The 144179-nt window shown below is 38.6% G+C and overlaps 5 protein-coding genes across 9 annotated transcripts in view; 1 reads left to right on the forward strand and 4 right to left on the reverse strand.

The window, feature by feature from the left end:
* Nucleotides 1-247: 247 nt before the first annotated feature.
* Nucleotides 248-16829, reverse strand: ca10b (carbonic anhydrase Xb). Its single transcript, XM_053515112.1, has 9 exons — nucleotides 16616-16829; nucleotides 14630-14704; nucleotides 12209-12348; nucleotides 6469-6654; nucleotides 5721-5816; nucleotides 2482-2554; nucleotides 1221-1375; nucleotides 478-646; nucleotides 248-385 (listed from the first exon to the last, which is right to left on the reverse strand). Exons 1-9 carry the CDS (start codon nucleotides 16671-16673, stop codon nucleotides 363-365), a joined length of 975 nt encoding a protein of 324 aa, XP_053371087.1. The 5' UTR covers nucleotides 16674-16829; the 3' UTR covers nucleotides 248-362.
* Nucleotides 16830-24111: 7282 nt separating this feature from the next.
* itga3a (integrin, alpha 3a) lies at nucleotides 24112-74612 on the reverse strand. The gene is made up of 26 exons (XM_053515179.1): nucleotides 74245-74612; nucleotides 60389-60516; nucleotides 58589-58674; nucleotides 55471-55717; nucleotides 54102-54194; nucleotides 53559-53784; nucleotides 52675-52868; nucleotides 50372-50460; nucleotides 49900-50036; nucleotides 48334-48411; nucleotides 47998-48065; nucleotides 46788-46930; nucleotides 46519-46665; nucleotides 46288-46382; nucleotides 45974-46145; nucleotides 45305-45382; nucleotides 45097-45176; nucleotides 44941-45018; nucleotides 42914-43016; nucleotides 37945-38118; nucleotides 36394-36501; nucleotides 36017-36130; nucleotides 34671-34775; nucleotides 34432-34557; nucleotides 32489-32631; nucleotides 24112-24303 (listed from the first exon to the last, which is right to left on the reverse strand). The coding sequence occupies exons 1-25, from the start codon at nucleotides 74421-74423 to the stop codon at nucleotides 32521-32523; spliced, it is 3159 nt and encodes a 1052-aa protein (XP_053371154.1). The 5' UTR covers nucleotides 74424-74612; the 3' UTR covers nucleotides 24112-24303; nucleotides 32489-32520.
* Nucleotides 74613-94620: 20008 nt separating this feature from the next.
* Nucleotides 94621-111667, reverse strand: cdk5r1a (cyclin-dependent kinase 5, regulatory subunit 1a (p35)). 2 transcript variants are annotated; one of them, XM_053515372.1, is made up of 2 exons: nucleotides 111591-111667; nucleotides 94621-95807 (listed from the first exon to the last, which is right to left on the reverse strand). In XM_053515372.1, exon 2 carries the CDS (start codon nucleotides 95719-95721, stop codon nucleotides 94840-94842), a length of 882 nt encoding a protein of 293 aa, XP_053371347.1. In that variant the 5' UTR covers nucleotides 95722-95807; nucleotides 111591-111667; the 3' UTR covers nucleotides 94621-94839. The 2 variants fall into 2 exon arrangements, with proteins under 2 accessions (XP_053371347.1, XP_053371346.1); XM_053515371.1 differs by lacking the exon at nucleotides 111591-111667 and adding an exon at nucleotides 102467-102538.
* nsfa (N-ethylmaleimide-sensitive factor a) lies at nucleotides 109516-134439 on the forward strand. 2 transcript variants are annotated; one of them, XM_053515370.1, is made up of 21 exons: nucleotides 109516-109600; nucleotides 121433-121518; nucleotides 122386-122485; nucleotides 123377-123416; nucleotides 123517-123683; nucleotides 124417-124524; nucleotides 124694-124769; nucleotides 124871-125026; nucleotides 125141-125340; nucleotides 125905-126070; nucleotides 126231-126305; nucleotides 127343-127530; nucleotides 127919-128014; nucleotides 128128-128284; nucleotides 129766-129899; nucleotides 130200-130266; nucleotides 130359-130438; nucleotides 130533-130667; nucleotides 130906-131019; nucleotides 131163-131218; nucleotides 132931-134439. In XM_053515370.1, the coding sequence occupies exons 1-21, from the start codon at nucleotides 109589-109591 to the stop codon at nucleotides 132944-132946; spliced, it is 2229 nt and encodes a 742-aa protein (XP_053371345.1). In that variant the 5' UTR covers nucleotides 109516-109588; the 3' UTR covers nucleotides 132947-134439. The 2 variants fall into 2 exon arrangements, with proteins under 2 accessions (XP_053371345.1, XP_053371344.1); XM_053515369.1 differs by lacking the exon at nucleotides 132931-134439 and adding an exon at nucleotides 131867-131926.
* A 2463-nt stretch (nucleotides 134440-136902) lies between these two features.
* The window catches only part of stx18 (syntaxin 18), a 12847-nt gene continuing 5570 nt past the window's right edge, over nucleotides 136903-144179 (reverse strand). The window contains exons 3-11 of one of the 3 annotated variants that reach the window (XM_053514081.1): nucleotides 143892-144007; nucleotides 143716-143790; nucleotides 141631-141697; nucleotides 139842-139927; nucleotides 139353-139435; nucleotides 138852-138910; nucleotides 138016-138085; nucleotides 137835-137915; nucleotides 136903-137558 (exon numbers count right to left, since the gene is read on the reverse strand). In XM_053514081.1, coding sequence (XP_053370056.1) covers nucleotides 137463-137558; nucleotides 137835-137915; nucleotides 138016-138085; nucleotides 138852-138910; nucleotides 139353-139435; nucleotides 139842-139927; nucleotides 141631-141697; nucleotides 143716-143790; nucleotides 143892-144007 — 733 coding nt within the window. In that variant the 3' untranslated portion in view covers nucleotides 136903-137462. Of the gene's footprint in view, nucleotides 137559-137834; nucleotides 137916-138015; nucleotides 138086-138851; nucleotides 138911-139352; nucleotides 139436-139841; nucleotides 139928-141630; nucleotides 141698-143715; nucleotides 143794-143891; nucleotides 144008-144179 lie in introns of all 3 variants that reach the window. The other 2 variants (XM_053514082.1, XM_053514080.1) reach the window with 2 other exon arrangements.

Genomic DNA, 144179 nt, shown 5'->3' on the forward strand with positions numbered 1-144179 from the left:
AAGGCTTCTTCAAAGCATTGGGGAGATGTAAATCCGAACATTGTACAGAATACCTTAATGCAGCCAACGGAAGGGTCTAGTCTAGTCTATAACCACATATTCATTTAGTATAATAGGGCATGCTGAACGATGGCCACACGCTACATAATAGCTCACAATAATGGCTGAGTATATCTTTGTGTCCTTTATACTGTATAAAGTGGAGTTTATAGACTGATCCAGAGACACAGATTGTATTCCCTTCCCAAAGTGCCTTTATTTAGTCATAATGCGCAGTAAAATAACTTTATGTGCTTGTCTTCAGTCACCTCCTCAGCCTCTGTCTCTTGGCTGCAGAAGACACACACGGTTTTTCACAGCGGTTACTTCAGCAACCACTCGTTCACTGCAAAAGAAAACACAAGCAATAATAAAAATAACATTTCATGTTGAATTTATTAATATTTCAGTGTGTACCGCAATGTGTGCGTTACATACCCCTGTAGTGTGTCCTGAGTGTATTGGCACACTGGTGTGTGTGCGTGTTGACGTTGATGTTGGTGTGTATGCACCGCTGGTTTAGGTTCTGCTGCGGCCGATAGTTATCACTTAAACTGAGGAAGATCTGAGACACTGCATTTTGACTAAGGAGACGCAGAGACTGCAGCTACACACACACACACACACATACACACACACACACATACACACACACATACATAAGTAAGACACCATGCATAAACAAGTTTAAAGAGCAGCAGCTGAAATATCTTGGCAATACCTCATTATCATATTCAAATAAAGTCTGAAAATGTTAGGTTTTAAAAAATATATTCTATACAAGTACACAAACATGACTGCAAATGCACAAAGTGATGCACAGCTGATCCACAAGGAGGCAGCACAGTGTCTTCTTGTGACATGGCTTTATGTGTTGAAATCAGAATACATTGCAGGAGAAATGCCATGCAAGTGTCTCCACCCTGGACCAGTTCTGTCAAACCATGACAATCTTTCACCAATGGCTTAAAAAAATTTTTTAACTCCTCTATTAATTCATTCTTCACTTTTAATATGCCTGGGGTAATTATTATACCTAGGAATTTTACCGGAAAAAAGCTTTCACCATATTAGATTTTGGATGCATGAAAATTCTAGGCCAGTCGTCCTGGCCAGGGGTGTCTCTGCAATGATTTGTATATAGCAAGTTTCAGCTATTACGTGATCAGTCGTTGGGTTACCTCTATCGGTGAGACGTAGACGGGTTTATTCATCAGGATCCATGTGACCGTTTCGAGACACGGCGGCACCGTCAGCGAGCCTTCGTATGTTATAAAGCGCCACGTCTCAGGATACAAATCCTCCAGATCCAGTCCCGCAAGTTCATATGCATCATCTGCAGGGAGAAACAGTAACTTAGTCTGACTTTAGTCCTTGGTCACATTCCCAGTTATTTTATATCACTTTATTGTAAACTGAACATTGCCAATATACAGTATACTGATCAGCAATAACATTTAACACATTAACACTGTTTATCAATTGTATACCAGTAAACTGGTGACAGGATCATGTGCACCCAGGATCACCCATGTCTGCAGGGACCAAAGTCTGACATCTGGCTAGTCATATCTCAAAGAAAAGGCAATGCAGCACAACTCCATAAAATATAAAGTATTTGCTGCCAACGATAGAAAGGCCAGGGAATCCGGGGCCCAGTGGGAAAATCTGGCCAACCTGGTCAACCTGGCTTCCAAATTCCCCAGATCCCAAACCAATCAAGCACCCATGGGATGTGCTGAATAAACAAGTCTGAGGCCCCACCCCACAACCCACAGTACCAAAAGGATCCCACAGGAACATCCCAGCAAACCCCCAGTGATCTGCTGAAGTCATGCCCCAAGGGGCCAGAGCTGCCCCGGTGGCGCAAGATGAACGTATGTGTGTATTTGTGTGGGATGGCTGTATGTGAAAGCTAAAATATGTAAAAGTCCTTCTCTTCAGTTTCAACAGTGAAACAGAAGGTTACACTACAGTATAACACAAATCTGTGCTAAGTATAAAATATGATGATTACATACAGTGACATCCAAATCACTGTGATTGTTAAACAATGCATAACTATACGCCATTAACCCTGGTGTTACTGCAGTTTTCTTAGCCTTAACATTCTTCAAGAATCCACCAAACACATTTAATTCACTCGTGGGAACATTTGTTTGGCTGAGACTGAAGTTTCGTTTTCTGATCACATGACAGAAAAGGGGCAATACGTTTGGCTTTTCAGGACGCATCATGTTTTGCTACGAAATGCTCCCATTCTGTGTAAATGACAAGACAACATTAGTTGTATACAGTTTTAAGCTTTTTTTAAATAACTAAAAGTTTGGTTATAAACAATTAAAGGGAAATATTTTATCAGAAAGAGTAAAATTAACAAAGGAAAGACAAAAAAAAAAATCATGTTAATGCTGCAGACATTTAAGAAGAAAATATTCTCACTTTTGTACGTTATTCTTGTGATAATTTCTCTGCTCAGCATCCGGAGGAGAAACGGATTAGTGGGCTCTGATACCTGAAAAAAAAAAAAAAATCAAAACACAATCGGAATGCTTTCATGCACAAGGAAGTGTTTGATTTATGTTAAACACACCAATGTCAGAGAATTCGGAGAGCACGGTGAGCATTAGCACAATCAACTCTGTTCAGCACTTAGTACTGTCTGGCGGTAAATAAAACCTGTACCTAGCTATAGTTCATCACTGAATGTCAGAACGTCGCCCTACTGTTGCACATCATTTAATTCAATTCGATGCTATCTCTTTAGTGCTTTTAGCGATAAAAATTGTCACGAAGTAGCTAAATATACACTTTGATAAGAAGGCTAGAGGCAACAACACAAAGAAAAAAAAACACACACTGAGAAAACTCTTACCTGCTAACAGTGTACACATGTTGAATAGTCAAGTCTTACAGCACTTAGTGTGTTGGAATGATGTTCGCTATATGAGTGGAACAGCCTTTACAATTACAACAGCAGTTGTTAAATTATCTCCATCTCATTTGAGATTCATTTGTGTAACCTGCTGTGACTGGTTTGATGACACACGGCGCACAGTAGGCAAGTAAATAAGTCTGGTAAACGGCGACTAAGTAACACACAGCACAACAAAACTGTCTGATTCTCATATTGTTTCTATCATTTTTCTAAGAAGAAAGGAAGCTACTTTACACTATACACAGATACAGCAGCTGGCGCACATTTTTGCATTCTAGTTATTATGTTGGTATGGGATTTGAGATGGTAGACGTTGTTCAAAAACGATGAGTGAATCAAGCCTGGGAGAAACAAGGCATTGATGCAAAGTGACAAAAGAATAAAAAATTCATTTATTCCTTCAGTGCAAATAACACCAGGATAAAGCTTGCATTTGGCTTTTCTCTGCAACGACTCATTTTCATCAGGACAGCATTAAAACACCTCGGTACGACTTTAGCTCTCGGTTTCGTGACTTTGAATAATGAATGTGGACGCTTAGGTTTTGAGGAAGCAACAGATCTCATTTAGAAATCTCATTTCAAAGAAGACGTCTTTTTGGATTGACATGCAGAATTGGTTCTCCCTTTGTTTAGAAGCCTATTAGCAAAGTAATGAACATCAGGGAAAGTTTTGCTTTATGAATATTAATGACTAGGATTAATCCTGGCAGGTCATTCTTGATGTGCCGTCACACTGATCCAGAATGCAGCTGCATGCCTTTTTTTTTTTTTTTTTTTGGGAAAAAAAAAATCTTCCCAAGTTGTCTCTCATCAACACATTCCTGCTGTCTCACCACTGGCTCCCTGTAGCTGCGCAAATCCGATTCACAACACTGGCTGCGAGGAGAAACAAAACAGATCGGCCCGGAGAGACAAGAAGCCTGCAATCAAACGCTGATCCGCACTACATTCTTTTCATGCTGCAAGCCAAGCTTGACCCTTATTATACAAGGAAGACTTGCACCTTGGTGGTATTACTTTCCCTGACTGTTTAAACAGCTGAGTCACCGGCTGGCTTTAAAATAAAGACCTATGCGTTGACTGATTTTTCACAACAGCCAGTATCGTTTAAAATGCACCATATCCCTAAGCAATCTGAACAAACCTGACAGTAGCGGGTTAAATATGGAGAACTGTACCAGTTTTTTATGCCGCGGGAGATTTCTCATCGCTGCTTTTACCCACGCCTGTCACCTTTAATCAGGAGAATATCCTAGACGACAAGACAGCGTTACTTGTATACAGTTTTAACCTTTTTTTCCCCTTAAATAAGTGCTGACTTGAAAATGGAACAGTAAACGAGAAAGCATTAAGCTTGAAATGCATAGTGGAACCGTACTTGCGGCTAACGAGCTGTCACTGAAGACCGATACCCACCCCGCTATTATTAATCAATATGGAGGGCGGACATATACGTTATACAGGGCATTTAATTGGATCTACTTAAGTACAGAATGAGTCATTAAAAATTTTTATCATTCCCCTAGAAGCGAGGAACTGTTCAAATTTAAACGAGAATGTCACCAAAGCAATATGTTTGCCTCAAATGGTATTTACTGACATTAAACCCGAAGGGGCGAGAACACGAGCTGAACTGTTTTTCCCGTGGTTCACTCTCATGGTGTGTGTTTTTTTTTTCTTCCTGTGGCCGGGAAGATAGTTCCGCTTCATCCTTTTATCAACGTTCCAAACCTTGAGATAAAGGGCCATGTGCCTTACACTGGTGGTCAAAAGTATTAGGACAACAAACGATATGTATTATAGTTCTCTCAAAATTGCATAAAACAGATGATGTCACTAATTAGATCAATCTGAAAAGTTATCCTAATTAACTAATAACGGGGGGGAAAATTCGTTTCGAGATTTTCACTTGTCTCGACTCGTCTCGTCCAGAAGTATTCTGCTTCTGGAGCGATGCCTGGGTCATCTCCAGACCTAAATCCAATAGAAAACTGTTGGACAATTGTGACAAATGCAGTAGCAGTCAAGAAACTGTCTTCTGTACTTGTTCATCTTTAGGAAGCAGTCAAGCAGGCATGGATTGAGCAAGTAACACCAGAGTACTGCAGACGTTGTTCTGGATCCAGCGGGTTTGGAAAAATAAAGGACTTTATACTAAAAACTCGCTCACTCATCGTGTATACCGCTTTATCCTGTATTAAGGGTCGCGGGGGACCTGGAGCCTATCCCAGGAGACTTAGGGCATGAGGCAGGGTACACCCTGGACAGGGCATCAATCCATCACAGGGCACACACACATACTCATTCACACACTACGGGCAATTTGGGAACACATACTAAATAGTGAGAGCAAATTCACTGCATAAATATAAAAAATTCTTATTGTTTTGGTTATCATTATTATAAAAAAAAGAGAGAAAGAGAACATAAAATTTCACTTTGGCCACCACCGTTTTATCCTTTGCCCCTGGGCTATTTATACAGGCACATTATGTTTTTGATGAAGACTACACTTTTGGAAGAGTGTACTTAAACGCTGCAAATATAAATGACTAATGAGGAGTGATTGGGGAAAACAAGTCGTGCTTAAAAAAAAGGCAGAAAAGTGCACTAACAATGTGATGGACATGATTTTCACTTAAGCTGGTTTTATGTTTAAGAGACTCTGAAATATTATACTTAACAGAAATATAGGACTGTACATGATTATAGACTAAGTTGTGAAAGTGCTGAACTGTGACCTTCATAAAAAGAGAGATGATGGCGACGCCGTGCGGACTCTTCTCTGCTTCGCTGTAGTTCAAGTATAAATCCTGGTTAAAGTGGATTAATTGCACCTGAGGAAACACACGCAGAACAACTTACACTATATACAGTATGAGTGAAGACAGGACAGCATTCTATGACAGTAATAATTATAGACTTATACCCTAAATAAAATAAAGTTAAGTCATTATAATAAATAAATAAATAAATAATCAATTTCTCTCGATCATATCCTAGCGAGCAGAGTAATTCCTATAGGATATCTGTTATTATTTATACGCAGCATCACATATCGGATTGACGGGCTGATGCGAGTTAAACCTGGGCGTGTTGGCTAATCCTTGCTTTAATTAAAGCTTAAAATATGTAACTGCGTGTGCCGTCTTACTAAACATGCAGTGTTAAGAAGCCGAGCGTGATTGCGTCTGTGTTTGATGGATGGATTGCTCATGTGTGTGTGTGTGACTGCGATGTAATCATTTCATAAACTCAGAACAAATCCTCGTAATCCTGATCTCTGAAGCGCTCCCGTCTCTTCCAGCGTCTTCATGCTCGAGTTGCGTATGCTTGTTTGTGCTGTCGTGCAATAATTGAGTTCTTCCTTTATTTATTTTCGAACATTTCGACACGGTATATTCTCAGCAGCAGATGTACGCTGACAGTGCGTTATGTGATTCTTTGTTTTTGAAGACACACGGCTTATGTGGTAGCTTTCTGTCCCACCTCTCCAGGAAAGGCATTCCCGTTGATCAGGTGCTCCGAGCCGTGAGTGTCATCACTGCCAAAATGCAGTCTGATCTCCTGCAGTGTGTACGTGTAACTCAGGGGACCGCCAGACACGCTCACGCGCTTAGAGCCGTCCACACGCAGGATCACGTGACGCCCTGTATTATACAGCACGCCACTGATCTGGGAAATAGAAAGACAGATAGATACAAGCTGTGGATATTAAAAATTTTTGTGCTGTGAAAACTGCTACATCATGTCAGATATTCTTTCACATTTAATTCAATTTGTCAACCGTTCATTTCATTCGGGTGAAAAAAGAAATAGAAACATTTCAGGAAAGAAAAAAGAAAAATATCATATTCATCTGCCTGCAAAGCCCTTAAACAACACTTTGTTAAAGCATCTTTTGCTTAATACAGCACTTAGTCTTTTTGAGTAAGCACAACTCAACATCTTGATTTGCCAGTTTTATTCCACTCTTCCTCCACAAAAATCATGTCGCACAATGTGGCCTCGTGCCTACGCCTGATCACAGCCATGCTGCAGTGACAGAAAATGCAGTTTTTGCTTTACAACATTTTATTGAGTAACTGATCTCTTAGACAAAATATAGTCGCATGTTTCGTTTTAATTTTATATAGATCTTATGTAGATCCCAAAGAGACTACATCATAAAACGATCAGATCCTCTGTGACGTCACCCATACAGTAGGTTTTCTGAAGAGCTGTTTTGAAGCTCAACTGTCGGAGCTCTCGTCATTGCCATCTTGACAGGTGACAGATACTTTCCACTCTTGAAGAAATATCTGTTGTTTCTGTGGCAGTTACTTAAGGGGTTGCCAGCTTAAAGCCCAATTTTCACACACACACACACACACACACACACACACACACACACACACACACACACCGCAAGCAATTTGGGAACTCCAATTAGCCTTACCTTTCTTTAGGTTGTTGGAGGAAACCAAAGTACCCAGAGGAAACCCACCAAGCCCAGGGAGATGCGGTTTCGACCAATCAAATCGGTGGACTGTTGTATGAACGGATTTCATAGACTTATTCACTGACTATAATATCCAGCCTGGATATTCCCCTTCAAGACTGCCAAAGGACACCCAACCCCAAATTTCTTCTTTTTATTACATTTTTCATTTTCTTTTGATCCGTTATATAAAGCATGTGGACTTTCAGTATTCATGAAACTTCACAGTTTGCACACAAACAGGTAAATTCTCAGCTTTGTATCTCTTGGATAGATCTTTGTATACCACCCTTTTTATTTACCTCTGTGCCTTTTTTGCCTTCTGACGTTCTGCTCTGGTTTGATGCTTTATCTGATCCCTGGTTTTCTTTCAACTCTGCTATGAAATTTTGACTTTTCTTCAAATCTTATGGGTTTTTTTATTTGTCTGTGCTCTGTCTGATTTTGATCACTATTCTGGACTGATATTTATTTTTACTCTGTCTCTTCTTATTAACAATCTTTGCACATGTATCCTTATTCTGTCTCAGGATCATTTATTTATTAAATTATTCTTTTATTTGTTTTACAGAAGGCTTCAATTGACAAAGTAAATCCAGTAAGAATTGACACTAGCTATTGTATCTGAAGGTCATCTGATGGACAACAATCTACCCATAAATGTTATTGCACTTATTTAATAATGAAACAGTCTCCTATACTCATAATTAAAAAAAAATCACCTAACCATCACATTATACCAGGTTAGTCTCCCTGGTTTTCTGTTCCTAACCCTATATGCTCATGGAGACAGAGGTATTTATCACATCACAAGCATCAAAATTACCACCATATCAACCTTGGGACTGTGCAATCGACTTCCTAGCAGGCACAAGTCCCCCCAGACGTCAAAACTATACCTTATACCTACTACAAACCGATGCCATGGAAGAATGCATGTTTGAAGCCATGGCTCTAGGCTAGCTCCATAAATCCACATCTTGTGACACTGAAAATATCTTTTTTTGTGTAAAAAAAAAAAAGGATGGAGTACAGGAACCCTGTACTAATTACCAAGGTCTCAGTGCTCAAATAGTCAAATATCGGAATCTGTTATCACATGTAAATCTTACCTGCTCAATGAAAGATTTGGACCAAACTCGACCTATGGAGTGCCTATAGCCTAATATATAACCCATTATAGCAGGTGATGAGTGCAAGATTTATCACAATTGACTATCTAGTTATGCATTACGGACTTGAGATAGCTCCATCTGTTTTCTGCCTCTTATAAATGATGTCCTCCTGTGAGATCATTTACACTGAAGACACCTTGATCTCAAAGAGAAAACAATTTCAAAGAAGAGCCTGGTATAAGCAATTCAAAAAAGACTGTTCGAAAATAACCTGTAGGTCAATTCACAGAAAGGGTAACTTTACAAACTGTGTGTCATTGTCATCCAAGATGAGAACAGGGTGGAGAGAGGAAACAGCCGGGGTATTATTTAAAGAGATGGTGAAATTGTCTGGTCTCCACAAGGACACTCTTTCTGACAGTTTTTCAAATCAGCTCTTCTGTCTGGCAGGCTTTTTGCAACAGGCTTAGCATAAATGTCGGCCTGTCCTGAGGCTTTCGCCCGCAGTCAAATGGACAAAAAGAGTGCCTCAACCAGGAGACTGGAAGGATACTGCTTTAACAACTATCTGCACTGGAGCACTCAAAGTTTCACATGCGTTCACCAGCTCAACACCTTTCCAATGCATTCTGGGGTTCCAACAACCATTTGTCTTATTTTTTTCTCTGACAGCTGTTTGGTACAATTTCTGTGCATGTCAATTTACAAAAAAAACATTAGAACATCATATGAGCGGCGTTCAAGTCAAGCTGGGAATTTCATGTGTATGATGGCGTAAAACTGATTGACATTTACAGCAGACTTCAAGCAGAGTACAGTGATGAGACATAAAACATTTGAATGGTGCAATTGTTTTAAAGAAGGCCATAAGTCAGTGAATGATGATCCCGGCCGAGGTGACTCTGAGCCTCTTGCAGTCGTTCCTGTGAACATTCAGCAAGTAGAATGCCTGTTCCTTAAAAAAGGATAAATAGCTTGTGGCCAACAAGAGACACATCTCTGTGGGAACTGAATACACAATCGTTCACCAACACCACTTGCTCGACTGGGAGTTAGTGCCACATCCCATATACAGTCCTGACCATGCTAAAAGGCATTTCCATATGTTAGGGCTGGTAAAGGAGTTTGTGGGTAACCAGCATGGCATTTCGGATGGGAAGCATGCAGTTCCACTGAGAAAACTTTCTACCTTGATGGTATCCAAGCCCTGGTAAAACGCTGGGATACGCGCATTAGTGTAGCAGGGCATTATATGGAAAATAAAGGTCGTTTTTACTATCATAACTGTGTTCAGTTATTCTGCACACCCAAAAGTCCAGATCTGACTTGAATGAATATCATCATGCCACAGAGAATATTTTTGTACAGTACAAATCAATTAGTTTAGTAGTTCTGGGTTGGCCATATGAAATGTCACTTGCCACAATTTAAAACCACTCATAAGCTGGCCTATGAAAATGAATTACGTTTAGATTAATATTACGTTTATATTAGATTGAAAAAAGGAATGACGTCCGCAAACAAATCAATTTGTTTCTTTCTTTCTGTTATCATTTCTCCCGAGCCATCAGAAATCTGGCAGGCCCCCAGGCTAAGCCCACACACAAGAGGAAGCAATAAATTCTGTAAATTTACTTTGCATAATATTCTCTCGGTGGTAATCACTGTCACATCAGATGAAATTGAATAAAGCTGCAGAGGCAACAGCACCCACTGCAATGCTGATGTAATGAGTTGTGAGTTAATTCAGCATTGAACTGACAGTGATTGTGATTTCACTTGACAGCACAGTGAAACAACACTGACAGTCATGCTAGGATAAACTACACCAATGCTGATAAAATGATGTCGTAACGTGCCGGCTAAAGATGAATGCGCTCTTTATTTCCTCTAGCACATAACGATCTGTCCGGACACAACTGACTTGCTGACATATTGGTGCTGATATCTGGTGTTGATGATGTACCGTGATATTCAGCACACCCGTTAGCGAGGCTCTTATTGTGTTCCACTGGGCAGGAGGCAGCTCTGACAGACAAAGGAGATACAACCTGTTCTATTTTAAAGGCAGGGCCAGGCTTGGACTGCCAAGTCCCAAACCCCCACCCTTGCTCCTACGCCTCAATTAAATGCAAAATTGTTAAAAGAATTAGATGTTTGTGTATTGTCAGATAGAACAGTGTGCAGACCTCAAATCTACCAAAATCTCTTTAATCCATCATATTCCTTTGAGAGAATTTGAAAGTATTCATCAGCCGACGTTGATAATGCACACACTGACGTTCGCCCCATCACCAGGACAGGGTTTTAAAGGTGTTAGAATCCTAACAATGACACATAAATCTAGGACCTAAGGAAGCAAACTTGGACGTGCTCTCCGGGGGTTAGGAACGCAAACTCTCTCCTGTGTCAATCACAGTGACACTAGCCAATTATGCCAGAGGGCAGATAACAGTTTCCATTTAAGGGTTTTACCTTGCTCTATTCATTTTAAAATTAATTACCTAATGAGAATAATACTATGCATTGACACAAATTGTAAAGCGTAAAGTTAAACTCAAACCAAAGGTTAATAGCTGAAGATGAGGAAGACAAATGTACTAAATAATTAACAACAAACCATGACTAAACAAAGGATTGTTTCACTGAGCGTGTGCTGAGGTATCACAAAAGGTTGTGTGTGTGGCTGGAGGATATTTGTAGGTATGCTGATCTGCCATAGGCTTATGAATATGTATGAACATGTGGGCTATGTGGCTGCCTTTGCCGTGATATAAAATCAGATTTATATGCACCCACGTGACAACGCTCAATCACTGAACAATAGGATAATTAGATTAGCATAACAGACATATTTTCACTTACGTAGGATATTATTAGTTAATGGGCTGCATGTCGGAAAAGACGAGAAGATAATAATCACATACAAGCAAGACTGAAAGATGTAAAAGAAAAGTATGAATTCCTTTATCAGATTAGCTAAGGACCTTGAAGACTGTGTCAGTTTTTAGTCAAGTCAGCTAGACAGACATAACAAATACACTCATCATGGGACATTCCAGAAAAACAAATTTTTATATATAATTTTGGGCCCAACGTGGTTACCACAAAACAATTATATATAAAATGTGCACTTGCTACAGATTTTTATTTCAGTGATGTATGTAAAACATTGATATAATATTGGTGGAGTTTATTTAGAAAGTAAATGGGAACATAAATAAAAAAGAGAGTGATTCCACTTTTTGAATTTTAAATTTTTTCTCCCCACAGGGTAAGATTTTTCAACCTTCAAGCATCACATGTTCAGCATGAACCTGCATGCAGCTTGTTTATAGAGCCTATATTAGCAGTCGGTTTCAATCTGCTGGACAGTACTGCTCCAGGTTTTCAACTCAGGGCTCTGACTCATTCCAACTCACGGCTCAATAGCATTCCAGTTCTATGCTGAAATGTTCAATCTGTAATGATTATGATCGTTTTAACCACTTCTTAATAGCACCCCCTACTGAATAATTGTCAGCTTGTTAAACATGACAAATTGTGAATAACATACCAAGATGCATATTAATTGTTTTTACAATCTTACTTAAAAAATAACAGAATTACACATTTTTCGATAGACGGCCCATACCTTTCGTCCTCCTGTGACGCGTAGAGGGGTAAGGAAGGGGTCGAAAGTCAAACGACGTGTCTCGATATTAACCGGCGACTGTCTTTTCCCAACGGAGCAAAGTTTCCATGCAGAGTTCACCAATCCCCAAAAAGAGGGAACTGTAATACACACACACACAGTCTTTATATGTGGCATGTGTAGCAGATAGCTATTCTGACACACTGTATATTGAGCTTCATTATGTCCAAAGTGGACTGCTGATGATCAAGCATGTGTGATGATTTTTATGCATCCTATGATGTCCTGCCTTGTGTAATTAAATCATTATATCCACCCTCATTTGCATATCCTGTATAAACATGCTATTATAAATGACGGTCATCAAATTAAAAAACACACTGTGCTAAAAGCAAAAATTTTTTTTTTTTTATTAAATACTGCAGTTGGTTCATTTATTATGACGTACTAGTGCAGTGTTTTTTTTTTGCCCAGTTGATTTTCATGATTTCTACATGCTTGCTTCAATTTCCTGTTGCTAATTCTGTGAATATTAATTGATTAATTGATTGAACTTTTGCGGTCTTGCCACAAAGTAAATCATTTTTTCTTGAAAAAAGTAGTTATTTGTCTATTCAAAAGCACTAAAGAAAACTGGATTACCTTGCTGTGAAAACCTGTTATTTATTATTTGGTTCGTCCACCTCCTATGCGTATCGTAAGACCAGTATGTGGTGTGTATGCTGTGCAAAATAACTATTGGGTATTACACATTCTGTGTCTCTAACTGATGCTTAAGCGCATAGATGTGTGTTCATGTTCAGTGACCTAGATAAACTATGGCTTTCCCAGAATAGTGCAGTAATCTCACTTCTGTACATTTCTGTCACACTGATTAACACAGCAAATAACATTACAGAATTGCACGCTTGGGTTGATTTCACATCGAATAATAGTGCTGTGCAAGTCAAAACGGGAATAAATGTCCCCCTTAATCTTTTGGGTAGTAAAATTCTATTTTGTATATTAGCAATTCTCAACTGTTCCGCTTTAGCCCCTCCCCAATCCCTATTCTCAACTGTTCCGCTTTAGCCCCTCCCCAATCCCTATTCTCAACTGTTCCGCTTTAGCCCCTCCCCAATCCCTATTCTCAACTGTTCCGCTTTAGCCCCTCCCCAATCCCTATTCTCAACTGTTCCGCTTTAGCCCCTCCCCAATCCCTATTCTCAACTGTTCCGCTTTAGCCCCTCCCCAATCCCTATTCTCAACTGTTCCGTTTTAGCCCCTCCCCAATCCCTATTCTCAACTGTTCCGCTTTAGCCCCTCCCCAATCCCTATTCTCAACTGTTCCGCTTTAGCCCCTCCCCAATCCCTATTCTCAACTGTTCTGCTTTAATCCCTCCTCCAATCACTATTCTCACCTGTTCTGCTTTAGTCCTTCCCCCAATTATTATTCTTGTCTGTTCTGCTTTAGCCCCTCCCCAACCACTACATTATTCTCAACTGTCCTGCGTTCCCCTGTCAACTGTTCTGATTTAGGCCACCTGTAATCATTATTCTCAAAAGTTCTGCTTTGGCCTCTCATGAATCATTATTTATTACCTTTTTTGCTTTAGCCCAATCATACCTTTTACCATAGTCCTGCCTTGATCTTGTGTATATGTTACTTTTCAAGACCTATTTGGCACATCTTAATAGAAAATATAGATTATGTTAAACAACCAAGTTTTATATATATCTCCTTTCTATATTCTTAAATCTGCAAACACCTAAAAAGACATCCTACACGTTCTTATCACATATACCACCCAATTTCTGAGTCTGGACCCTTTTCACATAATTGACATTATGATAAAATGTTTTGGTGCTTTTTGTGTTGTGTATCTGCACTGTAATTTGTATTTCATATGTTCTTTTGTTTTGGTGTGGATATTTAAGCAGTGCTGGTTTTGTGTGCTTGTACATAGCCTTGATTTAAACAGATGAAACAGATTTCTATGTCAGTGCGACTGACCTGTATAAACACTTTGTAAATAAAATAATCAGGTGTGATTGTTACATATCACTGCATCTGCCATCTGCTCCAGACTGTGCTTTGAATCAGACGCTTTAACAAAAGCATATTTTTTTAAAGTAAAATATGAGGTGTGAAACAGAGAGTAACACATAGATGATAATAACGCAGCTGAACACTGAAGCCGAGTTCTATGACACACACAGATAAAAATTTCTAGATATATTTTTAAAAATCTGCTTCTGAAGGAGAGCATGCAAAATTGCCCTTTTCATCAGGATTCACTAATTCACATCGATTTATATAACTGACGTCAGAGCAAATCCATAGGAGCGCTGACCCAAATAAACACACTCTGTGTGAAAGCTCCTCTTTCTTCCTTTCTTATGAAGAGGAGGAAACATCTGGTATTAGGCTTGTGTTCTTACCTGGAATAAAACTTCCTTCTATGACATCTTTATAAGCCCACCATCCATCATGAGGCATTGAGGACGCAGGCTGTGCTGCAAAAGAAGCAGAAAGAGTGGCACAAATTTTAAACTGTCCAACCTGTGTATTACAGAAACTGCGAGTAACTACACTTTACCATTGATAAAATAGAAGGAAACAGGAGGCAGCGGTCCCAAGTGACCCAAATGAGTTATACAAACAATTGAAACAAACAAGCAGAACAGATGAGCTTGGAGAAAAATCGAATCAGTTACAGGTCACACTTAGTTTTGCATAGCAATTCATGTATCGCCACACTGACTCTAAAATAATTTTTATATTGTTTTTATTTGGATATGTTTGCATTTGTGGTAGTAAAATATTTCTGATCTTCTATATTCCTACATAGAGCGCTCTAAACTATTAACACATTAGCAGGCAGCAGCGCCATGGTGGCTTATAGGTTAACACTGTCGCCTTGCACTTTCAGGGGCTGGGTTCAATTCCCGTGTCGAGTCTGTGTGCATGGAGTTTGCATGTTCTCCCCGTGCTGGGCGAGTTTCCTCACACAGCCCAAAGACATACACAGTAGGCTACTTGGGGCTCCCAAATTGCCGGTAGTGTGTGAATGTTGACTGGAGGTCCTATCACATTTGGAAAATTGGAATAATTCCAATGGTAATCACAGCCCATGGTTGGTCTACAAAGGTTCCTGGATGGATGGATATATTAGCAGGCAGCTCAGTGTCATTTGTGGTCGGCTTGTTTAAAATTGTAAAACTCTTTAATAAAAATTAACATTGAATTGGAATAACTATAGAATGGCAGTACAAATCGAATCGCACCTAGGTATCGTGATAATATTATGCCTGTGTGTAGCACTTTCTGTATAACAATAGCCTGTGACACACATTTGTCTGTAGATGTCTCCTACATATGTTTTTTGCATATGTAGAAATGTGTGTGAATTATTCATTCCTCTTGTTGAAATTCTTTACTGTCGCAAATGAAATCTCTCACACACTATTACACTGTTCCCCTAACACAAAATCTTTTTTGGTGGATGTTGCAGGTTATTTTCTTTGCATTAAGTTTGTGTTCTTTTTTTTGTTGCCATGAACATTTTGCTCAAGCCCTTGCTTATGAGTTAAAAAACTTAGATTAAAACTTCAACAGGACTGTAACACTCCTTCGTGATGCTTGTCTGTAGCGTTCGTCTGTGTCTGCTAGTCAGTTGCGCCTGTCTGGAGCACTGATCTCCAGCACTGGTCTATAATAAAGCCTTTCTCTGTTCAGCTTTTATGATGTTTACTGCAAATTTCATCTATAATGATCACATATCTGGCCTTAACACTTCTGTAATGACTTTAACAACTCTGTAATGATCCGTAATCATGTCCAGTGTGCCGTTCCGTTCTGCCATCATCATTGTGCATCACTGTGCATCAATGTGCACTTAGATGCACAAGTCGTGTAATGTTCGGCGAGGGTCAGCTCTACTTAAAGCACAGGGTTCGAATGAGCAGATGCTGAATAGCAGGCATTATATTAAATGTATTGTCTAGCCAGATGAACACCTTGAACAACAACAAGAACACTAATAATAATAATAATAATAATAATAATAATAATAATAATTGTGTGATAGGAAATAAAAGGACATAAAAAGATTGACATAAAAACAGCATACATATAGTTATAATGATAATCTGATCATTCACCAGTAAAGAGTTAATGGAAGGATTGCATTTATTCATTATTAATTTATTCAACACTTTTACAGCACTCACACCTCACACTGTTCCTGAGCTTCTACATGCTTAAGAGGGGAAAAAACAATATAATTGAATTACTCATGAATATTCATCCATCTTCTACAGAAACACACTGAGTCATCAGAGCATCACGAGCAAAGCATGAAGTGCATGGAAATAAATGCGCAAACTCATTTTTTTTTATTATTCGATCAGATTGAACATTCCTACCTTCAGAAACGATGACATTAACGTGTAAAATAATAATGAATTCCCAAGCGTGCTGCATTCTTGCTTCAGTCCATATTCACACCGCTGCTCGGGTCCGGGGAGGAAGTAGTGTGAAAGGATTTGGCGTGTGTAGTAATGTGGAGGGGGGAAAAGAAACAGCCCGGAGTCGGGAACTCCGGAAGCCTCTTTATGATCAATAAGACGCTGCTGTGGTTTAAAAGCTGCCGCTGAGTAACTGAGACGCTGCAGTGATTGTCGGCGCCAGAGGGCGCAGCTGTGCTGTTACGCGGACTCCACTGCGCATGCGCACTACGCTGCTCGGCTTCTTGGAGTATGGGGGAATGCAGCAGGGTCAGGATGGAGAAAGCCGTGGGCGGGGCTTTTATTGCTTTTTATCAGTCACTTAACTGCTGGCTGCTGTCAGTCACATTTTCCTTTCGGTCTATCACAGCTGTCAATCATTTTCTGTTCCTGTCAAGTTTAGGTAACACTCCAATGCAAATAGAGGATTTATTTTAATGATGTATTTTTTTTAACTAATAATAGCAAATAACTAGTACATAACAGGCCAAGGTAATAGAAATGTTGTCACAATGCGACATATACATTACTAGTCAAAAGTTTAAACACAAGTTTGGATTTATTTTTTCCATTATAGAACAATACTGAAGATTTTAAAACTAAGAAAAAAAAACACATTGGCTGAATGGTGGCTTAGTAGTTAACACTGTTGCCTTGCACCTCTAGGGTCCAGGATCGATTCCCCCTCCCTCGGGTATACGCATGGAGTTTGCATGTTGCATTGGTGGGCGTCCTTCGGGTACTCCGGTTTTCTCCCACAGTCCAAAGACATGTAGATTAAGCTAACCGGCCCTCCAAAATGGCCAAGAGTGTGTGTATGTTTGTGCCCTGCGATGGATTTGCACCCTGTCCAAAGTGTATCCTGCCCCATGATCCTGTATAGTTAATGAGTAAGTGAAATGGCACATACATTAGGTAATTAAGTAACAACAACAATCCATTGTTATTTTAAAACCTTAAGGTCAGCTGTTCTTAAACAGGTCTTGCAACAGTATTTCCAAGTGCATTTGCAAAACCCATCAAGCACCATGATGAAACTGAAGGTGTGTACAAACTTTTGACTGGTAATCTACTTACAAGACTACAATATGGGAAGCCAATCTGATATTTACCTTAAATCAGTATTACTGTGTTTTACTGTGATTATTGGTAATATTTTTCTATTTCCTATTGTTCCCCGAATTGTTCAATAGCCATTTTCTCCTCACCATGCAGCTTTCCTTTATCTGAGACAACACCTGCTTCTTTAAAGACGCATGAAGCCACCATCCATATCAACTGCTTTTTTCCTTTTTCCTGCCATGGTGGTGTAAGGTCAAGCAGACCCTGTGCAGATTTTATTGATTGTGTATCTCACACTGTGCGTAGTAATTCTGCAAAGTCTGAACCTGCAACCCTCTCTGCTTTCACTGTATGGTTAACCACTTTCCTTAAAAATTCCAATTAAGTTCAATTGCAAGCAAGATATCTGAAACCTCTTTGTGGCCAGAAATAAAGGGAAGCAAATCTTCGCATTTGTAACATTGTGTAAAAACAGACAAAGCAAATAAACAAACCAAAAATGAGAATATACTAAAAATGGTTGAAAACACATTTAGTTTGTTTTGCAGCAAGAAATGGAAATATTGAAACAGGAGCAGTATTTAGGTGAGTTGATGCGGAACTGTGGAAAATAAGATCATGAACCCGCTCACACTGCACGGCAGTCGACCAAAATGTCTGACCTGCCAGGAATCCATCTGATCATCCAAGAGCCAGATTGTTGGTTGCTTGGGTGATTAATCAGGCACTGGGACCCTGCTCACACTGCACGTCAAATAACAACAGATCGGGTTGAAATTCATCCAGATTATAAAATTAGTCTGGGCCAACAGATTTGTGGATAAAATTGAATCTGTACAAGTCCCTATCACAGTCAGTGAAAAAAAAAAAAAAAAAAAACACAGTTAGGAGAAAGTGCTATTCATCGTCTTCTGCATACATGAGCTTCCATAAATGCCTAATATAAAAGGCACAAAAATTCACCCTGAATTGGATTCTGGTCTACTGTAGGCCATCAGTCACACATAGTCACATAAACCTGCAGCCTATTTAGAGTAGTAAATAGCCTAAACCCACAAGTACAGGATGAATATACAAATTTCAACTCAGACCCATAAGCTTAGCACAAAACCATGAGTTCTAGAGCTGGAGGTGGCATTGTTACCAGCTGTGTCACCATACAGTACAGCCCATGAGAGTATGCCTTATTTCCATACAGTAGCCTCCTTTTTTGCCCATCTGTTTGCCCATCTGGTGTATGAGGACAACTTTTTACGGGATTTTAGGAGCTTCCCTGGGTGCTCGAACATTTCAATCAAATCTGTTTTTGGGACGTTGGTACCTGGGTCTTTCAATTATTCAGAGACACACTACAGACCAAACAATATGGTCACGTTTATGTTTGTTATACCCTTTATATCTTATTGTTGAAATATTAAACAGACATGCCCCCATTGCCTCAAATAATTACAGTGGAACTGCCAAACGTTACATCAGGGTTATCCCTGCTGGCGATGTTCATTTATTTAATGTTCAGTAGCGTACTGTGTGTGCCTTAAAAAAAGAATTTACTGACTAACCTTTGGTGAACAGATTTAAAAAAAATCCTTATTATAAACAGCATAGTTCTTCAGCATTAGATGATATATGTCTAACAGCCATATATATATATATATACACTGTATAGTGATTAAACTACATAAAACTACTTGCAGTATGTATAGTGCCTAAATGTGAAGACATACTGTATATGGACATCTTATAAGCCCCTTCTTTTTCGTTCTATGGTACTTCATTATCTCTAGATAAACATTCACGACAGTCCATAACATTACAACCAAAGAGATTATTTTTGTTTTACAAACATAAATTGTTTAATCCGGGCCATGTTCCAATATCATTTTTATCATGCCCTTGTCCACCATCTGCTTATTACTCTATTTATGCCACTTAGCAAGCTGGCTACCTAGCATGCTATTCTCTTTACAAACCAGATGCTTAGCATGCCAGACATTCAGCATATCATATTTGTACTGTAGCTTGTTGCCAAATGAGTTAATTAACATAATAACATGTTAGTTTGTCTTTAATGTGTCTTTGATTCTGACATCAAAATGTTTCTCATTGTATTATGATTTTCTTTGTACAATCACTGAGACTCTAAATTCAGTTTAAGTCAGTGAGATTAACATAGAAATTCTTTTAAAATGCAGGTTTTGCCTTGATTTCTGATGTTGCATAGTACTAAAAAAATCAAACCATCTTTGCTAATTTTGCCAGTTTGTATTTATATATATATATATATATATATATATATATATATATATATTCTTATCCATGCAAAAGGAACAAAATGAAGTTTGCTTGGTTATAAATGCAGCTACAGTCAGATTATATATTTAGCTAATTAATTTCCAGTATCTCACTCATTTTTAAGAACCAGTGTTATTCTGGTGGATACTGTATGTAGTTCTGATGATATAAAAATACAAAAAGAATAGAAAAAGAACTCATTCATGTACTGGGTCTTGGTGGGGCCTGGGCCTATCCCATGGACTTAGGGCATGAAATTTAAAAGTAAGCTTTTTTTTTTTCAATAAATTTTAATGTCAAGAATTCACACGAAAAACATGAGAGTAGAAAGATATTCAAAATTAAGGCAATTGTCTTCACTTCACAACGCAATAATGTAAAACAAATGTACATTACCAATGTCATTTACAAAAGATCTTAAATACAAAAATAAAATCATAATATAAAACACTGACTCTTTTTTTCCTACTCAAGTCAAATAGAAAAGTGATTCAGGGATATTTAACAACATCAGTCATAAAGTCCATCTTTACTGAAGAAAAGGTAACAGTTACAATATTATTATTCTGTTTTGGCAGTGAATATGACACAGATAGTGTAAAAATATTGATCTGGTATGTGTAACCCAACATGATGACGCAGCAAGGGTAAAAAACAAAGGGCAAAGATATTTTATACACACTAAATCCTACTACAAGGAAAAAGTGTAAAGTTTTAGAACAATAAACTGCCTCCAATATGGCACATAACAGACTTTTAAAAATTTTACTGCATAAAGTCTTGGCTGTGTTCCAATATTTGCTTTAATTCGCCCTTGGCCACCAGCTAATTAACGCTCTAGCGTTTTAGCAAGCAAGCCACTTAGGAACCTGTCTACCTCACATAATATTCACTTCACACCCCAGCTGTTTAGAATGCCAGACACTCAGCAATCCAGCTACTTTGTGCTCTTCTGGATTGTTAAAATTCAGTTAGAATGATGACATATTTGTTTGCTTGTCTGACACCAGCCCAAGCCCTACATTCATTACACCTTGGATTATTATTTATGGTAATCAAGTAAGGAAATCATGCTAGCAAGCTGACAGGAAGCTAGCAAGCTGATGCTACTGCAGGGATTGTAGAAACTCACTGGAGTGTGTTACTGCTGACCCGCCGTATTGGGATTCATAATAAAAACACCTTCACAACATTACTAACACTGTAAAAATGTGTCTGACAGGTAATTCTCTCTCTCTCAAAAAAAAAAAAAAAAACTGAGGTAAGACAAAACAGAAATAAAACCCTAACATTCAACAAGATGGACGTTACAAATGAGGAATATTTCACAATCAATGATAAGGAGATGGAATTTCTGTTTTTACACACACATTTTGCACACAAAACATGTATAAAATGTGTGTGCCATTTGCCGAGTATTTGTCATATTCAGAGCTGAGTTAAATGTCCACAAGCGGTTTCAAGTTTGCACAAAAATAAGATGTGCCCAAGTCATGCAGAAATCTGAACTTCTGCTTTGATAAGTTTATCGCCACTGACAGTTTGACATTCTCATGTTGCTTTTGATTTTGTGCCTGTTCCCATTTAAAAAATTTTCCCTTAGCCATGTTTACGCCTGCATGTAAATCATTAGGTCTCTAGTCTGTTTTCTGGATAATGCTTTTGAACAATGTTTTTGAGTTCATCTTCCTGTTTAAATAAAGCTACACCTTTAGCTGTCACTGCATCCATCTCTACTCGAAATACCTGACAGAACACTTCACTAACATCATGAGTGCAGCAGGAAAGAAGAGAGGTTCTAAAGCATTTAAATTTGTAAAGCTTTATCAGGATTATTATTATTATTTTTTTTTTTTGGCCCTGGATGTTCCCTTTGAACGGATTCGTTCTTGAAATTGCATGTTTACTTTGAATCCAAAAGCCCATGGAGGAGAACTGGATGGAATTGAAATGAAAATTGGCGGGGATCTGGGTTGCATGGGCCTAGGGAGTTTTGGGAAATTTGGAGTTGGGCAAGAGAAAGCAGTATGCCATATTCCAAAGTTTTTGACTATTGACGATGCTCAGTGCTGTGGCTGGTGAGTCAGCAGAGGCGACAAAGTGCAGTTGTCCTTTGTGAGGAGGGTTGTAAGGTTGGCTTCCACATGCCAATCAAGGGCTGATGACACAGAGCGCAAAAATGTCCAGGGTGAGGAGGCTCATATCGCAATATAAGACTTGCTTTGTCCAGTTACGCATTGTTCATCCCATGTCTTGCTTTGTGACACCTCCTAACTTTAAACATGTTCTGTTCGCACTAGCTAGCATCTTTAAAGATGGTGTGCTACCTCTGGCAGCTGGTTTTAAAAATCTTATGATGGCACCATGATATATGACTTTGAGAACATAAAGATGAAAACACCTCTGGCTGCAAAAACATTATAATAGCACCATCATCTGTCCTTTAAAGAATCATGATGGCACCACCACCTGGCTTCGAGAACATCAATACAGCACCACTGTTTGGCTTTGAAACCCTTAAGATGGCACAACATTGAGAGCATCATGATGGCAACACTGTCCAACTTTGAGAACATTATAATGGCAGCACCGTCTGACTTTTAAGGGGATCATAATGGCACCACCCCCTGGCTTTAAGAACATTATGATGGCACACCACCTGGCTTCTTCAGAACCCCAGGTTTGATGATGTCCCGGGGTTGCTTTCGACTTCTAAAACATAATGCTAGTGTTGCTGACTTCTAAAACATAATGCTAGAGCCACTTCCTGGCTCCAAAGAGGTCACCCTGCCTTCACCTTCCTGCTCTACTGAAATCAGCACTCTGCCCTCCGGCTCAGCAGAGGATGTTGATCACCCTCTCTGTAGTAGGTGCATGGTGCATGTCCCTCCTCCCTGGTGCAGCCTCACTTTTACAGAGACTGATGCCTGTCCAGCTCTACCAGTGAAGGGACTTCAGGAAGAGTGCATTCTGATGGTTTTAACCCTTTACTCAGCGCTGAGCACCGCATGTTGCAAACCTATTACACCTTTTTCCTGCAACTGTATCCTTCTCCACTCTAAACACTTGACAATTATTGGCCAATATTAAATATAATTATGATAAGATGCAATGAATTGTTTAACAGTATCCTGCCTTTAAAATGCATGAAAGCTGTTTTTGAAAGGATTACATCATAATTACTTATTTCTAGGACCACATTTCCATTATGAATGACATAAAATGAGTTCTAAGCCTAATTGCATTGTTTTGCAAATTAATATTTGTAAATTAAAATAATAATTAAAATATAAAATCAAAAGCGTAGTAAAATAGATTATATTAGGCACACACATTATGAATTCATTATCCCAATTAAGTACAGTATATCCTGTTTATCCTGAGTGTTTCTACAGGAAAAAGATGATGACCTTAGAGTCATTATCTGAAGAAGGCCATGAGAAAAACAATTAAGCAGCTCTGTGAAGCAAACTCTGAATATGCATAACTTTCCCCGCTTACACATAGGATGTAACTTAACTTTGGTCTTTGGTCTTCACCTCTGAATAGCGCCCTTTATATGCTTTATATGCTAACGCAGTGCTTGTATTGTCCGTCAAGGACTGCAAGCACGTTATTTATTTTTCACACACCCACACACATACGTCAAGACTCATACAGTAACACAGAATTCACATCATCTGGGGTGTGAATACACAACCTCCTGAGTCACTGCACATTTTTTCATTTGTTAGATGCACTGAAGCTGCAAGGCAAGCTTGCATCGACCGGTTCTAAACTGCGGGTCTAAACGAACGAAATGATTTGGCTTCAAGATAGCCGCCTCTTCTGTTTTATACATAACAGTTGGTCATACCTTTTGAGAAACCAGACTTCTATTGTGTTTGTGATATTAAACCTATCAATAAAAACTGTGGAGTGTGCATCAAGTCACATAGTTTGCAAAGTGTGTGTCAGTGTTGTACAGTACATGGTTGTTGCGTCTTTCGTCGAGCCAAGGAATACTGCATGGACTGTATGAACCGCCCCTCAAACAAAAAAAACGCATTTTTGTGTGTACAGTATGTATGTGTGTGTGTGTGTGTGTGTGTGCATAAGTGTGTGTGAAGTCATTGTTGTGTGTCGGTCCAGTTTGTAATCCAGTGCTTTTTTTTGTTAGCGTCGTCAATGAGGAAGCGCTGCTCCTTACAGGTCTTCACCCCATGGTATTTGGGCATGGTCCGAAAATAAAGCGCTTGCCTGAAGAACCCACACTACACACACACACACACACACACAGACACACACACACAGACAAAGAGAAAGAGTGTTGAGTGCTTTGTCATAAGTGCAGCCTTTTAAAGCTTAATCCCCAACCAGTTCTGCATAATCAAAAGGATGCTACAACATTTAGCCTAATTAGTATTATAATTTTCCAAACTCTTTTTTTTTGTTATGGAGCTGAACAGTGAAAGTTTCTAAAGGTAATGTCATGCATGATGACATTAAAACGTAATTATCAATGATAATGTTTCACACCATGTGTGCTTTGTTGAAGAAAAAAAAGAGGTTGAAAGGGTTCATTTTCATTTCAGTTGGAGATGTGGCCATAGGCAAGGTCAAGTGAGCAGTGCTGAGCAAGGCAATAAAGTAGATTTAAACTTTATGCAAATAACAGAGAAAGAGAAAATGATGTGGCAATGACCAATGTGAGGGAGGAGCAGTATGACTCATTTTTCCCTTTGGTGAGTGAATATGCTGCATAAAATTACAGGCTCATGCATTTTGGGTGATGGTCTACCACCAACCAATGAGTGGATCAACATGATCTATGATCAACTAATCTTTGCATATGCAGTAGACATAAAAAGTCTACATGCCCCCGTTAAAACTGCAGGCTCTATATATGATATAATACAAGGGCTGTACCAAAAGTAACGCAAAAGGTAGCATAACTATTTTATTAACTGACGTACAGTAAGTTGTTCAAATGGCATAGAGTAACTCTTTCTCTATTCAAAGGTACTGCTCAGCATAGTCTCCATCACAAGCGATGCTCTTGCGCCATTGTTAAACCCAACTCTCGAGTACCCTTTAAAAAAAACCTTTGTCGCAGCTGATGGTCTCCCACTGTGCTACAGAAAGTTTACGGAGATGGCACCATTGACAAGTTGGATGAAAAAGTTTAAAGAAAGAAAAACCACACGGTGCGAGACTATCATATGTGACAAAATGGATTTTTAAAGAGGATTTTTGAGTTGGGTTCAACGATGGAGCAAATGCATCGCTTGTGATGAAGACAATGTTGAGTAATACCTTTGTATAATATAGGAAGAGCTACTCTTCTGACGTGTGCAATTTGAACAACGTACATAAGTCACAACAACAAAAAAGTTGCCCACCTTTGCATTACTTTTTGTACATATAGTAGTAATAATAATAATAATAATAATAATAATAATAATATTATAATTATCATTATTATTATACCATTTTAATTGGTAAAAAATTAAATAAACATCAGAATTCCTGAAAAACATAGAAAAAAAGGAAAAAAATAAACTTGTGTTAAACTGTTGTATGGACTGGTCATATCCATCGAATCATTATTAAAATAAGATACTAAATCTTATGGGAAATGCTATTTTTCTGTTTACAAACCAGATCTACCCTGCTTTTTCTCATTCTGCAAAAGACCTCCAGTGCTGTATCAGGTGTCACCTAGGTTCAGAATGTGCTAAATGATTGGCAGTTATCAATATTATAGATAATATCAAATAAAAAGTAAGTGAAAAGGTGTAGTCATAAAAAAATCATAATGATGACCTTTTAGGAACATCTTTATAGCTAACTATAAACTATTCATGCAAAACAATGTTATTCTAGTCATTTCTACTTACCTGCGCTGATACAATAAAACTAGAACTTAAATAAAATATTTAAATAGGGTGGATTTCAGATCCAAATCTGAAATCCACCCTATTAGATGCACTTTATATAATGTAGCTCCATAGAATATCAAATAAATACTGCATGGTGAAACTAAGACTGCAGGGATCCTGAGTAAGTGTGATTATGACATTAACAGCTTTCAGCCTGTTACAGACAAAAAAAAATGTTAGTTTGCACCTCACTGCAAATGCCTGTTTATTATAATTAAAACGTTTCAGTTTTTCCTAATGAATATTCAATGATTTTGACTGCACAAAATTTCAAAACTGGCATTGAGAACTTAACAGCTAATTTGAATTTACTTTTAGCGTTAGTCCTCTTAGGCAAAAAAGTGGTACATTTTGTTGTAATGTAGTCGTCTGTTGTGGCTTGCTCATTCTCCTTAAATGTGTTATGTCTAAACAAAGGTTTTACAATTATATGGTCATTCGTCAGAACTCTTTTTTTTTTTGTCACAGCATCATGCAAAACTGGCTGGACATAATTTAATGAAACCTTGCTAGTCCTTCGGTATTTGCCCGAAGTTAAACGTGTGCCATAAATAAAACCAAAACATTTAGTAGTAGGGATGTTATGAGGGGTTATGTGCCACAGCATCCAGCACTGTTTTAGACAAATATAGTGCTTTTTCCCTCAGGATGGGAGTGGCTATATGCGTCACACAACACAGAGTATGCAGAAGACACCGAAACTACCGTAATGCAACTATAAGGCACCTAAATCCTCGCAAAACACAAACGAACATGCGACAAAAAATGAAACGTACTCTATGAGAACTGAAACTTTTCTTGCGCCAGAAATTAGGTTAGAAGTTTTGTGCCTGATTATGAACTGAAAGTTTTGACAAGGTACTGCACATGCGTCAAACTGTGGGTAAGTCTTAAATCAAACTTTGGACAGAATTTAATGAAACTTTTGCAGTACTGAATGAAGTTTAATCTGCACCTTAAGTGAGATCAAAATGTTGGGTAAAAGCAATATTATGAACAGTTATGCGTTGGATTTAATCTACTTCAAAATAAAATACTAATAATAATATCACTGACTACAGTTAAGCTGATCTGCTTATTTTTAGATGTAACCTTTTAACTATTTCTAAAAACTCTTTAACCATCAATGATGGGTACTAACGCTATTTTTACACAGATGTATTTAATAACGATCTTCTAATCTTGCGCACTTAAATAACTCAACGACTTTGGTGGTATCTGTTATCAGTTATACTAGTTCTATAGGTACTGTTAAATTAACTTCAACCATACAAGGGGGTTTCAAGTCAAACTGGAACTTGTGAATGAAGTCATAAAAAATGATTAATATTTACGAGCACAGTATGGGGGCCACTTATTGTTGCAGAAAGCATTTGAAAAATTGCAAACTTTTTAAAAGAAGTTTCCACGTGCATTCCAGCTCAGAGCCCCCTGTGGCTCGGAGGCCACTGCTGTCGTTTCCGTAAACTTTCAACACCGCTTGCACATTACGGAAACTCAGCTGGGAGCTGTTGTCAAAGTTACTCCAAGCCTTTAAAGGAGTTGCTGCGAAGCCAGCATTTTAGATGTGAAGCAGGCAGTCCAATCATGGCTCTAGTATAATGAGGAATTTTTCTACAGTGATGGTTTTCAAGCACTAGTGAAATCTGGGATAAGTGCATTAGTGTAGCAGAGGATTATATAAAAAAAATAACATAGTCTTTAATCTCATAACTCTATGAGACGAAAGATGTTATTCTATAATCAAAACTCCTGGTTTGACTTGAACACCCCTCGTAGTTATTAACAAAAATATGTTTGTCCCGATTTAAAAAAAAGAACAATATAAAAAGAACAATATATCCTGTCGTCAAAATATTTTTAATGCTACTAAATATTATATATAGTGCAGGAAATAGTATGTGAACCTTTGGGAATTTTGGGGTTCTCTGCATTAATTTGTCATAAAATGTGATCTAATATTCATCTAGGTCAAGAATATCGACAAATATAATGTGCCTAAAGTAATAATAAAGAGAAATCTGATCTTTCATGTCTTTATTGAACACACTCATTTAAAATAGTAGAGGAAAAAGTAAGTGGATCCTTGGAATTAATATCAGGTTGACCCATCTCGGCAGAAATAACCTCAACCAGGCGCATCCTCGCCTATCTGTGGATCAGACCTGCACCTTGTTCAAGAGAAATTTTATGCCATTCATCCCGGCAAAACTGCCTTAGCTCTGTCATATTCTTTGGACGTCTCATGTGTATGACTTTCTTCAAGTCACTCCATAGCCTCTCTATTAGGTTGAGGTCTGGGCTCTGACTTGGCCACCTACTGTAACAAGCAGATTTTGTTTGAGTCATTGTCCTGGTACATCACCCAACTTCTACAGAGTTTCAGCTGACGTACAAACATTCTCACATTATCCAGAATTTTTTTATATGCTTAGAAATTCATCTTTCCCTCTATGACTGCAAGCTGGACAGGCCCTGATGCAGCAAATCAGACACAAATCATGATGTTTCCCCCACCGTACTATATGGTTGGGAGAATGTTTTCGTGATGATATGCAATGCCCTTTTTTACGTTAGAAGAAGTGTTGCGTGTTCTTTCCAAATAGTTCAATCTTAGTTTTACAAAACATTTTGCCAATACCGCCTGGAGTGTCTATGTGCTCGTTTACAAGCTTTAGGCGTACACTGTTCACACTGTTCTTCTTAGTAAGCGGTGGATTCCCTTGTAGTGTCCTGCCATGGACACCCTGCTAGTTTATGTTTTATGCACTGCAGACTCATGATCAGAGATGTTGGCCAGTTACAATGATGCCTTTAAATCTTTGGCTGTCACTCAGTGTTGTTTCTTTACACCACTGATGAGTCTTCGTTGTGCTCTTTGGGTCATTTTGACTGGGCGCCCACTTCTTGGTAGAGTAGCCACAGTCCGGGTTACACTCTGGACAGGGTGCCAATCCATAGCAGGGCACACGCATATCCTCACTCACAATTCGCGATTTGGGAATGGCAATTAGACTATTCTGCAAGTCTTTGGACTGTGGGAGGAAACGAGTATCCGGAGGAAACCCACCAAGCACGGGGAAAACATGCACACAGAGACGGGAATCGAGCCTGGCCCGGAATCGAACCCAGACCCTGGAGGTGCAAGGCAACAGTGCTAAACACTATAACACCGTGTTGCCTTGCCTACCTGTAGACTGGTGAATTTCTAAAGTCTTTGAAATCTCTTTTTAACCCTTTCCCTATATGTAAATCAACAATTGTTTTTATCAGTCAAAGTAGCTCTATTACACACCTCTAAACTCATTTTCTTAACAAGACACCAGGTATACTAATACCTGACTCTAATCAGCGTTTTTGTGGTCATTAACTCAAGGATTTAAATACTTTTTCCACTAGCACTATGAGGTTTTTATGCTGCTCCCAATAAAGACATAAACGGTCAGATTTTTTTTTTTTTTTTTGGTGTTAATACAGTATTTTAGGCACATTAAAATTGTCAATACTGTAATACTATAATAAATGACAATAATTCCATTTCACATACTTTGTAAACCTTTATATAACATTAATTATTAATCTTTTTATCTTACACATTGTATTTATCTTGGTTATCAAAGATTGAAGTCGAATAATATGCCATGCAAGTTGGTTCATCTGCGCACAGCCAGTTGTCTGACAAATTGTCTAATGCATGTCCTATGAAAGGACCCTTGAACAGATTTATGCTTTTTTTATATATTTTAATGCTGAATTTTAATGTTATGTTGTAGGCTTTTTCTGATAAGGTCACAGTGGTAAAGAAGACAAAGTGAATAAATACAAGATTTTTTCAAAATCTCTCAGAAAAAGAAAAAGTGCATTTATTTAGAATAGTCCAGTGATAAGAGAATAAAAAGCTCTTTTACTTACGTTATTCTCAATGCTTGCTTGGGTCGGTAGTTTATTTAAAAAAAGAAGGGTATATTGCTTGCTTGTTCTATGCTGAAAACACTTATAATTATGATTATGATCATGATTTGTCGTTGGATATTCTGGTTCTAGAGAATAGGAGACTGTCTTGGACTGTTCAGCTCCACAACACATTCTAAGCTCATTTGCTTGCTGTACTGTATGTTCATTTCCATATTGATTACTTATTACAGGATGATGCACAACTTACACAGTGAAACCCTGTTAATGCACTGGTTTTTGGTTATAAAAAACAAACATGCACAGAGAGAAAACATAATATGGTAAAACAAAAAAAAGCAAGTGAGTGTCTTGGTGCAGCTTGAAGATAAAAAAGAGTAAAGAGACAGTGTAATAATAGTTAATCATAAAAAAGATACACAGCTGTTAGGACAACATATGTACAGTAAGTAAGGGTGGTAACTAAGGGTAAGTAAGGGTGGTAACTAAATATCCCAACAGTCATGAATGAACTGGTATTCCAATATAAATCCATGACAATTAAGACCTAATGTGACAGAGAAGGATGGATGGCAGCACGGAAAAGGTTTGGAGTTTTAATGGTAACTGACAAATCCTCATTTTGTATTCCGAACTGAGTAGCGAATAGGGCTCTCACTGAAAATGGGCCTCTTGCCATTCATACAGAACGACCGACTAGACGGAGTTTGCCTCTAACACAGGTGTGGTTGTATAGAATCCTGACCCTGAATTATTTTTTTCTCCTACTGCGATATCAGTTAAAGCCAGAAGCACTATTAAGCGTAGTGCAACTATCTCAGCACTCAGTCTTCTTATTCTTCACACCAAGGACATGTTTTCTTTACAGGAAACCACTCTGAATTAACAACAACAAAAAATCGGTGGAATTATTGTTATAATTCAACAACCTATGATAGCAAATCAAAAGCATAACAAAAACGCCTACTCGTGCATGTCTCATGGCCACATTACAGGGATAGTTCGGGTGTTTTCAAGTCTGTCTTAAATGAAAAAAAATGAGGTGGATATAAGTAGCATAGGTCTTGGTTGTTACAAATTTTCCTGCTCTGCAAACCGATCGTGAAGTTTTTCACCAGGAAAAACCAAAGTTCAGCTGATACTCGTATAAAGCCTTAGCAATCCCACTGAGCTAAATAGATATTAGTATAATAGATGAGCTAAACAGATATTAGTATAATATACATATACATATATATCATATATACAGTAAATTTCTATCCATCTATTTAGGAACCTCTGTAGTCCAACTAGGGACTGAAAAGGCCAACATTATCCATCGTATTTATTCCCATTTTTACAACTGTGATAGGCACACTATGAGCAATTTGGAAACGACAATTAGTCCAATTCGCATGTTTTTGGACTGTAGAGGGAAACCAGAGAACCCAGAGGAAACCCACCAAGCACGGGGAGAACATGTGCAAACTCCATGCACACAAACCCAACACGGGAATCAAACCCAAGACTTGGAGGTGCATGGCGACATATACAAATATTTAGCACAAATTTAACTCTTTTCATTCACTTCAACTAGCTGTTTGATTCCCTTTACGGGTGACAAACCTAATGAAAAAATTTATAACAACCAAGACCTATTTTAAGGCGCTTATATGCACCTCAGATCTGAAAAAAAGAGATACTTGGCATACAAAGACATACAAACCAGAACTCTTCCATTAAGTCGTGTGCACAATTGACTGTTAGTGCATCAATAAAAAAAAATAATAATAAATGAACGCACTGGATCAAGTGCTATTTTATAAAATATTGAATAATGACTAATGAAAGGCATATTTTTTAATGAAAGTTTTGAGCATTTGTGATTTGCGCTTATAGGTAGAACTATTAATGCTGCAATATTGTACACTGCTTGCTTTGCTTTCTGACAGTTAAGAAAAAAAAATCACCTTTTTTAATCCATGTTCTCTATTGCTCATTGTTTTCGGGCTTAAAGGTAAGTGCTTGTGTTTAAAGCTGATGCATTCCACACTGTTTAAAAAAAACACCCTCTGGTTAGGAACGATCTTGCAAACACACAGAACTGAACTACACACCGAATGGTTAGTCCAAAAAAAAAAAAAAAAAAGCGCCGCGCAGCCTGAATTTGAATATGGGTAACGCTTCCTAAGTAACATTTAGACCGAGGCATAACAGTTGTGCTGTGCATAAAGGCGGAGTGAGAGCATGTGCAGAATAAATGATGACACTGGGAGTCAATCTGTTCACAGCTGTGGTTGTGTCCAAGGGCTAGTAACTCTTACATTTCATAGTCCAATAAAATTCTTTGACTCACAGCAACAGGCAGTGGTCAGTTGTTATGGTAACAAGTAAGATGTAATACACACTTATCATTTTGCATTTTTTGAAAAGAAAAAAGTACTATTTAGCGACCAAATATTATCGACATTCCAAGTGAAATCCGTTTCGAAACCGGAGACGATCGTCCTATGCTGCTGCACCCAGGATAAGAAAGAGCGTAAGAATTGAAAGGAAGCAGCAGATCAGAGAAGCGTGCTTTATTCTGCAGGAGGAAGTCTTAGTTAGTTTGTTTGTTTGTTTTTACCCAGTAATACAGTAATCTAGTCTGCATGATCATCATTCCTCCTCGGTTAGTTTGTCTTTCTCAGACGGCTGTGTCTTCATCTGAGCCTTCTGTGACTTCGCCTCATAAATCTCTCTAGTGTTCGCTCTCCGGAAAAACCCGCACTGAGGAAAGAAAGGGGTTAAATAAAAAAAGAAAAAAAAATTCAGAAACAGTCAAGTACAGCTCCACACACTCAACATGATCATAAATGGGACAAAGTTAAGGAGGCTGGATTCAGCTTTTATCTGTCATAGTCTGGAAGACTTGCAGAACTCCACAAAATTATCTATCTATCTATCTATCTATCTATCTATCTATCTACAGTATCTATCTACCTATCTATCTATCTATCTATCTATCTACAGTATCTATCTATCTATCTATCTATCTATCCATCTATCTTTTTATCTATTTAAATAGTATCAATTAAATATGTTAGAAATACAAGGGCAAATAAAAATACTAATAAATCAGTGCGCTAGAATAAAAAACAAAAACAAACAAAGAGTTCAGCCAACATCTTATGTTAAGACCAAATATAAACTTGAATGAGGTAGATAAGGTTGATCAACTGTCTCATCATACAGACAGAAATTACATTTCTACCTGCAACCCCTGCCCCAACACACACACACACACACACACACACACACACACACATACACACACACTATTTCCGTTTTCATGGACAGGGACACCCACTTGAGGTTCCAATCCAAATACATACACAGATGCGTTCAAGTCAAACCGGGACTTCCGATTGTGTAGAATAAAAGAAGTTAAATCCCTTTATTTGTCTATATAATCCCCTGCTACACTAATGCACCTACTGTATTCCAGCATTTCACTAGTGCTCGGATATCATAAAGGTATAGAAAGTTTTCTCAGTACGCCAAACCCATGATCAGACCTTATGCTTCATGTCTGTAACACTGGCCTCCCGGGAACTGCCTTAACGGCCCAAACTTGTGTAAACGGTGTTGAAGAAAGTCCAGGACTGAAGAGTAGATGTGGCAATAATCGAATTCATGTGGTGTGTAATTGGTCAATGATGATGTGTACAGTCCTCACAGACAGACGTGTCTCTTCCAAGTTGGCGAAAAATTATGGGTCCATTTTCAAGGATCAGACGTTCCACTCGATAAATCTTCGAGGGAGCGACTGCAATGGGCTCCGAGCCACCTAGGCTGGGATCGTTTTTCACGGATGTATGGCCCTTTTTGAAACATTTGCACCATTCAAATGTTTTACTGCGGTTAGGAGTCTTCTGTAAATGTCCATTCTAAAAGTCCCAGTTTGACTTGAATGGCCCTCATATCTACAGTACCTACTGTAAATATGCTGGAAAACATTGCATACAGATGCAAATAAAAATACAAATGCATGAATGCAATTCGGAAACGCTAATTAGCCTAACCTGCTGCATTTCTTTGGACTGTGGGAGAGTACCCGGAGGAAACCAAGCACAGGGGAAAAATGCAAACTCCACGCACACAGAGACAGAAATCAAGTCTGGCTGGGAGTCGAACCCAGACCCCGGAGGTGCAAGGCGATGGTCCTAACCACTACACCACCGTGTCGCCCAAACAAAAACACATGCATGAATAAAATGCTCCCTTTTATCACTAATGCCAGGCCATCTCTGCTTAGCTAGCTAAACCGACAAACCCATCTGCACTGCAGAAAAAGGGCCTACACTGAAGCAGTAACTCACAGGCCAACGACTAATCCTAAAAACCTCCTGTGGTGAAAATACAAACAAAAACACAGTACAGTAATTGCTGTTTATTAACTCCTAATGAGGTGGGTTCGATTCTGGTGCCTCCAATAAATGTTCAGCATCTCTTCCATAAACAACAACGGCTAATCGAGTGTCCCTAGGAGGATATTTGTTTTTAATATTTTCTGATTAGTGTACATACCTTCCACAGGAGCACGACGATGAGGGCGAGCAGGAGCACTCCGGCTAGAGCCGAGACAATAATGATCCACAGCGGAACTTTATATTCGACCTCATCCTGAATGGCAGGAGTCACCTCCACAGAGAACTGAACGCGTAAAGCGAGGAGGGTTTCAGTTTACATATGTTGCTTTATGTCAAGCGTGTCATGTCGTATTCAGCGATGAAGTAAAAAAAAAAAAAGCAGAGAGAAGGACATACCGTCACGTTACTGGTTTTACTGTCCAGATGGATGGTTGATCTGTTTGTCTGGAGTTTAAGTGTTGCCTCTCCCATAATAATAATCAGTGAAGCTTTGTTGTAATCCTGCAGGCAACACAGATGCATACACGACGCAGCTTAATTAATCATCAGTCAGTGATTAATAGCAGTGTAGATTGCCAATATTTCTATCATGTCCTTTAAATCTTTATAAATAGCATAATACACTGTTGTACAGTATAACAGTAGTAGCATATTATAATAAAGAATTACAGAGAATGGTATATAAATAAATATACGATAGTGTCAGTGTATTATAATTGCACAGCATAATGAAATATTCTGACGCCTTATCCAAAGTAATGTGTTATATATATATATATAGTCATGTATAACAATTCAATGTAAAATACAGTATACTAAAAGTATTGCGTTGTACAATAGCCTTTGAGGAGTATTCTATTGTATTATAGATTGTAGAACCATTGTATTTTTAATACATTCACCGGCCACTTCATTAGGCACGCCTGCTCAACATCTCTCTGAATGCAAATATCGAACTGTCCAATCACTCAATGCAACTCAATGCATTTAAGCATGTAGACATGGTCAAGACAATCTGCTGAGTTTGAAACAGGCATCAGGATGGGGAGGATCGGAGTCATTTAAGTGGGTTTGAGCATAGCATGGTTGTAGGCGTGCTGGTCTGAGTATTTCCGAGACTGTTGATCTACTGGCACTTTCACTCACAAGCCTCTCTAAGGTTTACAGAGGACAGGCGGGAAAAAAAGAAAATACCCAGTGATTGGCAGTTCTCGGGATGAGGTCAGAGTTCAGGGTAGAATGTCCAGACTGGTTTAAGCTGATAGAAAGGCAACAGTAACTTAAATAACATCTCATTACAACTGATGCATGCAACAGAGCATCCTTGAGGGAAAAACCTTAAAGCACTTCAGATGAGCTCACCAAAATTGGACAATGGAAGATTGGGTTGGGAAGATTGAATGGCCTGATGAGTCTCAATTTATGCTGCAACAATGTTCGGAAGGCAAGAGGGGTCTAATGCAGTATTACAGTAGCAAGGTGTACCTAATGAAGTGGCCGGTGAGGGTATTATAGCCCAAAAAGTATTCGAAAATACTAGACGGTGTTATGGTATATGGTACAGTAAAGCATTGTATTAGAGTACAGTAGAGTATTAAAAATAATGTAGACTATAAGATTGAATGTTTAATGTACAACAGAATGTAGTATCTGATACTACAGGTGGTGTTGGTTAAAGTAAAGTTCAGTATGGCAGCATATAACCAAGTGTGTGTGTGTGTGTGCTTGTGAGAGAGAAAGACCTCCAACATGGTGCCGTTCCACAGCCTTGCCCGCACCGTCACCTCCGCTTCTTTCGTCATGTTGCGTAAGAAACAGCTGAAGGTTTTACAGTTTGCGGTGCCTGATGTACAGTTCTGCAGCGAATAACAACAACATCAACACCAGTCTCACGTTATTCACTTACACATTCCCATCACATTTCCATCCCTCTTACACAGCCATGTTGCTCACAACATTACTCTTGTTCTGATTTTTTTTTTTTTTATAGCTGCTGTTACATTAATACAGAAAATGACATAATCCTTCATAACGTTGCCTAGTAACTGCCTAATACAGGTGTTAGCTCTTTCTATGTGTGTGTGTGTGTGAGTGTGTGTGGTTATGTGTGTGTTCTGACCAGATGGTCAGTTTTCCTGCGGCCGCTCTTCAGGTTCAGAGAAGACAAAGCTTCTAAGTGAGCCACAGAAGGTTCCTCTCTCTTTCTCCGACTGTTTCTCCCTGGCACCTAGCAAACAATCACAACCAAGGAAGTGAGATTATGTTTGGGTTCTACGAAAGCAAGGAATAAAAAAAAAAAAGAAAAGATGTAAAGAAAGTATACGATGCAACTATTTGGAGGTTTAATAGCTGTTGACTGATTTCATGAAAATGTATGCAACATACAATACAGTAAAACATGGTAATATTACATATCTGAAACACATATTGGAAAAGTCTACAGCTCCTTGTCTTAGATCAGAGATGAATCCCCTGTCGTAAAACAAGACATTCTAGCACTAAAATTCGATGTCTGCTTAGCAATTCAGAATGTGGCAAATAGGATAAACATGTAATAGTGTTTCGGCACATAAAGTACTGTAAGCACAATTAAAAAGAAAAAGAAAAAAAACTGCGTAGTAATGCAAAAGACAATGCCTGCAGGGCGGAATTAGACCTACGGTCATTAATCATACACACAACAAAAGGCAATCAAATTCTACAAGCACCTACAAATGAGGAATTCGCACAAAGCAAAGACAGCTCCTCGACCAATTCATAAGGGTTGTTAACAAGACAACACTAACCCCAAACAAACACAAGATATAAGAAATAAAAAAAAAAGAGGGAAATGAAACAATAAGCTGCCAGGTGAAATGACTAAAAGTTGACTAATTCCACTGTAACAAGGATGAAGCAGAGGAAAAAAGTATATTTGTCCCGTATTCAAGGGGCGTCCAAGTCAAAAATTTTAATGGTGCACATGGTTTAAAGATGTCCGTACGTCCGTGAACGACGATCACGACCACTTCGAGGTGGCTCAGCGCCCACTACGGTCGTTCCTGTGAATATTCAGCAAGTTGAACACCTGATCCCTGAAACCCACAGATAGCTTGCAGCCAACTTGCAATAGAGACATCTGTCTATGGCAACTACAAACATAATTATTCATGAACACCTGCATTTCTGGAAGGTTAGTGCACGTTGGGAACCGAGAAAGCTCTCTGCCTTCGATCGATACAGCATATTGCAAATCTGCAATGAGTTAAAGGAATGTTTTGACATGAAAAGTCAGAATGTCTGATCATGGCACTGGCGAACTGAGAAAACTTTCTACTTTAATGGTAAAACATTGGGATAAGTGCATTAGTGTAGCCAGGGATTATACAGGGAAATAACGGTTGTTTTTAGACTCATAACTGTGTACTGTTATTCTGCACAAACAAAAGTCCTGGTTTGACTTGAACCCCCCTTTTTTTTCAGCTTGATAGAAATCTGGGTTCAGACACAATAAATGCCTGGATCAAGTAGCACTTTGATCAGTAACCCAGTAACTAAGAGAGTTTAACTCTGAGAATTGAAACATTACTACCCCATAGAGACTTTACATTACGCGCTTTAATCTATGTTGTCATTTAAACAGTGAGGTGTCGGATTCAGTATGAGTCAGACCTTGTAGTCCATGTCTCACCTGGAACTTTTGTGGGTTGACGATGTCTCCTGGGGGATTACACGAAGACTCTGAAGTTCCAGTCATTGTAATTTCCTCCAGATACAGGAGCCACTTTCCATTCGCCACCTCCAACGGCCAATTAAATTCCACATAGAGCACATAGGGACGGCCCTGTGACATTTCTGTAGTCACCTGAACACAAAAGGCAGAGTGAGAGAGACCCTTACAAACCAGGTGACCTCTTCCTATAAATTTTTTTTTTTTTGCATGTTTGTCACATTTAAATGATTGAAATAATAAAATTACACAAAGTTAACCTGAATAAATAAATAAAAAATAGTTTTTAAATGATGATTTCATTTATTAAGGGACACATTTTTTTGATAAGTTTAGCTAAATTTTACTTGCCACACCCAGGCCTGATTACTGCCAGAGCTGTTGAATCAAGAAATCACTTAAATAGAACCTGTCTGACAAAGTGAAACACTCTATCTATTTGACACATATCAGACTGGAAAGGGTTACAAAGCCATTTCTAAGGCTTTGGGACTCCAGTGAACTACACTGAGAGCTATCATCAACATATGAAGATAAATTGAAAACAGTAATGTGGCCGGCCTACCACAATTACTCTAAGTGTACACTGACGACTCATCCAGTGGTTCATAAAAGAATGCAGGACAACATCTAAATAACCTCACTTGCCTCAGTTAAGGTCAGTGTTCATGATTCAACAATAAGAGAGAGAGAGAGAGAGAGAGAGAGAGAGAGAGAATGAGAGAGAGAGAGACTGGGCAACAATAGCATCCATGGACGAGTTCTCAGTTGAAAACCACTTCTGATCAAAAAAGAACAAAAAGTCTCACATTTTCCAAAAAAACATCTTGATTATCAGCAAAACATCCTCTTACATCTACCGTAAAACTAACACCTGTTAAAATAACATCATACCAACAGTCAAACATGGTGGTGGTAGTGTAATAGTCACGGGCGACTTTATAGCTTCAGGACCTGGGATTGGACAGCTTCTTTCCCCATAGCAAACACAGAGCAGAAAGCATTGGTCTGAGTTCTGGGAATGTCCTGGTCTTAATCAATAGGTAAGAATCTGGAATTCTTTCTGCCTGTCTGTCTATCCTGGTGTTCAAGGGACAATGTGTAGAATAAAATGTTAGAGTTTCTTTTGAATGTAAAATAATTTTATGAACCCCACAAACATAATCCATACATAATGGCATTGGGAGGATTGTGCCATTGATCTATTTCCTGTGGAAATACTGTACATTTCCATAAATTGATTCTCCTTGAACAGAGAAAGTGCCACAAGGTTACATACTTCCATGTGCAATCTCCACCAGCACAATTGCTTTTTTCCGTCTTTACAATAATTACAGTAGCCTCAGTCCAGTAACGCTTAAACTATTACTCTTTACCACTTATACCTGGAGTTTTAGAGCATGTATGCACAAAGAAAACATTCTTAATATGTGTAAGTAAATTTGGATGTCAAACAAAGATAAATGGACGACTGCTTATTAGCTACCTCAGGCTACTATGAATATCAGGTGATGCCCTATGGTCTGTTCGACGCCCCCTCTCTCCTCCAAGTGTTCACAAATGAGGTCCTTAGAGAGATGCTTAACCATGGGCCATTGTTTAAATGCAAAATACCTTTGATTTATTCATCCTTCCTAGCAGATTCAGTTTCTGTATGTTTTTGTATGATCGCAAACATTTTTTCTTAATAATAATAATTATTATAAATACACATTACAAATGTTTATTTGGGGAAGATATGTTTTTTAAATCTACTTCCCTTTTATGGATACACGATTATGTCTAAAATTATTATTACAAAATTTTTTAGTGGTATTGAGATCATGATTATTTATTATGATTTTTTTTGTGACAAAAATATTTTTACTGCACTGTCACAGGAACATTACACTGCTTTTACATCCATGTTGTGTTACATTCCAGCTAATGTATATATACACTTACCTAAAGGATACTTATAGGATACTAAGCATACTAATACGGTGTTTGACCCCCTTTTGCCTTCAGTACTGCCTTAATTCTACGTGGCATTGATTCAACAAGGTGCTAAAAGCATCCTTTAGAAATGTTGGCCCACATTGATAGGATAGCATCCTGCAGTTGATGGAGATTTGAGGGATACACATCCAGGGCACGAAGCTTCCGTTCCACCACATCCAAAAGATGCTCTGTTGGGTTGAGATCTGGTGACTGTGGGGGTCAAAATGATGATTCGAGCTTTGTGACATGGTGCATTATCCTGCTGGAAGTAGCTATCAGAGGATGGGTACATGGTGGTCATAAAGGAATGGACATGGTCAGAAACAATGCTCAGGTAGCCCGTGGCAGTTAAACGATGCCCAATTGGCACTAAGAGGCATAAAGTGTGCCAAGAAAACATCCCCCACACCATTACACCAACATTACCAGCCTGCACAGTGGTAACAAGGCATGATGGATCCATGTTTTCATTCTGTTTACGCCAAATTCTGACTCTACCATTTGAATGTCTCAACAGAAATTGAGTCTCATCAGACCAGGCAACATTTTTCCAGTCTTCAACTGTCCAATTTTGGTGAGCTCGTGCAAATTGTAGCCTCTTTTTCCTATTTGTAGTGGAGATGAGTGGTACCCGGTGGGGTCTTCTGCTGTTGTAGCCCATCCGCCTAAAGGTTGTGAGTGTTGTGGCTTTACAAATGCTTTTCTGCATACCTCTGTTGTAACGAGTGGTTATTTCAGTCAAAGTTGCTCTTCTATCAGTTTGAATCAGTCAAAACCAGTTTCACACCATTCTTTGTAAACCCCAGAAATGGTTGTGCATGAAAATCCCAGTAACTGAGCAGATTGTGAAATACTCCAACAACCATGCCACGCTCAAAATTGCTTAAATCACCTTTCTTTCCCATTCTGGCATTCAGTTTGGAGTTCAGGAGATTGCCTTGACCAGGACCACACCCCCAAATGCATTGAAGCAACTGCCACGTGATTGGTTGAATAGATAATTGCATTAATGAGAAATTGAACAGGTGTTCCTAATAATCCTTTAGATGAATGTATCTTTACATGAAAATAATATTATATATGATGGAGGGATTGTGTGTTCCTGGTGTGACTCGGGCAGTTGTTGTGGCCATCCTGTACCTTTCACGCAGGTGTGATATTCGGATGTACCGATCCTGTGCAGGTGTTGTTACACGTAGTCTTCCACTGCGAGGATGATCAGCTGTCCTTCCTGTCTCCCTGTAGCGCTGTCTTAGGCGTCTCATGGCAATTTATTGCCCTAGCCACATCAGCAGTCCTCATGCCTCCCTGCAGCATGCCTAATGCACGTTCACGCAGATGAGCTGGGACCCTGGGCATCTTTTTTTGGGTGTTTTTCACAGTCAGTAGACAAGTCCCTTTGAGTGTCTTGCGTTTTTAGAACTATGACTTTAGATGCCAACTTTCTGTAAGCTGTTAAGGTCTTAATGACCATTCCACAGGTGCATGTAAATTAATTGATTATGGTTAATTGAACATGCATTTTTTTTTGCTGAGTGTATATATATATATATATATATATATATATATATATATATATATATATATAAAATATAATGTGTTGCATTTATGAAATTAAGGAACTGCTACAGAGTAAATTTTATTTTACCTAGGGGCCAATAAGCTCAGTGATGCATATTTTGCGCGACAAAAAGTTAAACAAATTTTATTTTAATGTTACAAGATTACCATAAAGTCCTGTGCAATTTACATAAATGTATATTTCAATATATACATAATTTTTTTCCTGTGCAACTTTCTGTGCAATATATGTAAATTTAAATTACCTGTGCAATATTCGTAAATTTTGGTGCCCTAAAGGTAACTGTTTCTTGCGTAATTCATATTAAGTGTCTAGTCAAAGCATGTAGAGTGTAATTTGTGTATCTTGTGTAATAAGCGTAACGCACTTAATTTTGTTGGACTTCCCACATGTTTTAATGAGAATATTCTATTCTATTCTATTCTATTCTATTCTATAACCTTTAAATTTAGAATTCCATTTAAAAAACCTAAAAAACTAAAATAAAACAAATAAATAAAAAAAACCCTCATTATTTGTTTTCCAAAGCCACAGGGGCCCCGGAGCAGTGGATTGCTGACCCCTATATTAGACATTAGCTACAAACATGCATGCTTTAATCACTTTATTGTTAGGTTTTTTTATACACATGTGCACGTGATGTGATTTACCTGGTTTATCTCACTTGCACTCGTGTATTTTGGCATCGGTCGATCGTGTTTATTTACTTGTGGGAGGCCAGCATCATGATCGAGATTATAATTTGATTCATTGTGCAGCCCTGCTTCCAGAGGCATAAACAAACAGCTAGAGCAAAAAGGGGTTGGTCTTTATCCTTAAACAGTAAGACTACATAAGCTGTAGTTGTTTATTGACTCTTAGTGCTAAATCCTCCTGGCTTTTAATGATAAAATACAGCAACATAAGGCTTACTTTTTTAAACGATGACCAGATTATGTGCTGGTAAAACAGATTATTTTGGACTGTTGTGAAAGTAAGTGTAACAGCACCACCAATGGTCGAGATTGGAACTGATTACTTTGTAGCCACCTAGTTTTATTATAATAACATTATAAATTTGATATTCCTTTTTTAATAAGATGGATTATTTAGTCTCTCCGTGGAATAGAAACCAAAAGCAGAAAAATGTATAAATTGTTCAGTTAAACTGCAAACTACCTAAAGGGCCAGATTTATGCATTTCCATTTGAGCGAAAAACTGTTATAGCTTTTCTTCTGCGCCATGTCAAATAGTTAAAGGAAATACAGCATGAAACCAGGAAACCAGTAGGACAGACTTAAAACACTTTAGATTTGTAATTTAAACCACAAGTACATCTGCTTTTCTATGGATTTATGGATTAGGGGTTAAGGAAGTGTGTAACTCACCTTAAATTTGAACTCCACCGGACTGCCAATTTCGCTGGTGCTCTTTATAGCTGATTCGCCAATAACATTGCCACTGAACTCTGTCTGAACTCGGGAAGGAGTACTGCGCACATACGCACACACACATACACACACAAAGCTATTACTACATAGTCAGTCACTGGACTCAATTTGCAGATTACAGCATTACAGAGCGTTAATTATCTGGTATACTGTGGAACATTAAGTAGTGTCACTGTTAAGTAATGGTAATGCTACACACTGGGTGGAATCATCAAATAACATGTTTGGTTTTATCCCTGGTCTACATAAAAAAATGTTTCAACCTCCATTGTAAGGATCCATCATTCAATTTAAGTTATATGCACATGTACATTTGCCGACCACTTTATTAATATTAAGCTCCGTGTAGCTCCATGCCCTTAATTCTTCATGGCATGGATTTAACAAAGGTGTGGGAAACACTCTATTAATGTTCTGGTCCATGTTGATACATTAGATTTCCCAGTTGCGCAGACCTACTATAATCTCCCACTCTACCACATCCCGAATGTGCTCTAGTGGATTCAGATCTTCACTCATTAGCTGTCCAGTTTTGGTAAGCCTGTGCCCGGGATAGCATCAGATTCAAGTTCTTGGCTGCTACGAGTAGAATGCTGTCTTCGAGCTGTTGTGTATTCCTCTAATAATGGTTGTAAAGAGTAGTTACATTCTTAATCGTCAGGGAGGTTCTGCCTACATAAGCACGGATGTTTTTGCTTTTAATGCCGTTTTGCATAAACCCTAGAAACTGTTGTACATAAAAAAAAAAAATCCCAGCGGATCAGCAGTCAAAGTCCACGAGATCACATTTTCCCTCCCATGCTAATGCGTGATGTAAACATTGACTTAAGCACTTGACTTTTAATGCATTGTGCTGCCTCTGCTGTTGCTACATGATTGGCTAATGGACAACTGCTTGAATTAGCATGTGTACAAGTGATCCTTTTAAAGTGACTTTTGAGTGTACTGCATCATAAATTCCTGTCGTCTATTTCGATGTAACTGATACTAGAAGTCTGTGATAGATTGGCACCCTGTCCAGGATGAACCCTGCCTCGTACCCTAAGTCTCTTAAGATAGACTTCGAGCCCCCCATGGCCCCATACAGGATAAAGTGATATTCTCCAGGCTCCATGTTTTGCCCCTCATTTTCAGTCCAGTCCATGACCTTTTAGAGGAATGTTTTTTTAAAGCCACACAGTGACCAAGAATGAAAATCATCTAATGTAAGGTATGGGCCGGTGAGAAATAGGAGCAAATGATGGATGGATGGATGGATGGATGGATGGATGGATGGATGGATGGATGGATAGATAGATAGATAGATAGATAGATAGATAGATAGATAGATAGATAGATAGATAGATAGATAGATCATTTATTAATTCTCCATTAAAATTCCAGTATACTGGTGATGCTAAAAGCAGTGCTTGAAACAGACAAGAGGGGAAATGAGGTTCCTGCTGAGGCTGTTACATACTGTATACAATTTTATAATTTTTAAATTGTATCTTTAGCTTTACAGCCTGACATAGTAAAACTTTAGTTCCTATTTCTTTAATTTAATCTACATCATTTCATTTATTATGAAGAAATGCAGGGTGATTCAAGACTTTAATACAGTATTGTATAGATAGACAATATTGTATATTTACGTTTATGTACAGTACAGTACACATAGCCATCACACCCATATGTCTTTTAATATCCACCCTCCACCCTCTATAAAATGTGGAAACTTTTCACTTACAGCCACAAGAGCATTATACACTTAACTGTACATTACATTATCTACATTTCAAGGCATAACATATTACAATATCAATTTCAATATCAAACAATATTATCATTTTGGCAAGCCCTTGCTGATCAATTACATTTAGGGTAAAAGGAAGATTGTGAACTTGAGTGTTCATTGCATTAGTGGGAAGTGCTGTTCGATAATGTTAATGTATTGTACTGATAGGAACTGATACGTAACTTACACTAGAAATGAGGTCTTTAATGTATAGTCCACTAGCAGCATTTTGGTCAACGGCATTAGGTCGTCCTGCCTGCTCAGTCTGAACACAAGACGATAAAAAAAGGCATATTAATAGAAAATTAATTAGTTTCTCTCTCTCACACACACACACACTCACGTGGACAGCTGCAGTGTTGAAGTGATCGTGTCTGTGTCGAGAGTGATCGTCGATATCTCGAAGGTGATCACAAAGCTGGTCTGTCAAAGAGACACACGTCATTGCTCAGCACCAAGACAGAGACAGAAGGTATCAAGGGGATTAAAATTAATTACACGAGCTGTTAATTAAAGATAAATATATGTCGGTGTGTGATGTCAGGCTTTACCATCTGATTAGCACCTAACGGATTTCCCAACTCGCACAGGATGGAATTGTTGTAAGGAGTGCAAACAACTAAAGAAAACTGTGAAAAAGACAGAGAGATGTGGTGAGTAAGAGAGACAGACAGGCAAACATAAAAAGTCTAGTACCTCTGGTCTTTGCCATAAATTAATTAGTATTTTAGTCTTCACTAAAGTCCTAGTCCTCAGCTGAGGAAAGGCGGTATAGTATAAAGCTGTCAATACCATGCTTCACCGTGGCTACCGTATTCTTCGTATATATTGTATTCTTACGGTGATATCTCGTTTTTGCCCTATTTTTTTTTTAGAATCGTGCCCAAGGACACCAGAGCATGCCATCACATGCAGGACAGTTACAAGTTTCTGTTACAGTAGCTGACTCATTACTACCTCACTCTAAAAGTGATATAGTCAAGTAACTTTTTATTGTCATTCCAACCATATACAGTTTAGTACGCAGTGAAACAAAACAACGGTCCTCCAGGACCAAGGTCCTACATACATACAACATAATTTACAACACAACTCTACCTAGCTAACTAGGAGACCTAATTAGCTGACTAGCTCAGTTATGACAGATTTACATTTTTTACTTTAATCTTAATCCTAACAACAAATCTCTGGACCATTTCTCGGTTCGCAAACAAGTCTACCTTGTCCTCGGTTCTGACGCCAGAGTAGATCAATGATGAAGAAGTGGAGACATTCAACTCAGTGTTGTGAGCATCTTCAGCTAATCGGCCCGGAGATGGAAAATTTGTGACATTAACAAGAAGATTCAGTCTTATGTTGCCGTAATACTGCAGCACCTGGTGACCATCCTGACTACACACACACACACACACACACACAGTAAAGATTTGGTACATAAAGAAATTCATGAAGTCTAATTTTTTATTATTAATCTTGTTATTGGTGTAGGTATGTGTAGTTATTATTGTTAATTATGTGCGGATGGGGCTGTTACACAGGGAGGACTTGTTGGCTAGTGGCAAATGTGGCAGTCATCTGCAGGTTACTGTCACACTGGTTATCAGATCCGCATGCTTTCTGAAAGTTAATCTGCATTCAGGGGTGGGGATCAGAGAGACAGATGGATAGACAGATACACAGAATAAGAAAGAAATCCCAGAACTTAGGCATAATGAACTATAATGTGTATGAAAGACATGGCTGGAGTGCATGTTAACTGGGTCACCTCCGCTTTCTCGGTGAGTGTTTGCCCCTGACTGAGTACGGGAAACAAGTTCAGGCTCTGTAGCTGCCCCTGAACTCTGTTAATCTGAGGCTCGAAGATCGATGCGTTCAAGGAGAACACTACAGGGGTCACTTTATCACGGACAGACTGTAAACATAGATATGAATTAAATACAATTATTTTGTATCCCTTACATATCCTGTGTGCAGGGATGTGCACGGTGTATTATGATCCAACATGTCATGGTGCGTTGTGTGCTTCGTCCTTACTATCACTTTAAGTGTCTTCGTCTCGCAACGCTGTGATTTAATCGATAGTAGCCCACTGTAGGCATCTTTATCATTGTCAATAAAGCGGACGCGAGTTTGAGACAAGCGGTGCAGCACATCAGCCAGCACTGTGTACTTTATAGCTGTAACACACAAGCACAAGAAATACAGTTCATTAATCTGCCACAGAAGTGCCATTCCTCTGCGTCTTAACCTCATATACAGTATATTGTATACATATACAGTATATCGCTCTACTCTATTACTCCTACAAGTGACATGCTGTTCATTATCTTAATCTAATGCTTTTTCGAAATGCTTTAATCCTGATAGCAAACACTTAACTTTTTGGTAGAGCACATTTTCACTCACTGTACCTTCTTGAACAAAATTATGAACTGAGGTAATATAATTGAGGTTTATTATGATAAAAAAAAATCAATGAGATGTGGTTGTGCGTTTAAACAGCATTTGCTGCATAGCGTACCATAAGAAATAAACTAGCTCTAATGCCCACAAAACATTTGTGACTCAGGTATTAAGTTGCGCTTATGGCAAAATAGAGGGCAATAGGTGAAATGTATAAAATCTTCAATTTCAAGAAAAAAAGCTGATAAAAACATTATTGATCTGATTCTTCAACACAGTTGAGAAAGTTTTAATACTAAAAAAATCATTTTATACTTAAGACTTTAAAATCTTTAATAAACACTATATTTTCGCTATAAATCCGGACTGCTGTGGAAGTTACTGGTTGAGGGTTGAGGTTAAGGGTTCCTGCTTTCTTACTACGTCATGGAATCCTTATTTAAATATTGTAAAAAAAAAAAGGATTTTTTTTTAAACAAACTCTCACTGGCCATATCTCAGTAACTGGATATAGAGATAGATAAAGATAGAGATAAGGATATAGCACTAAACTTGGTCAAAAACCAAATTGGAGCTTACTGAATCAGGAAAGGAATGTGAAAATATGCAAACGCTATACAAATAAAATTTTTACTTAAATTGAGATAAATTGATTAGAATATCTCAAATCACCCAACATGTGACTTAATACCTAGATCTGATGTGACTGGTCACCTTTGTGCAGTTCATTGTCCATATTTAGGTTTATTAGCTACATTTATCATTTTTTGGTAAGAAATTGTACATTCACTGTTACTTTAAATGGGTTTAAAAGAATAGGGTATAAAACAAGTGCACTTACTAACGTCCTCTTGAAAATTTGGCTGTCCTGTACTGATTGCGTAAGAGAAACACACCTCCACCTGAATGCTGCAACACACAAACACACAATCATACACACACATTTATATACATTAAATAACTGCGCAATTAATAATGGGGGTTAATCGGACCGGACAGTAATGCAACAAATAAACGTAGGTAAAGCTCAACAATCCCAACATCAAGGGACACTAATGCAGTAGAATGCAAGACAAATGCACTGTATTTATTGTCAGAAAGTCACCAAATACAGGAATTTCTTATATGTTGATTATATGTGGAAAGCAGCAATGGAGTAAATGTTGTGAATGCATACCAGGAATTGCAGTTAAGTGGGTCAACCAGGGGGGGCGTCACAGATAAAGTTTTTTGCACGTGAATGACAGGACGGGCTCTGTTGAGACAGCATGGACACATACGTAGACAGATAAGAACATATTCGCTAAATTCATACGGAGTGTTTTAATACAGTAAGCACAGTAAGCGTTTTTGGCAGATATGAAATCCGTCCCATATTTTTACCACAAAGTAGCATCTCAACCATTTGAAAAAAAAAAAACTATACCAGGGGCTGTTGAAAAATAAACTTGATTGTTCCTATTGTTGTCCAAAGAGGTGGAAATGAAAAGAAATAAACATTCATTGTCAAAATCATTTTTCTTACTGACGATAAAGCAGAAGCAAAAAATATATAACAATACATAAATAAATAAAAGTGCAAGATACAGGATGGTGCTTGTAGGCAAACAGATTAATTTTGAACCCAAAACATGATTTACTAAAATTAAGGCTTGTTTTGGGAAATGATTCACCTGCAAATTATTATAGCCAATGGGCACGTATCACACGTATTTCAGAAGCTCTGTGTTTCCAGCAGCAGAAAACATAATACAATTTATTTAGATATCATTATAAGGTCTGTCAAAATTACGCCTTGGTGTACCAGATGAATCAAAATGATGTATTCTTACCATGGCAACTGATTTGGATTCATGAAGAACAGCACATAACAGACAGCACATCGGCAATCCTTTACAAAATCAAATCCACCCTCACATGTGCTATCTTTTATTCAGCATTGTGTTTCAAACAGTTTTTGGATGCATCTCATTACATCTTTATTCACTGTTACACTTGACATCCAATTATGCACCCGTGTGGACAGCTTTACTCTTAGACACGTCTCTTTTAAACCTGACGTTTTGAGTGTTTTAAAAAAAAAAAAAAATCACACACTGAAAAACTTCATTTTGATGCTACGTCCCATGTAATATCATCCATGCATTTGAAAGATTTTTTTTTTTCAACATGGTCGGGCACTTCATCATTCATTTTTACATGCTTGGACATTTACTTACATGTTGCAATTCATCCGGCAGACTAACACTATTTTTTTGGGATTACTTTCACTCACTCACTCACTCACTCACTCACTCGGTTGCTCATCGTCTATAGCGCTTAATACTGTATACAGGGCCTTGGGGGGCCTGGAGCCTATCCTAGCTCCAGGGCAATTAGAGCACGAGGTGGGGTACATTCTGGACAGGAAGCCAATCCATTGCGGGACACACTTCAGGTAATCTGGAAACGCCAATTAACCTAATCTGTATGTTTTTGGACTGTGGGAGGAAACCAGAGAACCCAGAGGAAACCCACCAAGAACTGGGAGTACATGCAAACTCCAAGACTCGAACCTGGCAGAGAATCGAACCAAGTTCCTGTGCTCACTAAGCCACCGTGCTGGCCCATATGAAATCGTTAAAACTATTGAAATTTGGAATGTGGAAAAGAATTTCTTATGTGGAATGTGGAAAATAATTTCTGTGTGTAATATGCAATGTTAACTAAAAAGGGAAAATCCAAATGATGTGACGACACTGACCGTAGTAAAGCCACTCGATCGTCCAGAGACCCAACCACAATATCTGGATATTTATTATCATCCACATCCAGACCACCGCTGATGGAGTAACCGAACGTCTTGAAACCACCATTATGCACGTCCTTGCCTTCAATCACCTGAACACACATTTATCAAGCATTTGCACGAACAGATTATAGACACATACATTTAGCTACACTTGTTGGTCACTTTATCAGGTGACTGATGAATACTGACTGTATTTCAGCTGTTGCTACAGTATGGTTGTTAACTATTGGAATACTGTTGGAGTGATATTGTTAACCATGAACATAGGCCAGTAAATCTGCACAGTGCTTAAAAACCTAGCACCACTCCTGTTACACACACACACTAATCAAAAGTCCAGATAAAAGTCTACATAATATATACACATAAGGGATATACACCAACTTTTTATGTCTACCCTAATGTTCAGTTTTAATATTCTTACCTGATTTGGTTTGGCTGAAACTCCATCCTTTCCCCCCATCCACACATACACTCTGCCCGAGTCGTGATACGGCGCTCCGACTGCAAAATCTAAACCAGGAACATACTGCACCATTACCACAACTCAATTACCACCAGGGGGCAAGAGAACACTGTATGCAACGGCTGAGAGAAACGGCAGCAACAGGGGGAAAAGGGCATAAATTGTCTATTCTCATAATCAACTTTGGTTTTCATTCTCACACTAATGTTAGTATTATCACACATCAAATTTACCTTGTCATTAAATTTTTTTTAAACTGCAGGTTTTTTATTATGCAAAGATGTAAGAGAAATGGTTGTAATATTTTATGAAGAAAGATGGCTAACATTAAAAGATTTTGCATTCAAAGATTTTTTAAAGAAGAGACATAAAAAAGTGGCACTAAGCACTTTATAGTAAAGGAAGAATTCACATACGAAAGCAGTTTAAAAATGGCAATCACATGATTTTTCCAGACTTTGCATAAATTTGTGTAAATTAAGCTCCGGCAATACTGGTTTGGTTCGAATGTTGCAATGATGCAACGGCAAAGATACTGCTGTCAAAGCTTATAGTGAAAATGTTTATGAAAAGAAGGCTAAAATCTGAGGATTAATGAGAAAGAGTAAATGTTAAGCACCATTCCAATCACACTAACATTTCTCTCAATAGCGACAGGCTGCACGATCACTTTTTAACACTGGTTTAAAAGGCACCAGTTATACAATATTATTTTAAGCCATTCAAAGGGGTCTCCACTGTGTACAGTATATGTATATACAAAAAAGATGACAAAAAACATTCCCTGCTTGAACAGGCTAATTAGCTTTTCCACCTATTGTGACCTCATATAAGAAGAATCCCCTCCCCAAGCTTGTTGGCAGAGGCAGTTTGTATAAAAAAAACCTAAAGCATTAGAAGACACACCAGGGGACCCCTATGTTAACTTTTTAACAGTTTTACAGTAGAACCTTGGCTTGCGAGTATAATTTGTTCTGGAAGTGTGCTTGTATATTAAATCGCTCATATGTCACTAAAAGTGAATTTTCCCATAAAAAATAATAATCTCAGACGATTCGTTTCACAGCCCCAGAATATTCATACAAAAATAATTAATATAACAAATAAAGTAAGATAGAAAGTATAAAGTATACAAAGTAACCTGCACTTTACTTTTGAAAAGAACTGGGGTTAGACGAGGGAAGAAGCTGGAACAGGGGGGCTACTGCGCTACGACGTTCACAGATACACAGATACACACACACAAATGGAATCACTTCCCTAAACAGATTCATCTCCCGCACTGCTACAGCCTTTTTAACTTTTTTTCTTCATGAGGCCATTGCTGCAGTACAGTTACTATAGAACAATCACTACTCTTGGACACAAAATAAAGAAAAAAAATGCTTTATGCCACACACGTGGTCACAATATAATAGTAAACAGGACACGCGTTGTAATAGTCACGGATGTTGACTATACTAGTGACGCACAAGCACTAAGACTGAGCATGGGAGACAGTTACTTACAATCCCACAGCATGTGAGAGAAAAGATTTATTGGCTCAGTTGTGATCATGTGACGCTTAACAAGTTATAAAAAATATAAAATTATAAATTGTATATATTATAAAATATATAAAAAATGTTGCTCGTCTTGCAAAACGCTTGAAGACCAAGTTACTTACAATGCAAGGTTTCCACTGTAGTAAATTAGTGACCATTAGCTAGTGATGTTACTTGTTTTAACGAGCAGACAGGATTTTAAAGAAGGGTTATTACAGAAGCTATACAACTTTGAAAGAATTCATTTATTTTTGTCATGAAATGGCATTTGTGAGCAAGTTGATTTGTTCTGTTGGACATTCTATGAATTTTTAATATGATGTTCCAGTCATAATGATAAACTGGCTGACTGACACATTTAGATTACAAGAAATGAAACAGGACTTTCAAGCCTCCGGATGAAGTCATGAAAATGCTGTCTTGGCACTGCGTTTGGGGTGAATCCAATTAGTCTATAATGGTCCAAAGCAGGGAAAGATTCTACTGTATGCCTCAGCAGATTCTTAAGGTCAAAACACCGGGAGCATTGCTTGACCCATGTCAGTGCAGTTCCTTTACCTTCTGACCACTAAATAATGCTTGAATACAAAAGACAAAAGAAAAGAAAAAAAGCTTACACTCAACTACTATACATTAACACGACATAATACCAGAAACACTGCATGGAAACGTTGTGCCTGGTGTTTGCTATAATTAGAAAAAGTGCATTATTATTACCCTGGAAACCATCCTGGTTGACATCCCCGATGGAAGACACGGCCATGCCGAAACCTGAGTCGCTTGGTCCCATGAACATCAGATCTGTTTTGGGCTTGAATGAGCCGTTTTCATTCATGAACACATACACAGCCCCGCCCTCCTCTTTCCTACGGTTGAAATAAAACGGCGCTCCAACGATTAGCTCCTTCCATCTGCGCGTGAAAATATAGAACGATAAACGTTTATTCCACATTCAATTCTTTCTCAGAAGAGAGTAAAACAAGCTATTTAACTAAATGCTGTATAACATTACATATAAGTTCTACATTATTACATCGCACTGCTTAAAGGAATGTATAGTACAGCATTAAATATTAATGTAAATAACACAAGGAATCCAATAGTTGGTTTGGGAATCTGAGATTTTATATTATCTACTGTATGATTCTATAGTTTAGTGCTAACAGAATAAGCTTAGGTAAATAATTATTACTTATGAGTTGTCACTGAATGATGCTATGAGTATTAAAATGATTTAATAATGTGCATCCCAGTCAGCTGATGAAAGATGATAAGGATCCAATGCAGTGATGAGGACCAATGGCCTAAGCTATTAAGCTATTATTATTTAAGAAACATGTAGTTGTGATGGTAAAGTGTGATGATTTTTTTTGGCTAAAGAGAGTATATATATATATATATATATATATATATATATATATATATATATATATTTCTGACAACGCACACTGTCTATATATATGATTTCTCACATGTGCCCACAAGTTTCAGTGGTAAATGCATCAAGTTTCATTTTCTATTTATGGCATAAATGACGAGAAAAAAGGTGGAAAATGTAAAAATAAAACGTGTGAAATGACACACGTGAGAAATGCCCTTACCCGTCATTATTGATGTCGACAATAGCGATACTGTTTCCAAAGTAAGAGCCGACCTGTTCACCATGCAGTGCTAAATTCAAATCCTGCAGCTCTCTATTGCTGCCATCATCCTTGTTAATTATCTTCATGAGTATCACCGAACCCGTACTGTTATATCGTGGCGCTCCAGCCACAATTGTGTCCACATTTTTTTTCAGTATTCCTTTGTCTTTTCCGACGGAGTAACCTGAACATTAAAATACAGAATATTTACAATATTACTGTATATGAAAACAAAAATGATGAAAGAAGATCAAACTAAAGAAATATGGATAAATAAATAGATTACATCTATATGGATGACAGACGTATGCATAAACATCATTGAACAAACACTTAAAGACCCTCTATTGCAAAACATAAGTTCCATCCCTCAATCGGAAAGAACACACTGGGCTCACATTAGTAAAGAGTGAAAGTATAAAAGCCGCCCTTAGGAGTGCACTCAGACCCCACTGCACAGGACACATTAGTCTATAATTGACACTAATACACACTGCTTACCAATGTAGATGTTTCCAGTCTTCATGTCTTTAAGTTTGATGATCTGAGTATCAAACTCGTCTGTCGGGTTCCTATAAACCACGAATGAATTACCTGCAGAACAAAAAGCCATCTTTATGAGAAGAATTGGAATGTGCATGATTAAATTTTACAGCATTACAACTTGCACAACTGATTTTTAACATCCCCAGTCTACCTTCTCTTCATTTATTTTTTATTAGCAATTAATCCCTGCACTGAACCAGAGAGAGGGATGACTTTTACTTCTCCTTCACTCTGTTGTTCTCCTCCTCCACCCATGTCTCCCTTCTCTGTCCATCAGTCCCTGTTTGTCCTGAGTGTCTTTATAAGTACACTGTGAGCTGAATATCAATCAGATCAGACTGAACACTGATCACCCAACGTAGACAAACTAAGAAGACGATCATACCGACTGAGTGGCAGTCTCTTTGAAATACAATACCCGTAAGAGCACTTAAATGTGTCCCATTGAAATATATAGCAGTTGTGCTAGGGATGACGGAATTCTGAGATTCAACAGCTGAGATTCAACTTTTTTAATTTAATTCATTTTTCTGTACTACAGCAGTAAGTTGGTTTTCATGTCAAACCTGAAGAGCCATTTTTAGTCACAGTGGAGGTTTTTCCTAATACGATGGGTGTTCAAGTCAAACCAGGACTTTTAATCCCATTCAATTTTATTTACTGTATATAGCGCTTTTAACAATGGTCAATGTTTCAAAGCAACTTCGCAAAATTAAAAGGAAAGTTTTAGTCAGTTGTTAGACAAAACATGTGTAAATGGCGTAAAGTTAGGTCTGGACTGGGAAGGGAATGTAGCAGTAATAAGTGTTTTTTGTTTAATAAGTGCATTTGATTATGTGTACAGTTCCCTTCCGCAAGTTGGCGACAAGTTATCTGTCAATTTTTAAGGAACAGGCGTTCCACTTGCTGACTGTTCACGAGAACGACTGCCGTAGGCTCTGAGCCTCTTCAGCTGGAAGCGTCAATCACAGACGTACAGACTTCTTTAACACATCTTCTGCACCATTCCAATGTTTTCTTGTGGTTACAAGACTTATCATTGTACTGTGCTTGAAATCTTCTGTAAATCGGTTTTCCACCTTCGTTTTTTTTTAAAGTCCCAGTTTTACTTGAAAGTCCATCAAAGAAAATTTTATTTAAAAAATTGACAATAAAGTAAACCATCCAGCAAAACCTCATGAGCAACAATCACAGAATTACAATCATCAGTTATTACTGTTCCTATCCACTCGGACATTATCACTATATGACAAAACAAATAGTTTTCTTAGTATTTATGAATAATTTTTGGATATCTATTTGTATATATGTGTGTATGTCTAACCTTGCCAGTTAAAGCAGCCTGGAGCTCCAGCAATCACCTCGGTTTCTGTCATGGTGGCAGAGATGCCCATATTACACATCCCTTCCGAAAGTTGGTCACCATTAGGACTACACACCTCCTGGCGGTACTGCCACTGGTTATCATCTGCTTCATCATATCTCAGGTCGTTCCCCCGGATATAACACTTTCCAATCATGCGCAGGTTCACACCATTGTCCATGCTCCTGCTGTAGCGATGACCACAAGCCTAAACCAGATATAAAGTGTGTCACAAACAACCACATCCGTGTGTGAGATTTATCTTCAAAAACATAGCAGAGTAAAATTAATTATAGTATCATCTGAGATTTATTTCTGCGTTATGCCTATTGGATCTGAGATCATCTCTGATTTAATCATCAGCGGGATAAATAAGGATACTGAAAGTAAGTAAACTTGCGTGTATATATATATATATATATATATATATATATATATATATATATATACACACATTTACATTTAGGCATTTGGCAGACGCTCTTATCCAGAGTGACTTACATTTTTAATCTTATTACACATCTGAGCAGTTGAGGGTTAAGGGCCTTGCTCAAGGGCCCAACAGTGGCAACTTGGTGGTTGTGTGGTTTGCCTATAATGTGTATACAGAATGTGTGTGTGCCCTGCGAAGGATTGGCACCCTGTCCAGGGTGTACCCCGCCTCGTGCCCTAAGTCTCCTGGGATGGGCTCCAGGCCCTGAATACAGGATAAAGCGGTATAGACGGTGAGTGAGTGAGTGAGTGAGTGAGTGAGATATGTAGGGCTCAGTGTAGAGTGACACATCCTTTTTTTTCAGCAAAAAATAGGCATATGATACGCTGAATTTCTTTTTATTTTAAACTATACAATTTTTTTTAATGGGTCACATAGGCAAAAAAATAGCAAAGATACACATGATCACAAGTTCGTCTGTTTTTTTGTAAATGTAGAACGCTCAATTTGAGCATATTATAATTTTTCTGTCATAGAAACAGCCGAAAACAAATCAATTATTTGATTTGTTTTCAGCTGTTTTTATGACAAAAAAATTATAATATGCTCAAATTAAGCGTTCTACATTTTTGTGACGTCATTCCCATATTCCAGTAGTGGTAAAATGTACTCATTTTAAAAGTAATGACAACTTTAATTCTACCTTTTAATTTCAATTAAATTTTATTTGTATAACGCTTTTAACAATTGCCATTGTAGCAAAGCAGCTTTAGACAATCAAAAGAATTATTTAGGTTTGTACTGTATGTTAATGTGAATTTGATTGAATCAAAATGATGAGACTGTCCCTGGTGAGCAAGCCGAGGACGACGGCGTCAGTGGCAAGAAAAAACTCCCTGAGATGTCAGTAGGAAGAAATCCAGACTCAACAGGGAACCCATCCTCATTTGTGTGATAATGGATAACAGGGATTGGTCTGCGGTCTGACTGTGTTTGTATCTGACATATCCAAAAACCAGAGTCTGAAAATACATAGTTTGATAGTCTTCTACATAGTCTACATAGTCTTCAGCCTCCCCGTTAACACACGCCTTTCATATAAGAATATATTTACATCAGGACCTTGGATTGCGAGTAACGCGGTTTGCGAGTGTTCCGCAAGACGAGCAAAAATTTTAAATAAAATTTTATAAAAAAAAACGAGCAAGTCTTGGTTTACAAGTACCGAGTATAATGTATCATGCGTGCCCTTATCGTTTTGACGCCGAGCGTCACGTGATCACAACTGAGCCAATGTTTTTTCTCTCTTGCATGCTGCGGAATTGTGGGTATTCGTCTCCCCTGCTCGGTTTCGGCGCGTCTTTCACTGGTATAATCAACATCTGTGCACGTGGGTACTGTTTACTATAACACTGTGATACGTGTGTGCGTGTCATATATATTTTATTTTGTGTTTGTATGCGTGTGTGTACAGTGCGTGTGGACTGTTTATTATAACACACGTGTGTGCGCACGTGTAAAGCAAAAGCAAGTCTCATTAGAGACAATCCATTTTCTCTCTCTCTCTCTCAGCCTGCACTTTGTGTGTGCACATTGGACAGTGTGTGCGTACCCCTTCCCCCATCCTCTGGCCTTCACACACATCACTCCTGTTCTTGCCTTCACACACACACACACGCACACACACACACTCTCTAATGGAATCGCTCTGGCGCGATTCTTTTCAAAGGTAAAGTGCAGGTTAATTTGTTTTATTTTTCACTCTTTCAGCAGTGATTCCGTTAGTGTGCGCTCACTCAAGTGTCATTAGAAATGTTTTTTGTTAATTTTCCCAATAAGGCAGTGTTTCAGTCGGTGTGTGTGCGTGTGTGAAACAAATAAGAGAGGAGAAAGGTTTACTGTGTCAGATGAGAAGAGGCGTGTGGACAGCGCATGCACGCACAAACGGGAACACATCTGTTGGGATTTATTTTTAATTTTTTCTAAGGTAAAGTGCAGATTAATTTGTTATTAAATCTACTCAAGTAAAAGTAAAAAGTATGTTGATTTAAAACTACTCATAAAAATACTGATTATAGAAATATACATTTTTTAAAAGTAACTCAATTAAATGTAACAGAGTAATCGTAACTCATTACTACCCATCTCTGGCAGATTGGGTTAAAACAAAAAAAACATTCCTCTGAAACTGGTCAGGTACGGGGATGGACTGAAAATTAGAGCTGAAAACCAAAGCCAAAAACACATTGAAAAAGCCTGGAGAACTAGTCCTCAAGACTACATTAAAAATGCAGGAAAGTCTGGCTCTTTGGAAGCAAAATATGAAGAAATGACCTGTACACAACACTGTATTAATAAAAATATGACCTCCTCCAGCAGTACATTTTGACTAAACTATGACTCTTCATAGTGTACCAGTCTGCTTTGTTGCAGTGTATTTAGTCCAATATGTTGAACTGAATACAGTTATGTACCTGATATTTTATTCTTTTTATCTTAAAATAATAATTACACCATAGTAACCATATATTATACAACATAAAGCATGATTTCTATGATATAGCAAAATAATTAAAGATAATCAGACACATATACTGGAATAAATCTTAATTAGCGAAGCAGAGAAGCAGCTTGGAAGACACTCACCATCACTCTCCCGTTCTGTGAACTTTGACTGACTACTGACACTCCGAGCCACATCCCCTCTATATAATCCTCTGCATCCACACTGTCTACACACACACACACACACACACACACAAAGATAATTCAAAGAAAATTTTTACAGCTGCCTCATTTCCTACAATACATGTTTTTAACAAAATGTACAGTATAAGCATTTGAACTTGTAGGTTGGCTAGCAAAGATAAAATTTCTCGATATCCATATTTTACTAATCAGAGGGCAAAATGTCATCATTGGGGCTGTTTTATTCTTTGTAATAAAAGACTGTAAGCATTTATACATATATTATACAAAAAATATTATAAGCATTGTTATGCTTATAACATTTCCTCAGTAGTACTTGAGATTATCCATTTAATAATAATAACAATAATAATAATATATTTAATAATAAAATTAAATATAAATGAGAATAAAATGATTAACAATAAAATAGAAGACCATTAAGATCTGCAAGATTAAGTTCACTGTAGCATAAATTAAATAACATTAAAAACGAATAATTGGATTTTAAAAGTCAAATCAATGATATAAAAAAGAAAATAAATAAACAAATAAGTAAATACATGAGGTTATATAAAACAGACATTACACTTGATTAGCTAATTAAAAAGAGCTGTCTTGGCCATTTAAACTAGCTACTGTAGTTTAACCACACAGTTCAGTTGCTAGCTACTGTAGGTGTGTTGTAATCTTTTACGCTAACAAAAGTTACAGTAGATGTTCTTTAAAATGTTTCTCTTATTATATATATCCCACTGCTTAATGCCTTTTCCCCTAACTTTTGATGATCCATTTAATCTAGTTACCTACACAATTATTTTGCTACTTGGAATAATTTTTGCCATAAAGTCTATAGAAAGTAACTTATATTATCTATTTAGTACTGTTTCAGCTAGCATTTGGGTATTATAGCATTTTTCTGCATTTTATGCTAAATAAATGCCGACAATGTAAATGAATTTCTGTAGCGTTTCTACAAAATAGCGAAAGCAAATATATATTTGATTATCTTTTCTTTATTTAATTAGCATTTAGTATTTAAGACCTTAAATCAAACTGAAATCAATAATATACAACTAAAAAAACAAGTCAAACCGGGACTTTTGATTGTGCAGAATAACAGAACACAGTTATGAGAGTTAAAACTACATTAATTCCCCCATATAATCCCTGCTACACTAATGATCCTATCCCAGCATTTCACTAGTGCTTGTACACCATCGAGGTACAACGTTTCTAAGTATGCCAGGGCCATGGTCCGATTGTCTGCTTCATGTCTGAAATGCTGACCTCTCAGGAACACCTTTAATGGCCCCTTCCTTTAATGGAAAAATGGTCTGGTTTGATCAACAAAGACATTTTGTTTTTACAGGACAACCGCATACTGCCAAGTGTACCATTAACACATTACAGGTCTGAAAGTTACTGTCACATCCCCCGTGTGGTCCTGACCTTGCTCTAAGCCATTTCCACATGTTTGGGTCTTTTAAAGAGTTTCAGGGAGGCCAGACATTAAATTGACCATTTCAGACATGAATCAGGCAGTCTAAACATGGCTCCAGCGCACTGAGAGAACTATCTACATTGATGGTATTCAAGCATTGGTGTAACAATGGGATATGTGCATTAGTGTAAAACCGGATTAAACAGGGAAATAAAGGTAATTCTTGTTCACACTCACAAGTGCTACAGTAGTTTGACTTGCTGCCCATTGCATGTAAGGCAGAATTAGCATGATGGTTGGTGCGTGTACATTACCTGAGCTGATAAGGTTTGCCCGTATGCAATCTTTAGGGTCAGACGTGATCGGGCAAGCATACATGTCTCCTGTCTGATTCGCCCGCAACGTAGGCTCCGCTTTCTCCTGTGGTGCGCCAACCAACAGTCTATATCAAATAAAAAAGAGAGACCGTTTGTAGAAAGTACAGTAACAATCTTTTGATTTTTCTTAATGAATTAAAAATAATGTACTGGATAATCAGAGAAATAAAACAAAATATTCCAAACTATTATCTACTGTAATAAACGATTAGTTTGCATGATTCTTAAAAATGTTGATGTGTTGGTCAGGTGAAATTTGCTTATCCTTAAACGCAGTAACTGTGGCCAGAAAAACCAAAGTTGCAACAGAAAGCTGCAAGAGTTAGATGGCTAAAGGAAAATTTCCTTTCATAAACTTTTTTAATGGAAATCATATTGAAACAATGCTAAAATATACTAAACCATCTCATGTTTTTTTTTTCACCATGGCTTCCTGAGCTCAGTGGGAGTTTGAAACGAAACATGCCGTGTTTTGCAGCATGTGCGTTTCTGAGTGTGTCTGTGCATGTGCAGACATAATCGTGTGTGAACCCACACCTTTTCCTACTTCTTTTTCTCTCTCTCGCACACACACGCATACACACGCGCACACCACTCCCTTAAACTCCTCAGGCTAAAGATTCCACTGAATTCGCAAAATGAATTAATTTCTTGTCTCAAACTCAGACATTTCATTAGCCATAGGCTGTTGTACACAATCTTGAGAAGCTTTCTGGTTAGTAAACAAAGCGCTAAATTGAGTTTAAGACTGTATAAACTGTGTCAGCGTTTGCAGTGTGGTTAACATGTTAGCTTGCTAACACTAGCTTAGACATGTTAAGAAAGAATGTTTGTTATTCTGTTTGGGACAACCTACAGTGATGCGGTTGCTAAGAATGATAGCTCTGTATGATTTGGTCTGATTCATTTCCTCTGCATTTGCAGAGACAAGTTAATGCTTTACACCCTCATCACTTAAAGTCTGTGTCTGAACTCATTCACGTCGCTCTGATGAGATTACTCATGGTAAGTTTAGATTTAGGCCTGTGCATAAAATCAGGTATAAGTTTCAAGACTCTCACAGCTGTTATGATGATCCCTCGAATCATTCTCAGCTCACTTTCTCTGTGTTCAATTCAGGATGAGGTTGCCTAGTTAGGGTGGATAAAGCTTGCACACGAGCGCGAGCATGTCGTTTATTCGAGGGCGAACCAACAATCGTTGTGATAGTTCCATGCATGGGTTAAATCACAGCCAAGTGGCATCAAGAAGGTCGACAATACAATAAAGCAGTATACAAAACACAAACTGCAACTAAAACACATGAAAATTGACATCTTCTGACGTCTCCTTCTCTGACATCACTATAAATAGGATCATATCCATTTTGCTTTATTGCACTGATATGATTGTGTCCTTCCATTCTCTTTTTTATCAATATTACATACGACTTGCCGGTAGACCTTATGTACGTACATTTTTTTAAGTTCCCACCCCTATATACAATCGCCATGTAGAACACTGTATACACTTCCACTCAAAATTCTACAACAATACTGGGGATGAAATAACACATACTGTATGGCATTAGGTAATTGTGTAACAACATCATCAACAACAACAGTCAGTTGTTATTTTAAGACACGAAGGTCAGCTGTTCTGGAACAGTGCTTGCAAGAAAGGTATTGTCAAGTGCATTTGTAAAACCCATTAAGCACCGTGATGAAACTAGCTTTCATGAAGATCTTGCCAGGAAAGCAAGACCAAAACTTACCTTTGCTGCAAAAAAGAAGTTCATTTAGAGTTACCAGCCTTAAAAAACAGCACCTCAAATTGAAGCCATTATGAAGGGTTTACAAGATCATGAGTAGCAGAAACGTCACAACATAAACTGTTCTAAGGAGATTATTGCATATTTTGGACACCTCCAGGATTGCTTTACTATGTAGAAAGAAATAAAAATCAGAAACGACCATGGAGTTAGAAAGTGATACAGAACTTTTGATCTATCTATGAACCTATCTATTAATGGGAAAAAAAGGACATAATGTGTAGCATTAGTATTATAATATTCATATGTCTGCTTTATGCCATCTATTTGTCTGGTTTGTGTGTTCCCTCAGTATCACTCTGTCATGACATGTGCTTACCGTTTCATTCCATTCTGATTGATATTCAGCTCACATTGTGATTACTGAGAGCTGCTAAAGACAAAGAGGACAAACACAGAAAGGCAGACGTGTAGATTGAGAGGAAAGAGTAAGAGAGAGAGAGAGAGAGGGAAAGAGAGAGAGAGAGAGAGAGAGAAAGAGAGAGAGAGAGAGAGAGAGAGAGAGAGAGAGAAAGAGAGAGAGAGAGAGAGAGAGAAAGAGAGAGAGAGAGAGAGAGAGAGAGAGAGAGGACCAGAGTGAAGAAGAAGTAACAGTCATCTCCTGTTGAGTTATAGGGATTAATGTAATTCAGGGCACTCTGTCTTCTGTCTGAGGAAAGCAAATAAACAAGAAAAATGTTTTTTCTCCGTCCCTAATTAAATATTTCTGACACATCCCTGCCCACCACTACTCCTGACGAGTTTTTCCTCCTGACTACCAGCACAGAGATTTAAGCTCAGGATCAGACTAACTCTGTGCAATGTTTTCAACTTAAAGAACTCGTGATGTGTGGAAATATGATCAGAGTAATCGACATACAGGTATGATGGTACGCAAGAAAAAAAAATAATAATAATATATATATATATATATATATATATATATATATATATATATATATATATATATATACTGTCTATTCGTAGATAATTCAGATTATATCCGGAATAAAGCAAAACCGAGAAAAGTGCCTGGCCTTCTTTAGGCCACTTCTCTTCACCTCTTTACAAACTTTATTATTTCTTATTACTCTCTGTTCTAACATGTTAAAGCAGAGGCAATGTCATGCACTGATAAAGAGAAATTTAATTCTTCCAGAAGGGGTGGCTCTTGTGTGACATTTCCATGCATTGTTGTCCCCATCAATCACAGAACATTCTTTATAAACACCTACATTAGATAATCAACATAAACAAGAACTAAAATTATATTTTAGAATCAAATAGTAGCATGGCTTATAAAAAGAGCGAATTCGGTTATATTTACTGTACTTTGTAAACGGCAGCCTATAGACATAACAAAAGCAACATGGAAGATATGGCTGACAAGCGTCCCAAGCTCTCTATACAGTAGATAAGACAAACAAAAGACAGCTGTACACTGGGCATTACGCAATACCCAAAGCTATCTCTAAATGAGGCTTCAAATGTTCATGTGGGAAAACAACACAATCATCAATACGGGGGTTTCACCACAAAGTGTTTCACTTTTTTAACATGTTCTTCAAAGCTGCAAAACCCAGTATTCATGTACTGTATGTAAACTCCAAATTATTAATTTCTAGAGTGTGTTTATTGAAAATTAAAGCAAAGTATCACTTGGGTATCGAGAATTGTGATCCTACACCGTGTAATTGGTAAAGAAGTTAACCTGCTACATAATTAAGTTTTTCATAGAAGAAATGCAAATAATACAATTGCGGTTAATAGTCATCTAGTGGCAATATCATTGCTTTAAATAATACACGTGACCCTGGATCTGTAATGCAATGCCATGCACACATGTAGTGAAGTAGAAAGTACAGGTATTTGTTGTAGGATGTAGCGGGTTAAAAAAGTAAAATGCATTCAGTAATAAAACTGCTACTCAAGTAAAATCCAGATACATGAAAACTGCACTTATGTACGATAACAAAGTACATGCAGATTCTTGCCTGTTTTCTCTCATTCTGATTATGAATTGTCCTGTGTTAAGCCTGGCTGTGTCTAGACTCATGCTATTGACATTGACTACACTTCTTGGAATTTCCCATCATTAAAAACACCTGCTGAATCTACACACTTGCATTTTGCTTCCACATACCACTTGTTACAAACCACTTCTTGTTCATCACTCTTTGTCCATCTGAGCTGTAATCTTGTGCCGTGTTCTGGGAATATTATGAATGGCATGTTTAAATTGAAGAAAATGATTTCTTTCATGTTGAAGGAGTTAAATCACACGTTTATACTGTCTTTTTTTCCATCTTGATTGTATTACTCTTACATGCATTTGTTAGAAATAAACAATCTACTGAAATAGCATTGTGTTGTACAGTTTACAATTGGTGCTGTTGTTGTGTTTTATGAATGATTTAATCTGAATGATGTCTTTGGGTGTACATCAGTTTTCTTCTTCAGTGCATAATAGAAGCCCCGCCCTTCCAGTAAACATTGCTAAAGGCAGAGAAAAAGAAAGAAAGCAGAAACACAAAAGGGTGATTTTAAGTAGATGAACCACAGTCATGTTCAGGCAGGCGGAGAGGAATAAAACGCAGCATACACGGGTTTGAGCAGATAACTCCTATACATAAACCTTTGTGCTAACAATGATACAGAACAACATGACCACACACAGATACACACACACTACGGGCAATCTGGGAACACCAATTCACCTAATCTATATGTCTTTGGACTGTGGGAGGAAACCAAACCTGTTGTTGGTCTTTCGGCTGCTCCCGGGGTTGCCACAGCGGAATATACAGTCCGCACAACAACTTGGCATAGGTTTTACGCCGGATGTCCTTCTTGACGCAACCCTCCCATTTTATCCGGGCTTGGGACCGGCACTGCGTCCAGTGAGTGGAGGGTTTGGGCACTGGCTGGGAATCGAACCCGGGCCTTCCGCATGGCACTTATTCACTTATCACTGAGGAGTCACCAGTGCCTGGCAGGGGCAGCCAAGAAAGGTTGAAAGTGTAATGTACTAATCATCAATAGTTAAGTTAAATAGCTGTCTAATTTTTAAAAGGAACAGAACATTTTCCGGCAAGGTGTTACTGGAATTTTATTTCAGGGTGGGTAACTTCATGTTTAGACATGCCACGCTAACTTGTGCTTGATTATTTCTTCTTTAGGCTTTTTTCCTTTCTCTGTGTCACCAAACTGGATCATTTCATCCCGAAATGTCAGTGCCAACCTGGCAGGAGTGAGGTTAGAACCCCTTGTCCTCTTATCAGAAATCCAGAGCCTCACCTGACTAAGCTCCCACTTTCCCTATCATGATTATTTTCCTATACCAGCACAATCCCAAGTGTTTCGACTCCTTACACAATCAAATCCTGCACCCAGTGATTCCTAGGATAGACTCCAGATCCAAGCAGACTTTAAGCAGCTAAAAAAACTGAGTAATTATGAATAAAAGAATATTGCCAATCAAGCACCATAGTTTACAAAACTTCATGATTTGATGGAGCCAAAGGGAAACAAATCTAAACTTAACTAAGGGAAAATATTTTCTTTACTGGGTTGAAGCATGTTAGGTGTGTGTGCATGTGGTCAAAATCAAGGCCATTCCCTGATTCACTATCTTGCTTATCATCCCAAGGCTCCTTTTCTCCTCCTCCTCATTCCTTTTTTTTTATACACTTTAATGTGCACACCAGAACAGACTGTTATTGATGATGCCGCATCTCTATTAAAGCTTAATAAATGAATATGTGAGGATCAGCTTCGGACTCCAGACTACTGCTCAGATTTTTCACATTTTTGCCAGTTGGCTCATAAGATATGTTTTGTTTCTCCCTAGACCGCCTACCTGACTGATCCCCAATGGACCAGTGTAATAGTCCAGGTAAGGAAAATGTAATACGTTTTCATCATCCTCATGTCCCCAAACATGATGTTTAAGGCTTCCTGAGTTTCTTACAGGTGGACCCCCAAAAAGTCTGGTTTCCACAGTAACCGATATCATAAACTAGATAATAATCACTGTATTGGTGTTTAATGATCTTTTATCTCTCACGGATGCTGTCTGTCTGAGAGACTGTGACCTATAGTTGTTGAATTTTTTGCTTATGAAAACACACACACACACACACACACACACACACACACACACACACACACACACACGAAGTCTGACACAGGAAGTTCTGGTTACATTTTTTTTTTATTTAACAACACACACACACACACACACACACAAAGAAAAGCTCTTCCTTTATATAAGAAAGAGAAAACCTCTTCCTCTGTCTATATGAGTTCAGTCTAGGGCCAAAAAAATCCCCAACTGTTTCACACTTTGAACCTTAAAATATTTCCACTTCTGTAAAAAACTATCTCCTTCTCACGCACACACACACACACACACATAAAAGAATGCACATTTCCTTAACACTCTGGTTTCTCATTTATCCTCATTTCAGCACTCTTTGTGTCATGTATGAAATGCAAATTAAGCAGCAGAAATATACTTTTTTGTTATATTGTTGAAATTCTATAAAACTATTCTATATGAAAGAGTACACATATTATAATGACTGCAACATTTGGAGCAGATGTTCACATTGCAGTACCGTACCTGCTCTATATTAACACTACCATGCAAAGGTCATGAGCCACCCCTCATTTCTTCATATTAAGTTTTATTAAATCATGTGGATCAAATTAAAGAAATGAGAACAAACGTTTTACTGTGAAAATAAACAATAAGAAAAATGGTTGTTTATGTAAAAAACCTCTGCAGCAACCTCATTTCCCCTCTCGTTTGTTTCAATCGCTGAACATCCAGCATCACCAGTATACTAATCACCAGCCTGATCACCTGTCATCATCTGCACCTGTTTCTTACTGTGTGGTTTAACAAAGAAAGAATATCCCTCTAAAACTGGTCAGGTACAGGGAGTGCACTAAAAGAGACTTTCATATATCTAAGCATTTGGCAGACGCCCTTATCCTTACATTTTTTTTAAATCTCATTATACATCTGAGCATTTGAGGGTTAAGGGCCTTGCTCAAGGGCCCAACAGTGGCAACTTGGTGGGTGCGGGGTTTGAACCTAGGATCTTCCGAGCCGTAGTCCAATGCCTTAACCACTGAGATACTCCTGCCCTACCCTACTTCATGAAGCCTGGAGAACTGCTTCTCAAGACTATATTAAATATAGAAGAACACCTGGCTCTTTGGAAGTGAAATAAGGAGAAATAAGGACCTTTTCGCAGTACTATAATACACATCTGACAAACCAAGCCTAAACCCAGACAATTTATCTGGACTTATAAGACCAGATAACCTTTTTTTCATTGTTCCAAAGGCCAATCTTTACGCTCCCACGCAAACTGAAGTCGTTTTTTCTGACTAGTCTCACTAAGAAGTGGCCACCCTGCTGTCTAGTTCCACTCATACTGCTACTGTCACATTGTTGTTTTCCAACATAAAGTTCAAAAGGTAACTTCTTAATCTAACAGCCTTTAACTACAGTTAATTAAGTAAAGTTAAGTCTTTAAAGTCTGTTAAATTACTTTTTATTTAAAAAAAAAATGGGAATGTTACAGAATTTACTGAAACAGAAAGTGGCTCCTTTCTGTTATATTTAGTGTTTGTTCCAATTCGTGTCTTCTTCTTTATACGGCTTTTCCCAACTAGGGTCGCCACAGCAGGTCACCGAGTTCACATGTTTAATTTGCCAAAGGATTTTCTTCCCCAAGTAAGACTTCAATTCATTCGGGCTTGGACCATAACTGAGAGCACGCTTACTTGTGTAAAACCCCTAGCTGCCATGGTTGGTCCCTCAAACCCAGGCCACAACAGTGACTGTTGAGTGGAATCTATGCCTTTGCGTTATAATAAAACGATCATATACATAAGATCATTGCGTAGATTTGGATTGGATTCTGCATCTGCTATGAATTATGGAACACTTTTTCTTAAGAAGGAGAAAAACAGGGCCTGAGTTGTCACAAATAGCTATGAGCTATGTGTGTGTGTGTGTGTGTGTGTGTGTGTGTGTGTTTGTGTATATGTTTGTGTCCATGTACCACTGGGAAATAGATTCGGGCAGTCATTCTGTTTCCATTCATAGTAACAGGCAACCAGGAAATGGAAGATTAGCTCAGTTACTCGCTAATACATGAGCAGACGCAAAAACTGAATCATTATTGTAATAGTGAGAGATCAGAACTGAACACGCTAACTCTATCACTTCCCTTCCTAAAGACACCGTTGCAAAACACTTAACTTCCACAATAATCAAGCTGTCTCATTACATACCTTTAAATCTCCCCATTAAAAATTAAAATATAACAATAATATAAATAATAATAATAAAAAAAAATTATATAGCCCTTTATAGAAAGTATAATATGGTTCCATATGGTTGAACATGTGATTGGCTGATTGGATACAAGAATGCGCAGTGGTGCGGATGTTCATTGGTGTTTTGTTTAATGTAACATCAGAAGTAAAAAATCTTATTTCATGTTATACCACAGCGCTACTGAATTTTTACATTTAATTGGCTAGATTATTTAACAGCACATCAATCTTTTATCCTGCGAAGAACCATATTTGTATTTTTTTGTATTACTGCATCCTTGGCTATACCGCTTATCCTGTTTAATCTGTTTGGTTTTTTTATTTACACATTATTTTATTATTTGCACTTAGTGAAATACAGTGGTACCTCAGCATACATTCAACACTCCGCCTTAGGAATTTTGGCCTTGAAAACTAAAATATTGCAGAAAGAAATTTGCCTCCACATACAGAGCATTTTTAGCATACAAGCCTTTCTAAACTTGTTCGCGTCAGTGAAAAGCCAATCGAAGCCAAGGTTTTTTTTTTTTTTTTTGCTTTTTTGCAAGACACAGTACCATGGGTCCCAAGAATGTTAGGAAGGATGGTAGCAGGAGGATAAGGGAGCCATTTTCAATTTCATTTTTAAAGCAGCCGGTGCCAAGAGAAATCATAAGTTTAAGTTAAGTGAGGTTTAATGTCTTAAAAAAACTATTTAATATAAAATATAATAATTGTGTTGTAAATTGGTAATAGTTTTGAGTTGCTGGAACAGATTATCTGCAGTTACATTATTTAATATGGGAAAATGTGTTTCGTAATACGAAATCTCGCCATAAGAACCCACCTTCGGAACAGATTAAATGCGTACGCCAAGGGACCACTGTACTTGTAAATTCAAAATCTCAAGATGTGCAAGATTTTTTTTTTTCATCCTTTTTTTTACTTTCATGAATTTTTCAAAATGTTTAATTCATTTCATTTTTATGTAGAAAATCAAGGTCAGTGAAGTTACCATGTAATAGAGTCCTGAATAATCATTCATTCCAAGTGTAAAATATAATAATTATTATTATTTTTTTTTTTTTTTTGAGCAACAATTCTAAAATGAACTAAATCGCAAATGTCAAAAAATGTCTTGGAAATCTTATTTGAAGAAAAAAAAGTATTTGATGAAATGCCATATAAAGGGTTAGTGTAGTTGTCTATATTAATTAATAATAAATTAATGCAATGCCCCCAAGTATGAGGGAGACATAAAGTTTTCTGCCATGGACTTTCCAATTTTTCTAGTGCAGTGACAAAATTCATTCATTCATTCATGCATCTTCTATACTGCTTTATCCATCTGGATGTCGTTGGACTGTGGGAGGAAACCGAAGTACCTGAAGAAAACCCCAGAAACAAAAACAGACAGAACAAATTCCATGCACTCAGACCCGAGGTGGAAATCGAACCTTCAGTCCTGGAGGTGTAAGTAAGAGTATGGTGTAAGAGGTGAAAATCATGCTGAAAAGGGTGCACCAGCCTAAAGGTTTCTACTGTGAGATAGGGGAACGGGGCGGAGCATGTTAATTAGCTTATCTGCCATTTCTACTGGAAAAATAAAGTTTTTCTGGAATTTTTAGGAACTGTCTAGCTCAGCCTGGCTAACTAGTGCTGCAAACAATTTATTATGCTAGTTCTGTAAGACACACAACAAGAACTTGGGACGAGGTGACTGAACAACTAAAACCCTAAAAAACATTTACCTTAGGCTCACACTATTATAGGATTTATCCCAAATTGCATACTTCCATACTCTATTATACGCCATGTTAATATGCCAATTACTGTAGGTTTTGAACTTTAAACTTGGTCAGATGGTTTGGTACGAAACTTTGTGATCTGAGATGCAGCCTGTACACACACTTCTCTGTTCTGCTCAATCAAAGTTGGATTTTGTCATATCCTGAGTCATATCCTTGACCAATATGAGCCTGTCTGTGTGTGTGTGTGTATGTGTGTGTGTGTGTGTGTGTGTGTGTGTGTGTGTAAAACCACAGGTTTTTTTTTTATGCCTAAGGATTTCTTGAGATATCAGATTGCTTGTACCATCATGTTCATGCAGCTCCAGGGCTAAACGTGCACACACACACACACACACACACACACACACACACACATACACACCTGGTGCAAATAGTATAAACGTAGACGTTATCAGTGTTGGCACAAAAATAAAGTGAGTTTAGTGTGTAAGATGTCATTAAATCTTCAATGCAGTACACATAGACAAGGTACTTAAGTTGATATGAGGATATATTTGAAATCTTACATACTGTATCAAAACATATCTTGTAAGCCATATTACACACACTCGCGCACACAAGTATTTTTGTGAACGTACATCAGATCATCATATTTAAGCATGATATTAATATTACAGACAAAAATGCCTAAGTGGGGCAGATAAACTCTTTCCCATTGAAAAGACTAAATGTCCTTATTTTGGACATACAGTAGCTGAAACAATACCATAATTCAGTCCACCACAAGTGTGAGCAACATGGAATAGTGTAAGAAACATGGAATATGGAACAGTTATTTTTTATTTTAATAAATACAACTTTGGCCTATTGTAATATCTGATAAAGCAATCGCTACAACTATGACATCACTTCCTGTGTACCACAAAGAGCTGTTATCTTCTGAAACCACAGTGATTGGAGAGCTTACTGATGACCGTGGTCGTTATGACTGTTTCAGATGAATGATTAATAAAACACATGCCATGCAATTCAGCTTAATCATTCACACAGACACACCTTAGAGCAACAGAGAAAAGGGGAGAAAGGGAGAGAGAAAAAGAAAGAAAGAAAGAGAGAGAGAGAGATTTCCAGATCTCACCACACTTGTTTCTATTAAAAACATTACCAATCACCACCCGCATCAGCGCGCTGACCACCGGTACTCCGACTGCAGCAATACTTTCGTGATAAGTCGCACACACACTGCTAATCTTTAATGTTAAAAAAGAGAAGTGGGTGAACTGACTTAAGTGCTAGTGCTTAGACCTCGAAATTCTTAACATATCTTGTTTTCTTCCACTGCTAAAATCAAAATTTTTAATTATCATTATTGAAAAGTTTTAATCAAGAGAGAAGAATAACTTATTTTCCAAAACATTAGATGTACCATGAAAGATCAAAACAAAGGCCATCATCAACAAGTGGAGAAAATGGGGTTGCATAGTGAAGTTACCAAGGACAGGACATCCCTTGAAAAGGGACAACTTGAAAATTATCACGGAGTCTGACAAGAGCCCGACAACAATAACAATATTTGACCATTACTGCTCATTCCATGCATGTGACGAGATCATTCACACACTCAATATCCATACATACTTTAAATTGTATGTTTAGCCAAAACATATATTCCTAGAAAAATTATCAAACCGTTTGGCAACATGTCTTACAGCCTACTGAGTCCAAGGTACAACTTTTCGGTATGATTCTAAAAGATATGTGGGGTGAAAAAACAAGAAAGTTTATCAACCGAAAAACACCATACACCGTATTCACAGTGACGCATGGTAAAGCATTAGAGAAGTGGGAAAAAATTGACCCAGTGATGTGTCATGGTTGTTTTTTAAGGCAATTCACATATAATCATACTGAATACAAAATAGAATTTTTTAATAATGTTTTCATTTACATATGTTTGCATTTGCTTAAAAAAATACTGTTACTGAGTTGGGATATTTCTCAATAAAAATCACGATACTTATAGAATCATAATACAGATTAAATTACCACCTAGGTATCATAATAACATTGTATTAGATGGTGATTCCTATTTGTGAGAAGCATCATATTATGAGACAGCTTTTCTTCAATTAAAACTGGGGCTCTAGTCAAGACTGAGGAAATCATAGATAGCACAATATCAGGATTATTAGCCAGAATATCTTCACAAAGCACAAATCCAAATGAAAGAAAAGAAGATTATCATAGGTTGATTATTTAGAAGCTAGATATTAGACTATTACAAAAAAGACTGAGTGATGTAATACATGCTTCAACAAAGTGTTAAACAAACTTATGCACCCAGCCTATAATGTTTTTTCTTATTTCACCTTTTCAAAATGTGTTGTTATATAAAATTAAAAATAATACCAATAAAAATAATTTAAATAAATAAATAAATAAATAAATAAATAAATAATGTGATTGAGACTAAAAGCTGGTTTGTTCATTTCCCAGAAAAAACAGACGTCTGAACTTTTGTTTTCATCTCACACCACGAAAGCAAATGTCTACTAAGAGAACTTTACCAGATTGCAATGCATTTTCCCTTTTTTAAATTTTAAAAATTAATTTTAAGTTTTCTGAAAGTGTGGAAGCTGTGGAGAACCATTGTGTACTTTTTTAGTCAACTTTAGTAACTTCTTTATCATGGTCAGGGTCATGCTAAATAAACACACTGGACACGCTAAGCAATACATAAAGCAGAAAAACACCCTGGATGGGACACCAGTCCATCACAAGGCATCCACAAAGATTTACACATCCAGGGACAATTTAGAGAATCCAAGCCATGTGTTTGATCCTGATGGGCAGGAAGGCTACTCACTGTGTCACCTTCATTTAGATCATTTAGATTGTTCCACACACATTCCCACCAGTATAGAATCTTAATCATGCCAAAGCAATCCGGAAGTCTAGGCGGCAGAATCGCCCATACTTTCTGAATGGGTGGGGTCATATTCTCTCTCTCTCTGTCGCTTTCTCTGATCTGTCAATCAAGGAGACGCTAGCCAATCAGAAACAATGGTGAGATCATGTGTGGAAAACAGAGCAGATATAGCGCTTTATGTGTGTTATTGCTGACCTCTATTTCATTTATCCTGAAATATCAACCAGCCACAATTTTCATACTATCTAGAAATCTCACAGTAGTGTAATAACTGTCACAATACAGCGTGCGAGAGCTCTCATAATATCATTGACGTAAAATACCATTATGACAGCTTCATTAACAATGGACACAAAAATGATGGCCCTGTGTAACTTAAAAGCAACATTGTATTTAAACAAAGCAAATGAAAGGAATCATAGCTCTTCATTATGATGCCAATGGCAAGCATGACCATGAAAGACATTTTAACTGCACCTTCAATTGAGAAAGGCTAATTCTGGGGCATTGTCAGAATTCATGTACATTACTAAGCATACACACTTATGCAAAGGGACTTAAGGAACATCCTCGTGCTAGGGGACTAAGAGTTGTTGAGGGAATCGCCACAGCAGACCATTCAATCAGCAAAACTCGACAGAGGTTTTGGGCAGTCAATAGGATTTGAACCCTGGCCTTCCGCATGGCAGGCAAGAAACCTACCAATGAGCCACCAATATCTGAGTGACACTAATGGTGTATAAATCCCTGTTGGGGAGGTTTGCACAGTATGAACTACATTACATACTTATAAGCTTTTGTGTTACAAGTGAGATGGAACAGATTTTTTGGCATGTCATGTCTCTGACATGTCCAGCATCCATATCTCGGAGGAAGATACATAAAGCTAACACTGTCAAGAAGTTTTTCCTTTAATCCACAGGTGTGCTAGTGCACGCGTGCGTGAGTGCGCGCGCGCGAGTGAGGGCGCGTGTGTGGGCGTACTTACAGGTAACGCTGGAGCCCCTTGGTTTGCCGGTGCATCGCCACTGACAGTCCGAACAGGCTTCCGGGTGTGTGTCCTTCCTTTACCACCGCAAAGCGCGAGTCCAGGTTAAAGCCCGTACCAACATCACAACACATAAACACAAACAGCACCGTGCGGACAGTCTGGAGTTGTGACGTCATTGTGCTGACCAGCTTTATTAAAAAAAAAAAGAGGAAAAAAACACAAACACATAAGTGCCTTCTTCGCCTAGTCGTGCTGCTAACACGCGCGAGCCGGTTAATACCCAAGTGCAAGTGCAAGTACAGAGGAGGAGGAGGAAGAGGAGAAAGCGCGTGCACATAAACATACACTTAGACACACTCTCTCTTACACACGCACACACACAGAGAGAGCCCCTCCCACATGTGTTTGCTAGAGGTGGAGCCCAAAAGGACTTCTCGCTAAGACTCAAAAAAGAATACTAACGCGCGCGCTCTGTGTGGGAGGGGAGTCGGGGGCTGCACTGCAGGTGTTCCAGCCCCTGCCCTTTTGCCCCCTTGATACACCTTTAGAAGTTTCCCGACTTGTACAGTATCGCAATACTGGGAAGCATGCTAGGGGAAAGTCACTTGCGCCTCCAGGCTACCAAAAAAAAAAAAATTCAAGATCAAAGGCGCACCCGTGGAAGACGTGTGCGCGCGCGCGTGTGTGCACAGGTCTCAGTCAATGGTTTTAGACATTAAGTAAACTAAAACGAGTAATATATAATCAATATAGAAAACGCTGTAAGTTAATATAAAAATAAACCAATTTAAACAATGATATGTTACACAGTTTTATGTTTAAAGAAACAATGCAGATCAAATACTGCTGAAATGTTGCATGAAACGAGACAGGACAATTATTTCCACATTGACATTTATGAATGACAAGCTAAAGTCCAGGTCGTTGACGGGAAAAGGAAAACGTTTCTAGAAATAGTTAAAAGGTTCAAGCTAAAAATAGACTTATCGTGTTTAATGTAATCATTATTATTATTATTTCAGGTTGAAGCCCACATACAGTACATGTCTGCCTGTCTTTCTGTTCGGCAAAACCCTCTGTCTAGCTTATTAATACAAGGAAATAAACTTCTGAACGGAATATTTTACACCTTGTTTATTAAGTTGTACTTCCAGCCAGGTTTAATGCTGTGACATAATCTTTCAACTGCTCATAACTTCACTTCAAAATCAGGCCAGACAGACAGGCAGATAGACAGAAAATTTTCTGAGACTGGTTTCGGGTCCTCCAATGGGTAAATCTAAAACATAAATATATATATCATTGAAAAACTAAGTTCTGAACCATGTCTACCTTTCTTTTATTTATATATAAGACGCTATTCATGCAAGAACTGCAGTTTGTCAACCAACCAACCAACTTATTTAGACAACCAGGGGATTAGCACAGAACCCTGTGCTTCCTATCAATATCACTTTTCACTCCAGGATTGCAAGGGCCTTCCCACCATTGGGCTCCCGGGTAGTCAGTCCCACTTTTCTTCCACTGCTATGTTCCTGTAGACAACAGTCTAAAAATAGACATTAATAAAGCTTTATTGAAAAGGAAAAAAAATAATGGATTAAAACTGGGAAAGATAAAACAAAATATGTTCATCTGCTATGTATTTGTAGTTTGTCATTCATCTATTACTTTTCTATACAGCTTAACCTCTGTAGGACTGGGTGTTGAGGTGTTAAAGCATATACCAGGGAACCCTAGACACAAGGCGGGAGACACTCTGGATGGGTATCAACCCACCACAACATACAAGCACACTCATCCACTCTAGACAGTTTAACTGGACAATCTGAACAGTTTCACTCAGCCAACTTATGATTTTTTAAATGTAAGTCCAAACAATGGCCTGGACTACTAAGCATAGTAATGCCATTGTCATGAGAACGCATATAACAGGATTTGGTCAGCATCACACAGTTATTGGGCTTTTTTATGCATGCAGTGCTTGTATACTGATATGCACACATTTGAGCAGTGTATACAGTATATAGTATGCATAGGATGTATGTACTACTATTAAAAAGATTATTCAGTACAAGTTTTCAGCATATAGTGTTTTTATACTGTAGGTTAGTTGGGAAAGTCCATAATTACAATTCATTGAGAGAAAAATGAAAGTTATAATGGATGCATGAATGGAAATATAAAACTGGGAACAACTTTGATTAAATATTAATTAAAATTCGGTTTAATGAAGCATCTGAATAAGCACTGGCATAGGTTAGACAGGGAAATACAGAATGATGCTTGGGACCTGCTACTGAGTATGTAGAGATATAATTTTTTTCTAATTAAAAAGCATGTGGTGTTGTGCTGCTACTGGAACAAATTAATTATGAAATGTTACCTGGTGGTTTTCTTGTACAGTTTGTTGGGAACATATTAATTATGAATTTGGAAAATATTGTAGATTTCCTGAACCATGTGATTGTTGTTATTGTTGTAAGAAAGCAATTAGAGTATGTTACTCAATATATTACTATGTAATAAACATAGCATACTATGTTTATAAAATATTAGAATCTTAAAATATGCTAAGGGAGCCAGTATCTTTATTAAAATTTGATTTATAAAATGCATTATTAAGTGTGCCCAGATAAATAAAGCCTGGACATGTTATTGAAGATAAAAGGTGCCCTATATATTATTTTTATATTAACTTCCCCATATTGATTATATATTACTTGTTTCAGTTTACTTAATGTTTAAAACCATAGATTGAGACCTTACATGCACACATGTAGATGATACAATAAATTTTTTTTTACCTAGGCAGGCAAAAGTTTGAGAATTTCTGAAATGTCTAAAAATGTGCTTGGCATTTTGAGGATTTTTTTAATAGCAAAAAAGCTTAAACTGATCTACTACTTCTGAATTAATTATATTTCAGAACTCATTACCCAGGGATATGGTTTGATAATAGAGAACCCAGGTTTAGGGTCAACCTGAATACTTTGGAGCTGTAAAGTTTTTTGAAACGCATAATATATAAACACTCATCAGTACGTCATGGTTGCCCGTATCAAAAAGGCCTCATAGATTTTTAGCCCTGTGTCAAGATAAACAAATATCTTGACACTGGGCTAATGATGCTATTTGATGCTGCAGGTCAACCAAAACAGTTGTTTTTGTCATTTCTTATACAGAAGTTTGTCTTTTGGTTAAACTTTAAAAATTACAATAGAAGAAAAAAGTTACACTGGGTTTGGATTAAACATTAAATAAAGCAGTAAGGTGTAAAATCCAAAGCGGAACAACACTTTCCCCTCTCCTTCTCTCTCATTTTCATACCCCCATCTCTCTCTCGCTCACTCTCTCTCTCTCTCTCTCTCTCTCTCTCTCTCCTGCTGGCGATAAGCAATACAATACATAAGGAAATTCATCTTATTTAGTTAAACATGCCATAAGGTGACTTCCCACCTCATGTGGATATTGTGAAATAAAAATTGTGTTTAATGTGAAATGTAACGCTGTACGCAAGAATTAGTGAATGTAAAGTGTGTGATACATCTATAAGCTGTGTTCAAGTCAAACTGGGACTTTTGTGGACTGTACGGGGAACGTGACAATATCTCCTACTGTAGCTGAGCTCCTGTAATGTGCAAGTTCTGTTGGTGAATTATTGTGTATGCAGTTCCCAAAGACAGATGCATCCCCTCCACAAGTTGGCAATAAGTTATCCATTAATTTTAAAGGACCGTACACTTCACTCACATATTGGATTGTCACTCACGCCGTTATGGCCTTATCTAAAATGTTTGCACTGTTTAAATGTGTTACTGTGGCTAAGAGTTTCATTACCATACTGTGTTTGTAGCTTTTTGTAAATCACAAGTCCTGGTTTGACTTAAACACCTTCTATTGAACAAACGGAAATCCATACTTATCAAATTTAAATTGTATTGTTGATTTTAAATGTATGTATAAAATTATTTTCTGCCATTGCTGCCTTACTGTTCTATGGCAAGTTTTGCACTTTTTTCCGCATACTGGAGCAGATTTCCTCAGGGTTCTGCGGTTTTCTCCTATCTTTCCAAAACCATGTTGTGGAAATAAATAAATGTGTAAACATATTGATGCATGATGTCCCACGGGTAGATTGGTGACCCATCCGGTGTTCACTGATTAGACTCTGGATCAATTTATAATTATTGGGGTCTCTGGTAGAAGGTAAGGCCAACTCCACAACAATATAGGCATGAGAGACAATCAAAATAAGCAGTAAGCTCTGTAGTGATGGACCATAAGAACTAAAAACAAGGATAGACTGCAATTCTGTCTCATAGAATAATCAGAAAGGAAAACATCATTAATTATGTTAAACAGGAAGTTGTTTAATCATTGATTGAACTTTTTGAAGTGTTCTTATGTATGCACTTGTGTTCTTTGATTACAAGCAAAAACATTACAGTTCGAAAATCACAGCACAATCGCAGAACAAAGCCAGAGGCTATAATTATACTGTGAGTAATCTCCTTTTTGCTCTTATTCTAATCATGGTGTATCACTGACAGGCACAAATATTCCAGCCCAGTGTGCATTGTTCTTGTTTTATGGGGTTTGCTCCTGTGCTTTGTGTGTGTGTGTGTGTTTGTGTGTGCGTGTGTGTGTGTGTGTGTTTTTAATACTTTACCCCCCCCCCCCCATTTTCCAATTCCTTTTGCTCAACCCCAATGTCCCCCCCCCAACCGTAAACTCCACCCCTGTGAGGTTATCACAGGAAGTAAATCAAAAGGAAGTGAGGGTGGTGATTGTGTTCATGCTTCCTGTGGGGCTCTGAATCACTGGAGTGTTAAAAAAATCCCTGCCAAACTTCATTAACAGATTTGCACACTATAACCACAACACCAAGTGATATATCATTAACATGGTCTCTGCAGAAACCGTGCAGATAAAGGGATCTTTGAAAGCTGTTTTTTAAACATACATTCATTTCAGGTGTGAGATAATGCAGAGATTGTAGTCTTTTAAATATTTCAACATATATAGTGAAATAAAAAGAAATTATTTAAAGTAAAATAATGACATACTGCACTGTACTGCTGTATAAAAGCACAGATGAAGCAGAGTCTTACCATTAAATGTTCACAAAAGATCTGCCAGCCTGAAGATTGTGGTTGAGTGTCCTCCATACAATTCTATGAGTATGAGCTGGTACTGTAGCAACAATATCATACAGTGCCTGGCCCTCGAAAAATAGTCACTGCTCTAGAAGGGGCAAATTATTGGCCTGTATTAGGCAAAGAAAACTCACTGGAAGAATTAAGCTGTTCAATGCATTACTAAAACCTGGAAGGATATGGTTAAATCATTGATTTTGGAAAAATGATTGCCTGTGATTGGAGGTCATTTGTAAATTAGTTTAGTGTAAATTGTAAATTTATTCAGCAATGTTATGTGGCAATAAAAATAAAGTTAGCCGATGAAATTTACTGAATGACCATATACTGTATGAAGGTTTTTTTTCCTTTTCCAATGGCCCGGCCATTTTCCAGTACTTAAATAAACGAGTGGTTCTCTGGGCATAAGAAATCATTTTCATTTATGAATGATGGCCACCACATTGTGCATCATAATCTCAGCCAAAGAAAAATCCAAAACACAGTACCCATTGTACTCATAAAACAAGTCAAGATGACAATGCCACGGTCAGTATTGTCACTGTATATATAGTGATTAGTGCGCCTCCTGTTCAAAAATGGGAATTGCAACAAATGCTATGAGAAATCCATTAAAGTTGGAATCGGATTTCAAAATGTTTGATTATAAAAAGTTTTTTAAGTTCAGAAGAATTTTCCAAAAAGGCAACATTTAAGTGAAGTGTGTCTATGGTGCACAGAGCCATTTCCATTGTAAGTATCGCAGAAGAAGAAAAGTGGATTATGTACTGCATACTCTCTGTACATCGGAAATGCATGTGTATCATGGTGACCTTGTTTCCCATTAAAAAAATAAGGTGTGTTTCTTGTTTCCAGTGCCCAAATTTGTCATGATAGTTTTAGGTTTCTTTTATGATTATTGAGATGTGGATGTATGAATCCTGACAATGGTTAATCCTGGTTAAATACTGTATATTAGTTTGGTGGCATTAGAAAATATGCTGTCTCAAAGACAGTTAAATGTCTAAAGACAAATGTCTAAAACAGCTCAAAACACTAGTTCTAGATCGTTTGTCGCATGATTGTATGTTATCGACCCTCAGCGGTCTGTTATAAGGCTATTTAAAAAAAGTTCACACAATAGCACCATGTAAAAAAGGCAAAGTGTGATAAATTGGTTTGAGTCTATGCCTTAATTAATATTGTCCTGCTCTGCATTTATAAATCCAAGGTCATAAGCTGCTGGTATCTTAATGCATGTATAAGTTTCACGTTTAATATATGATTATATGAGGAACGACCAGATTTCAGGGCAAAGCAGTCTGTGTACCTCTCACATGCCCACATCCACTCTTGTCTAAGGATCTGAATTATGGAATTGCCCTCTTGAAAAGGACACCAGAGACAGCTCTCTCGTGTGCTCTCTCTCTCTCTCTCACACACACACACACACCACGCCATTTTTACAGTACTTGTGTCTTGTTTGACTTTGATCTTGTAACCGTTTAACTCCCAGAAGACTTTGCTGTGCAGTAATTACCCCATCTCAAACACACAAACGCACACACACACACACACACACACACATTACATTCATTCAGATTGAAGATGAGATTGTCCTTCTTATTCTGCAGACGTCGGATAAACTCATCACAGAGGACACACACACATTGTGTTCTAAAGTCTGTCACAGATGTGATGTTCAGCTGAAGAAAAGTAGAATGCTCATTATGAAATTGTTCATGTTTGTGAATGCAGAGGAGGAAGTGGTGAAGTTTCTCAATGGTTGCAATTAATTATATATAGTAGAGATCAATAGATCGATAGATACTGTAGATACTGGTCAACTCAATTTGACAGACATACCAAAGTGCTTCAGTAGGTAATAGACAGCAACATGAGGTAGGCAAATGCTGAGGTGATTGTTAAACATGTAAACATGTGAGCCCCATTAGCATTCAGGTAACGTTGACCATGCATGGACAGGCTTGAGTGGAGGTCATGTGATACTTTATGTGCCGAGGAACATTGACGTTTGAGTCTAACGTCTGAAGGACATCTAAGGGAGGTGGGCTATATTAAAGGCAGGGTCAGTGATTTTGGTTTAAGCTAACCGATTACTCAAATATGACACATATCATGAGAAGATCATACCAGAACACTTGTATAAGGTTGGAACTGACAGGCGGGTTGAGTGACAGATGCATAGAGATGTGTTTATGTATGTACACGTGTTGTGCATACACACCCACAACATAGGGTCATTTTTAATTCAATTAAATTTTATTTATATAGCGCTTTTAACAATGGTCATTGTGTCAAAGCAGCTTCACAAAAATGAAAAAAAAATGAAAAAAGGAAATTTATGGAAGTGTGTGTGTGTGAGAAAAATGTGTCTAGATGATAATGAGATGAATGAATGAATGATGAATAAAATGTCTCTGATGAGCAAGCCAAGGGTGACGGCGATTTCTTAGTCATAGACAGTGTAACTGTTAATCAGTGGAAGTGTAATTTCAGCCAGATGATGGTGTGATGAAGCAGAGGAGTGGCACCGCGATATCTGTGAGCCGTTTGTTTTAAGTAATTACCAGATTGAGGAATGCGGACGTGCTGGTGAGTACCGACAACAGGAAGTGCATAATCAGATTAGTTTATGAACAGAGAACAGAAAGTTGAACGAGCAAAAGAGATGGACCGGGCCATTCATATCATGCACAATCATATCATTATGATCTATTATTACATAAACACACTTGTTTCCGGAGTAAAAAGATGGGTAGGCAGGTGGATGGAGTGGGACTCCACAATCATAGGAAAGGTAACATGCTCTTCCATCTGAAGCCCACTCATCCTGGGGCCTGGGGCCTGGCCTTATTACAAGACGTAAATAGACGATACAGTAATATACAATGCAATAGAGTTACAATAACCATGAATGTCAAATCAGCTTTATAGATATATGACAAAGTAAGGGCTAAAACTTTAGTTGTCATAGCAAAAGTAAAGTGTTTCTGCTTTACTAATAAATTCTAAAATGTTTTTTTATTACTTCTACAGTGAGGTCATTAAGTATTTGATCACCCTGTGATTTTGCAAGTTCTCTTACTAAGAAATCATGGAGGGGTCTACAATTTTCAGCTTAGGTGCATTTACTCTGTGAGAGACAGAATCTAAAAAGAAAAATTCGGAAATCACATTGTATGATTTTTTAAACAATTTATTTGTGAATTACTGTGTAAAATAAGTATTTGATCATTTGCTTATGAGTCAGATTTCTGACCCTCAAAGACCAGTTATTTTGCTTTTAAATAGTCCATATGCTACTTACGGAGGCAGCCTGGCTGTGTGCTTTGGGTCATTGTCATGTTGGAAGACCCAGCCACGACCCATCTTTAATGCTTTGACTGAAGGAAGGAGGTTTTTGCCCAATATGTCACAATACATGGCCCTGTTCATCCTCTCCTTAATACAGTGCAGTCATCCTGTCCCCAGTGCAGAAAAATACCCTCAGACTATGATGCTTCCAGCCCCATGCTTCACTGTAGGTATGGTATTATTGGGATGATACTCATCATTCTTTTTTCTCGGCGAATGGAGTTAAGACCAAAAAGTTCTACTTTGGTCTCATCTGACCAAGGACTTTCTCCCATGACTCCTCTGGATCATCCAGATGGTCCCTGGCAAACTTCAGATGGGCCTGGACAGGGGCTGACTTAAGAAGGGAACCCTCCGTGCGATGCAAGATTTTAAACCATGACGTCTTAGTGTATTACTGATAGTAGCCTTGGAAACGATTCTGGTTCTTTTCACGACATTGACCAGCTCCTCCCGTGTAGTGAATTTTCACATTGTGTGAATTTCAATTAAAAAAAGTGTTTGAACAGGGCTTTAATTGACAACACAGTTTAAAATCTAGACCATGATTAATGACTAAAATGATTAATAACTAAAAGAACCACCATTGTTCATAGATCAGTGCATTTTTTTAAAATGATGTTAAAGGTGTACAGATGATCCTAAAATAATTTTTCAGCTTTGACACATATTATTTCATGACACCTTTAAGCTAGAACTAGCACATACTGTACTGTGTCTCGAATTATTGTGATGAAATATTTTACTTATACTGTATATTAATTTTATTAATAATATATTAATATATTAATTCTCAGTACTTATGAAGGTCTTGTAAATTAATTAATTAATTAATTTATTTATTCATTATAGTATAATAGCCTTTGCTGGCAGGGTGTATAAACTTTCAGGCAGGAAACGGTCACAGCGTGAAGAGATAAAAAATAGATCTATGCACCTGCTAGATTGAAACAAACGAGGTTTGAAAAAAACCACATAGCTGCATGAGACACTGCACACACACACACACACACACACTAACTAAACTATAGCTGTGAAACAGGTGTGTGTAGAGGAAACAGAAGCCCGGGAACTCTGCATCAGCATTTCAATCTGAAAATTACTTTTCATTAATTAAATTCTATCCAAAAAAGTTCTACCCTTTTAATAAAAAGGTAAATGTAGCTTTCACCTTCGTTCTTAGTCTGTCTGATTTGCTATCCAAATTCTAACAACGACACTGTCCTTATCACCTGGTGATGCAGAGTCTATAAAGGAGACAATAAAGTCAAGTCTCACAGCCTTTTCTCACTACTGCTATAACAAATGCTACTGCAGTGTGAGCACAAATGCATACCTTATCATAGCTCTGAGTGAGACATTAGGTCACACATTTAAAAAGCGTCATAAGAGAGGGTGTGCTGTACTGTTGTACTGAATATCACCGACTGGTGAACATATCACAGCTGTGCTGATATTCAGTACAACAGGCCCAATCCTCAGTCTAGGCCCAGATTTGTTTGCTTATTTACCCAGTTATTTTCTTCCACCAACACATCCTTCTGCTGCTGGCTGGACCTGCATTGAGTTAGCGGCTAATAGTTCGAAACCGACAGTTACAGGGGTGATATTAATTTTAAAATAACTGATGTACTGATGTCAGTGATATTATTATTTTTAGGTTACAGCCCACGTACATGTCCGCCTGCAACAACCTTCTTTCATTATTTTTTTTGTATGGCGTGACAACCTTATATGTATTGTATTCGCGGCTAAATATTATGAAATTGTGCAAATGTACCTAGTTTATGACAAGATTTTAATTCTTCTGTCATTTCATCTCATTACAATCAATGGGAAAGGGAGGACATAGAAAAGTTTATGTTTACTACTTGGTAACGCTAAGTTGTATTTCGTTCTCAGCCAAATCTACTCCCTGTTCGGTAATCAGAGAGTGAATTGCAGCTGAGAAATTCAAACAGTAGATCGTATAAAGACTCCAGCTTATTAAAACTCACTTCAGCACTGTAATTTCGGCGTTTCTTTGTTTATATTGAGCAAGGAGCTTATATATTAAATCTGGCACATAGCTGTTCATAACATCACTTTTACTCAACATTTCGATTTCACCTGGTGCAAGTTAGGATTCAGGCAGATATCTAAGTACTGCCAAAATTTCATTATATTCTATCCAGCAGTGGATTTAAGACGCGCCCACAGTTTGTCACACGCTCAGTACGCTGACAAATCTTGCGATTCTAATCTAATCACATAACTGCTCATGACTTCACCTCTACTTAACATTTTGATTTTTAATGTACAGACAAAACCTTTTTTTCCCCTCTTTCTTTAGATTGTTCTTGGTACCATGTAGCCAAAACTGTGGAGAATAAACCAAGAATGTTTCTCTTTATATTTCCACTTATTCAGTTTTAAAATATCAGTTAACTTCTGGGGTTCTGAAATTGAATTCGGCACTTCAAGTAGTAACCTTAAACAGGGGTTAGAGGGGGATTTGGGGCTATTTAATCACCTGTGACACAGGTGTAGTGGTTAGCACTGTCGCCTTGCACCTTCAGGGTCTGCGTTCGATTCCCAGCCAGATTCGATTCCTGTTTCCGTGTGCATGAAGTGGGTTTCTTTGGGTACTCTGGTTTCCTTCCACAGTCCGAAGACATGCAGATTAGGCTAATTGGCATTCCCAAATTGCCTGTTGTGTGTGTATGTGTGTGCCCTGCGATGCATTGAGACCCTGAGTCTGTAGGCCCCCCACAACCCCGAATACAGAATAAAGCGGTATAGACGATGAGTAAGTCAGTGCTGTTATGCTCTATTATCACTACTCGTAGAATGCCTCTCATCCAATCAGATTACTCGGTTCGAAAAAAATGTTGTATAAAATCCCTTAATACATTATTATACCTACAGTATATGGCTTATACACTATTTGGCTAAACGTACATGGACACATATCCATGACACATAAGAGGGTAGTCACCAGACTGTTGCTAAAGAGTTAGGATCACATGGCTGTGGTTTTACAATTTCCCTAAACTGAAACTACAGGGAAATGGCCTGTCAATGCTTCTGTGCAGAAAGTGAGGTCTATAAAGACATGATTTGCCAAGGTTGGTGTAAAAGAACTCGAGTAACCTGCACAGAATGCTGACCTCAATGCTATTAACCACTCTTGGGGATAAATCTGAATGCCAACTACAGGCCAGGCTTTCTTGCCAAGCATCAACATCGTGCCCTTTTGACTGAATGAGCAAATCCTTTTCACCACGAGCCAAAATTCTCACAGATATACAAGAAGTAAATAGACAGCAATAGATTTATGCTAGAATATTGTACGCTCCAAAGTTAATTTAAATAATTCTGAAGAAATGCTAATTGCTATTCAAAGAGACCAAATTGCTATTCAAGCTTTTTTTATTTTATTTACTCAAAGCAAATACAGTATAATAATGGTAAAGGTATATGGGCACCTGACCATGATCCCCATATCTGAGACTTTGTACAAACGTTTGGATGTGGAGGCATATGCTTGTCCAGAATGTTGTCGAATGTTTTAGCATTATGATTTTCATCATCATGGTATCCCTGTGCACAAATTTAGATAAAAAAGACTTGCATGATTTGCCAGGGTTAGTGTAGAACATTGCTCTCTGGTCCGCACCGAGGCCTGACTTTAGCCCCACTGAACACCTTTGAGATGAACTGGAATGCCAGATGCATGCTAGGTCTCAAACATCAGGGACTGAACTCACTAATGCTGTTGTGGCTGAATGGACAAATCCCCTCAGCCACATTCCTAATTCTATTAGAAAGCATTTTGGAGTGGGGGTGGTTAAAGCAGTAAGTAAGTAAGTCTATTAATGCAATACCTTTGGAACAGGATGTTTAAAAATTCATATATCGAGGTTCAGGTTCATTTGGTCAAATAGTGGAGCTAAATAAATAATCTCATGGCCTTTACTGACAAAATGTACTAATCCTAAGTAATCCTTCTAAATCTGTTTTTTCAGTCACTTGACAAGTGATTAATCGTAATGTGGCCAGTTATCTAATGACCCTTGTCTTATAGTCTGTACCGATATTCTGTACAGTCCCAATCCTCTGTGCAAAAGAAAAGAGAATGTTTGGCTTCACCACTGTGTGAGTATTGTTGTATGTATGCATTCGGCTTGTGTGTTTGTATTGTGAGCTGCTTTGAGAAGATGGTTCTAGACCAAGGGTGAGACTGTGTGACAAACGAGCAGACACGTCTCTGCTCCCAGGCAAGGGAGTATTTGTCCCATGCCTGTATTACATCACAGACACACTGAATAAAATAAAATAAAATGTGAGATATGGGTGCAAGTAATTCAAAGAGACAAGAGTAAGCAGTTGCAGAGACAGAGCATCCACTCACTAACATCCCTAATGGATTCTAGTTGAGGCCATGTCCCTACAGTAATGATATCACTGTCATTCTCTCTATTTGTGGCTCTGTGCTTGTGTGCTTGTGTGCGTGTGTGCGCGTGCGCGCAGCTGTTCACCATTAGAGAGTCCATTATAAGGGATGTGTTGAATAAATTGGTTTAGCATACTGTACAGACTTAGCTCAAACTTAGTTGCGTAGTTAATCTATCTATAAATTACAAATAAAATTAATCAAATGTAAATAAAAATCGACTTTTATGGCAAATTTTACCTAATAAACTGACAAATGAAAATCCTTTGATCGCTTTGATTAAGTACACCCTCCATGGAAATACTGTACACATATTAAACCTCATATACTGTACTACTCATTGTAATCAAAGTTGTTTATTTTTTTTCTATCTCATGGTTTCAGACCTTCTAGCACTATGATACTATACCAGATTGCAATGCATTGTGGAAATTCAACACTCTGTTTTTAGTCACACCATATAGACAAAAGTGTTTGTCCAAATCTGTTAATTATTGAATTTAGGTGTTTCAATCAGGCTCCAGTGAAGGGCAATCTTAAAGCTTTAGAATACCAAGACATCTAGGACACTGACTGACCTTCACAAAGCCCTGACCTCAACTACATCGAGTGCCTTCAGGATGAACTGGAATGGAGCTGGCGAGCCAGACCTTCTCATCCAACATCGGTGCCTGACCTCATAAATGCTCTACAGAACGAATGGCCTTCCAAGGAGTGTGAAAGCTGTTATAACTGTAAAAAAGGACCAAATCCATACTGACGTCTATATTTGGATACAGTCTCATTTCCAGGTTTGGTCAAATACTGCTGTTCATATAGTGTAACTACATACAGTAGCAAATAAAGCCACTTTTCTGTAACAACCTTTACCAAACCTGTGTATCTGGCGCCACCTAATGGATATCAGGAGGCATAACACTTAAACTTTAAGTAATTTATATTAGATTTGGTTAGATTAGATTCAAATTTATTGTCACTGCACATTTAAGTACAAGGCAACGAAAAACAGTTAGCATTTAACCAGAAGTGCATTTTCGCAGTGCAGAATAATTTGCATATATAAACAGTACACAGTGAGGGAGGTAAAAACAATGAGTGCAAATGAGCAAATTGTTGTAAATGATGCAATGAGGAAGGTGTTATTGATAAAGAATTTGCATGTGTAAACAGTATACAGAGAAGAAGTTGTGTAAAATGAGTGCAATGATTTAGGTGCATGCAATAAGGAAGATATTGCATACCATGATAAATAATTTGCATATACATAAAAACTGTACACATATGTAAACTGTAAACAGAAAGGGTTATATACAGTACACTGGAGTGCAATGAAGGAATATATATAGCATGACAAAAAATATGCATATGTGAACAATACACAGAGAAGGGTTATGTACAATACAATGAGTGCGATGAATATACTGTAGATATTTGCCATAAAGGAATATATTGTATACCACTCACTTATCTTCTATACCGCTTTATCCTGTATTCCGGGTCACAGAGACCTGAAGCCTGTCCCAGGAGGCTTAGGGCACAAGGCACTAACTGTGGACGCAAGAGGAAGCTGTCTAAAAGGGATGTCTGGGTGCTAAAATCCAAAAAACATAAAACCACAGCTGCCCAACTCACTGCAGAATTAAATGTGCACCTCAACCCTCCTGTTTCCACCAAAACTGTTCATCGGAAGCTCCACAGGGTCAATGTTTATGGACGGGCTGCTATAGGCAAAGCTTTGGTCACTCATGCTAATGCCAAACTACGGTTTCAATGGTGCCAGCAGCGAAAACCTTGGGCTGTGGACGACATGTATTGTTCTCTGATGAGTCCACCTTCACTGTCTTCCCCCCATCCCGGAGAGTTACGGGGTGGAGAAGCCCCAAAGAAGCGTACCACTCAGACTGTTGCATGTCCAGGGTGAAGCATGGGGGTGGATTAGTGATGGTTTGGGCTGCAATATCATGGCATTCCATGGGCCCAATACTTGTGGTCCTAACTCTTTACCTAGGCCCAAAAACAAAGAAAAACAAATCAACCTGCACTTTACCTTAAAAAAAAAGCCATAGCTAAAGTAAGACAAGAGAGAAAGATGAGGATGGGGTGGGGGGTGGTGGGTTAGTGTGTAGGGTGACTTTTACACACACATACTAACGGATTCGCTGCTCTCTGACAGAGAGTCTGGATACTCTGAAAAAACTAAATCTTTTTTTTTCTTCACGGGCGCGTTGTTGCAGTACGTGCACGGAGACTGATCATGGAAGATGATTACCCATAATCCTGCAGGGTGAGAGAGAGAAGAACCATTGGTTCAGTTGTGATCGCGTGACGCTTGGCAGACAAAGTATATGCGTAATACAGTACTCGTATTTATCATTTATCAAGTAAAAATTTATTTACAATATGTGCAAAACACTCGCAGACCAAGTTACTCACAATCTAAGGTTCCACTGTATATGCAACTGTTATGAATAGTGCAGTCCTGAGTGTTTAAGTTTATGTACAGAGTCTGTATAGTAGTATTTATGAGTAGTGCAAGGTAAATATGGTTAGACAGAGTAATGTATTCAGTCAATGTGTATGTGATCGGGTGGAGGCAGAGTTCAGCAAAGAAACAGCTGTTGGGAAAAAGCTGTTCCTGAACCTGCTTGGTTGGGAAGCTCCCAGACAGCAGGAGGCCAAAGAGCCTATGGGCAGGGTGAGAGAAGTCCTGTGATATTATGTGCTCTGCTGAGACAACGCTTCCTGTAAATGTCCTCGATCTTAGAAAGTTAACTTCTACAATGCGTTGGCCTGTTTTTACCACCCTCTGCAGTGCTTTCTGGTCTGACACAAAGCAGTTCCCATACTGACTGTGATACAGACAGTAATTCACGATAAACAACGTCTCAAGACGTATTTGTTTCTTTCTTGGACTAATCCCCTCCATTACTTAGTTATTAACCTACCAACCCAATGTACAGTAAGTATCTATCCAATCGGAAACTTCAAAACACTTTTTGTAAGTCACTCTGGACAAATGCCTAAATGTACATGTAAATACAGCAGGTCAGGATGCTCTCGACTGTGCAACGATAGAAGTTCACCAGAATGTCTGAAAAGAGATGGTTCTTTCACAGAGCCCACAGGAAGAAGAGGCGCTGTGAGCCTTCTTGACCAGACTGGAGCTGTTTGTAGTCCAGGAGAGATCCTCGGAGATGTGGAACTCCAGGAATTTGAAGCTAGTGACACACTCCTCCATCTCTCCATTGCAATGTACTGTAAGGTGAAGAGGGGCGTGGCAATGGCTAAGGAACATGTGCACTGTATAGTGAGTTGGATAAGAAGGTTAACGCAAAGAGAGTGTTTTGAAAAGGTGGAGTGAGTATTTTGAATGGAGAAGGGTTGGTTTAGGTGGAGGTAGTACAGGGAATTAGTAAGGTTGAAATGAGAACAGCTACAGTATGAAGACAATGGAAAGTGGAAAGGCAGTTGGTCAGAATGACATTCCATTGGAGGCTTGGAAGTGTTTAGAAGAAATGGCAGTGGAGTTGCTTACTAGATTATTTAACACTATCTTAGAAAGTGAGGGGATGAGTGTTTTATTACCAATTTTTAGGAAGAAGGGACAACTGCAGCAATTACAGAGGCATGAAGCTGATGAGCCACATGTTGAAGTTATGAAAAAGAGTAGTGGAAGCTAGGTTAGGAAAAGAGGGTTAGGGTTAGGGTTTGCTCTGAGAGTGCTAATGGAGAAGAATCGAGAAGGTCAGAAAGAGACAGGGTGCCCAGAGATGAACTGTGGTATTGCATGAGGTAGTCAGGAGTGGCAGAGAAGTATATGAGGGTGGTGTGTCACAGCGCTGAGGTGTGCCGTACGACTGGTTAAAGGTGGAAGTGGGACTGCACCAGAGATTCAATTAAAATGAATTTTATTTGTATAGCGCTTTTAGCAATTGACATTGTCACAAAGCAGCTTTACACAATTAAAATAATTATTTAAGTTTGTATGAGATGTGAACGTGTATGAATCAAAATGATAAGACGATGCCCCTGATGAGCAAGCCGAAGACCACGACCACAGTGGCCAGGAAAAACTCCCTGAGATGGAAATAGGAAGAAACCTTGAGATGAACCAGACTCAACAGAGAACCCATCCTCATTTGGGTGATAAAGGATAGCAGGGATTGATCTGCTTTTAGATCCTTTTTGTTTGCATAGGTTATGGACAGGTTGATGAATTGGGTTTGAAAAGAGTTCTCATGGACTATAATGTTTGCGGATGATATTGTGATTAGTAGCAAGAGTAGGGAGCACATTAAGATGCGTATAGTGAGATGGAGGAATGCACTGTAATGAAGAGGCATGAAGATCAGTAGGAGCAAGACAGAGTACATGTGTGTAAATGAGAGCGAGTGTGGGGGAAATGTGCATTTGCAAGAAATAGAGGTCGGGAAGTTAGAGGAGTTTAAATATTTTTGGTGAACGGTCCAAAGCAATGGGGAGTGTGGTAGAGAAGGAAAAAAGAGAGGTGCAGGTAGGGTGGAATGGGTGGAGAAGAGCACCAGTAGTGATCTGTGACAGAAAGGTATCAGGAAGAATAAAAAAGGAAAGTTTTTTTCCAGCACGGTAGTGAGACCAGCAATGTTGTACAGTTTGCAGATGTTGAAGCAAAGCTGAAGGGTGGCAGAGCTGAAAATGCTGCGATTTGCTTTGGGAGAAACAAGAATGGACAGGATTAGGAATGAGGATATTAGAGGATATACTGTGCTGTGCAGGTAGGTCTGTTTGGGGACAAAGTTAGGAAGGCCAGATTAAGATGGTTTGGACATGTGCAGAGGAGGGATGAGGAGTACATCAGGAGGGAAATGTTAGAGCTGCCAGGCAAGAAGACAAGAGGAAGGCCTAAAAGGAACTTCATGGATGTGGGAAAGAGAATATGTGGTAGACAAAGTTAGATGGGGACAAATGGTCCAATGTGGCGATCCCGTATGAAAACAGCCAAAAGAAGAAGAACAATTTGTTGTGTGTTCTGGGATTCTTTTCTGCTCCATTGCTATAAAGACTGGTTACAGTTGTGATTAAAAATTTACATACAGTACATGCATCATGACTTTCAATGGTTTCTTTGAGCTGGTTAACTTCTGGAGTAGAATACATCTTTGTACAACATACTTCTTTGATAAAATACAACCCCAAGGATTTTGAAAACACAATTTAAATTATTTTCTGATATCAATAGATTATTAAAATTTTACATACAGATTAAAAAATGCCTACTTGGATTAATAATTTACTTCTGCAGAAAGTGCTAGAATGTTTTTTTTTTTGCCTCTCAACTTCCTTGTAGTGATGATGACTGACTACAACTGGTAGCTTCTCTGTGCAACATATATAGGGTTTACAGTACAATAAAAAGGACAAGGAGCTCGGTCCAAATTTGAGAAAGAGGATGGTTGAGTTGCACAAGTCAGTCAATGTTTCTTGGAGCCATATAAACATATGCAGAAATTAGGAGCAAGTCAAACAATTGTATGCAAGTACAAGTTATTGGGAGGTGCAGATTGCTAAATTGTCACCCTTAGCTGAGAGGAAATTTGTTCAGATGTTGAGGAACAACCCAGGAACCACCAAGACACTGGTCTGCCATGAACTGGAGGCTGCCGGAACACAAGAGTCACTGTCTACAGTCGAGTGAGTTTTACATCACCATGGACTGAAAGGCTATAAGGATCCCTTCTTCAAAATCTATTCAATTCAATTAAAATGTATTTGTATAACGATTTTAACAATCGTCATTGTCGCAAAACAGTTATACCCAATATGAAAAAGTGAAAATCAACATCTTCAAGCTCAAGTTTGCAGCTGACTACATGGTCAAGGAAAATTATTCTGGAGGAATGTTTTGACCAGAGGTACCTTTATGTTTGGAGGAACAAGGGGGAGGCATTAAACCTCAAGAACATTGTACCATAGTGATGGTAGCATCATGCTTTGAGGGTTAGTATGAGGCAACTTTTTTAACTTTATGGACTTAAAAGTTGGGTCATTGCAGGAAAGCAACAAATTTAGGTGAACACTATGAATTCTGTAAGCTAAGGACGAAGAACCACATTTTAGGTGTGCTGTATAGATATTTTTGACCTTGTGATTAAAAAACAAAACAAAATCATTACAAAATTGTTCAATATAAGACTGCAACTGTATTTGAGTTGCTGTACTCTTTCTGTCAGCTTTGAGCTAGTCTTTTCCCCTAACCTTTCTCATTAATAAGATGGTCTGGTCTACAGAGGATTTTCATTTTGCCTTACCTGCTTGTAAAGGGCTGCGAAGAATCCACCTGTTGTTAGGGGAAAGAAGGCTACATTTGTTTGCTGCATTTAAAGGTGCCAGGACAGCCTTAGTCTCTTAGTCGTTATGATGTAATCAGTCTTTAAATGCAACCTTTGAAGGATGTGGCTCCCGAATTGAGACACATCTTCAGTCTTACAGTAGTATCAATGTAGTCAAGAGTGTGTCTATGCGCACCACACAGACACTAACCATGTGGTAAAAATGTCTTGGTCTAATCCTATAACTGAGAGAAGCATGTAGGTCTCATGACCTTAACTCATGACCAAGTTTATGGTTGGTTTGGACCACAGTTATAGATTTAACTAGCAATTCATTACCTCCAGCATTTGGTGTACTGTAGAATAAACTATAACAAACCAAATATCCCCACGGCCCCTGGGCATTATGAGTGCATTGTAATGCTGTATAGATGTCCAAGTTGTCTTGCAGCCACCAAAATTTCCAATAGTAGCTTGATCATACATATCCCCTTATGTAACGAGCCTCACCTCACCTCAGTGTACAGGAACTGGAACACAGCCGGGCATTATGGGTACATTGTGATGTTGTACAGACTACCTAATGTTCTGTTCTGTGTTCCAGGTACATTACCAGTTTTTCTACATTCACCAAGTTCATTCAGTGTGTTTGTCTGCTGTGTTTATTCACTGCTGATTCATGATGCTGGTTCATCATGTTGATTTATGACCAGTGTCTACCATGTTGGCTCACTCTGTTTATTCAATGTCCTATTTGCTGCTTCATAACTGTTTTCTTCTCTGCAAATTACCCTTTATCCTAATGTGCCAATAGAAGATATCTTAGCATCATAGTATATTAGTATCTGCGTCTGTATTAATATAGTATTCGCTATTGTAACTCACACAATTAACTTTGACACACACATAATTGTGCAAAATAATGACAGTTTAATGACACTTTAATGAAGTTTTAATCACTCAATGAACTGAACACTGTTCACCTGAATGGTATAAAAATATAAAACTATCATTTATGCAATAAAATACTGTAGCAGTTTATTACTCTTGTTTGATCATGACCATAACTATTTAGTAACCAATACTACAAATAAATTAACAAAAAAGCCTTTAAACACACTTTAAACTAAAAACACAGTTCTTGTAATAATAATCGTAATAATAATAATACTTTACTAAGTATTTTTGTAAAGATGCCCATGTAGTCAAGAAGTTTGAGGAACTACTCTATAGATGCATCTGGTACTAATCAATGCTGGCAGCTTCAGAGACGTCCAAGTGTCTTCAGTGTCCTCTTTCTCTTAAACACATCTGCACAAGCAAAACCTGATGTTTATCGATCAAGAGGTACTCTCTCGTTTTCCCCTCTCTGGCTCTCATTCTTCAGGTCAGCAAAGACCTGTGTGAAGTAGCGTGGGTCGGCATTTAGCTTTAGCATGTTAGCGCTGGTACAGTGAATGATCTGGAGGCACCTATCCCAGAATGCTTCTTTGTCCTGCTGCAACAAAAAGGGCTTGAGCGGGTACGAGATCTCGCTGCCCATGTAAGAGTAGCTCAGGTACAGGCAGGTGAGCAGTTCCAGGCGCAGCTCACGTTCGCTTCCTACCTCAGCCGAGACCACTGCACGGCACAGCATGTAGAGAAAGACCACGCTTGGCGGCGAGATAAAGGCTTGCTCCTGCCAGCCCTGCAGCAAGAGCGCACGGTCCACGCCACGCAGCCACAGTGCCGGGTCTCCTGGTGATAGACGCTTAAGTCGGTAACACCGACGGCACAGGAACTCTCCCAGACTGCGCAGCAGCTCGCTGGTCGATGCCTGTACCAAGATCCGCTTCGATGATTTGGAGCTTTCTGAACCATCCTGTTCCTGTTCCTCAAGGACAGGGCTTACACAAAGGTCACTAGTGGTTTTGGAATTTGGAACATTCAGCCCTCCTTCTTGTGCAAACACTGACAGGTTAGCATAGGACTGAGACTTCTTGAGATTTAGGTTGCCATCAAGGCTGACGCTAACCCTAACGGCACTCTCCTCCTGACTCTCTCCTCCTGCAGGGAGCTTCTTTGACCCTTTCCGTCTCGCTGAAACAGCTACAATGCGTTTCCATGGTAGCACGCCAATGACTGATGAGCGCTTGGTGTTTCTGCTGTTCTGAGCTGCCTCGTCGCACAGCGCTGCCTTACGGTAGCTTGGTGATGCTGACAGAGTTGTTCCCATGATCCTCAGTGCTCATACAGTGATGCAAGGGATTAATCTTGTCCCTCAGGCCAAGTCACAATGTGACTGTTGAACTCAGTCTGCACCTTAACAAACAATCAAAGGTGATAATTAATATTCCAGCAGATATAATGCCTGGGGTCTACAGTTAAATGTTTGAACACACCTTTATTTCTGGGATCTAAAATATACAATAATCTCTTCTGAACAGTTTATATTGAGATGTGTCTGCTATTTATGTTCAGTTAAGCCTTTATAATGGCTTTAATCTTTGATTTTTGAGGCTGGTTACTCTAAATTAACTTCACCTCTACAGCAGAGGTTCAGTTTTGGTCTTGCTTTCCTGTGATGGTCTTCATGAGAGCCAGTTTCATCATGGCGCTTAATGGGATTTTTTGTAAATGCACTTGACAATAAATGGGCAGGAAGTTTGCAAGGAGAACAGAATAAACAGGTATCACAAGGAGAAGCCATATGCAAGATCTCCTTAGTGCTCACAATGATATAACATTTAGTGCAAGTATACAAAGGGTGTTCAAGTCAAACCGGGATTTTGATTGTGCAGAATAACAAAACACAGTTATCACAGTAAAAACTCCCTTTATTTCTATATATAACCTCCTGCTACATTAAAGCATGTATCCCAGCGTTTAACTAGTGCTTCGATACTATTAAGGTAAAAAAACGCTGGCCTCCCTGGAACACCTTTAATGCCACAAATATGTAGAAATGGCTTGGAGTGAGGTCAAGCTTGTGGTGTTTCTTCTTCCCAACAGGTTTTCCATTGATTTCAAAGGATAAAGAGTTTCATATCTGTCTTATCATACTGTGCTAAAAGTCTTTTGTACATGTCCCACAGTTTTTTTCCCCTGGCCCTGGTTTGACTTGAATGCTTCTCGTACAACTGTAACCTAACTGACACTCCCTTATAATATGCTCTGGATGACATAAATTCAAGATAAAATCATAAAGCTGTAAACTGTTTTTTTCTGACAGACATTTAAATCACCCAGCGTAATAGTTACAATGATTGATAGAGTCTATCAGAAATTCCATATACTCTCGTTAATCATCTGAAACCGAATACTGGCAATACTGCCAGCAACAGCTCCACTCTGTCTACTGGCTGAAATGTAAAATTCTGGCATGTCCGAAATAGGTCAAAGAAATTATTCATTGTATAAAGACATTTACCCATTCTTACTAGAAAAATAATACAAAATTAATTATGTTTTTGTGGGTTAATTAACTTAGCATGTACCTAATTCATAAAAGACACATTGAAGGAAAGTTATCTATAATAGTGTAAGCATTTAAATGAATTTGATACTTGTGAGAATTAGGGTCTGGGTGTAATCCCCCCAGGGTGGTGGGCTGTGTGTGTGTGTGTGTGTGTGTTAGGGGATGGATATGCGAGTCAATTACTGACATCTGCGTCCCACTTGATTTTTAAAATGGCTGCCATGACCCTGATAGAAATTTTCGACTCATCTATACATATAATAAAACTGTAAATTTGGCGTGTCTGTATATTAAAGATATATATATATTTTTTTGAAATATTGTCTGGCTTTTTGTTTGTGCTGCATCACGTAAAAACTACTGAACAAATTTTAATGGGGTTTCACAAGTGTATTTGGCCGAGCTTGAGGTAACATATGGTCTTCGTGCAATTAAATTCCATGTGAACGAAAGTCGCGGGCACATCTACTGTAGTTACTGTGAAAGTGACTTCCATTTTTCCAGTCAGGCAAGATCAGCTCTTCCTACATTACTTAGACACAAGCAAAAATTGTTATGCAGTAAGAATATGGAAACACTGACATTTTAGTAAAGTATAATAGTATATCAATTATGTTATTTTGTCTAGTTGTACGTATTAGCTGCAATAATATTTTTATTATAGATGGTGTGTTAATGTCATGTCCTAGTTAACCAAAACATTGCTTTCCACTAGCTTAGTTGCTAATGCTAAATGCATTCATTTCACCAAACACTCGTTGTATACCATGTCTAATTTTTATTAACAAATAATTATTATAATGTAAAGCAATATGAAATAGTCAGCTATCGAGCATTGCCTCTCATTTGCAGGAGATAAGCCAGGAGATCCACTTATTACTATTGGAGACCCAGCAGGAGTTGAGCACCTTTTGACCAACTGCAGCCAACACACAGTGGAGTTTCTCCAAAAAATTGTTTAAGCTTGGACTATAGCCAATATGTCAGCCAAAGTAAGGAGGAAGAACACAGACAGTGGCTCTCCAAAGCCATCCAGTTCAGAGGTTAAGCTGGGCAAGTGGTGATAAAAAGGGGATAGGGATAGCTTGTGTGACAGGCAGAAGAAGGCAGCCAAGCACCAACAACAACATGATGGTGGCACCAGCAACAGGTGAGCACCTGAGATAGCATCTGAGCAAGCGGAAGAGGAGAGTGACCTCCAATTTCCAGCCTACTGACAACTTTACAAGGAAATCTTCATCACCTACCCTACTATGGAGACCTTCTTTGCTGAGAATTCTGCTCTGCCACCATACCCCGTTGAAAACTAACTCTGCCACCATACCCTGCTGAGAAAACCACTCTGGCACCATGCCCTTCTGAGAACTCAGAATACCCTAATATGAATGCCGCGCTGCCACCATGCGCTGTGAAAACATCAAGTTGGTCTGCCACCATGCCCTGGTGAGAACACCGCTCTTCCACCCTTCCCTGCTGAGAACACTGCTCTGCCACTATGCCCTGCTGAGAACACCACTCTTTTATTATGACCTGCTGAGAACACTGCTCTGTCACCATGCCCTGCTGAGAACACCTCTCTGCCACCATGCCCTGCTAAGAACACCACTTGTCCCATGCCACCACTTGCCCCAATGCTCTGCATTAACACCATATCTTGCTGAGAACAATGCTCTTTCACCATGCCTGGCTTAGAACACTGCTCTGTGGTGCCACCATATCTATATCTTTCATATCTGCTCTTCCACCATGTCCTTCATGTCCTGCTTTGAACACCACTCCTCTACAATAACCTGCTGAGAACACTATTCTGCCACCATACTTTTCTGAAAACGCTACTCTGCCACCATAACCTTTAAAAATACTGCAAGCATGCTACAATCCCAAGCTAAGAAAAAGACTCTTCCACCATGCCTTGTTGAGAAGACTGCTCTTCCACCATGCCCAGCTGAGAACACCACTTCTCCAACATGACCTTCTGAGAACACTGTTCTTCCACTATGCCCTGCTGAGAACACCACCCTGCCACCAGCTCTGCTGAGAATGCTGCTCTACAACCATACCCTGCTGAGAACACCACTCTGCCACTGTGCCCAGCTTCAAACTCTGGTTCTCCACCATGCCCTGTTCAGAACACCACTCCTCCACCATTCCCTGCTGAGAACACCACTCTTCCACCATGCCCAGTTCAGAACACCACTCTTCCACTATGCCCTGCTGAGAACCCCAATCTTCCACCAAGCCCTGTTCAGAACCCCACTTTTCCACCATGCTCTGTTCAGAACACCGCTCTTCCACCATGTCCTGCTGAGAACACTGCTTTACCACCATACCCTTTTGAGAACACTGCTCTACCACCATACCCTGCTAAGAAACACTCTGCTACCATGCCCTGCTGAGAACACAACTCTGCCACTGTGCCCAGCTTTGAACTCTGGTTCTCCACCATGCCCTGCTGAGAACACTGCTCTTTCACCATGCCCTGTTCAGAACACCACTCTTCCACTATGCCCTGTTTAGAACACCACTCTTCCACCATGCCCTGTTCAGAACACCGCTCTTCTACCATGCCCTGCTGAGAACACTGCTTTACCACCATACCCTGCTAAGAACACTGCTCTACCACCATACCCTGCTGAGAACACTGCTCTACCACCATACCCTGCTGAGAAACGCTATGCTACCATGCCCTGCTGAGAACACCACTCTGCCACTGTGCCCAGCTTTGAACTCTGGTTCTTCACCATGCCCTGTTCAGAACACCACTCTTCCACCATGCCCTGCTGAGAACACCACTCTTCCACCATGCCCTGTTCAGAACACCACTCTTCCACTATGCCCTGCTGAGAACCCCAATCTTCCACCAAGCCCTGTTCAGAACCCCACTTTTCCACCATGCTCTGTTCAGAACACCGCTCTTCCACCATGTCCTGCTGAGAACACTGCTTTACCACCATACCCTTTTGAGAACACTGCTCTACCACCATACCCTGCTAAGAAACACTCTGCTACCATGCCCTGCTGAGAACACAACTCTGCCACTGTGCCCAGCTTTGAACTCTGGTTCTCCACCATGCCCTGCTGAGAACACTGCTCTTTCACCATGCCCTGTTCAGAACACCACTCTTCCACTATGCCCTGTTTAGAACACCACTCTTCCACCATGCCCTGTTCAGAACACCGCTCTTCTACCATGCCCTGCTGAGAACACCACTTCTCCAACATGACCTTCTGAGAACACTGTTCTTCCACTATGCCCTGCTGAGAACACCACCCTGCCACCAGCTCTGCTGAGAATGCTGCTCTACAACCATACCCTGCTGAGAACGCTGCTCTGCCACCATAGCCTGCTGAGAAAATGCTCTGCTACCATGCCCTGAGAACATGACTCTGCCATCATGCCCTGCTTTGGACACCACGCTGCCACCATGTCCTGCTGAGAACACCACTCTATTACCATGCCCCACTCTGTCACAATTGTCCTCTTATTGTTTACTTCTTCTCAAAACTAGAAACACTTTCATAAATCATGTCTATTTATAATATACTTGTGCACTATACTGTATACTATATATTGCTATACTAATTATTAGTCTTTTACTGCAAGTAATAATTTCACTGTAAAACAAAACTGTTGCTGCTGCAGCCACTTAGCATCAACATTTGCATTAGCTCGTTTGCTGAACTGATGAAATACAGCCATGTTAGATTGGAAGTGTATATTATTAATATAATATTGTAGCGTTTTTACGCCGGAAAGAATGCTGGAGAGACGAGTGAGCTTATTTGCTACCCAATGCAATGGCTGGGAGTACTTTATTTAGCACACAGCCGGTAATGGCATGAGCAGCACCTTCACTCAGGAGCCTACATCCAATTCAGCCCTAGCTTGAACTGGAGCACATTTCACACGTCACACACCCACACACACAAACAGGGCCAAGGCCACCAACCCAAACACCTTTCCCCAACATGGTGAACACACACCGACATCCCCGCAAGGCATGCTGGTCGTCAGCCGCCGCCCCGCCCACGCCACACTGCCCCCACCCGAGCTGTGACCGTCCCTGGTCACCATGACGAACTCCGTTTCGGAGGCGTGGAGGCGGTCGGCGCTGGCGGTGGGAACGCCGGCGTCCTTTGGCAGGTGAGGAGTGAACGCGAATGTAGTCCTGAGGCGGTCCGGCCTCCAGAGTTCGATGGTTCCACAACCCGTGGGAAACAGTGGAGCCGGTGTCCACGAGCGCCCGCAGTAAGACGCCGTCCGGCACACAGTCGATGTAAAGCCCCGCGGGGCTCCACAACCGTCCACCCGGCGCTAGGTTAGCGGCTGCTGGTGTACGCTGTCCCTCAGGCCTGAGAACGTTAAAGCGGTAGTCCGGCTGTCCCTCAGGCCTGAGAACGTTGCAGCGGTAGTCCGGCGGTCCCTGGCCTCGGCGTCGTCGCGGAATCTCGGAAGCGGTGTCGAGGCCTAGCCGCGACGGGTAGCCCTGTCCCCGGCTAGGTTCACGAACCGAGCGCCACTGAGCTGCGGGCGGTCGCTCGGCTCTTCCGCCGCGATGTGCCGCCAATATGGGCTCAGCGCGCTCGGCCTCGCGCAGCGGCAGTTCGCTTTGCCGGCTAACAGCGCACGGAGCTGTCTCTTGCTCCGGCTCTTGCGCAGCGCCAGCCTCGGCCCCGAGATCCAGCGCCGGGATTTTCTGCTTCCCGCTCCGCGTTGGTTGACGTGGTGTGCTCGCGCTAGCTCCGCCAGAAAAACGCTTCTTCTGCGCGAGTAGTCGCTCCGCTACTCGGCGGCCCGCTTGGATTTTTAGAAGGTCCTCCGTTGTGCGCTCAAACCCGTGACTCTCCATCCCACTTCTGACACCAATGTAGCGTTTTTACGCCTGAAGAAATGCTGGAGAGACGAGCGAGCTTAATTGCTGCCCAATGCAATGGCTGGGAGTACTTTATTTAGCATACAGCCGGTATGGCATGAGCAGCACCTTCACTCAGGAGCCTACCTCTAATTCAGCGTCAGCCTGAACTAGAGCACATTTCACACGTCACACACCCACTCACACAAACAGGGCCAAGGCCACCAACCCAAACACCTTTCCCCAACATGGTGAACACACACCGACATCCCCGCAAGGCATGCTGGTCGTCAGCCGCCGCCCCGCCCACGCCACAATATTACTAACATTAAGAATCCTATTAATAAGCTACATACACATAGCAGTACACTGCATTATGGCTGTTCTGCACCAGCTGCATTGTTTGTACTCTGATGTAACACAGAAAATGGATAAATGCTGCTTCTTTGAATTGGAATGAAAAGCAAAAATACATAGGGAAATGTAAATGTAATATACCGACTTAAGGCACGCGTGGTTCAAAGAAAAAAAACGAGCGTGAACACTGGCATCTCGTGATTCTCCTCATGAATAATTAATAACGTTAATATGAAGCCTTGATCCTTGATGATGCATCGTCTATGGTGCTGATACAGAAACAAAACACTCACCATACAGAGGGATTTATCCGCGTGCCGTCGGTAATATTCGGTTTAACGCTCGTGCATGTTAACGCCTGCTCTCACTGCAGCCTCGAATCAACGATGTGTGTGCGCGCGCGCGTGCGCGTGTGTGATTGCATTCTGCATTAAAGCTCTGCCTGCACGTGTCTCTCTCTATTTCTATACGGTTTTTACATCAGCAGTCAGCACGCGCAGGATGCGCATCTCACACCGATGTTTGTCCGGAAGCGGGAATAAATCCTGCGCGCCGGTATCATCCAGCTACACAAAGACGACCACGATGATTTGTTTTAATAATGATGAGGAGCAGGAAATGTAGCTTATAGAGGAAGAAGAGAGAAATATGTGAGACATGGAGAGAGAGAGAGAGAGAGAGACGGGGATGAGACAGTAAGCAAGGCAATAGCCTTCTTAAGAGAGAAACACAGGGATCAAGGGAAAAAAAAGATGATGGAAGGAAATCTAGCTAGGTAATGTTATAATGTCTAAGACCAACATTATAACTGTAATAGTAACAGTACTGTAACAGTTTGTGTTATCACAGCATGATCTCTAGGTTTAAATTAGGTGTAAACCTTTCGTTGATTATTGTATTATAACATCACGTCCCTGTCCTTTCCAATAGATCTTGTCCTGTTATGACAAACATTTATTTATTTATGAACAGTACATGGAATTTTATTTATTTATTCAATCATAGTTCAATTTAATGTAACCCTCATTCCATCACCTGCCTGTTTTTTTTATAATTGTTTATAATTAATGAGACAAAAAATATATACTAAACCTCTACAAAATAGATATATATAGCACATACAAAACAAAAACAATTATTTGAGTTCTGACTTTAATCCCAGAATTCTGACTTTTTTCAGAAGGTGTTATCTGAATTGAAAGTCAGAATTCTGAGGAAAAAGTCAGAAATCAAATATTCTATTCTATTCTATTCTATTCTATTCTATTCTATTCTATTTAAGTTCATTCAATGTACCGGGTTGTGGGGGGCCTGAAGCCTACAGTATAACCCAGGAGAGAAACAGAAGGATTGAGAGAAAGGGAGATGATGGAATGATCTAGCCAGGTGATGTTATGATATAGTACTTAATGCATCATAACTGTAATATGTAATGATTATTTGAGTTAAATTCGGTTGTGAACCTGTAGTTGATTTTATTTCGTATTTTTATTATAACATCACATCCATGTCTTTTACAATAGATCTTTATCTGTTACAAGAACTCTTCATTTATTTATTTATGAACAGTGCACTGAATTTTGATCACTTTATAGTTCTATTTAATGTATTTATCTTTTCAACATGCAAGGAAACCCTCATTACATTATCTGTCTCTATCTATATCTCTTAAAATTAATAAAATCAAATAAAAAAGTTAAATTCTACAATGAATTATAGCCCTATTAAAAAAGAAGCTTAGGGGCACCATACAAAAAAATATATTTGAGTTCTGACTTTAATCTCAGAATTCTGACTTTTTTTCTGACTTTTTTTCAGATTTTTTTTTTATTGTTTTTTCCCCTGATTTTCTCCCTAATTTAGTTGTTTCTCATTCCAAACAGTCACTAGCTCCCACATACCATTCAGGGAGGGCAAAGACTATCATGTGCTTCCTTGAAACTATATGACGCCAGCCTACCGCATCTTTTCGAACTGCTCGGTCACAAACCGTTGGGGGCAGCGTAACAGAGGACAGCTCTACCTGCTACTTCAGCTTGCATGGCTCACAGACACCCATAATTGTAGAGCTGTGATTGATGTGAGAGCATCAAGTGCCTCCCATCCCACCCCTTTCAGAGAGCTCGGCCAATTAGTTATCTCTAGGCCCCGGCTGCGAGAGGCTACAGCATCACCCAGGAAGCGTTTTTCAGGAGGGTTTATCTAAGATTAAAGTCAGAATTCTGAGGGGGAAATCAGATCAAATATTTGATAATATTCTGCTTATTACTCTTAGTGAAAGGACCTCTTAATGCTTCAGCATGCCAAGACATTTTGCACAATTTAATTTTATCAACTTTGTAGGAACAGTTTGGGGACGGCCTCTTCCTGTTCCAACATGACTGAGCACTAGTGCACAAAGCAAGGTCTATAAAGACATGGATGAGTAAGTTTGGTTCACAGAGTTCTGATCTTAACCTAAGAGAACATTTTGGGAGGAATTAGAGAGGAGATTGTGAGTCAGGCCTTCTCGTCCAACATCGGTGTATAACGTCATGAATGCGCTTTTGGAAGAATGATAAAAAATTTCTATAAACACACCCCTAAACCTTGTGGAAAGCCTTCCCAAAAGAGTTGAAGCTGTTATAGCTGTAAAGGGTGGGCCAACATCATATTACACTCTATGGATTAAGAATTTAAAGTTATTCAATGTGTTGGCATGCGATACTTTTGGCAATATATATTATCATATAATCCTCCTCACCATTACTCTGCAGTATAGATCTCTGTGAGTCTGATTGTGGCATGGATGTTGTTGCCAAGTAGACTGGTTTTAGAATTCTCTCTCTCTCTTTTTTTTATTACATTGCATTGCCTTGCACTTTCACATGATTGGATGATTGGATATTGCAAGAATGAGCAATTGTCCTAATAAAGTGGATAGTGTCAGAGCTTCTGATAGACTGTGTGGCTTTTTAAAAATAATGCATGCCAGAGTGGCTTGACACAAAGTGGGTTATTTTATAACTACACAGTATGATACCCATCAAACAGTATAACAGAATTATGTTCATGGTATGACTAAACATAACTTATAAATAAATCCTGACATCCCTGAAATAAAAAAGAAACAGATAGATAGAGCCCATACAGTAGAATACTAAATAAATAATATAAATAAAAAACAAATAAAATTATTTCAGGCCTATAAGATTCAGGTTAGGGTTTTGTCATGTCCAGCTCCAATACATTCACTATTTTAGCTTTAAACTTATTGTGTTACACCTTTGAATTTGTGCTTAGGCGTATGGGCCTGCTGCATCCCTATTTGCAACAAAATTATATCTCTGTCCTATATCTTGAGATGTTTTTTCAGTATTTAGCATTTTCCATAAAATAGTGCAGGCTTAGTGGACCACCGTGCTAATGAGACTCCCTGCCATGCCTACACAGCAAGCCTTTTGTGATCTAATGTTGTTTAACCCTTTAATAGTTAGAAGTTACATGGTAAAACCAAATAACACCACTAGGTGGCACTTGCTGTTTTTGTGGTAGAGGAAAGCTGCTTAGCCAGGTGCAGCCCATCAACATCTTAAAAGAATGCTAGTTACTGTAGGTGTCTTAAATACAAGTCACTAATTTAATTACAAGCAACAAACATATTTTTGTTCTAGGTAGTTTTGCTAGGGTTAAATTAATCATAAATAATTTTAAACTGTTATTTGTGTTATTAAGACACCAAATGTCAGTCAGTACAGTTATTGAATAAAGGGATTGGCCTCTCCAAATCATCACTACTATGTAGTACACTCATAAAACAATACATTCTGGCCCTTATCACGGTTGTGAAACCTCCCATGTACTTGTCTACAATCTACATTTTTCAGCCATAGTAGACAAGACAATAAACAAGGTGCTTCTGAAATATCTATCTATCTATCTATCTATCCATCTATCTATCTATCTATCTATCTATCTATCTATCTATCTATCTATCTATCTATCTATCTATCGATCTATCTGTCTGTCTGTCTGTCTGTCTGTCTGTCTGTTTGTCTGTCTGTCTGTCTGTCTACACATCTATACATCAATCAACCAAAGGGACTCATGGTGGACTAGGATTAGTGTTAAAAATGGTCATAATGCTATATTCAACCCAGGTTCTTAACATTTACTTTCTTTTCCTGCCTAATAGGTCAAGAAAATTTCCATCAACATGGAATTCCAGAATGGTCTCCCTAATTCCTTAAGTTTATCAAGTGACATAAAATCAACATGGCTGCACCCAGCATCAGTGGCGAAGTGACACTTCTTACCTTTAAATAATACATTCACTTACTCATCGTCTATAACGCTCTATCCTGTATTCAGGGTCGTGGGGGGCCTGGAAACTATCCCAGGAGACTTAGGGGCATGATGCAGGGTACATCCTGGACTGGGTGCCAATCCATCGCAGGGCACACACACACACACACTCATTTACACACTACGGGTCATTTGGGAATGCCAATTAGCCTAAACTGCAGGTCTTTGGACTGTGGGAGGAAAACAAGGATACCCCGGAGGAAACCCACCAAGCACGGAGAGAACATGCAAACTCCATGCACACAGAAATCAGACCCGGACCATGGAGGTGCAAGGCAAAAATGCTAACTACTACACCGTGACACCTTAAATGATACAGAGCCCCGAAATTCCCCCAAAGTGTGGTTTGTTTTATCTTGTGCACAAGTTATTACTTTGTGTAAAGAAGTTGTTTGTCTAGTGGGGAGAAAATAAAGGCATATGTTTTTTTTTAACAGTGTTAATGTAATGAAGAGTACTTAGCTAATCAGGTTTTTCTTAAACTTTAATCAATCCATCTGGAAACCTCTGTAGTCCAACTAGCGACCATGGAGGTCAGTGGTGACCATTGTATTTACTGTATTTCAATTTTTATAATCGTGGTAGGACTTTTTTGTTGTATACTCCGATCTGCAGATGATGGTCTACTGTTAAATTCTCGCCATAGATTAGCATCATTTGGAGGACGAGCACTTAGTATTTCTGCCCCTACACTCTGGAATTCTATTCCCAAACACATCCGTGATCTTTCTTCCCTACAGGATTTCAATACCTGCCTTAAAAAATATCTTTTCTCCTCCTGTTTTCCCAATCTTTGAATGTGTTTAGATAAATTCTACCGGTTTTCATGTTTATCTATATTTTGTTTTGTTGTCTTTCAGATGTCTCTTTCCATGTGTAAACATTTTTGTTATTGTAAAGCGGCCTTGAGTCTCCTGAAAGGCGCTATATAAAATAAACTTAATATTATTATTATTATTATTATTATACTGTAGTGATTGTACAGCTTAGCTAGTAACATACTGTATAAAACATTTTAGTATTTCAACCATTTGTGATGTTTTACTTAATTCATTCATCGTACAGTATATACTACATATTCTGTGTACATTGTCAGGGGAGAATGTATACCAGGAGACTTAGGGCACAAGGCCAGGGTGCCAGGAACAAACAAACATACACTACAGGCAATTTGGGAACAGCAATTAACTAAACTGCATGCCTTGGGACTGCGGGAGTAAACCCACCAAGCACAGGAAGAATGTGCAAACTCCACACACACAGACCAAAGATGGGAACTAAACCCTTGACCCCTGAAGTGCAAGGCCTCGGTGCTAACCGCTATGCCACCATGCCTTGTTTAACTTTAACACCTCATAAATTTTCCTGAATTGTTAGATGATTATGATGATTGTTTTTATTATAATTATTTAGTTTAATAATATTTTTTTCTCTATATTGTTTTTGGTTTATAAGCCAACCCCCATTTTTCTCTCTTTATATATATATATATATATATATATATATATATATATATATATATATAAATATAGCCTATATTTATTTATTTATTTAATTTTTTTTTTTTTGCTTTCGTATTCCCAAAGGGGGTGATTTTTTTTCCCTGAAGGAAAAAAAAGGTAGAGCAGGGCAAGGGAAAAAATGGCAAATTGCAAAATTAAAGCAATGAGACGTTGTTGTTTTGGTCGACCTGACTACATGAACAAAATGGCGCATTAATGACGTCAGCACCTGTGCCTGGCTGAGCGCGTACTGAGCCATCTATCTCTGTTGCTCTCTTTCTCTCTCTCTCTTTCTCTTGCCTATTATATCGATTAACATTTTAGATCAAAGCCGCATGCGTGTGTATTGATTAACGGGGCATACGCGTGCAGATCGTAGCTGCAATTTCGAATCTAGGCACGCGCTGCGGTTTCGTGTCGCTGTCTAGTGCTGAAACGGCGAGATTCGCTTGGACCCGCCCCTCGCCCCACGCGCCGTGCATTGATTGGTCAAAGTTAGCGTCCTCGTGCGATGTCGACTTTAAGCTGTTACAAAAATACAGCTATTGTCTATTTCTAAAAGGAAAATCTAATATAATTGTAAACTATTGATAATTCTGATGTTTATGCAAATGTCGTGCTTAATTAAAGCATCTCTTTTTTATTTTTATTTAATGTCCTTTGTGCGTGTTGTGTGAGTGCCTTGCAATGGATTAGCACCCTGTTTAGGGTGTACATCTCTTTGTGCCCTTAGTCTTGTAGGATAGGCTCCAGGCCTCCACAACCCTGTAAATAGTATAAGCAATATATAAGATGATAAATGAATGAATGAATGAATGAATGGATGAAAAAATGCATTTAAAGGTAATTGAAAATTATATGTAATCAAAAGCTTTATAAAGTATTTTCATGCATTTCTGGCCATCCTCAAGAATTGCACTTATTATTGAGATTAAATTGTGAAAGTATTCATGCTTTGGCAACACAGTGGCTTAATGGTTAACACCCTCCAGGGTCGGGGTTTGAGTCACGCCTCAGAGTCTGTGTGCGTGGAGTTTGCATGTTCTCCCCGTGCTTGGTGGGCTCCCTCTGGGTACTCTGGTTTCCTCCCATAGTCCAAAGACATGCAAATTAGGTTAGTTGGTGCCCTCAAACTGTGTGTGTGTGTGTGTGTGTGTGTGTGTAAGTGAATGTTGACTGGAGGTCCTACCACAGTTTTGAAATGAGAATAAATACAGTGGTAATCACCATTGGCCTCTATAGTCCCTAACTAAGCTATAAAGGCTCCTAGATGGATAGGTGGGGATGAAAGTGTGTCAAATTGACAAAATAATATTTTATATATTTGTTATAAACATTTAAGTGTTAAAATCAGTTTATCAATGTATCAGTTCTGCATTTAAAACAGAAATCATATCAGAGGTAAACCAGCTAATTGATTCTGACAGCTCAGGGTGACATTTCGCCGCCTCGCGTGCCGAATCTGACCAATCAGAGCGCTGACGGAGGGGAGGGGGCGGAGCTGTGCCTGAAAAGAGGTGGAAGTGAAATAGCGCAGTGGAAGCAGCAGGAGAGTCAATCAGCGGAAAGATGGCGACCCGGGTAAGAGACCGAGAGATCAGCTAGAAATAAAAAAACTCGTCAGTGTGTGTATGTGATCGGTTTATAGTATAATATAGCGAGTATATATTATATATTATATATAGTTTGTTTGAGCGCTAGAGGAAGGTCAGTCGGTGAACTAGGAGAGCGAGATGAGGTGTAATAACCAAAGTGCGGCTTTTAAATCTACATCAGGACTTGCGCGTGAATGACCTTTAAAAATGGTGTTATCATGATGCTGTATATGCGTGTGTGTGTGTGTGTGTGTGTGCGTCTGTCTGTCCATCTGCAACCTGAATCAGGCGATGCTGCTGCATTACCCTCGCGCGTGCTTGCCATATTGTGCCATTTTAATCCTAGTTAATTATAAAGCATCACTGATCAATTATTCATTCAGGGATTTGTGTTTGATCTGATGTCTATGTAAAGAAATAATCGCCCTGAACTGTGGGTCACATATGCTGTACACTATCACTGGGATTGGGACACAACCTGAGTAAACAAATTGCTATTATGTAATCCTTCTTTACTGAACACTGCTGTTGTGTGTGTGTGTGTGTATTTATTTATGAGTGTGTGTTAAGTGGATGCAGCCATCACACGATTTAAGCCTGTGATTCGAGTCGGTCCGGTCAGAGACAGAAACCATCAAATGAGCGTATTCTATTAAAGGACATTAATGAATCTATGATACGTGAGACATATGTGAGTTAATAATTATACTCGCCCCTAAATTTATAAACATCCACTGCCGAGCTCAACATTGTTCATCTTGCACGAACACATCCTGTTTGCTGATTGGCTGTGAGAGTGTTGTGCGACCCAGGCTGGACCACTTTATTCGTTTCCCATTCACAGAACCAGGGCTGGGTAGCAACACCGGATTGTTTTTCAGCCTGCACACAATGGACAGCTACTCAACTGTCAGGAGATATTTGGTGAAATTGACATTGAAATCGAAAGTGTATTGGCTTAGAATCGCTGATTCCTCCTTTAAATCGTGCGTTACACTGTCCGAGTCATTGCATCACACACAGCATGTTAACATCATCACTGCGTCAGAAGATCCTCTGAAGATAGACGTACGATTAGGGAAAGTAACCATTGATCCGGGTTTATATAAACAGAAAACATGCTTTGTGTTAATCTTCTTTTTTTGTTGTTCTTTAACGTAGGTTGTAATCCATTCGGTTACATTACCGCCAGCTGTAGGTCTCGTTCTCCCTCATATTCTCGGCCTCTTAAAGCCGGTTTTCCAGTCCAGCCTTCCTTAAAAACGTCTAATGCTTCCTTCCCTGATCTTGTCTTGACCTGTTCAGTCTTGAACTGCTTTATCCGGCACTTCCACATTCTCTTTCTTCTCGACACATTTCATCTTAGTACCACTCCGCGTCTTTAGTTGGAGTTCTGTACGTTGCATTACCACCACCTATAGATCTCTCATGCTCCTCAGCTTCCTTGTCCATTTAAGCCGACTTTCCAGTCAAGTCTTCCTCAAAAAACATTTAATGCGTCTTTCAGACTAATAGCATGTTTTATCTGCTTGTCACCATCGTAACATATGTATCACATGATTCTACCTTGTCCTCTGTTGGTGGCTTGTAGATTGGCATTGTAGGGTAGCAGCAATGAGGCAGAACTTTTTTTTTTGGCTGTATCTTGGCAGTCAGGGAGCTTGTAATGTTGTTAAGCTGGATTAGGATGCCTTAGAGCATTTTCCCAGCACCACTAAGCTGCCACTGTTGGGCCCTTAATCAAGGCCCTTAACCCTCAACTGCTCATATGTGTAAGAATATAAAAATGTAAGTTTCTTTGGCTAAGCACCTGCTGAAATGCCATAAACATATTTAAGTTTAACATATAGTTTCTGAGAACACTTGACCCCAAAATCTGGCTCATTAAGATCAATGTGCAGGCTTGTGGAACGTGCCCAGGTCTGCTTAAAAAGGTGATCTTGAGCATGGTACAGTGTACTCGGGTGTGATCGTACCTGAACACAGTAGTGGTCCGGTCTTTAGACGTGACATCATCAGTGCCGTCTATTACCTCCAAAATCCCAGTGTGCATGCAGTGCGCATCTTATCCATTGACCTACACAGCCATAGTGGATAAAGGAAGACATGCGATAACGTTACTCTAGACATTTTTTTATCAGAAATATCAATAATATTAGGCCGATATAGCACAAAGATGGACTTCCACATTCTCTTCTTCTCTTTGTGTTTAATAGCGGGTATCAAAGATTGAAAAATGCACGAGTGTATACAACTATGCATAATAACAATAATAATAATAGTAATAATAATAATAATGTAAACACTGCCCATAGTTTCTGAGCGCGGTACAAATCAGTCATGTCTAGGATGAAAGCACCCTTACATGCATTTTGCAAAACAAAATGTTGGATATATCGAATTTAAGCAAATCTGGGTTTACACCATATAACCTATGGTATGACTTTTTTGATTGATACCATTACCTGTGGCCTGTCATATGTGCCATCACTGTAGACGCTCTGCAGTCTGATCCGGGGTTTCAGTAGCCCTGTGTTCATTCTGACGTACCTGCGATAGACGGCCCAGCACAATATTACATTCAGTGAGGACGCTGCCTACTGTTACATCCGGCAAGGAACGCCTATTACACGCTCATAGTATAACAAAAAAGTTGACGATGATGCTGACTACTGTTAACATTCAGTGAAGAAAGCCTGTGACACTCCTATGACAGGATTATTATAAATATAAAAAATATATAATAATAGGTGTGATGTCATGTGTTGAATGAGGTCAGCTGAAAGGTGTGATGTCATTTTCCTTAGTCACAGGTCCAATTTGACATGGGTATAATCTGACATAGAGAACATAATATCACTGAATCTCATAGAATTCAACCGGGATTTAAATCTTTTTGGGATAAACTCGTACATTGTGACAAATAATCATGTGACAAATAATATAAAGTAGCCTAAAATAATTATCGCTTGTGCTCATTATGAGCTCAGAGCTGTATTTGTGGCAGGGTCTGTGCTGGATGTCTGGACAGCTTGTCAATCAAATAAACCTTGCCTCTAGAAAATAGTCGTGTCATGGCATTGGACTTAAGACCACATCTTTTCTTTTTTACAAGGAATATCATGTACTGCTAAAGGAACCTTTGTATAGACATCATCAAGCTTTACGCTTATAAAGTTTCAGTTCTTTAACCTCAGTATTATTGGTAGAATATGTTTTTAAAAAGAGCCAACTTCAAGTAATTGTGTGTGGGTTACAGTCAAAACCCAAACCATTTCTTTTTCACAAACGGCAGGGTTTGTCTCAGCTAATCGATGTGCTGTTTCACATTTCAGCACTTTGTGTTTGTGTGTGTCTGTGAAAGCTAGACCGCGGAAAGCTGCATGCTTGGTTTTAAAAAAATGAAAAATGCTGTGAAACGTGTTCCAACGACAAGATACCACGCAATTACAAAAACGTACAGCTATACAATGACCCCCATATACAAGTATATAAAGTAAAAGTGCACAAATATTAACTATGCAGCTATGACAACACCTGGCCATCACACTCGTATGTGCTTGTTAAATACCTTATTGCAAAACCCTGGGTACTAATACAGAGTTGTTATAATAAGCTCTGCTTTTCTGTAAGGGCTTTCCACTGGATTTTGGAGCTCGCCTGGGGGATTTCCCCATTCAGCCACAAGAGTGATAGTGAGGTCAGGTAACGATGTAAGGTGAGGAAGACTGGGTGAAATCCTTGCTCTGGTTCATACCGGATTTGTTCAGTGGGTTTGAGGCAGAGGCTCTTGTACAGGACACTCAAGTTCTTTCACACCATCACTGGCAAAACATTTATTCACGTTTCTTCACGTATATGAGCACTGTCACACATTCATGTGTCTTAGCTACAGTAATGGTAAATTGTTAAGCTACAGCATATGGAGCCATTCTGTATAATTATGCATGTGGAAAATTTCAGGAAAGGCCCACATATGAGAGTGACGGTCAGGTGTTCACATACTTTTGGCCAACAGAACTTATATTAGTAAATATTTAACATTGATGTGCTCAATCGCTTCTTTGTTTAGACAGTAGACAGTATATGCATTAACTCTTTTATGCACATTTAGCTTTTACTGTTAAAAACAGTCGTACATAATGTTTGCTAGATACGTTAGATTACTAGCCACACGGTGGCTTAGTGGTTTGCACTGTCGCCTCGCACCTCCAGGGTCGGGGTTCAACTCCCATCTCGGGTTCTGAGTGCATGGAGTTTGCATGTACTTGGTGGGGTTTTCTCTAGTTACTCCGGTTTTCTCCTACCTTCCAAAGTCATACAGATTAGGTTAATTGCCGTTCCCAAAATTCCCCGTAGTGTGTAAATGGGCATGTATGGTCCCTGCGATGGATTGGCACCCCGTCCAGTGTAAATTTCCTATATAGGCCCAAAATCTGCTGACATAATCTCTAGGCTTCCCATGACCCTGTACAGGATAAGCGGGATAGTCCCTGAATGGATAAATAAATCATCTTATAAGTTTTATGTGTGTTTTGAATGTCAAATCTTTTAATATTTAACATAAAGAAAATAGTTAAAATACTTGTTTAGCTACAGTATATAAAGACCAAATTCTAAACCCAAACCGAAAAAAACCCTCTAACCCCTAATTTTAAACTTAGAAGCCAAACACTTTACTTTAAAGCTAAAACCTGACATTAAAGCCTGAATCAGATCCGGACCAGATGGCTCAGCCCACACCTCATATCAGGAATGCAATAATTCAGTAATAAAGCATGTTTCCTGCCTGGAAGTAGGTTTAGGTTCACCTTAATTTCTTTAGTCTGTTTGGAGATCTTAACAGTCATCCTTGCCTTCTTGTCTCTTTGGTGTTACCCAGCGGTAGGAATTAAGAAACCCATTAAATACATCGTCCACTTTCTTAATTTCTTAAAATACTTGTCACAGTGTACTCAGTCTTTCCAAATTCCCATTGCTCCTCCCGGGAGAAGCGCAATAGTTTCCATATTTGATGATTACCTGGAGGACGTAATGTTTAATGTCACAGAGACCAAAGGGTTCGTCACCAGGTCAGGTGGATTTCAAAAATTAGCATGTGAACAGGATGATCCACGACATAGCGGCTGCCAAATGGTGAACACCAAGAAGACAGGATAAGACAGGACGATATCGAGCTGTCTAACAGCTAACCGTTCAGATTATGCCCTGCAGACCTGGAAAAGCGAGTCAGGCATGCCTCATGATTCACGTAGTCGATGAAAAGGTCAGTGTCTCCATCTAGCGGACACACCTTGATTTAGTGCTAATTGAATGCAGACAGTGACGTTTCTTACCAAGTAGGGATAACTGCAGGCTGGAGCAATAGGCGTGCCGAAAGGTCGGGGCATGCCGAAGGGTAGAGGGCATGTCAAAAGAAACTGGTGGGCTGGCATTGGCCAATCAGCCTGCCGAAAGGTAGGAGGCGTGTCGAAAGCTTTCTTATTGGAGAAAGAAGCTTCTGCATTGGCCAATCAGCGGTAATCCTATTTATATGTAAGTACCTTTATTTTAGCGTGGAAGATCATGGCGGGTGTAAGGCTTGGTGTGGTTAGATACTGTAATATAAATTATTTTTTTCTTTATTTTCGTCATTTAATTGTTCGTTTAATTGTTGTCGACAGACTCATATTACTGTGAGACGAAACACGGACAGGTTTGCCCTTGAAGTAAGGGTTGGCAGTTTGTATCGGTGTCTGTTTTGCACTAGAGATGTTTTTAGGTCTCGTGAAATGTTTTAGGCCTCGTCATTTTATGAAGAATTCTGTTCCATGAACTGCTACTACAGCATAAACGAATGAAAGAGCAGCTTGAGTGTACAGGTTGGGTGGAGTACACTCCTAAACGGAGCAGCTCCTAAATAAAATGTTTTATTGGCTAAAATTGGGTCTGTTTACTGAATAAGTGCCACTTCAAAGGTTACAAAATTGTGCTCCTCCTCCTCTTTATTGTGGTGTTTTATGAACCATATTTGTCCTCATCAGGCAATGTCAAAGTCAACGTCATTGTCAATTCTGCTACATGTACAGTGCATACATATAGAGAATTGAAATGACGTTTTTCTCAACCCTTGTTACAAATAACACTGAAAAAACTTAAATAAACCTAAAAAAAAAGCTTAAATAACACAAACTTGGAGAACAACAGAGGTAAGATGATTGAGTTACTGTTCTGCAAAAAGGGACAGTTTACAACACAGAAGGCTGATATGGTGAAAAATGGAACAGTGCAATAAGAACAGTGCAAGTGTGCTTATTTTAGTTGATTAAAGTGACATTTTAAAGAGCAATATAAAACAGTATAAAAAGCGGTGAAAAAACTGTATAAACAAGAAGATTCTTAGTTTTTATGCACTTTTAGTAAAACTACGGAAAAACAACTGTCAGTTCAAAACATTCTGAATGACTAATTCTGTAACTTTTTTTTGGTCTTGTTTAACCAATACAAAGTTAATAGTATTCCAAAAATATTAAAATTACATTAAACATTTTATGAACAGCTTGTGGTACTATATTCTTTTAAATAATTGTAATTTGATTTTGATTATGGGTTTAATACAGTTAAGGCTAGAAGGAATACAGCCCGAGCTCTATTGGGCATGCGCACATCAATCTAACCTTTTTTTTTCTCTCACTGTACAACAATAAAACTTTTTGTATTACTAAAAGGATTAGTTTTGGTTGTGAAAAATGATCCAATAGGTATAACAATTAATTTTATTGTTAGTTTCCGGTCGGAGCTATATATCCCTTTTAGCCACGACCATGACTCAAACGCACGAGGATGACGTCAGTAACCCGTGGCAACGCAGTAGAATGTTTAGATTAGAAAGGAATATTTATATTATCGATATTTTTACAGGAAAAGAAGGGAATTTTAATATTGAGGATTATGTTAGGTGCATTACATAAACGCATTAGAAAGAACAATAGTGTTTAATATTAGCCTTTAAACAGGCAACTTGCGCAACCATTCATCAAGACCTTTCGACACGCCCCCTACCTTTCGGCACGCCCATTAATCCGATCTGCAGCTACCCCGTCTCTTTCTTACACTAGACCGCTGTGTAATTAGTGATAGGAAGTTTCAAGAATCATTTTATTGACTCGGTTCTTTAAACTTTTTTGTCATTTAGTTCATTTTGTTAAATAAAATGTTACATTTTTAATAAACAGACCCCCAGCACGGCTACATACACAAATTTTGGCTAAAGTTCCAGTAATGAAAATATTACAATGCAGCTAAGAGCATATTATGATAAACTGAATGAGCAGCTCACCTTTCATATCTTTTGTCATGTGACTCCCATAGGATCTATACAGCGCATTAAACAGGAAACAAAATTTAACGGCTCTTTTCATGAGTCTCATCCAGTTCAAGTCGTTCATTCGTTTGAATCTAGTGCATTACATATTTTGACTGTAATAAGAGATCACGTCACGTCTTTTGCTTGCTCATTTTTGCGATTTTAAATACGTCGTATGAATGAGGCAGCATGTGCACCTCAGATCAGGTGGATGGAACCAACCGATCAGCTTCACTCTTTCTGTCCTCCTGGATCAGAGATTAGCTGGCTAATAGTGCAGTTTATTTTGCACGTATTTTGAAACTTTGACGCTTGAATGCTTGTTGCTTTAAAGTTAGAGTTGCTATGGTTAAAGCTGTTAATGTTCTGCGACATGTTTGTGCAACATGGAAGTCTTGCTTCCTTAAAAATTTCAAGTTGATAACTTTAGGCATTATTAGGCGTTATACTGTCTCGCTTCAAACAACAATAATTTAAATTGCTAATTATTTCTTTGAGTATTGATACTAAAATTGGTGTAAGCCTCTAGAAACATATGACCTATAAAGATTGTTCCTTAAATTGGTCATTAGTAAAAGCTTAAAAAGCAAAAAATCTGTAGTGTCTGTAACCATGTCAAATTCACGTTGCAATCTCTTAACAATTTTGCATTTTAGAATAATACATTTTTTTCAGGTTAATGCCTTTCTTATGTGACATCTTAATTGGCCAAGTTTCATCTGAATTACAATTAAAATATTTGAATTCAAAAAAGGACGCTACATAAAAGGGCGTGAAATCGTATTTAGCAAATGTGCTTCTTTTTTCATCTGATAAAAAAATTAAAGTGTATGCAAATGTACATAAAACGACGAATGGATCGGGAAATAAAAAGACACTTTAGCACCAATACCATGTTTGTTTGATTGGATAATATATACTTTTACCTCTAGACTTCAATGTATTTTGTTACAGACTGCCTTAAATATGAATGTACGTTGCCTGTAAGTTCCAAGCAAGCTATGTGCGTATAACCAATCGGGCCAGACCTTTGACCATGCGGGCCTTTTAAATATTAAGTTTGATTAAGAACCCCTGTTTTAGACTGTAAACTGCATCTCTTTGCGTTGTTTTAGTCTGCCTTGTTTTTTTTTCTAAATTCATAGTTAAGCTTCAGAGCAAATGATGTTAAAAGAGTCACTTTTATTTAGTGAACTCATACCTCTCATCCCACATAATAAATAATTTCCTGTATTTGCCCGCATTGTCTTTTCAGTCAGATTTGCAGTTTCATCACTATGTTAAAAGCCGCAAGATAATCTTTTAGATCTTTATTTCATAGGTTTATTGAATCTGTATCATGGTGACATTTATATACTTGTAAATGTGTACAAAATGTTTACTGAAACACATAACTCTTTTACTCTGGTGTGCTTTTGTTGGAAAAAGAGAGCGAGAGACAGAGAGAGAGAGGACGGGTGGTGGGAGTGATAGAATGGGAGTGATGGGATGTTGTATAGGATGATGGGACAGAGAGTGGGTCTGATCATGTGAAATGTGGAGCTAATAATATGCAGCATAGAGATGATCTGATGTGCTGTTGTATGGTGCTGAGGATTGTAGGGGGTAGCATAGGTGAAAAAGGTGTGGTAGAATATGGAGGTGGAGAAGATTGGGTAATGACAGGGTAAATAATATCACATGACCAATGGATCAAATTGATCTTGAACTCAACCCTTGTTGGCCAGCAAACGCTTATTAGTCTGCACATACAGTACCTGCCTGAGATTTAATGGAGACCTTGGCTGGTTGCCAGTACTGCAGCAATTCCCACTTCTGGGGTTTCTGGTGGTTCTGCTGTAATGACTTGCCTGTCCCTTAGCTCACAAATGTTTCCATCCATTTAAATGTCACTTGATCAATTAGTGCTTATCTGCGCATGTAAGTGCTGTTACTAAGGCCTTAGAGGGTGGAGGATCTTGAAAAAGGAAAAGCAGAGTTTACCACAGGCCACACGTTACTATGCAGATCCATTTGGTTGGATCTTCTGCTCAATCTGCGTAAGTAACCATTATTTCTGTTATATTCTTATTTCTGCATTCATGGTAGACTACCTTACTGAGTGATTCCTACATGGCTGAAACACTGCTTTGGGATATCTTGTTTACTAATTAGTCAGTCGCTGATTAAAATATATATATACAATCTTCACAACAGGCCCAGCAGGACGTTTGCCTTTATTAAAATACACACAACAACCTGTACCACCCAAATTAATACAGCGTTTAGAATTGTTTATTAAAAATGTTTTTTAATTTCATTAAATCAATCATTTTTGTTTGCACAGTGTCTTTGGTTTGCACTTTGGTTGCCTCACACCTCCAGGGAAAGTTTACATGTTCTCCCATTACTTGGTGGGTTTCTTCTGGGTACTCTAGTTTCCTCCAACAGTCCAAGGTCAGGCCATGGAAGCTGATTGGTGTTTCCAAATTGCCCGTAGTGTACGAGTGGGTGTGTAAGTGTGTGTGCTAATGCCATGCAATGGGTTGGCACCAGATACACTGTCTACCCCACCGTGTCCCTTAGGTACTGATTTTCTTGAGTCTTACAAGCTTTGCACACCTTTCTCTCAGTCGTCCAGGGAGTCAGCAAGATAAGATGGGAAGCATCCATGAACTGAAATTTACAGGTCTTTCCACAGATTCTTTATCGTTTACATGTCTGAGCTTTGGCTTGTCCACTCATGGACATTAAGGGACTCGTCCAAAAGATACATTAGCATAGTTGCATTCATCCTTTCCTCAATTCTGACCAGTAGCCCTGCCCCTGCCACTCAGAAGCACCCACAGAGCTACTGCCACCACCATGCTTCAAGGAAAGGATGGTAGACACCCGTCTGATGAGCAGAACCAGGCATTTGCCAAATGTGGCATTTTTAAGCTCCGCCCAAAGAGTTAAAATGTTGTCTTATCAGTCCAGATGATTTTTTTTTTCTTATGCTGGCAAAGTCCCTCAATTGTCTTTTACTCAGCGGTAGTTTCTGTCTAACCACTCTACCATGATAACCTTTTGGATAGCATGGTCACCTGTCTCTACAAAAGACTTCTGAAGGTCTGTTAGAGTGGTCTTAGGATTCCAGTCAAGGTCTAGAGACATCTCAAGATAATCAAAGTCAACAGATTTTCATTAGAAATTGAGTCAGAAATGTTTTCCAGAATGAAGCAGCAATCTAGTGCAGCTGCTGGTCAAAATGGAGTCCTTTAAGCAACTTTAAATAATGATGTCTTGAAACAGCACATGGTCTGCATGGGTCACATAGATTATTGGCTTTATTTATGAATTTATGAATATTTTGTATGAAATATACATATGGCTAGAGTGTATAAAAAATATAAAAAATAATTTGTATAGAAATTATTAATAGTTTTTATTTGTAGCTCAAGTAGGCAGTATTTCGGTCTCAGTGAAGGGAACGTCCCTGGAAAACCTCCACCATTCGGAACACTCCGTAAAGTCACCAGTTTTGACGTCACTTCCTCCATATTATTGATAATAATAAATTTAATTTAATTTACTTTCATTTTAAAGTTTTAATTATTGTGTCATATTAATATGATGTTGTCATCGATAATAATGCTAATAAATATATGAAGCTCCATTTTTTTTTTTTTTGGGGGTGATTGCTGACTGCACGCTCCAGTACATATGATTAAAGGATGACGGCAGAGAGCATTTTTGGTTTGCTGCAGGTGGATAATTTAAGTTTGGCTTTTTAAAATGTATTTTATAAATACGAGGAGGACTTAAATAGACATTGAGTATTTTATTTAAAAGTAACCTTCAACCCAGCGTTTTTTTTCGAAGTGATAAAATTTTTTGCCTGCATACATGCAAATGATTTCGTTTTCTCTGTAGCAGTTCATTGATTTTATAAATGCAACACACTATTTTTTAAAACATAGCATAAAACAATATATGCAGTGTTATCTTCATTTTAGATGTGAAAAGGGTTTTGTGGCTCCCAGTGTTTTGTTTTGTTTTTTGTGGGAAAGGGTGCAAATGGCTCTGGTGCAAAATGTTCCTCTGGTCCTAAAGCAGAAAATCTGACTGTGTTCCCTTGGCAGAAGGGATGATTTACACATTTTCTCTTGTCAATTACAATGACATTAGCTAATTGTGAAGGCGGTAGAGGATGGCTTTTTCCACTGAGTCTGTTACACTGCATGAGTTGCAAGCTGGCTATAAGTTTGATGTGTTAGCTGGCTGGTGAGTGTCCAAACTGAAGACAGAAAGGGAGAAAAAAAGCACATGTCCTTGATTATGTTACATTTCTAGCTTACATACGCAGCAACAAAATGGTGCAGTGTGCTACGCAGCAAAAAAAATTACAAGGTGTGGTTTGGAACAAAGCATCTCTTTTGAGGTAGATGAGTGAATCCATTTTTACCCGTCGAATTGAACATCACTCACTCTCTTTCTTTGTACTTCTCTCAGACAATGCAAGCGGCGCGATGCCCTACTGATGAGCTGTCTTTAACAAACTGCGCAGTGGTGAGTGAGAAGGACCTGCAGTCTGGACAGTGAGTATTACAGTAATACAACATACCATACTGTATCTGTTAAACAGCAAACAGACGCCATATTTGGAAGGAAGAATGCATTTAAAGTACCAAACCTTGCAGACTTTTAAAACAATTATCGTTCTGAATTTGTATGATTCTAAGGATCTTTAAAAGTGTTTAGCAAATGTAAAGTATTCAAAGCATTTACCTCATTGCCAAACGATTGAAAGATCCGCTGTTATTTAAAGTCAATCAGCACCCTTTTTTTCCCCCTGATTTTTTTTCCTAATTTAGTCGTGTCCAATTCCTCCCCGTCACTAGGGGGCTCCCACATTAAGATCCTACTACCGGAGGGCCGAAGACTATCACGTGTTTCCTCCGAACCACGGCAACTAAAAGCCAACTGCATCTTTTTTCGAACTGTTCGCTCACACAATGTTGGGTGCGGCGTAACACACTCGGAGGACAGCGCTATCTGCTTCTTTCGCTTGCGTGAGTTCACAGACGCCCCTGATCAGCTGTAGAGCCGTGATTAAAGCACTATTTTAGCACTAAAAACCTTTTCATCCCTCCCCTCTGAGAGAGCTCGGCTAATCAGCTCTCTCTAGACCTCCAGCTGCAAGAGGTTACAGCATCACCCGGGAATCAAACCAGCGATCTCCGGTGATAGGGTGAACACTTTACCACTGCGCCACTTGGAGGCCTCAATCAGCACCTTTTATACCAATAAGATCTGAGAATTCACCAGCATGATGCCAATGTCTCGTTTCCAGCGTTCCCAGGATAGTCTCCGGATTCTCAGTGACCTTGATTATGAGGCGTTCCTTAAAAGAGAATAAATGAATGACTTGGTGATTGTGTAATTCTTCTCTTTCCCATCTGCAGGCATGTAAGTGTTAAAACCACTCCAAACCACAAGTTTGTGTTCACGGTGAAGTCTCATAACACAGTAACACCTGGGACTATAGCATTCAGCTTACCTCAGGTACACACAGGCAAACACATATCATTTTTACAAACTCTTTGATTCTTACTCACGTTCTTCTCTTAGCACGGTCAGTTTATTAGATTTATATACAGTAATACAGGTCGTGTTTGGCGTTTTTGTGCCTGCTGTCAAATTCTGTCTATACACTTAATGACAGCAAGCTCATCTATGTTGTACAAAGAGTTAAGTTTAGCATGTATAGTGAGGATTTAAATTGAAATGAATCATACTGGTTTTTAATTTAGTGTTATTTAGAACGTACATAAAAATTACACATGCATGGCGAATTTTTTCAGTTGGTCGGTAACTTTTCTCAGATATTGACTTACTACAAGGGGTGTTCAAGTCAAACCAGGACTTTTGATTGTGCAGAAGTCCAGTACACATTTATGACAGTTCAATTCAATTCAATTTTATTTGTATAGCGCTTTTAGCAATTTCATTGCCGCAAAGCAGCTTTAGACAGTAAAAACTTAACCTTTCTTTCTACATATAATCCCCTGCTATACTAATGCACTTATCCCATCGTTTCACTAGTGCTCGGATACCATCAATGTAGAAAGTTTTCTGGAGCCATAATCAGACTTCCTGCTTAATGTCTAAAACACTGGCCTCCCAGGAACTCCTTTAATGGCCCAAACGTGTGGAAATGGCTTGGAGTGAGATCAGGACTGTACAGGGGATGTGGCAATAACTCCCAGTCGAGTTCCAGTAATGTGCAAGTGGTGTTGGTGAATGATTTCATTTAAGAGAAATTGCATCACAAATGATGGTTTGACTTGAACACTCCTCGTATGAAGTTTGTCAGCGAATCTGCATGCAGCTCTCCCTGTAATCTGTTTATATAAAAGCTCATGGCAGTTACACCGTGCTTTATCTCTCCGACAGAGGAAATGGGCTGGACTCTCTATCGGACAGGAAGTGGAAGGTACGAATTATAGGATTTCTAATATTTTGCCATAATTCATTCAAAGATTTTCCGTTTATAGTGCCTTACATTTGTTATGGTATTTCTCTTCTGTTTTCAGTTCAAAACTATAATTTTGACAAATCAAAGCAGTGTATCGGCGCGATGATGATCGAGATCGACTTTTTGCAAAAGAAAAACACTGACTCATCTCCATATGATTCAGACAAAATGGCGAGTGAATTCATTCAGCAGTTCAATAACCAGGCCTTCACTGTGGGACAGCAGGTACAAAACCTTTTATATGATCATGCAATCTCTTATTTTCTTTTAAGCTCATATATGAATGTTGTCATAGTCAAACGTTGCAGAAAAAAAAGAAATAAAAAAAGGAAACATTTTGCAGCGAAGAGAGAATGCATCATGAAAACTCTTATTACATACAGTATACACACACGCAAGAACTCAGTTAGTATAAGACCACAAGTCTAATGAGAAGAACATGTAAAGCGTAATCAGAAGAGGCCTTTAGGCTCAAATCAATCTAGCAACAGTTATCACGGGAGTGTTTAGTGCAGAGCTGGAAATGAACCAGGAGTTATTTCTGTTTGTAGTTTTAATGCATGTCCTGTAACGCATTTAAAAAAAAAATAAGCTGAGTGAAATCTTTATTATTATTTATTTCCATGAGAATGTTAAAAGTGCCTTAAGTAACAAAATATTGACTACATTAATAATAATAACAAATCAGAAACGTAATAATTAAGCATTAATAAACCTTAAATTGTACCAAAGACGGGGATCTTTTGTGGTAATTATTGTACATTTTTTGGCAGCACAGACACAAGATTTAATATATCACAAAAGATACAAAATAAGCATAAATATAATTTTAAAAGACAAATATAGTATAGATATCTTTTACCAATTATTCTTATTACAATTACTTAAGCACAGTATTAGAAATGCTGATGTGTGTGTGTGTGTGTGTGTGTGTGTGTGTGTGTGTGTGTGTTTATAGTTGGTATTTAGTTTCTGCGATAAACTGTTCGGCCTGGTGGTGAAGGACATCGAGGCAATGGATGCGAGCATACTAAAGGGAGAGACAGCGAGCGGAAAAAAACAAAAGGTCTATTTGTCTGCTTGTTTATTTATGCTGTTTATATATTTTTTTAACGGTAGATTAAAACCATCAACTTTACATTGTTTACTTTTATTAAACTTAGCAACAATTTACTCGTTTCAACACAGCACGATTAATTGCCAGATTTTCTTCTGTTATTTTTCTGTGTGTACAGATTGAGATTGGGCTGTTGGTGGGAAACAGTCAGGTTATCTTTGAGAAAGCAGAGAATTCTTCAATTACACTTGTTGGTAAGCGCTGCTTTATAAAAAGATTTATGAAGAGTTTAAAACATGCACTTAAACATCAAACGCTGAAATATTCCCAATTTCAACATTTTATTATAAATCAGGAAAAGCCAAAACCAAAGAGGCACGTCAGACGATTATTAATCCAGACTGGAACTTTGAGCGCATGGGCATCGGCGGCCTGGATAAAGAGTTCTCAGACATCTTTAGGAGAGCATTCGCCTCACGCGTCTTTCCTCCTGACATAGTGGAACAAATGGGTATGGTCTGTCTCATTTCATTCAAGCTTTACTCATACAGATACATGATACAGCTCGTGGCAGGTTTCCCTCTTGTTGTTTATGTCTGTAATAGCCAGTGTGCTCTCTCTGCAGGATGTAAGCACGTAAAAGGCATTCTCCTCTTTGGTCCTCCTGGTTGCGGTAAAACCCTGATGGCAAGGCAGATTGGGAAGATGCTAAACGCACGTGAGCCGAAAATCGTAAATGGACCAGAGATTCTCAACAAGTACGTCGGAGAGTCTGAGGCCAACATCAGGAAACTGTTTGCTGACGCTGAGGAGGAGCAGAAAAGGGTAATAAACAAATAAAGATACAACCCTGTACAGAGATTGTGCGATCGTGAGTTCGATTACCAGGTAATGCTGAAACCTTTCGCAGCCCTGAGGGAGCTGATTGGCCGAGCTCTCTTAGATGGGAGGGATGGAAGGTACTTAGTGCTCTCACATTAACCACGACTCTACAGCCAATCAGGGGCGTCTTTGAGCTCACGCAAGTGGAAGGAGCAGATAGCGCTGTCCTCCGAGTGTGTTACGCCGCCCCCAACGGTGCGTGAGCGAGCAGTTCAAAAAGATGCGATCAGCTGGCGTCACGTGGTTCAGAGGAAACGCGTGAAAGTCTTTGGCCATCCCGACTGTGTGGTAGTAGTAGCCTTAATGTTGGAGCCCCCTAGTGACGGGGAGGAATTGGACACGACTAAATTAGGGAGAAAATCGAGGGGGAAAAAAAGTTAAAATCACCACTGTAAGTATTCTTATTAGATTTGTCATTTGGGGACATTTGAGTTTTTAATTCCTTGTTTTTAACAAATTTCTTTCTCTCTATGTTTCTGTGTTTGTGTATGTGTATGTGTGTGGTAGTTGGGTGCTAACAGCGGGCTGCACATTATAATTTTTGATGAGTTGGATGCCATCTGTAAGCAGCGTGGTACAGCAGCAAGCAGCACCGGCGTCCATGACACCGTGGTCAATCAGTTGCTGTCCAAAATCGATGGTGTGGAGCAACTTAACAATATCCTCGTTATTGGTACACAAACAGACACACGAACTAACACAACAGTTTGTGAAGTCTATCTGGCTGTCTATGCTTGAGTGTATGTTACTGTGCACATGAGTAATGTCTCTATACTCCATATTTATCTGATTATATTGCACACTTCTCATTTTCACCTGTTGGTATTGTACAGGAATGACTAACAGACCTGATCTAATAGACGATGCTCTGATGAGACCTGGCAGGTTTGAAGTAAAAATGGAGATCGGTAAGGTTTTAATAAGATCCATATTATACTTCCCACTTTAATTATCGAATAGAACAACTGAATCACAGCAATTCCTTTCTATGAGGAAGCAGCAGTTATGTAGGACAGAGACATTTCAGATCAGTAGCCGGTCACATTAGGATCTTAACTTCGGTGGTCTTGACAGATAAACAATACATAGGAGAAAAATGTAGGCCAAGCTGAGATCTAATGATCATGATGATGATGATAAAAATTTTAAACAAGAAGGTAGAGCTGGTACAAAGGTCAATCCTATTTCTGCAGAATCTTTTTAATTCCCTGGATAAAAAACGATAACGATAAGAAAGTCTGAAAAAGTTGAAAATTCTGTGTCAAAAAGACTTTGCATTATGTTTTAAATTATGCAGGGTATAATTACAGGGAAAATTTACTGGGTCAATTCATGCTTCGATTTTCAAAGCAATTGGTGTTCGAGTCAAACCGGCATTTGTGTTAACATTTCTCATGAATGAAGACATAAAATTAAAAGTCATCCTGGTAAACATTTATCGAGAGAAATGCCTGATCCTTGAAAAACGAAGGGTTGCGTTGTCGCTAACTTGTGGAAGAGACGCATCCAAAACCATTTGCACATCACAGGACCTCAACCCACCCTCTGCGGGTTCCTGACCTCACTCCAAGACATTTTTATAAGTTTGGGCCATTTAAGGAGTTCCTGGGAGGCTAGCGTTTCAGGTATGAAACAGGCAGTCATGGTTCTGGAGTAAAGTTCATTGATGGTTTTGAAGCACTAGTGAAATTCTCAGATAAGTGCATTAGTGTAGCAGGACATTATATAGAGAAATAAAGTACATGTTTACTCTCTTAACTATGGTCTTTTATTCTGCACAAGCAAAAATCTCGATTTGACTCGAACGTCCTACGTAGTTTTTTGAATGGGAATAAAGTCCAAATTCTACTTACATACCTTTGATTTGTTTATATTAAGATATTATTTATGAACCACTCCTCCATACCTCCATTGTACACTCACCTTCGTTCTTACCTTCCTGTAGGTTTGCCTGATGAGAAGGGTCGTGTCCAGATCTTGAGCATTCACACGGCTAAAATGCGAGAGTTTAACCTGTTATCGCTGGATGTGGACCTGAAGGAGCTGGCAGTTGAAACGAAGAACTACAGCGGTGCTGAACTGGAGGGATTAGTGAGAGCTGCACAATCGACCGCCATGAACCGACACATCAAGGTTAATAACACAGGATGCAGTAACACAATAATATGTAGGAAAGCAAAAACAAGGAAAGATAGGACAGCTAAACTGGAGGGATTAGTTACAGCTGGACCATACAAGTCCCAGGGTAAAAATGATTATGTGTTTAAATGAATGATTAAATTTAAATTGCACCCATATCTGTGCATGGTTGTATTTGGGAATTTGGGGAAAATTTGTCTGCTTATGGTAGGGTCATATTTGGGCCACAACATTGTATATTGCCATAACCAGTTCCTTTAATATTTTCCCGGCAGTTTTTTTCAATACCCATTTATCTTTTCACAGATCAAAGTGTTCTGTCTTTCTCCATGTTGCACTGTATGAAAAATCTCTAATGAATGTGTGTGTATGTGTGTGTTAGGCCACAGCCACAGTGGAGGTAGACCTGGAGAAAGCTGAGAAGCTGCAGGTCTGCAGAGCGGATTTTATGGGGTCATTAAACAACGACATCAAACCTGTAAGTAGGGTGCAGTGTTATGGTTCCATCTCCTATTCTCTTTTACTCACTGAACCAAAAGGCTCGGCGGTGCGTTTTTGCTGTGTTGCAACGGTCGATTTTGTCTGTTTCAGGCGTTTGGTACGAATCAGGAGGATTACGCAAGCTACATTATGAACGGCATTATTAAATGGGGTGATCCAGTGAGTCATGTGCTGGATGACGGAGAGCTGCTTGTTCAGCAAACCAAGAACAGCGACAGAACTCCGCTGGTGGCTGTGCTGCTTGAAGGTCAGAATGAATTATAAATATATAAATATTAAGATATATTAAGATAATACTGTATAAGTATTAAAACAAGACAGTCACATTAGCCACGATTTACTCTTTGCTAAAGCAAAGCAAAGGTGCTCGGTGGTTAAAGGTCCCATATGGCTTGTTTGAGCCCATGATAAAACTATAAAAATGTGTTTCTGGCCATATTAATGTTTAAAAATCACCAACCAGGGAGGGAGGGCTAAATGTTATCACGTGTTTCCTCGGAGTCATGTGATGCCAGCCAGCCATATCTTTTCAAACTGCTCACATGCCATCCACTCTTTCCGCTTGCATGAGCTCACAGACGCAGGCGATTGACTAGCATCCCAATCGATATGAGAGCGCTGGAGGGCCACCCACCTAAATTTTGAGTTTTAAACTGTGTTTTAAAAAGCACTTACCCCCCTTTTCTTTAACGCTGTATAATGGCTGACTGTGAACTCTAACTTCAGCCTTCTAGATTATGCAAAAAACATCATTTCACTCTACTATAATTAAAGGGGACCTATTTTGCAAAATGTACTTTTTAAGTCATTTTTAGACATTTAGATGGGTCTCCACTGTGCATGTATTTCCTAAAAAAACATTAAAAAAAAAAAATTACTGCTTTTTGTCCTTTTCACATTTTTACATTTTGCATCAGCGGCTCAAACAGGCCTTTTAGAATTTCTTTAAATGCTATAATAAAGACTTTAGCTTTCTTTCATTTAGATTTATTGAAGGTATCGACTACCTTGAAACACATGAATAATGTTCTTAATAATACATTAATACATTTGTGATTATTTTGGTAATAATTTGTTGGTTGGTGCTGTATTTCTATTATTAATTAGACATTAGTTGTTCAACACTTTGCTAGAACAGTTACAACAGTTTAAATGAAATGGTCAGGGGTGACTTTTTCATGCAAAAAAGAGCTTCTGTTCTCACCCACCATTTTGTGACACCATCAGTAACATCATGGAACGTCATATTAATGAAAAATCCAATGTAAAAGAAGTAGAGATATTGGCGCTAACACTGGACTCCATGTCCCAGAGTGCAGTGCAGAGTACGCCAAGGTTAATGGCGGTATTAACTTGAAAGTTGGAGCCTGAATCTCTGTAGTCCCATCTGTCAGATGGCATTGTGAGTTATATAGCAAACATAGGATGATGTTTTCACCTTGAATAAAAAAACTTTATGCCAAAGTTTTAATGGACTGTTTCTACTTCTGAGGCCATGTGTCCAGACCAACATGCTGAGACTGACCTTATTCTTGTTCATGTACTATGATGAGAGCTGGTCAAAAAAATATATAATTAAAAAAAATAATAAATAAATAAAGTTTGCTTTAAAGATATACACATAAACATTTTATTAAGTCAGTTTTATGCCCTGTACAGATTCAGTATTAGCCTAAATATTTTGCCTAAAAGAAATTTTGTCAATCTGTTATGTCTGTTTATTTACAGGTCCTCCACACAGCGGGAAAACGGCGTTAGCCGCTAAAATCGCTGAAGATTCGCAATTTCCTTTCATTAAGATTTGCAGTCCTGATAAAATGATCGGCCACTCCGAGATTTCAAAATGTCAAGCCATTAAAAAGGTCTGTTATCATATACATGGAGAATATCCATCAATCATTTTAGGTACGGTTCTTATACAAGGAACTGAAAGTGATTCAGTGACAACAATGATTAAAATAATTGAAAAGACACATTTAATTTTTATTTTAAATGGAGTGAAAGTGAAAACATATGAGTAAAAGTTAAATAAAAAGAAAGAAAGGTGAAACAAAAAGGTAGGTGTATAGAATACAGAATGAAAGTGTAAAAGTTATAGATCGAAAATAATATTTTGTTTAGTTTAACCTATGAAAACTTTTACAACACTGATTTTTGCACAGATTTTTGATGATGCTTATAAGTCCCAGCTCAGCTGTGTGGTAGTGGACGACATCGAGCGCCTGCTGGGTGAGTCTAATATACACAATGTGTGCATAAGTGTACTGGTTTAAAAATAACCAGATCACGACATTACTCATTTTCTGCACAACGATCCACAGATTACGTTCCCATCGGCCCAAGATTTTCAAACCTCGTCCTCCAGGCACTGCTGGTTTTACTGAAGAAAGCACCTCCTCAAGTGTGTATCACACTGCCCTTTAACATTTTGTGAGTGTGTACATGTATACAGGACGTGTGTAATGTGTGTATGTGTTTGTGAACAATGCGTGCAGGGCCGTAAGCTGCTCATCATCGGCACCACTAGCCGTAAAGACGTCTTGCAGGAGATGGAGATGCTCAACGCTTTCAGCACCACCATCCACGTCCCCAACATTGGCAGCGGAGATCACCTGGTGGAGGCGCTAGAGGTCTTTCACTAATCATAGCCAACTTCTATACTTACTGCGTATACTTAAATAAGATGCATATAATACAGTATATTGTACCTTTTAAAAAGTGAATTATAGTCCATTCATCGACCTTAACTGACTTTAAGGTACACTATATCCACATTTCCATTTCCAGAGCAAAAGAGTGGGATAAAAAAAATTTAGTGTCCTCGGAAAGGTAGTAAAACCACTCTGTGTATGTGTTATGTGTATGTAGTTGTTGGGCAGTTTTACGGATGCAGAAAGAGCAACTATCGCCCAGAAGGTGAAGGGGAAGCGAGTGCGGATTGGAATTAAGAAGCTCCTTATGCTCATCGAGATGTCACTGCAGGTAAAATTAGCTCACTGAGCAGTCTTTAATAAGCTTGAATTAAAAACCTGTTAATACCAGACAAGCGAACATTAAGTACTGAGACTGTCTTGAGTTTAACCTGCAGTGTATTACTAACATTCTCTATATGTGTTTATCTGCAGATGGATCAGGAATATCGTGTCAGCAAATTCCTCTCCCTGCTGCGGGATGAGGGAGCGTAAGTAACATTTCTATGTATATATATTAATGATATAATATTTATTAAATATAATAAATAAGCTAATGCTGTACCTTACAAGCTGAAAAAAAAGGTTGATACTATGACATGCTCTTATAGCACACTCATACATATACGTAGGGGCTGGTCATCGGCTGTACTACTTCCGAACGCGGTGTTGTACGACCCATGTAGTCATAATGCTTTTAATTTAACAGCTCAGGCTGTACATTGCTACTGCAGGGGGACTGCAGAACAGGAACATCATGTTGTGGAGGAATTTGTTTTCTTTTTCTCTGTGACCCATCACTATTTTCTTTTTCATTTTTAATACGACAAGAAACACACACTGTATCTTTTAATTTTAATCAGCACCACAAATGATGCTAGTGAAGACAAAATTCTGGTATTTTTATGTAGATTTTTCAGACCCAGAAATTAGGTCCACCCCAGACACCCCCCAACACAATAGTTTTAACAGTGATGGCTAGAAGGTTGAAAGGCTTGTCACAGGTGTTTTCATTGTGATTTACCTTGTACATTTTTATATAAATACATGTATATATACAATATATTATATAAAAAAAAAAAATACAAACCACTCCTTTAATGTTGTTGGTTTGTTTTTGTAAATGTCACAATCATCAGGCTGGATGAGAGCAATCACATCCGAATTTGAAATTAACATCTCCATGCCTACTGGTAAGATGACTAATCACAAAAAAGCTGTGCTTTTAGAATAGATATACTAGAAATAGTATTAATATGTAGTAATTAGTTTATCTTTTTTTTTTTCTTCTTTTTTTTTAATGTGCGATAAAGTTTGCTACAGCTATCCTTTATAACATATACACTGCCTGGCAAAACAAGCTTTTAAAATTTAAGTCCTGGAATTTGCCCATGCCATCCATGAAGATAAAAGTAAGTAGATGTGATACCCTGTTCATTCAGTACATTCAGGTCGTCCTCTGACTTAATTTTATTGCCACATAATTTTGGTGAGTTTAGAACTGACCAACTAAAGCAACCCCAGGTCATAACACTGCCTCCAGAGGACTGTACAGTAGACACTATGTATGATCAGTGACCTGATGCATCTATCACTCTGATATAAGGTCAATCTGGACCCATCATACTACATGACATATTTTTATGACCATATGAATATCCTCTTACTTTTGGATGGCTATACTTTTACTATTAAACATAGCCATGATTTTTATTGTGGTTTTTTTTTAAGATGATCTCCATTCTTGATTTAAAAAATTTTTTTCTGACCACTTTCCTTCAAAAAATGAAAAATGATGATTCAGCACTATCCTTACAGGTTTTCATAATGCATTAAATAGTTCTTAACCCAATTTTAATCATTTAAAATCTACTTTGCTTGATGCAGACCAATAATTTGACCTTTATGAAATGGTGAATTTTTGTTTGTGAACCAGGCAGTGTATAAACGGTTCATTCCTCACCTGCTATTTTTCTCTTCCAATGTTTAATCCTTTCTGCCGCAGCAGATATTTGACCATAAAACCCTGTCACTGTCTTCTTTCATGAGTGTTAAGCAAACATCTCCTTAAAGAACCCCTCACCACTTAAATATCTGTCCTACAAGGGATTCATAGAGAAACAATACCTGCTTGTGGAAGTGGAAACTGCAGAAATGGGGTTACAGAGGATGATGATGATGATTTTTCTTTCTTTCACTTCAGAGATCACAGCTTCTAAGAGTAACAAGTGGAGCTCCATCCCGCATCATTCTGTACCCCTCATCGTAACCCCCCGCACATATACACACACACATACACCACAGTGTGTGTAGTGTCTTGTACTTTGTGAGCTACTGTTCTAGCTATTTAATGAATAAAAGATTTAAAAATGTACAAACTTATCACTAAAATACATATTATTCTGTTTTGTGCGTGCGAACGCATCATATATAGCTTTTACATCATGCAGGTGTGTGAGTAAAATTTTAAGTGCATAGTACTGACAATGTACTGTTATATTTATGACTTTGAGTGGTGTGTAAGTTGTGGTGTACAGTTACACTATGATGTGTGTATGGAGGTATGTGTGTGTGTGTGTTAGAGCTTTAAACATATCTAAAATATCAAACTGATACATTCTGTCTGACCTGACCTGACCTGGGCCACCACACCAGAGACTAAGTCAGTTTTAAAATCAAATGCTAGTTCTAAGGAACACCCCTTAATTAGCATTGCTAATTAGCAGAATTTTTCTGAATCTTTAACCACTTATTTCTTTGTTTACTCACACAAAGTGTTTAATATACATCTGCTTTAAACTATTATCACAGGTTTACACAATCATAGATGTCTGCTTGCACTTTTATGATCTGTTTACAGAAAGAATCTTGTGCTTTAGCTAGCCAGTTTAGGAATCAATAGGTTAGCTAGCAAGCTGATTGTGCTCAGCAAAATTTAGCTGGCGGTGTTAGTGCACTAGATTTGGCTGTTTTATGTGACAAAGATAACTCTAAGGTGTCCAAACCATCATATAAATGATTAACTGTGTAAACAATATTCATGTGCAGCACTAGAGAACATTTCTAGTTAGGCTAGACTGCTAACTCTGAGTAGCTCTTTTAAACAGCTTTGTTAACCCTCATCTGCTCGTGCAATACAAATAACAGTACCACAGTTTACATTTACAATTTACAAATGCATGATTTAAACTTCAATATGCTCTATAAACTTTATTATGGAGCAATCTATGGACAGTAAGGGGTAAAAATGCAGGTCAGCATCTGTTTAATCTGTGTTTGTGTGTGTGCGTGTGCATGTGTTCAGGTGGTTGAATGGAAAATGTAATATGAACCTTTCTAGTATTTGACAAACAAACTGTTTAAACAGCCAGCTCAAACTCGTGTGTGTGTGTGTGTGTGTGTGTGGGTGGGTGGGTGTGGAAGCCAGAATTTATCACCCCAGCATTTAACAAGTGTATAAAATAACCAATCTTGTCCTGCTCTATGTCTCTCAGTCATTAATTCCTATTTGTGTGTGTGTGTGCGCGTGTGTGAATGAGATATTATGTTGTTTGGTGTGCATTAATATTGGTTATTGGTAACTGTCAATGATGGGTAATTTATTTGACTTGTGTAATGATCTGTGATTAGTGCTTGATGTTCACAGATTTAATGTCATGAATATTAAAGATGTTGTGAATATTATTGATGTATTCCAATAAACACGCACAGACAGAAACGGTGGTTCGACTCACTTATTCCAAAAATCTGATTCACATAGGCTTTAGTTAAATGAAACGCTGAGTGTGTTGGTTGGAACAAATAGCATAGTGTAGTAAAATGTGGTAGGAGAAGGTGTCAAGCAATAGGGATTACCACAGACTTAAGAATACTGTCAAGCAAAGGCAACCCAGGAACTTTGAAGAGCTTCACAAAGAGTAGAGTGAGGCTGGAGTGTATCAAGAGCCATCACACATAGAAGTCTTTGGGAAATGGGCTACAATTGTTGCATCCCTAGTATCAGTTTACTTCTGAACCAAATACAATGTCAGAGGCATCTTACCTGAGCTAAGGACAAAACAAACTGGACCATCCTTTTTCCACAAGAAAGTAAATTTTACAATTCATTTGGAAAACAAGGTCCCAGAGTCTGGAGGAAGAGTTAAGATGCTTAGAAATCAAGTCATGATTTGGGGTGCCATGACATCTGATGGGGTTGGTCCACTGTTTTATTAAGTCCAAAGTCAATTCAGCCAGCAGATTTTAGAGAACTCCATGTTTCTGCTGACAAGCTTTATGAAGATGCCAATTTTCTTTTTCAACAGAATTAGTGCCCAACCACAGTGCCAAAACTATCACTAATTGGTTTGCTGACTATGATGTAGATCTGCTTCCATGTCCAGCCTTCTCGTCTGACCTGAACCTCATAGAGAGTCTATGGATTATTGTTTAGAGGAAGATGAAACACCTGAACCAACAACATAGACGAGCTGAAGGTATAATAAAGCCAACCTGGTCTTCAATAACATCTCATCAAAACAACAGGCTGATCACTTTCATGCTATGCTGCATTAAAGCATTAAGTTATGAGTGCAACAAAGTATAGAATACATAAGGCAACATATAAATAAAACACATTCATAATTGAAAGCAACTTTTATTTGACTCCGATATGGATCCTTCTGTCTTTTAAAATAGCACTCATGCGTGCATCCATCCGTCTTTGTTCAAGCCATCTGGGTTAAAAGATCTTATGACCTTGTGCGACCACTCATTCATTTTAAACACTGAATGTGATTTTAGCAAAAATATGATTGGGATTTTGCTCTGGAGGATGAAAAACCATTAGCCAACTGTATTTGTTGCAGTCCAGAAGAAGGAAAAAAGCCAGATGCCAGGTTTTAGCTGTTTTATAAGACATTGCTAGCGCTACAAAATCCCTGCATCGCTGGTGAAGACTGATGTTTAGTTGAAGTCTTATCAGCCACCCCTTACCTCACCCGAAGGCCACAGTATGTCAGCACAAGGGACTGCATCTCAAAAACTATAGTCTGCAGCACAGAACCACCTCAAGGGACTATCCTCACTCCTTTCCTTTTCATCCTATAAACCTCTAAATTCACATACAACTCAGCACTTGCCATGTGCAGAAGTTCTTAGATGACACTGCCTTTGTGTGATGTAGTAGGGATGGACAGGTGGGCGGGTACAGAAGCCTGGTTATGGATTTTTGGCCTGGTGCAATCTAAACCAGCTACAGCTAAACATAGGGCTCCTGTGTTACCTGTCTCCATTGAGGGAGTGAATGTTGAGATGGTGAGGTCATACAGAGCTGGATGACAAACTGGACTGGTCGGTGAATACTAACTATCGGGACAAGAAAGCCTAAGATTTTTTTAACATCTATTGAAAGCTCCTGCTGATGTTTAACCAATCGGTCATCACCTGTGTACTTTTCTATGCGGGAGTGTGCTGGGGAGGTACCCTCAGGAGTAGGAATGCCACCCACTTCCTTGATTAAGTAGTGGAGAGGAGAACATTAAACAAAATGTTGTCCATCATGGCCAACCCTGACCAAATATATATATATATATATATATATATATATATATATATATATATATATATATATATATATTTTTTTTTAATTGATCCAATCTTAAGGTTATATTGCTATATACACGACAGTGCTACCCACTTAACTCTCTCATATTTTAGCTTCATTATCTGCCTACTACTCTCAGTGTTACATATTACACCAATACACAGACTCACTTTCATGCTGTTCTTTACAAAATTATTACTATTTTTACTATTGTCCCTGTCATAAATATAATTGCACATCAGTTTGCACTGCATTTCACTTAATTTCACGCATTATGATTATTAATATATGCCCTTTTCTTTCTTTTAATATATGCCTTTTTCTATTATTTGTGACTTTTATAGTAGTTTAGGATTACTTAACTTTGTCAGCTGTCACATTTACCCTGGCTCTAATAACTATATGCAAAATAGACAGTGTGCAATCATACCAACAACCGTCTCCTGTTATTGTCTCAATTGCTGAGGGATGTCTGAAATTTCTGTCAGGACAAATAAAGTATTTATCTGTCTGTCTGAGATTTTTGAGATGTAGAGGTTTTTTTTTTTTTAAGTGACCTGTAAGTGAACACCTTGTGTTCCTTATATTTGAAAGCAATTTACAGTACCAGATTTCAACAGTCAGGGCGAAGACGCATGAAAAACATCTTCAATATTCTGACAAAAAAACAAGTTTATTTTTTAGCCTCACACTGACAGATCAGATTAATAGGCCGTTGGTTGCTCAGTGGAAGGTTTCTCGCCTGCCACGCGGAAGGCCCGGATTCGATTCCCACCCAATTCCCAAACACCAGCCACTGGATGTAATGCCAGTCCCAAGCCTGGAAAAAAAATGAGAGGGCTGTGTCAGGCGTAAATCCTTTACACCAAGTGGTGTGCGGATCGGATGGTGTGCTGTGGCGAGCACTTCAACGGGAGCAGTTGAAAGACCAACAACAACAACTGAGAGATCAGATTAATATATACACATAAAATATATCAAAGGTGCTGTTTGTTAATGAGCCCATTTTAATAGGCCCGGGATTAAAGTCCTCATGTGCACAATGCTTCACACACATGCTTGTGTATTCTTCTGAACTTCTGATTCGACGACTTGGTGTTACAGTCCCATCTGACATCACATCTTCTCATGAGATGCTGTTTTTTCAGTCATTAGCTGTCATACCAATCCAGGAAGAGCAGAGAGAAGGAGCACATGACCAGGAAGAAGAGGATCCAGACGCGAAAACCTGCATTATTCTTGATTGCCTGAAGGAAGAAGGGTGGATTAAATGTATAATACTTCAGATTAAAGAACATTTGCAATCCTTTCAAATGTGTAATTGGTCTTTAATCAAAAGGGATTTTAAATAGGCTTGAGAAGTTAAGCCTATTTAAACCCTAACCCTAACCCAAGGATGTGTGAAATGAGAACTCATCAATATCCATTTAAATAAAATGTTAAAAGAAATATTTGGATAAGTAATACACAGTATTGTATACAACTTGTATATATGCTGTATTTGTATATATAGCATTTCTCACCTCTCGAATGTCTTCATTGCCTTCTTTAACATTTTCGGTGGCTCCGACAACCAGCTGATGAATGTTATCAATTTCTGTCTCCTAAAAACAAAAAAAAAACAAAAAAAAAACATCTTAGATTCTAAAAAGGCACCATGATTGTATAATTGTATAACAAATCCCCCCAAACACACACACATACCTGATGCAGAACCTTCTCAGCAAAAATCTCCTGCAGTCGCGAAATCTCTACCACCTTACCTTCTATATGCCTGTACACACACACACAAGGATTCACTGAATTAAAATAACATATTATATACTCATGTCATCCTAAGCCTACACTCCAGATCCTACTCGCACCCCCCCCAAGCCTTCGATCCAGGTCATACTCCTGCCATTATGAGCTTTCCCTCTAAATTCTGTTCCCGACATCCTGAGCCATTTCCTTTAGATTTGACCCCCGACCATCCCAAGCCTCCCCTCCATATTCTTCTCCTGCCAGCCTGAGCCTCCCTTCTATTTTGCAATCCAGACATCCTTAGCCATCAATTTACATCATACTCCAGAAATATTGAGCTTTTCCTTCCAAGTCATATTCCTGCCATCCTAAGCCTTTCCTAGAGATCTTACACCTGCCAGGTTGAGCATTTCCTTCAAATCTCACCCATGTGATCCTGAACCCTTTCTCCAGATCTGTCTTGCAGATCCTATTCTTGCAATTCTTTATTCTATATTCTACTCCTGCCATAATAAGCCCTACATTATCAATCCAGATCTCACATGCATTATCCTGAGCCTTCGGTCCTGATCCTAACATCCATATCTTACTCTCCTGGTATTCACATCCACAGGCTCTTCCATCCAAATCCTACTCCTGATAACTGCGTCCTTCCTGACTGACTGCCAACCACAAGAAACCTGTCTCCATTAAATGAAAAAAAAAAAAAAAAAAAAAAGGCTACAATAAAGAATATTTTATTCTAACATATTACAAAGAGCTTGCTGATTTCAGATACTAGCGCGTGTATGTCTTACCTTACTTCATCCACCAGGCTATTCATCTCACTCACCAGCCTCTGATTCTCCTGTTCAAACTGAACAAAGATTTACACATCAAATTCAAATCAAATTCTTATTTTATTTGTCACATACACAGTCATACATAGTACAATATGCAGTAAAATGTTTATACAACCGCTTGTGACCTTAAAATCAAGATTATCAATAGAAATAAACTATGGAACAGAGTAAAAATAAAATATAAAAAAAAAATATAGACAATAATGGCTGTACAAATATGGAAAAATGTGCAAAAGTGTGCAAAATGAAAAGAAATTCTGTAGCAATGTCCATAAATGTCCAGGGTAAGTGCAAATGTGCATGAATGTTCAAATGTATAATGTCCATAAATGTCTTGGGTGTTAGCAAAGTCCAATGTCCATAAAGTACAGTGTGCAAAAAGAATGTTTGCAAACATGAATGAACAGGATGAGAGTAGCACCAACTCTGTATGTATGTATGTATGTGAATGTATACCATCTGAATTTCCTCAGGTGAGAGCTCGTCCTCCACCCTGGTGTCCTCCCACAGGTCAACACCACCATCACTCGTTGGCTTCTCTACAACCATAAACATGCACCACACATTGGATATTTTTATTTACATTTTTAATTGACTGATTTATACCACTGTACTTCTAAATTTTCTGTTCTGATTGGGCAGGAGGTGTGGATTAATTTTTATAACAGATCTGTATTAACTAACTTGTTGGAGAGAACATATAATTTCTTTAATAACAGCTAATTTACAGGGACACTTTACAAACTCTGAGGGTAATAACAAACAGATTTAATAACAGTTTAAGACAGTTTTAATCACTGATCTGGTGGAGCTCTCTCAAAGCAATTTTATTTTAACGTTTATGGACGGAGTCTCAAGTGTTTGTAAAAGCCTGCATGTTTTCCACCATGGAAAAGCCTTGTTAAAAAGATCAGTATTTCTTTTAGATCTTGGTGTGTGTCTTACCACTGCTTTCCTCCGGTACACTTTGCTCTGCATCTTCACTCTGAGGTTTTTCCACTTTAGTTTTCTGTTCTGGTTCCAGCCGAGACCTGAGCACATAAGTATGTGCAGACACCATTTCAGACCGGTCTCACGGCCCCACAGTGTGTATGCACGCACTCACGCACCCTCCACAATTATTGGCACCCTGGTTTAGTTGTGTTCTTAGGCTTCTAATGAATTCTTTTTTTTTTTTTTACAATATAGAACCACAATGCAAAAAAAAAACCTTTAATAGAAGTACAATTATTCAGTGGAAAAAAAAAATCCCCCATTAAGAATTTCAATTTTTATTTTTTTTTACATGGAATCATGTGTGCCACAATTACTGGCATCTCTGATGTTACTACTTCGTACAACCCCCTTTTGCCAACAAGACAGCACTTAATCTACTCCTATAACATTTCACACGATTGGAAAATACAGATAGAGGGATCTTTGACCATTCCACTTTGCACAATCTTTCATGACCATTCAGAGTCCTGGGTCCTCTCTTATGCACTCTTATCCTCAGCTCACCTCACAGGTTTTCAATTGTGTTGAGGTCTGGGGACTGAGATGGCCATGAGAGGAGCTAGATTTTGTGTCTGTTAAACCATTTTTGTGTAGATTTCACCCATGCTTTGGGTCATTATCCAGCTGAAAGACACAATGATGACCTATCTTCAGCTTTTTGACATAGGCCATCAGGTTTTGATTTAAAATGTCCTGGTATTTCAGATGTCATGCACCCTAACAAGGGTCCTAGGGCCTTTAGAAGAGAAACAGGCCCACAGCATCACAGATCCTCCACCATACTTCACAGTGGGCGTGAGGTGCTTTTCCGCATACACATCTTTTGTTTTACAAACATTCACTTAGAGCGTTTGCTGCCAAAAAGCTCCATCTTAAAAAAAGAAAAGGCTTTTTCCTTACATGCCTCCTAAACAGCTTGTTGGCATGTAGATCGCATCTGATGGTTGTTATGGAGACTTTGTGACCCCGAATTGCCACTTTTTGATGCAGTTCTCCAACAGTGGGGTTTGGTGATTTTTTTTTTACTTCTTTTACCATCCTCCTTACTGTGCAGGGTGCAAAATAAACTTGTTTTTCACTGTTGTTGTAAACATCTTAATAATTCCTCTGACTGTAAATATGGGCACGTTTAGGCAAGTGACTTATAAAGGTCGAAATAAATCTGCTTTACTTGAATGGAGTGTTCTTTTGTCTTTCCCATGTTGAAGAGTGGATAAGAGAAATAGGCCTCTGTGTAGTGTCATATTTATACCACAGAGAAAAGGGGAAGTCATGAATTATTACTTAAAAGTTTCGAGATACTCTGATCAACATTAAAAACTACATTAAAAATGACAAAAATGCTTTAATTACATTTATTTTATCGCAATTGTTAGGGGTGTGAGACTTTGTGAGATTATGTTTCTGCAACTAAAAAAATATATTAATTAATAGAATTTATTAGAAACCTAGGAACACAACTTAACCTGGGGTGCCAATAATTGTGGGGGGCGCTGTGTATACACACACACACACACATATATATATATATATATATATATATATATATATATATATATTCTGTATTTATATATTATCTATATATATACATATACATATATATATATATATATATATATATATATATATACACATACACACACAGAAACACATTATATACACACACACACACAGAAACAAATTACTGTAAATACACACACACACAAATAAAATACATATAAAATGTCATGTGACTCACAGTCTCTTCTTATCCACCACCCTCTTCACACGGATCGCTCTTTGCTCTGAATATAGCTTACATACACCTGATGAAACACACAAACCAACATGGTTTTTAGAGATGGAGGGAAAAAAATCTATTCAGTTAACGAATCGATTTTCTTTTGTGTGGCGATTCGCACCAATTGTATTACAATTTTTAACCTTAAATATAGTTGCAAGTAATAATGAGCGGGCCCAGGCACCCTGCACCATCGCCAACCGGGCACACCAGAAAGACAGCACAGTGGGCACATGCAGTTAAAGGAGAAATAATTTTATAAAAAGGGGAAATTTTATGTTTAGACCTCCAAAAAAAAACAGATACTGGAAAGAAGGCATCACACTATGATGTCACTCAATGTGATGTCCCACAGACATCACATTGTCAGCATAAGTTTAAGGCATCGTCACAGCTGACCCGTTTGAGATATCAACAATCCCTCTAAAATTTTGCATCCTTAATGTCTTTAGATCACCTAGGCCTGGTTTGGTGGCGCTCGTATAAATTTCCTAGGAAGAATATATCAAACTCCTTCGGGTGCATTTTGGCAAATGACACAAAATAATTGACTTCCTGTTGAGTTGAGCCCATGACATGCAATACTAAAACTGTTCAGCTCAATGAGCTCTAAACGTGTACCGAGCAGATTCCAACTTGTCTGCCAATTTTCATATGTTTTTGAGCATGCTATGACCCCCCAAAAAATGTACATTCCTTAGGAAAAAAATAGGGCTCATCTTTGGAAAAACAATAGGACCCTTCACACACTATGATGACGTAGGGCTGATGTCATAGTGTTTGGGCCCTTATTAAAACGTCATCGAGATATATTGTATTGGGTGTTGACTGGTGAGTTACATCACTGATGCTTATACAGAAGATAAAGTTAAATATGGCTGTTTTATTCCAAACCCCATATAATCCACAAAACTGAAAACAAATGGTTAACTCCTAGGCATTCTAAAAAGAAATATATATGTTTCCTCTAGAGGTTGGAATGGAAGAGAAGGAAATGTTTGAACAAGGGAAAACACAGAGATAACATCAGGAGAGAGTTGTAAACCTGACTAATTGATTGGATTCACCCTGACACCTGATATTTACACTTTCCAATTACTGCATGCCTTAGCTCATGTCTTAGACATACTGTAGTGGGTCATTTAAACATTATTTTACACTGTGTTGTGGGGAACCCTGGAGGAGAGAAGAAGTAATGCCAGGGAGTTTGAAACCTGAGCATACTAACCAATAAAAACTGGCCAGGAATTCTTTATGCAAGTATAAATGCTGGGTATGTTGTCTAAAATGATGTGACGTCACGCAAAGGGCACGAGCCTCCTCAACTATATAATTATAAAAAGAAATAATTTTACTGAAACAGACTCCTGTTCTCCAATGATGTCAGAAATACTTCTTTGGGTTTCAGTGGACAAAAAGCCTTGGAGAACCATGAATCCCACAGGCCACAGAAGCCTGTGAACATGAGAGAAGCACCCTAGGCTGGGCAGAGACACTTGCAATTACTACCCACCTTATGGGTTTTTTATTATTATGAGAAGGTGTGAATGGGACACAAGAGATGGGGACTCCCCTGTGGTGGTTTCCGGCTCCAACGACTGAGTCACTAGAGAGAAGATCCAGAGACACTGGCAAGAAAGGGAGCTACAGCAGTAAATCTCATTCATTTCAATTAAAGAGTATAAATGAGTCTGGGGAGAAGCTGGGCTGACTAGCATGGGGACAGGCATCTCTCTTGGGAAGGCATGAAGGTGCGAGTAGAATTATTTTTTCTGAAAACTAAACAAATCCCGGTTATAGATTGATACTGGGTTTGAGTTCAGCACTGGCAATCATGAGAAGGCATGAGGGCAGACTTTAAAAACATTTTGATCCAGAAACAGAACTAGCACAAATATATTATCAAACCTAGCAGGTTGTTGGAATAAATTAAAAGCCTGGAATTACTCTGTCCTGAAACAGTTCTATTTATAGTTCATTAATGCTCCTAAAGTGTGAGCTCTCGATAAGATACGACAATCTGCTCGATGTCTGCATCTGTACCTTTAAGGTAGACTTCTATCATGTCCAGCACAGCCCCGCGGTGCTCCTTCATTTGAGCAGAAATCACGGTCTTCTCTGCTACACACATTCACACGACCCCATTAAATATATAAAATATTACATTTTATTAAATAACAAATTGGTACACTGGGAAGTGTGCGTTTGTGCATGTTTACCTTCAGTTCTTAGCTGTTTGATGGCATCCGAACACGTTCTCATGAAGATCTGAGCGTCCTGATCGATCTGGTCTCTCTCGCAGTCAGTCATACGAGTCACATCTGACGAGAGTAAACTACACACACACACACACACACACACACACACAGTGTTAATGTAAGCTGCTTCAGACTAAATGGGGATAAAATAATAGCCTGGGTTGACACACACACACTGCTTTTACCCACACTCACATTTCACACCTCTGAGTCACTTCAGCAGCTGTATGTTTTGTTTTTTGTTTTTTT

This window comes from Clarias gariepinus, chromosome 16 (assembly GCF_024256425.1).
Source record: "Clarias gariepinus isolate MV-2021 ecotype Netherlands chromosome 16, CGAR_prim_01v2, whole genome shotgun sequence".
Taxonomy (NCBI): domain Eukaryota; kingdom Metazoa; phylum Chordata; class Actinopteri; order Siluriformes; family Clariidae; genus Clarias; species Clarias gariepinus.

What these genes read in the sequence shown, in the direction of transcription:
- ca10b (XM_053515112.1), bottom strand. Translation starts at nt 16,673, where the DNA reads ATGCAGCACGCTTGGGAATTCATTATTATTTTACACGTTAATGTCATC. An exon ending in TAATGTCATCGTTTCTGAAG is followed by an intron (nt 14,705 to 16,615) that starts GTAGGAATGTTC and finishes CTTCTTTTGCAG; the next exon opens with CACAGCCTGCGTCCTCAATG. An exon ending in GGAATGCCTTTCCTGGAGAG is followed by an intron (nt 5,817 to 6,468) that starts GTGGGACAGAAA and finishes GTGTTTCCTCAG; the next exon opens with GTGCAATTAATCCACTTTAA.
- itga3a (XM_053515179.1), bottom strand. Translation starts at nt 74,423, where the DNA reads ATGACGTCACAACTCCAGACTGTCCGCACGGTGCTGTTTGTGTTTATG. An exon ending in TTTCAGCCAAACCAAATCAG is followed by an intron (nt 50,037 to 50,371) that starts GTAAGAATATTA and finishes ATGTGTGTTCAG; the next exon opens with GTGATTGAAGGCAAGGACGT. An exon ending in CCACTTAACTGCAATTCCTG is followed by an intron (nt 48,066 to 48,333) that starts GTATGCATTCAC and finishes TGTGTGTTGCAG; the next exon opens with CATTCAGGTGGAGGTGTGTT.
- cdk5r1a (XM_053515372.1), bottom strand. Translation starts at nt 95,721, where the DNA reads ATGGGAACAACTCTGTCAGCATCACCAAGCTACCGTAAGGCAGCGCTG.
- nsfa (XM_053515369.1), top strand. An exon ending in TAGCATTCAGCTTACCTCAG is followed by an intron (nt 122,486 to 123,376) that starts GTACACACAGGC and finishes TCTCTCCGACAG; the next exon opens with AGGAAATGGGCTGGACTCTC. An exon ending in TGAAGAAAGCACCTCCTCAA is followed by an intron (nt 130,439 to 130,532) that starts GTGTGTATCACA and finishes CAATGCGTGCAG; the next exon opens with GGCCGTAAGCTGCTCATCAT.